The following is a 144,179-nucleotide window of genomic DNA, read 5'->3' as shown; positions in this document are numbered from 1 at the left end:
TAGCCTTACTAAGGAAGGGGAAATGCTTAAGAAAACCTCTGAGGATTTGGAGAATCGCAATAGGTGCAACAATCTGCGCATTTATGGTGTTCCAGAGAATTCGGAGGGGTCTGACATTATCCAATTTTTAAAGTCACAAGTCTTGCCCATCACTGGACTGCCTAAACACCTGGATGTGAACATTCAGAGGGCGCATCGTCTTGATCCTAAAAATTCTTCTACCTCCTCGAAACCCAGGGGCATCATTGCGTACTTTCTCCTCTACTCTGACCTTATGTCTATCCTTCACTCTGCTAAGCAGCATAAGCAGTTACTCTGGTCTGGTCACAAACTCTTTTTCACTCAGGATGTTTCAAAGCTGATCGCTGCTCGTCGCAAGGAGTTTTTGGATTTACGACCTACGCTTCGTTCCATGAATGCAAGATATGGACTCATTCATCCGTGCTTTTTCACGTATAAAGAAAGGTCTTTTAGCTTTGAGGATCCAGCTGACCTTCGGAAGTTCATTAACACCACAAAGAAGATACCATGGAACACAGCAGTTCTTAATGTTTCACTGTCTCCGTTCGATGTTTTATAATTTTCCGTCATAATTGTACCTCGTTCTAATATGTTTTTGTTCTTCTACCTTGTTTTTCAGGTCTCCCTTTCAAGTGTTTGGTCCCACCTCTCCTTCAATGTACTATTCCGCTGTACGTCTTTCTGTCTCATCCCAATTCGCTGCCTCCCCTTCACCAATGTTTGGTAAGTGTCCTTCATTTGTTTTATATTGTTGTGTTTGGTTTCTCATTTCATTTGTCTCTCCTTTTATTTTATTCCTTTATTCCATGTATTGGAGGTCTTGCATTTGACATTACCTCTTGCTGTGTGGTTGTCTCTTCTTGCTGCTCCCGCTCTCACATTATTATCTTTTCTGCTCTCATTTTGCATGGCTGAAGCCTTTTGGTTTTTTGCAATCCTTCTTTCTTCACTATACCTCAAGGGAGTTCTTATCTCCCACTCCTTTCTTCATCTCTCAATTCTCTCCCCCTTTCTTTTTTTCTCCTTAGGGCTTTTTTCATGTACATCTGTTCTCTTCTTTCTACTTTTCTTGGTTCTTCACATTCAAATTCTCCTTTACTCCCTTAATTTTCTTCATATTTCTTATTCTCTTGTTTTACTTATTGTGGTCATGTTGTATTTCATCTCTTTAGGCTTTTTCCTTATGGCATTCGTTACCTACTTCTGCCTTCCTCTTTTTATTTTCCCTTGGCTTTCAATTTTAGACTTTGCTTCCTCCTTTCTATTTTCTTTACATCTCATCTACTCTCTCTCTTTATTGTGGTAGTTGTATAGTCCATTTCTTCAAGATTGTTTCTCTTTCTGCAATTGTTTCTCCTTCCTCTCCTAAGCTTCTCATATCCGGTTTTAGTATATCTTTCCTTCCTCATTTTTCTCTATTTCCATGCTTACTTTTCTCTCTAATCTTTAAATGAATGGTCTTCGAGTAATATCTTGGAATGTTAAGGGTCTCCGCAACCCGGTGAAAAAGCAAAGAGTTTTATCTCACTTAGCAAGATTAAAATGTCAGGTTGCTTTGTTGCAGGAAACGCACATTTCCCAGAAATACCTCTCCTCTATACGTAAGCAGTGGGTGGGAGAAATATTCTGTTCGCCTTCAGCTAATAATAAGAATGATGTTCCCGCTTTTCATTTCCTCTCTGATTAAAGAATATGCTCCAGCCAGAGAGCTTCGTTCATCGTCCAAATCCCTCCTCCAAATTCCCCGCTACAAACGGAAAAAGTGGGGAGGAGCCAATTTTTCAACTCTGGCTCCTACCTTCTGGAACTCCCTCCCCGACCATTTACGATTTGCCTTCCATTACTCCTCTTTCCGCAAAGACCTTAAAACGTTTTTGTTTAAACAAGCCTTTCCTCTGTAAATTGTGCCTCATGACTATCTCTTGGGCCAGCCATCCACAGCTCCGTTCTGCTTAACCTTGTCTTACAGCGCCAAGAAACCGCAGGGTGTATGCTGCGCTCTACAAATGTTTTAAATTCAAATTCAATGTTGTGATTTTGTTCCACAAGTCACTATCTGTTCAGCTTACCAATGAGATCTCGGATTCCAATGGTAGATGGCTGTACTTAGATGTTATAGTTAATAAGTCTGCTTTATATTTCTGCAATGTTTATGGTCCTAATGGTATAGACCTTACTTTTTGGAATGATTTTTCTAAGCTCTTATCCTCTCACACAAATGTTGTCCTTATTGTTGGTGGTGATTGTAATCAATTAATGGACCCTTTCCTGGACCGTAGATCTCAGACCAGAAACATTCCTAACAAAATGCAAAAGTCTTTTTCCAAAGTAATTTCTTCTAGAGGATTAATTGACTCCTGGAGGTTGTCTCACCCTGATACCCTGGAATTTTCTTTTTTTTCCCCTGTTCATGCATCACACTCCCGGATTGATTATATTTTCCTTACTCAACATATTTTTCAATTCATGACAAATATTGAAATTGGTTCAATTCTTATTTCCGATCATGCCCCTGTCCTTCTTGATATTTATCTGCCTTTTCACACCTCTAGTTCTCGTCGTTGGCGTTTTAATAATTCTCTCCCTCTGGATCCTCAATTTATTGATCAATTTACTCTATTTATGGACGAATTCTTTCACAACAATCTTAACTCCTCTTCCCAGTTTCATTTTGTTTGGGATGCTTTTAAAGCTTCGGCTAGAGGCTTTATCATTTATTCCGTCTCCCGCAAAAAAAAGCAAGCCCTATCCAAGTCCTCTTCTATTCTTAAACAGATCAAAGATCTGGAGCATCTCCTTTATACATCTAATTCCCCAGAAGCCCTTGCTTCTCTTATTAAAGCTAAACTCCAATTTAAATTTTTTTCTTGTGAAGCGGCCTGTAATCACCTTTTAAAATTCAATTCTAAAATGTATGGTGGGCGCAACAAAGCTGGTAGATCTCTTGCTAATTATTTAAAAATCATGAAACAAAAATCTAGCATAGCTGTTATTACTGATTCGCATGGTATTCGTCATAGTACAGATGATAAGATTCTTTCTTGTTTTGTTTAATACTACTCCTCCTATATACCCCTGAATTGACTCCATCCCGATCTCAAATAGATTCTTTCTTTCTTAATATACCTAAATCTTCTTCCACAGATCTTGATTTCTCCTCATTGGATGCCCCCATCTCTGAAAAAGAGATTTTACAAGCAATCACTCTTTTACCCAAGGATAAGTCTCCTGGCCCCGATGGCTTTACTGTTCGTTTTTTATTTTCAATTTAAAAAACATCTCATACCTCACCTCTCCTCCTTGATAGCTTCTTTTCTCGCCATGGGAGAATCCAAAGGCTCTTTTACTCAAGCCATGTTATGTTTACTCCCCAAAAAAGACAAAGATCCCTCGCTCTGCAAAAATTATCAACCCATTTCTTTAATTAATACAGATTGTAAAATATATGCAAAAATGTTGGCCTCTCGATTAAATACTGTTGTTCCAGACCTTATTAATATCTATCAATCCGGTTTCGTCAAAGGTAGGTCCATTACGGATAATTCTAGAGCACTTCTCAATATTATTCATCTTGCTTCTAAGATGAATGACCCCCTTGCGGCCATCACCCTTGATGCTGAGAAAGCTTTTGATAAGGTTAATTGGGACTTTATGTTTGGGGCCCTACGATGGCACGGTTTCAGTGCTCATTTCTTTAATCTAATTCAATTGCTCTATTCAGCCCCTTCCACTTCTATTTGGGTTAATGGCACCCAGTCTTCTTACTTCCCCTTGCATAGGGGCACTAGACAGGGCTGCCCTCTGTCTCCCCTCCTTTTTATTTTAGCATTAGAACCTTTCCTTGAAAAAATCCGGTGCTCCACTTCTTACTCCGGTTTTGTTTATAAATTGTTAGATATTAAGTTCACAGCATACGCCGATGATATTTTACTTTATATTTCTAACCCTTCAACTTCCCTGCCTGCCCTTTTTTCCTTACTCAAAGACTATTCCTCTGTCTCTGGTTACAAGCTAAATATCGATAAATCCGAAGTTTTACCCCTAAATAAGCACTGTCTTCCAAATATGTTTCAGGACTCTGGCTTTGAATGGAATCCTATTAGTATCAAATGCTTGGGTGTTTTGTGTGCTAACTCAATCAAAGATACTATTAAACTTAATCACAAAGATATTCTTTCCAAGCTCTCTGCTCTTATAGAACGTTGGTCTCCATTATTTTTATCCTGGTGGGGTAGATTGTCTACTATTAAGATGATGCTTCTCCCCATTGTTAATTTCTACCTCTCTATGTTACCCATTTCTCTTCCTGCTTACTTTTTTACACAAATTAATCGTATCCTTGTTCGTTTCCTTTGGAATAACCGCAATCAAGGATATCTCTTTCTCGCCTTCAGCTTCCAAAGCACTTGGGAGGGGTAAACTTTCTGAAAATTGTTCGTTTTCATTCTTCCTTCACACTTAAACAAATTTGGCCATTTCTTTCTGATTCATCCTCTCTTCCTACTACCTCATGTAGTGCCTTGGAGTTGGCACAACTCTCGCCCTTCCCCTTTCTCGCTGCCACTCATTTATCTCAACCCCCTAAACGCTTCCTTTCACCTACTTTCAAACTCTCCAGGGTGCTTTCCCTCTCACTGTTTCGCTCCTCTTTTTCTCAGGCGCATTTGCATTCCCTCACACCGTTATGTTATAATAACTCCCTTAAAATTAATAATAAAGCTCTCTTTTGGAAGGAATGGATCGATAAAGGTATTATACTTGCTGATAAGCTTTTATCCCATGGTTCTTTAAAGGATTTCTCGGATATTTGTTCGTCTTTTCATTTATCTAATAAGTATTCTTCCCAGTTACCAGATTTTAAGCTAGCTTTCTCTTCTCTTATCTCACACCACAACTCCCTCTCGGATGACATTCCATCTAACTCTACTCTTTTAGATTTTACCACCCCGCACAAAGCTGCTACTATAAGATCCTCTCCCGCTCTATCCCTGATCGTTCAAAATCCAAAACCGAACTTGCTTGGGAGAAGGACTTAGCACAGGAATTTTCTTTTCCTGTCTGGGATTCCATCTGGTCTGGAATTCACTCTGTGTCCCTTTCAGCTAGCACTACTCAGACTCTGTATTTCTTTTATAATCGACTTTTTCTTACCCCTTCTGACCTTTTCAAGTTTAAAGCCTCAGACTCTAGTCAATGCTGGTCTGGTTCTCACCCTGACAGTAACATCGTTCATATGTTTTTCCAATGCCCCCTGGTTATTTCCCTATGGAAAAACATATGGTGCAAGCTGAACGAAATTTTGGGTTCCAATAACACTTTTGATATTGTTCATATCTTTTTGGGTGGGTCTTCCCATATATGGAATGTTTCTAATATTGTTCGTAAATTTATAGACCTGTTTATAGCTATTTCTTTGCAGATTATTACTACAAATTGGAAAGACACTTCTAAAATCTCTTATGCTGCATGGTGGAACCTGTTATGCCATCACCATAGACTTGATCGTGCCCATACAATGACTACCTCTCTTTTGATAACAAGAGATTTGTTATGGTTACCTTTAACTGATTTTCTTTCCAGATGTGTAACATAATATGCCTTATTGTTTTTAATATGTTATTTTCTCTTTCTTCTTCTGTTCTCTATGCTTTCTCCCTTTTTCTCTCTCTCCCATCCTTTCTCTTTCTTTCTTTCCTTCTCTCTTTTCTTTCTTACTCATAAAACTTTAAAAAAGCACTGTCCCTTAGTATATACATTATGTTTTCCCTTTTCTTGGGGATTAGTTATATTTTGCAATTCACATTTATATTGTACTTATCAGGTTTCTTCATCCTTTTATACCTTTTTGTTTCTCTTTTCTCATTGCATTGTGAATTTTACTTTGTACTGATGTTTTACTTAGTATATTTGATCTAATAAAGCTTTTTAAACTAAACAAAAGACCTGCACCCTGTGCATTGCAACACAAATGCATTCTAAAGTAAAAAACACATATGAAAGTCCTGCTTGAGTCACAGGTGGTAAAATGAATCCTCCTAATTTACACAAGAGAAAGAAAAAAGTGAATCCTGACACTCAATAGAAGACCTAATGGTTCCAACACTGATGCTGGTTAGGGAGGTGTAGGAGAGACAATACCTGATACAATTAGATCAAAGCCCAATAAAGAACTATTGTTCATCATCAATACAGTGCAGCCCTATTTGGGGGCACTGTTGATATCCAATACATTCGGGTGTGGTCCAGTAATGCACTTTCGGGTGCAGGCGGGTTTCCTTCTACTTCGGCACAGAAGAGTTAAAAGCATAGCTCCATGAGGACATTCCCATAATGCTAGCAAGTTACAAGCACTGATTCAAATACTTAGTAGTCACAAACTTATGACTACTTACTAAATTTCATGATGAGACAACAAACTGGCAGCAAGTGTTATGATATGACACATATATGAACACCCTTGATGAAAAGGCAGACAGTCTTAAATATGAGCTTTTTTAATAGTAGTCGAGCTTCTGAAGAGTTAACAGGCACAAAAAGTGCTACCAAAATTGCTGCCACTTGTTCAAATCACTTTTAACTGATGTTTAATTGAACAAATATCACATAGTTAAACGTTTTTAAGACCCTTTGGGTTCTATAGTATTTGAAACTTTACATACTGATCTTTTACAAGCTGAGGGATCAGAGAACCGCTTACAGTGAATGATACATGGCGACCAACCAGGTGAAAATAGAGCACTCATTAGGGAGAGAATAGTGCACCTTGGCCAGTACACATTCTGTACATCAGATGTATTGGATACTTTATCAAATATGGCCAGGCATGTCTCCCCATTAAAGTGGTTTAGGATTTGTATATAATTATAAAAAGGCCAATATAAATGGTACCTCAAGCTTTTCGTGCATTTTTTAATTTATTATAGCAGGTCATGTATACCCTTGGATACGTACTTTATAATGTTGTTTTAATGTTTATTATGCTTTCTATGGATGTGTTTTTATGCATTTGAATAAAGACTACTATGCTATGCTATGCTATGCTATGTATTGGATAAAGCAACAAACATCTTAATATTACAATTGAAACCATTTGAGACATTTTCTCCAGTTTCTTTTTTTATGGGTGGTGGACAGTGCAGCCATGGACCAACTTCCCAATCGAGTTAAAAACGTATTTACAGGGAAGGGAGCAGTTTAGTAACAAGCTTGATGTTTCTCCCCCTTAAAACCATGAATAACAGTAGTATCTGACTGCTCAACCTTGAGTCCCATTTACGAATTCTGAAAAATGACCAGGTGATAGTGAATTATGATCACACTATAACCCTGTATATCCTGAACAGAACAGGCCGCTTATGCTGGCACATTAAACTCCTAAGAATGAATGGTATCTGAGAAAAATATAAAATTGTATTTACAGAACAGGCTGAAAGCACAATTCTGAAACCAAGTCTGTCCACTTACCCAGCCTAGACAAATCGACATACATCAGATTTTGATTGCCTTAATACATGAATACAAGAATATTTGAAACCTCCAGGACTACTCATGGGCAGCAGCTCCATTAGAGCGGAGGAGCGCCGCCCCCACACCCTGCCCCCGCCCCCGCCCCCTGCCACCAGCAGAAAATAAAATGATAATAAAATGGGTTTTGAACCTGTTTTATTGTCGTTTTATTTGAATCCCCTGGACCCACCGCCAGGACTCTGACAAGCCTTGAGGTGGGTCTAGGGGATGACACTGCTGGTGAGGAAGTGGGGGCCACTCCATTCACTGTGCATGAGGTGTTTGGCGGCCCATCTCGGGCTGGCCAAACCTCTCATGCGCAGTGAAGCTCTCTCCAGCCTCAGCTGCCTTGCTGAGGCTGGAGAGAGCAGACACAGTCTGCCGGCGAGCACAGGTTGCGGGTGCTCTGGCCAATCCTGAAGCTGCTTTCATGCAAGAGGAGCTTCAGGATTGGCCGCAAGGCAGGCTGGGAGCCTGTGCCCAGGGCCAGAAGATGGACGAGGCGATGCGCAAGAGACTGTGGCTGCAGGGTAAGTTTATTTTATTTTTTATTTTTTTGTCCCCCAAACCCTCCCAACCTCCCTCCTCTGGCCTGGCCTGTCCCCCCAGTTTGTCAGGGGATGGACTGCTACTGGTACTACTCAATGAAACTTAATTGTAAGTTCATTTGTAACTGTGTTTAGGACAAACTGGCAGAAGTGCCACAGTAGCTTTCAGGGCTTTATCTTGCAACCTACACTTCCTTGGACGCTGTTCTGTGGCTTGAAGACCATATCGGAAATCCCAGAGTGACTAAAAGGTTGGCCTATATACCTACCTTTATATTATTATATGACTTCCCCAGGTGTGTCTGTAAAATTGGCCCCTTGTACTGAATTTCTGTCCTGAGGTTTTACCCTTTCTCCTGAATTCTTTTTGTCACAACCCAGAATTTACATACCTGTCAGGTGTTCACCATACTGCTCCCACAGAATTTCTCCAACATTTGAAGCAAATGACCAATTTTTTCATAAGGGTTCCAAAGAGAACTTCCAGGCATCTATAGTTGGTATTTGCACCAGGTTAAAAATTCCACTTGCAAAAATTGAACCATAATGGAATTGGACAAGAAAATTTTTATTTTTTCAACAGGAAAAACCATTTTCTCACTTGAGAAATACTGGGGGATATGTACAACCTCCTATCATCACCAGAATGTCACTTTTATTGACACTCCGGTGGCATAGCGCCATTTCCCATATTAACAAGGTGGCGCCAAGCCACTTAATGTGGCTTAGCGCCATCTTGTAAATATGCCCCTTTCTGCAGCAATCCTCTGTGGAAAAGGGGTGTGCAATGGTTGTTGCTGTGGGCATTCCAACACAAAACCAATTTCTTTTTAGATGCTGCCCCAGATTTACAAGGCTGAGGCAGTGCCATAAGCTAACGTCATGGATTACCAGGCATTAGAAAGACTATACTGGGAGAAATTATTAATTTATCCTTGTTTTTGCTTGTTCCATGTGTGCTGCCTTCTGCAGCACACATAGAAAGAGCAATTCACTATTATTGATTGTTCATGTGCAGGAATGTGTGACTTTCTGCGCATGAACAATAGCCCCTGCAGCACAGGCACCCTTGTAAAATGGCAGCAGAGTGCCTGCACTGATGTTAGGCAGCTTTTTTTTTGGTGCCAAAACCAGGGGAAACACAGGGGTGAGTCGTATTCTTGTGAATATAGCTTATCCCTGCATTTAAGAAATGTCGAAGCATGGCGCTGCTGAATCTGGTGCATCTACTCACTCCGACATGTTTTTGTAAATATGTCCCACTTTTCCTTATGCCCCTATAAATAATTTCATTATAAAAATGCACGAACTCGGTTGTAGTTGGTCACCTATGTCTGCAGGCTGCACCAATCAGAAACACTCAGATTACTAATCATAACCATGGCTTTCGAAAATATGACAAAGCTGCCATATTGGTGAAATTTCAAAATAGTGAGTGCATCTGACATACATGAAAGTCACTAGGTCCCGATTCAGTGTATCAATTGTATGGTTTCACAGTGGTTTATGTTATTAATAATCAGTAATTTGTCGAATATGTTCACTAAAGTGCTTCATATAGTGTGTTTTTGTTATGGTCTGGCTTGATAGTGCAGCTGTGACTGGACAATTATGTGAGCAAAACTTTGGGAGGGCTTTGGCTCCGCCCCCAAGTTGGTAGCCAGGAGTACATGTTTCGAAAGGGCAGAAGATGTGTGGTTCCACAAAAAAGTGCTTGCCCTCTGCAGCTGTGATCATGTTGTTTACTTATACTGCTCCCGAGCTTGAATTTTCAGGTGCATGGACATGATATTGTAATGCTATTAAACTGCCTTAGATAACTAGAAAATGTGTGGTGGTTTTCTCTGTCAGCAGCAGAAATGGAAGGAGGGCAGTCATTAATCTACATGGATGTTGGGGTCCAGTCTGACCGTGCAGCTGTCACCTGACCTCTAAACCTACACCAACATCATTCAATAGTTTTTTGCTTCCACACAAATACATATCCACTCCCATGCTATTTATAGGTAATGCTTCACATTACCATATACCATTCTTTGAAAGCCTGATCTATTGGCATTGCCAATGCTTGTCTATAATTACCTTTATCCCATTGAAATTCGGTACTCATTGTATCGATCTCAGAAGATAGAAGGGCTGTGTTTATCTATTTTCCACACACATTTGAACTTGGGTGTACAATCTACCCTTTAGGTAGTGGATACGTGATGGCTCATGATGCACTGATGATGGTCGAGAGGAAGATCCAGAGCACCAGCATGCACCACTGTCTGGGAGAGACAGAAAAACACGGCCTGAACTGGTCTGAGCCTTGGTGGCAAGCCGCCATGTCTGCTCTTGTCTTTGCTGCTGAACTGATAAGGAGGGTGATCATGGCCTGGAGCCAGGCAAGACCTTCGTTTAGCAATCCAGTTAGCTTTATCTAGCACTGATCTGTAATGTGAGGCAAGGACCTGAGCGGCATTTATATTCTGATGCTAAGCACAAGTGAAATATTTTGCGCTAGGCAGCCGATTGTAGAATTACATAGACTGCAAAAACATAATTTACAAAAACATAGACTTCAAAAGGTCCCATCAAAATCTTGACATTACATAAATATCTCATTAAAAACATTGCAACCTGGACCTAATTCCACTATCGAGCACTTGCCACCCAATATGTTAGGATTCGAGCTGGAGTATTAAATTAACCCTTCCATTATATTTATGGGAAAATAAGTTAGACAGATTTAAGAATTTATAATGTCAGGCTATTTATAGGAAAATATTTATGGGAGGACAACAGCCGCGGTCCATGCAAGTAAACGGTGGGGCGGAGTGGGGGGATTTCGAGGAACGCTGCACAGGGGGAATTAAATGAATAATACATTTTCCCTAGGCATTGTCCCTTGAAATCCCCCCCCCCCGCGCACGAGGCCACTCCACCCCACCGCTGTTACCTGCACAGACCGCGGCTGGAGGTCAAGATTTGGGCAGGGTTTGAGACTGAGGGGCATATTATCAAGAAAGGCGATAAAATTATCGCTGCTTTAGCGGCAGAAAACTGCCGCTGAAACAGCGATAGTGGGCTTGATAACATGCTCTATGGAATTCCAATTGAAGCCCATGTTAGATGTGAAGGACATCTAACATGGGCTTCAATTGGAATTCCATAGAGCATATTAACAAGCCCATTATCGCCGTCTTAGCTGCAGTGTTCTGCCGCTAGAGCGGCGATAATTTTATCGCCTGTCTTGATAATATGCCCCTATGTTTTCACAATTACAACACATTTTTCAACCTTGTGTATTGTTCACTATGAACAATATTGACTGCAATGAAATAGCTTTGACAATTAACTGAGCCTTTTAATTCTTTGCATTTAAAAGATTTTATCAAGACGTTTCCACTGCGAACCTGATATTTATGTGTACTGCACTCAGCCTGACAGAGGGTTATGAAGGATAAGCCTCATAAGGGGAATAGCTTATTGGTCAGGAGGGGCTCAGGCTAGGAAGTTATGGTTATGATTGGTTATAACACACGCAGCGCAGGACTAAGTTTGCCATTGTCTGTGACATGGTTGTATTCATGAACACATTTTCCCTCCATATGTATCTTATCTTATCTTAGGTGCAATTTATAAAGCGCACTGACACCGAAGCTTCCTGGCGCTGATAGACAGAGCAAATGAGGGGGGAGCACAGAGACGAAGTTCTAGCTAAGGGTGGGGAAAAGATGAGTTTTTAACAGTTTTCTGAAGTTCAGGAAGGAAGGGGAGGATTTGATTGAGAGAGGGAGGAGGTTCCAAAGGACAGGAGCTAGGTAGGAAAGACGGCGACCGCCGAATTTCTTGGTTTTGTTTTTAGGGGTGACTAGCAAATCACGGTGGGCTGAGCGGAGGTTACGTGTTGGGCAGTGAGGGCGAATGAGAGATTTGAGGAACGTGGGGCCAGGACTGTGAAGGGCCTTAAAAGTGAGGCAAGCCACCTTAAAGGCGGCCCTTCGGTCGACTGGAAGCCAATGGAGGCTGATGAGCAGAGGCTTGGCAGATTGCCATCTGGGGGTTCCATGAATCAAACGGGCAGCTTGATTCTGAGCAACTTGGAGATGTTGCATCAGGAATTGTGGAAGACCGTGATAGATGGCATTAGAAAAATCCAGGCGGGAAAGTACCAGTGAAATGACAGTTTGGGTAAGTGCTGCAGGGGGAAGGAGGTGACGAACTTTGCGGATCCTCCGAAGTTGGTGCATGCAAGAGGAGACCACCGCTCCAACTTGAGCCTTCAGGGAGAGTTCGGCGTCGATGATTACGCCCAGGCTCTTTACTGTTTTAGCTGGGGTAGGGGGGGAGCCAAACTCCGGAGGCCAGAACTGCGGACCCCAGTAGGTGTGACTGAGTCCAGGAAGGAGGAGCTCGGTTTTACCGGGATTCAACTTCAATTGGTTCTGGTTCATCCAGAGTTGGATGTGGATCATGGCTCCATGGAAGGTTTTAATGGCATGTGGTGAGTTGAGAGAAAAAATTATTTGTAAATCGTCGGCATAATTATAAGTGACGATGCCCCATTTCGAAAGAGACTGAATCAGTGGCCGAAGGTATAAATTAAATAAGAGCGGGGAGAGGGAGGAGCCCTGGGGGACTCCGCAGGACGTGGGAATTTTTTTGCCGGTGTAAGGGCCCAGGCGAACCGCCTGTGTTCTTCCCGTAAGGAAGGATTTGACCCACTCAAGAGCAATGCCCTGGATGCCTGCCTGCTCGACACGGTGGAGAAGGATGTTATGATCCACCGTGTCGAACGCGGCCGACAGATCCAGTAGGACGAGGGCTTGGGGGATACCTGCGTCCGCATTGCTCCTGAGTGTGTCAAGGACTGCCACAATGACGGCCTCTGTGGAATGGGCAGGTCTGAAGCCGGCCTGGGTCGGCTCGAGGTAGCAGGAGGATTCTATAAAGCTTGATAGGCATCGGGTGACATGCGCCTCCATGAGTTTGGAAAAGTATGGGAGGAGGGAGATGGGGCGATAATTCGACGGCTCCGTCATGTCAGCACCAGGTTTTTTTAAAAGGGGTACCAGGATGGCCTCCTTAAAGGAGATGGGACAAATGCCGCTGCTGAGGGATCTGTTGAGTAGGAGTATGATACAATCTGGCAGATTAAGACAAATGCTCCGAAAGACAGACGGTGGGCAACAGTCGTTCGGAGAGCCAGATTTCACGCGAGTGGCTAGTTCCGCTAGGGATTTCCATGACTTACGAGCATGAGACGAGTGGCAATCTACGCAGAATACTACCTACCATTCAAACATCTAACTTGATTACCTGTCAAAGAGCACATATGACATTCTGCAACAAGATATTTTCGCATAGACCGAAAACATTGATAAGCGCTAATGAAGCTATGGGGTTTATTACCAATTAACGAAACACATGTTGGCAGGCTGGAACATGATTCACTTGAGAATGAAGGAATGAAAATACATTTTTTTTATAGACTGAGTAGACAACTTTGTGTATCATTTGAGTATGTAAAGCTTCATCAAAAGGAAGAAATGCTGGCACAAGAGGATAATGTTAGTGCTAAGTGCTTTTTAATTCTGGCATGTCTGGCTGTGTTTCAGCTTGTCACCTTTATCAACAACTAGCAGAACCAGTATCATGCCCCACGTCTCACAAATAAATATTTGCAACTTGCCAAATTGCGAGTAAGGAATGGTTTCCCATTTATTCCTATGGGCCTAGAGGCCCATTGGAATGAATGGGAATTGCATTCACAATTTGTGAGTACCCAATGCGTACCCGCAAATTGCGCATGCAATTTCAAGGGTGCATGGTTGCCAAATGGACACTCTGATGCACCTGTGAAATATGCATGTGTGCACATGTGGCGCAAATACATGCCCTAAGAGCATGTATGTATGCCACATGGCACCTAGAAAAATGCAAAAAAAGTGTTTTTTTCTTGGAATTCGCAAATTACCACCAACTTGGAGTTGTTGGTAATTTGCAATTCCTTAAAGCCAGGTCGCAATTTTTTTTTGCTTCCTGCATAGCATTTAAGGAATCGCAAATTGCGATTCCTTAAACGCATTCGCAAAATAGGTAATCAGAAAATTTGCGATTCCCTATTTTGCAATTGCCTTTTGAGATGATACATCTCAAAAGGCTTTTCCCCGTTCGCACAATTCGGCCCGTTTGCGAACAGGAAAACGTTTGATACATCTGGCCCATGACTGGTGAATTTCAGTGGCTTTGTTCGTTTAAGAGGTATGTTTAGACTGACATTTTCACCGAACCATAAAGTCCTTTTAACGTTTTTTTTTAAGTGAATCTATACATTTTTACATATACACACACAACTGTTAAGCGTAAATATACAGATATGTTAGACGTGTGTGTATATACACGTGTATATTTACATTTAACAGCAACCCTCAGCCACTCAAGACCAGCTGGACATTAACTTGCCATGTGAGGAAGGCGTCCATTTTCTGAGTTCACTTCCAGCTGAGTCAGGTGAAGCGGCTGTGTTTACACTGCCGGAGGGCTCCGAGACTCCGAGAGGCCTTTCAACTTTTAATATGCTTTGTACTGGAGAGAGCCTCGATTAGTGTCGAGGACTCAAGATATTAATTTCCTCAGATTCATGGCTCCGGACCTGCTGTTACAAATGCCCTCAGGGGGGCTGCAGGTAACTTTCAAGGGGAGCACAAAGCCCATTTTGTTGCGCTAAAAAACATTGAAAGCGCTCCGTGGGTAAAGCCGAACCCTTCTTACAACAGAGACGGAGAAATGATTTAATTGGCTGATTTCCATCGCTCGCCTTGTCGGCTCCACGTTTGATCTCAACCCCCCGCTTTTGACACGGGAATGACCTGCTTAGAAATATCATCTTCAAAATGCTTATTGGCAAGACAAGTTCATTGCTGTGTGAGACAAGGTTATTTTATATAATCAGTAAACGTGTTTTTTCGGCGAGACAATTTTTGGAAGATGAGTGTGGCAGGCGCCATTGACTTTTTTGAGCCCATATAAGATTTCTTGTCAAATGTTGATAGCATGCCATCATTAGCTCCTCGACGCACACTGTTACTTGAACCAGTTATGTTAAAAAATTACAAAACATGTATGAAGTGAAACTGCAGATTCATACAGTTTGGAGAATTTTTCATCACACGTCTAAACATGAACCATATTAACCGTCATACTGTGCACTGGAAGTATGGGTGGGGGGTGCCCCAGAACCCCGAAAATTACCATGCTGTAGTTTAGCAGGTGAACGAGAAGTAAAGATGCATTAGATTTAGTTTTTTGTCCTGTCACTTCTGGTTTGCTTGATAGACAGGTCAAATGTCAGACTGTGACATCTGACTAATCGCTGCTTATTCTTTTAGCATGGAAATTAGTGTTTACTTTCTCTTACTGCAAAGTCAGTGAATTTGTAAAATGAACTCTATGACAGTCTTGCTGGTGTAAAAAGCTGCAGCATGTCTTTTTTTGTGACACATAACGTAATTTAAATACCTATAAATGAACTGTACGACTATTGAAAATTATATCAGCAGTTAGTGTACCACGTATGAAGGTGATGCGCAAGTGACAAATATTGTTTGAATTCCGATTTCCACGTATTATCTGTTCGGCGTTATATTGTTTTATCAATAGAACTATGCCTTTGCAAATGAAGGTGCATATTTACAAGAAAATGACGCAGTGCTGCACTGCAAGCCGTCTTGCTGCGCCGAGCTGCGTCATTGTGCCATGGTGCAAGGGTGCCTGCGTTGCAGGGATGATTATTTTTGTGCAGGAAGGGACACCTTCCTGCACAAAAACAATATTTGATGTTTTTTTCTTCTTTCTGTGTGTGCTGCAGATGCAGCACAAATAGAGCAACAAGCATTGGCATATCCAATAGGTCTTCCTTTCGGGACCTTATAAGTATTTCGTTTTGCAGCACAATATACTTGGTGCAACAACATCAGCTGTTGCATGGCTAAACCTTGTACCTTTAAGTGCTTAGCCATGCAACAGTTGATGTTGTTGCACCAACGATATTGTGCTGCATAACTAAATACTTATAAGGTCCCAAAAGCGAGACCTATTGGCAATACCAATGCTTAGTTCAATGATAGTCCATCAAATGCAGATGTCATATCTGATGGCAGCTCACGGCCCTTGTCCAGGTTACAGGGTCAAAACCAGGATTACCGTCAAACATAGATCTAACCAGTAACCTCAAAGACAATGTAAAGAATAATCAATCATACATCAGTACAGATAATGTAGGCCTCTGATGGCAACCTTCAAATGAAGATGATGCACTTCTTTGATTGAAATACTGAAATGCACATTCTGGAAATCTAAAGATATCATCCAGGACCCTACCTTCCTCGCCCCGAAATTTTGACCAAGCATAACCATGTAGGTTGCAGTGTCCTGGATTGTGTGCCCTTACTGGAGGAAGGCTGAGGAGGGGTTTCTGAAGGGCAGAGACCTATCGACAGCGGACCAGCGGGACTGCGAGTCCCAGGTTTCCAAGCGGCTGCCTGAGACGCCGCACCTGGAGACTCTTCCCGGCTGGCCACGCCCCCTTGCCCTGGGCGGTCAAAACCGCGACTCGCGGCCCCCGCTCCGCGGGTGCCGCTCGAGGCTGCAGTGTCCTGGATTGTGTGCCCTTACTGGAGGAAGGCTGCGGAGGGGTTTCTGAAGGGCAGAGACCTATCGACAGCGGACCAGCGGGACTGCGAGTCCCAGGTTTCCAAGCGGCTGCCTGAGACGCCGCACCTGGAGACTCTTCCCGGCTGGCCACGCCCCTCTACCCTGAGCACCTATATCATAACGCCCACAAACGCGCATCGCGGGACGCGCGCGGGCGGGCGCCGGGCGAAGCCCGGGTAAAGGGCGGGCCGTTTTAGGCCGTTAGAGGCCGGAAGAGACCGGACCGGGCTATCCCTCTGACGCCCTGCCTTTTTCACCACTCTTCTCCTCTTGGTTGCGGTTTTTGTTCTCTGGTCGCCTCACATAACATGGCCACCAGAGTTTCCAGAAGCAAGGCTGCCCAACAGCTTACTGGCACTATGGAAAAATTTCTCACTAAGGCTAACGCTGTGGCCAACAAAGGTCTAACTGTGCTGGAAAGTCAATCTGAGGAGGATATAGATAACCTGTTGCTGGCTCCTCCGGCCTCCCCAATTAATGCTAGTACACCATTATTGCTCGATGTTACCCATCTGTCACTCCTGGACAGCATTGATCAGACTATTGAGTCAGTCCTTCAACAACTGAGGACACCTTCAACGTCACAGAGGGATAAAGACTCATCACGCTTCTCTGGGGTTGTAGAACCCTCCCCGAACGCTGACTGTGTAGAAATAGAGTCGCAGGAGGAGGGACTGGATGCGGCTCTAACAGAACACGTAAGCAGCAGAGGGGATCATCCGTTCAAAAGGAAGAGGTCAAGGAAGCCAAAAGGCGCCAAAAGGGCTAAAGTTGATTTAATAATGCCAACTCAAGATGATAACACAGATATTGTGGCCACGCCTGGGGCCATATCCCCAAGGAATATGACGGAACTTCCCAGTCCCCCACTAGCCTCATCCCTACCGGTGTGTACTGGTCCATTTATTTTTGGTGGGGTCCCTCCTAACACCACAGACCTGCTCATCAGCTCACTTACGGACATTCTTAGAAATTTTCTGAATCCCTTGTCTGCTAAATTGGACTCCATAGAGGCCAGACTGATGACCATAGAAAAGACCTATACGAATAATGGTGTTGACCTTGGGTTGAGCTTAAATGCACATAGGACCCTTAGGGATAGTGCTAGGATCAGTCTGCCGGCCCCTGTAACAACTACCCAGGTCCCAAATGTTCCATTAGCTCAACCGGGGAAGTCTCTAGTAACAACATTGCATCTGCCCCCCAACCGGTCCCATCAACATCCCAAACGATGAGGCCCCCGGTACCTGCTCCAAGAAGGTCAAAACAATCTGCCCCGTCCCAACAATTGAGACAGGAGAGATCAGTCACTAGGCAAACTGGCCGTCCTACTAGCCCTAACACCAGGCGTAGGACAGTTAATTTGCCACCTGAGGCAGTAGCTTATACTGCGATCATGGTGGGAGTACCAGAGCTTACCGGTGGTGCAATGGAACTGCAGGATTCCTTGCGTAACAAGGTAATCAGCTGGCTAAACATTCATAGGCCACTCCCACCCAATTTAAAAGGAGACGTTCTGATGGTTAGAAGGGTCCCATGGATTGGGTTTACCTCTAAGAATAGAGTGGGGGATTGTATAATTGTCAGTTTTAAAAGTCCGCAGGTTGCCCCATATATTTGTAACTGGCTTGGCAGTGCTGGTAAAACCTCTATTGAACTGGTGCCTCTTTCATATTTTTACCCGAATGCATGCAACTCAGCTATGAGAAGGGAAGAGGGCTGGACTAGAGTCGGCTTTGCCGTGGATGGCTCACGATATAGGCCCAAGTATAATGCATTCCCCATTCACCCGAATAGATTTTCCTGTCTTGACCAGGTAGACTGACCACAAAAGAGGGCTACCCATCAGGCCCCGGAAAAAACTGTCAACGGGGATGCAGGTAGGGGGGGCGACGAGAGTTGCTTGCAAAATTAACACCCGGGTGCAGGATTCCCCTAAGGGGAGTAGGGTACTAGCTAAAAGCACTAGGGGCCAAGTACAGAATTCACCTAGAATTCTGAGAGGCAATAATTTGACATCAGTAGCTATGTGTGTCTCGCCCCCCACACCAGTTGCCCTTATTGTCCCGGAAAATCCTGACCCTTCCATAGTCACTGCATCAACTACATTTGTCGGGGTAGGACCACCACGTAGTCTAGGTATAAGGGTCCTTTCTTGGAATGTGGCAGGGATCACAAACAAGGTGGATACAGCAGATTGGGATCTCCTGATAAATGCCAGTGATGTCTGCCTTTTTCAGGAGACATGGGCGAGGGATCCCCAGAGCAGAACGGGGTATGATATCTTTGAAATTCCCGCAAAGTGGAATGGTAAGGGGAGGCCCTCAGGTGGCTTGGCGATCTGGGTAGCAAGTCATATTGGGTGTCAGGCGGAAAATATGGTTACGTTTTCGCAGGACATCCAGTGTGTGCTGCTCAGATGGCCTGGCATTACAACATGGGCAATTATCAACGTTTATTCGCGCCCAGCTGCTGTGGCCAAGGAATCACCTACTCTAGATGACCTATCATCCTTTCTGGGACAACTGCCAGGTGACTACAAAATAGTGATGGGTGGGGATTTTAATTGCCATTTTGAACCCCTAGAAGGATTAAAGGAGGGCGCTCTCACCACTGAGGACGACTACTGGGGAGTTCCACCATCTTCATCCCCCCACCCCAAAACCTGGTCCCCGTTGGCAGTACAAATTATGTCCCTTACCTTGAACTTTGCATTAAGGGCCTGCAATGGGCGTACCCCGTCCGATACCCCCTCACTGTGCACTTTCAATAGAAAGGACCATGAGTCAAGGTTAGACTACATTTTTATAGTTATCAGCATGTGGCCCAAAGTCCAGGATTTCAGGGTGGTACCCAGAATAGATAGTGACCACAATGCCCTCCTACTGGAGATGCAACATCCCGCACCTGCAGACGGGTCTTCTACTTCTTCTACTGGCGACGACCCTGGGAACCTGGTTCTCACCACAAATAGGCGTCGTGTAAAATGGGGTAAGTTGCTAAATACAGAAGATGGTTTAAACAAGCTATATGAAATAGCACTCCCCAGGTTCAAAGAAGTGGATGATCTCATAGATCAACTGAGACCCATTGACTATAGTAAAAAATTAGCTCAAATTCATGCAGAACTTGTGAGTGGTCTCGCTGAGGTCTTCTATCCAGAGGTACCTCTACGCAGGAAGAAGACACGAACCCCGACCTGGTATAATTCTGCCTGCAGGAAGATCAAGTCCGAGCTAATTGCTACCATAAAAGATGGCTCTAATAAGGGTAAGGTTGCAGAACTCAGGAGGGATTACAAAGCGGCAATGAAAAATGCAAGGGTTGAGTGGGATTGGGACCGCTGGCATGATTTATCTGATGCCTTAGATGCCAAAGATTCTAGTAAATTCTGGGCCCTGGTGAATACTGGGACAGGGGAACTTAAATCAGCAGTGGAGTCTAACATTGCTGCCTCTGTCTGGGAGGCCCACTTTGGGACACTCTATCAAGATACTACCTTATTGCCCGATGAAATGGCGCTTGAGGTCCCTGCTTCCTCGGAAACGGGCCTGGAATTTACCCTAGGTGAGGTGGTGATCGCAATGGAGCGATTAGCGGTGGGAAAGGCCCCTGGTTTAGATAGATTACCGGGGGATCTCTTCAGACACCATCCTGAAATCTGGGGCCCGTACCTCCTTATTCTTTTTAATGCCATCCTAGGAGGTATGGCGATCCCCTGTTCTTGGCTGGGGGCAGAGATTGTACCCATATACAAGAAGGGTTCTCCTCTGCTCCCGGTCAACTACAGGCCGATCAGCCTTATAGATGTCCCCCAAAAGCTGTTCGCGCGCCTTATCCTGAACCACCTGTTAGACTGGGTGGAGGACAATGACATCTTGAGTCCCCTCCAGGCTGGCTTCAGGAAAAATACGTCCACCATGGATCAGATTTTCCGCCTCGTCCTGCTTTACTGGAAGACGGTAAGGATAGAGGGGGGAAGGCTGTACATGGTGTTCGTGGACCTGAGGTCAGCCTTTGACCTAGTCCCACGTAAGAAACTGTGGGAGGTCTTGAATAAGTTAGGGGTACCAGCTCAGATACTTAGCATCATAATTAGGCTACATGACAACAACTATGCGCAGGTTAGGAGTGGGAGGGATGGCGCGCTGTCATCAAGGTTCCCTGTTCGTAGAGGGGTGAGGCAGGGCTGCGTATTGGCGCCGACCCTGTTTTGCCTCTTTATTAACAACGTTATATCCCATCTAGAAAACGTTAAGGACAATGATGCCCCACGTCTGGCAGGCAGGCGGGTCCCGGCAATCATGTTTCCTGACGACACCCTCCTGCTCTCCAAATCCCCGATGGGGATCCAGAGGATTCTGGATGGATTTGGTCTTTTCTGTAGACAACATGGTCTAGAGATAAACACAGAAAAGACCAAATTTATGATATTCAATCCACCAAAAAAAGCCAGACCCAATCCCACTTTGGGTACTGCCAGTCTTGAGAGGGTAACCACCTTTATGTATCTGGGTGTAACATTGCAGGAAAATCTATCATGGGACCCCCAGATAGTAAGATCACGGCTCAAATTGTCTCAGCTGTCGGGCGCAATCTTGAAGGTGGCAAATACCTCAACCTTTAAGCCCATCAGTCCGGCTCTTGAAATGTACCAATCCCAAGCTAAGGCAGCCGTTACATATGGGAGTGAACTATGGGGGCACAAAGCGGGCCAAGAACTAGCAAGAGATGAAAACAACTTTCTTAGACGCCTCCTGGCTCTCCCACGAGGCACACCCCTCCTGCCACTGAGATTAGATATGGGCCTCCCCTCCATTGCTGAGGAGTTAGAGTCAAAGCCGGTGAGGTTCTGGCACAGGTTATGGTCTACGAATGAACTGCATCATTATAGGCAGGACCTTATCCATGTCATGAGCCTGAACCAAAGCAATAAAATCCCTTGGCTCTCTTTCGTTAAAAAAGAACTGTACTCCATGAACTTATCCGAGCTATGGGAGGATCCTGAACAGGGCTGCCGAAGGGTTTCACGCAAAAGCCTGGTCCGAATGTACAAAGACAATAGATTATCACTATGGCTGAATGCACAAAACAGCGGCACTCTTACAGATCGGTTCCTGGAATCCAAAAATTCTTATGTATTTGAAAGTTTTATGGATTTTATTTTCCCCATCCTCGCGAGGAAACTGTTTGTACAATGGAGGTTAGGTACATTGCCTACTAGAACATTCACTCATAAATGGATCAAGGATGGTGACAAGATCTGCCCATGCTGCAACACTCATGAGGAAGACGAACTCCATATTTTGTTTGTCTGCCCGGCCTACCATAGATCTAGAAAATATTGGATAGCGCCTCTCTGCAGAAACTTGGGGTTTTGTAATTATTTACAGGCATACAGAGTAATGAAAACTAGCACTCTTGGCCATATTGTGTATGCAATAGCCAAATTTCTAATGGCAGTTTGGCTGATTAGGAAGAAAAAAAACCTCTAACGTATGGACACTATCTTGATCTGGTTTTAACCTCCTTTGCTCTGATTAGATGGGGAACTAATTTTATGAACTGTATGAATTATGTTTTTAAAATGTATGTTACTGTGTTTTGTATTGTATCTTTTATGGTCTATATGACCGAAATAAAGAATTTTTGGATTGGATAACCATGTAGAAAGTCTGCACAATTAAACATTTTTGAGATCTTAAAGGCTTAACAACGGCCAAAGTCTTTTTAGTGGAAAAAAACTGGCAGCAAATTTCCAAGCATTTTCACTCTTCCATAATTGGCTTAACTGCTCCAAGAAGTGGTCTATGAATTTAGCTCTGTAGATGACATCTGAAATCTCAGGACGTCATGAAGAAGGGACTACAGAGAGGTTTAAGGCATATCCATGCTTCATGGTCCTGGTGAAACATTCAATTGTTGAAGATGGAACATGAACTGCCAGGGAGCATTATCAAAGACCCATGTTCCTCTAAGTAGGCAGTCATATTAGGGCAGACTGGAGGACTCCAGAAAATCTGATTGAGTGCAAACAGGCATGACTGTACAAGGTAAACGCAGAAGCCCCAGTGTGGGCATTAGTGTCAGCTGAGTGTAGTGTATATTTCCAAATTTGCATGAAAGTGTCAGAGCGGTATTTAACAAACTCCGATAATTAATTGGTCTTCATGTATTCTCGGAGATTAATTCTATCCAACTTCACGGTTTTCTACAGGGCATTTAAATTGTGTCTGAGAAGATGCATTGACAGTGCTTAAGAGCAAACTGTTTCAAGGCAAAAAAACATTATACCTATAGAGTTGAGATGATTGGGCTCCCTTCTGGATGTGCTATAGTGAAAGCACTTGATTTCACTTTCAATGAAGATGCTCGAAGCATCTGGACAACATGGGCTGTTAAGACTTTTAGGTCAGAAGGTGTGGGCCTTTGATAATGGACAATCTGCCTGTGAACTACTGAGACAAAACAATTTTTTCTCATCCAGTCATCACCTGCCCTAGCAAAGCAAGGTTGAAAAGTTTAGTAGAATTTAGTAAAAATCAGAGAGCTTTGCCCCAGTGTTGATAAAAAAAAGCAAGGAAAACAAACACTTGCAAAGCCAATCGGACTCGGCAATCCAAGGGCTATTGGTGTTTTATGTGGTGTGGTATCAATGTGTTTTAGAGACACCGCATGCACCGTCTATAGCCGAGACCTAAAAATAAGGTATAGCTCCTTGTTTACTGCTACTTACTAATATATTCCTGCGACAATGCTCGAGGCACTTAATTTTGTTTGCAAAGAGTTCTCATTTTCGCTTCAAGTTCACAAGGAAGAACCGAATAAAGGCGCAGAGAGGATCTAAGCACACCCTCTTAATACACCTGCTGGCTACAGACTGGATATGTGTGGGATGTTTACGGTCAAGCCGTCTGGAGGAAAGATAACGCTAACAGAATTATTCCGTAGAACATTACAGCATACGAGTGATTCAGCAAACAGTGATGTGTGAAGGCCCTGGTGGGGAGTGAGGAGAAGGGGTGTGGCTGGGATGACACGCCAAGAAGGGGGGCTTGGGAATTCTATCCATGGCAAAAACACAAAGGGATGGCATGCAAATGCAACACGTAACCACGTACTACTGCAGCCTCAACATGTGAAAACAATAGGTTTCAATGTCTCTTTGTTCCAGAGAGCGAGGGAGGCGGGTGGAAGTTGTGGGGGAAGAAAGATAGATTAGAGAGAGTAAAAGAGATGAGAGAGAATAAAAGAGATGAGAGAGAGTAGAAGAGATATGAGATAGAGAGAGTAAAAGAGATGAGAGAAAGAGAGTAAAAGATGAGAGAGGGAGAGTAAAAGAGATGAAAGGGAGAGTAAAAGAGTTGAGAGAGATGAGAGAGATGTGTGAGAGAGAGGAAGAGAGAGAGAGAGAGAGAGAGAGAGAGAGAAAAGCACGATGAAGGGATCTCCTGGTACAAATCCTGTTTGCCGGTAAATTCACTGTGTAAATTCTACCTCAATCGTTGATTTGGAGGAAGGACATGAATCCACAAGAATATAAAATTGGCAAGATATACCACAAAGATATTCAACATAAGCGTAAAAAACGATTCTGGACTACAAAACCCATTTTGTAAAGGAAGCAACACAAGTCAAATAGGTAACAGACCATGGAGGAAACTACATCTCCCAGCAGACACTGGTGGTAGAAAGCAATGAGCTGCTGCACAAGACCAGGCCACTGTGCCACCGGAGCGTAAAGAAAATGACGCTCCGGTGAAGCAAGGGGCTTGTAAATATGCCCCAAAGTGTCTATTTCATTAGAGAATATGCTGACTGTAAGTGACAGTGTGCAATAATATCTGTACGAGAGTGTACTCCAAATTGCACCAACAGCTACATACTACACGCCCTTACTCCTTTCTTGACCCATGGTTGTTGCTCATTTGCTACACTTGTTCTTTTGTGACACTTGGATTTTTCAAAATCCCTATAAGTTCAGTGATGTAATATTGATGGCAGCACCCCCACTCTTGAGTATATTTCCAGCACGACTGCTAACCGTGACCTATAGTGAGCACCATCTTATTTATGAACCACTGTGAAGTAATTAGTAGCAGTTATACACAAGATAGAGTGCATTGTTGCTCAGTTCATGTGGACATCTCAAAGGCCCTCGGTGCAAGTTAGATGGTGCAGTATCCCAGGAAGAGGGTGTCCCTTCCAGCCCGATTCTGAGGTTTTATCTGGTGCAGGAACCCAAACCGGGAAAAAACATTACATTCTCAAACACATTATTCACCTGAGGAAAGCAGGTGAAAACGTTACCACATGGAAAATATATGCTGTGAATGACCGAGAATGGAAGAATTACATGCGGGAACTTGTATGGTAGTTCTGGTACATGCATGTTTTTCATGAATCTGGTGCAGACGCCCATGTATTCAGGAAAACGTTGTGAAGCTACCGACCAGAATCAACTACGATTACCTGCTGATCAGGAATGTGACCCAAAGTGCCCAAAATTCTGTGTTTAATATTCGAAACCTGACAGGAATTAGAATGCAAGAAAACGTACTTGAAATGAGGTATGTCTAGAAAACAGGGGGTTAGATGGAATATGCAATTGATGGCCTTAGTCTGACAGTTCATATTAGGCATTGTAATGTTACTCATTTGTATCTAAACCGCTTGGTCATTGGGTCATATGAAGTAAAATTTTGGGAACCACTGGCATCTCTCGGTTGGAGAGAGGGGATCGGTGCAGTGTTTAATTTGAGCCAGTGGGGGCATCTGCAGAATTTTGGGGGGGGGTCAACACTTATCTTTCCGCATCAGATGTTTACTGAGACAGAGAAAGGAAAATAAAAGTAGGAGGAAAAAAGGCAGAAGGGAAAGACAGAGAACCCGCCATAAAGGGAGAGAGCAAGAACCTGGAAGGGATGAAGGGGCAGAGCAGGGCGGGACTGGAAACCCAAAGCAGCCCTGGCAGTTTTTTTACCAACCCCTGGGGAAGCACTTCCTCACCCTGGGAGGCTGGAAATGCTTGCTGCTTTTGTAACGGGGCCAATATTGCAACATCGCTGCAAAACTGATCCTCAGTAACAAAACAAGCCCCCACTGCTGCAAAACCGGCCCCCACCCTACCAGCCTCCCAGGGAAACACCCGATTTTCTGTACGCCAGCCTGGCCTTGGGGCAGCCTCTGTATTCAGCATGCCGGCATTTAACTGCACTGGCTGTGGACTGCTGAACAGAGCTTTGGGCACCTACACTCATTATTTGACCAATTAAGCACCCCTTCCCCAGTTCCATGTATCCTGCCTCGCCCTCTTGTGCCCCAGCACCACACTTATTAACTGTTGCTCTATGTCAGGAGTGATACATGGAGAAAGCTAAACACTGCACCTTTCAGTACATATTAATATGTCCAACTTCTGGAGGGAGCATGCATGGCACCGCCTAAGATGGCCGCATAGATACAAAGCTCCATGTCATGTCGGGACAGCCGCTTGGATTTATGCTGTCCCCGTGATCCTGTCACAATGGAAATGGGCATCTAATTGTAGAAGAACCTCTCCTGCTTGAAAGGCCAGCTTCTTGCTTCTGGTTCTTGTGTACTTTGCTGTTTGACCTTCGTCTGAGTACCACAACTGTACTCCATTTTGATTTCTTCCCCTGCTGAATGTGTCTCCTAAGTGCTTGGCTCTCAATGAGGTATTGACTTTTTCATCTTACTGGGCATTTCCCATGTCTTCCGCTCAAGGTCTTATTGGACTTTCAGACTTCTATGCTTATGCCATCATTCCATTGGCTGACTATTTTACTTCATCAGGAGGAGTGATTTAAAGCGGGCTCTGCCGGTTCAGTTGTGTTTACTTAGTTTGTCAGTGTTTTTTTCATTTGCTTCTAATTAAATACACTGATGGGCAGTAAGAGTTTATTGCACTCCAGTAAGAGTTGCACTGCTAGTCTGCCTATAGCTGAGACCTCCTCTACTGTGCCCTCAATTCATCCACAGATGATATTGCTTAACCTGCCTCCTCTCGGTCTGTGGATCTGCCTGTGTCATTTTCCAAGACACAAGGCACATCTTCTGCCAAGAAACGGCTTAAACATGATCTTCCTTCTCCGCCTAAACCTCTTTCTCCTGTATCTTTAGATACTGTTCTAAAGGAAATACATATTTTATGACCATTTGTTGAAGAAACTAACACCGCTTGCAAGTACTGGACAATAAATGGTCATCTTTGGAGTCTTGTTTGTCCTTAATAGAGCAGCATGTTAATGATCTCTAGGAAAAAGATATTTTACTGCTTAAAAAGTCAGCTGAGGATCTTGAAAATAGGAACAGATGCAACAACCTTCTTCTGTATGGTCTTCCACAGGGTCTTGAAGGGAATGATCTGGTTGATTTTTTCACCTCTATTTTTCGAAAGCTTCTGGACCTTCCTGCACCTACTAATTTAAATATCCAGCAAGCTCCAAGATTGGGACCTCGCCTGTCTTCGCCATCGGCTCAATCAAATCCTCGTGGGGTGATCCTACTCTTTTCGAAATTCACTGACCTTCTACAAGTGTTAAATGCAGTCAAAATTAAAAAGCATGTTGTTTGATCCAGTGCAAAATTATTAATCCCTGAAGATGTTTCCACAGTAACGGTTAAAAAACGGAAAGACTTCTTTGAGCTGAGACCTGCACTGCGTGCCTTAGGTGCACTTAATAGCCTATTTCATCCATTTTCTTTAAGGTTACCTTTCAAAAGAACACCTCTACACTCTACAATCTTGCAGGAGATTCCTGGTCCTTCCTCTTTAAATTGTCTTTTATGCAAATGTTTGATGTGCCTGATTTACCCATGTTTAGTTCCTTTACAGGTTGTACTTTGATGCTTGAACTCTCAATTTATGACTTAATTTTTCTTTTTTAAATCCTTTTCAGAATATTTGAATTCCTTGTTTACCCATTTTCTTCTTCATCATGCTTGGCGTCCCGATCACGAGATAAGGGGTATAGACAGAATGCCAGTTAATTAGATAGGAACTGTTACCTTGAAATGTTAACCAGGAACGCATATTATGAACAAGATAAGACATGAGAATGTATTGCTGATGCCCAAATGCAAACAAAATATGTTAAAAAAAATAATCATGCTTGGCGTCCTTATGTGATACCACCTCACTAGTGGTTGTGCCATCTTCATCTGTTTTGTCGCCACTCCTTGTCTTTTTTCTTGTTTCGCCTTAGACGGTGAATATTAAAGTCGCCAGATTGACATGTACTGTCCTTTCTTGCTGTATCTCTTGTTCCTTCTTTCCTTTCCCGATTCTATTCTCACCTTTTTTTTAAACTTGTTTTGTATATCCTATTACATATTCTCTTGCGTTCTTTTTTTCTTTATTTCGTTCCCATCTTTTCATTACTGATGATTGTGTAGTTTTCTATTTTTTTTTACTTTTTGCATTCAGAGTTATATCTTGGAATGTGAAAGGTATTATTAATCCTATTAAGAGGCAGAACATGTTGTCCCATTTAGCATCTTACAACCTGGATTTGGTTCTTTTGCAAGAAACACATCTTACAGAGACGGAGGCTTTCAAACTTAAAAGTAATTGGGTTGGCTCAGTCTTTGTTTCTCTACGTCCACCAAGAAAAATTGAGTAATTATTTTATGCCATAAAAAGTTGAAATGTATTGTTTTATTTCAAGAAATAGATTCCCACGGTAGGTGGTTGTAGGTTAAGTTACTTATTGAGATTTCTCTAACTGTTTTTAATGTTATGGCCCGACCCAACCTGATTATTCATTCTCGCCTAATAGTACAAAAAAAGCATTCAATATAAAGATGAATTTTCTAATTTAGGTGGTTATTGCTACCAGATTATTGATCCATTTCTAGATCGGAAGTCAATGTTCGCTTTGTTTCCCATAAATCTCATAAACAATTCTGTACCACAATCTCACAAACTCATCTTGTTGATGCTTGGCGCCAGTGTAATCCAATGCATCAGAATTTTCCTTTTATTCACCCCCATGGGGCCTTTACTCAACTGTATTATATTTTTCTTTCTAAATCTTTGTCTCAAAACCTTATTTCATATTCACTCGAACCTATTGATATTTCTGATTATGCCATAGTCACTGATTTTGATTTGCTCCGACTTCATCTCAGATCAAATAGGTGGCGATTTAATAATTCTCTTCTGCAACACCCCGTTTTTCTTCTTCATTTATTTCTTTTGCTGCTGATTTTTTTTATTAAACACAAAACTGGATACTTCTCCCCAGCTATTGTGGGATACATTTAATGCTACTGCCCATGATTTTATTACTGACTATGTCTCTGAAAAAAAGAAACATTTTCTTAATCAACACAAATTTCTTTTAGCTAACATTAAACATTTAGAAGACCAATTTTATACTACTTCTTCCGATGCTACCCTATAGGAGCTTGTTCATGCTAAGCTTAATTTTAATAAATCTTCTACTGACAATGCTTCTTCATATTATCACGTAGTAGTGCTTATTATTATGGTGATCAACATAAGGTGGGTTCCCTATTAACCTGATTCAATTATCAGATAAATTCCTGCTTTTTAAAGATCAGGATATTTTAAAAGAATTTATGAAATGTTATCAATATTTATATACCCCGGAATCTTCTGTCTCGATTTCTCATATTGAAACTTATCTTAATAATATTCCTTCACCTTCTCGTGACACTCTTAACTTTACACCTCTTAAATCTGATTTATCACCTGTGGAACATTCTAAAGCTCAAAATTTTCTTTAAAAAGGTAAAAGTCCAGTCCCGGCTGGTTTTACGGTGGAATTTTATTTACATTTTTCAAATGTATTACTTCCTAAGCTTTTAAAACTTTTTTTTTTCTTCATAGGACGAGTAAGGTGGGGGTACATTTCAAGAAGTCATAATATGTCTAATTCCTAAAGAAGGTTGTGACCATGTCGATTGTAAGAATTATTGTCCCATTTCTTTGGTGAATGTGGATTATAACATTTTTGCTAAAGCGCTTGCTTTGCGACTTGAACCTCCTTTATCTCATCTCTTGGTAAAGAACAATGTGGATTTGTTAAGGGTAGATTAACTTCAGATAATTCTCGGTTATTTTTTAATGTCTCGAATAAAGCTCCTTATCTTTCTTATTCTCTAGCTGCTGTTTCCATTGATGCAGAAAAAGCATTTGACAGCGTTGACTGGTCTTTTTTGCTTAAAGCTCTTACCTGGCATGGATTTGGACACTCTATTATCTCTCCTATTTCTCTACTTTCTATTGCCCCTCATGCTTCGGTCTTAGTTAATGGACACCTACAGCATGGGATTCATCAGGGTTGCCCTTTATCACCTCTTTTATGTATTGTAGCTCCTGATCCCTTTTTATCCCGTATCCATAATAATAAATCTACTCTGGTTTTCAGTACAGTTATCGGCATCTAACGTTATTTGCCTATGCCAATAATATCCTGCTCTTTATTTCCAACCCAGATGTTTCCATCCCCCCCTTTAGTGCAGGAAATTACGGCTTCTCTTTAGTTTCAGGTTACAAAATCAATCCAATAAAACAGAAATTGTCCCTATTATTCAATTTTGTGTCAAGCAATCTTTTGAACCCTCTGGTTTCCTTTGGAATAGTTCTAGAATTAAATATTTAGGTATTTGGTTTGCTAACTGTATTTCAGATACAATTGCAATCAATATTAAGGAAGAATTGAATATCATTGTAAAACTCCTTTCTTTTTGGAATCCACTATTTCTCTAATGGTGGGGCCATCTTGATTCCATTAAACATTCCCATTTTGTTGTATATTTTTTCTATGATTTCACTTCATATTCCATCCATCCATTTTAACAGCATGGATTCGATACTTTCCAAATTTCTTTGGAATAATAAAAAACCTATATTCTCGCTACTTTTCAAATTTCTTTGGAATAATAAAAAATCTAGATTCTCCCTAGCAGATCTTAGGAAATCGAAATCTAATGGAGGAGTTCATTTTCCTGACTTTTGAATTTACCATAAAGATTTTTGTTTTTGGCAGGCTTCTAAATGTTTCCTTTCTGACTTCTCCCCCTTTTCACCTTTATGGTGTATTATCGAACATTCCTTATTTACACTATTTTCTCTGAAAGAAGTTCTTGCTTTTTCCTCAAAGAATGACGTTACCTCGCTCCCATTATTTCAATCCACCTGCTCTTTGTTGCAACCCCTCTATCCCCAAAAGTCCTTTCTAGAGATGATTTCCTCCAATCTCCCCTATAGTACAATTGTATTATTATTATCAACAATAGACCTCTTTATTGAAAGAGGTGGAGACTTCAGGGTATAACTTGGTTTCCACATTTGTTTCATTGTATGACTCCTTGCTCTTCCCCTCAATTGCAGGCTACTTTTCATTGTCCTCGTTTGTTTTGGTATAAGTACTCAATTATTCTGGAGGTAGTTCTGAGGTTTTTATTCATTCCTGGCATCCGTCACTATCTCCGCAGACGATTCCATTCTCAAGATACTTAGGGCCATGTAAAAGCCCCTATCGACAGCACAACGTCACTTACATCGACGTTGTGGTGGAGATAGGGGCTGTGCCTTATATACAAGGCAGTGTCAAGCAACTTAACGTGGCTTAATGCTGCCTTATAAATAAGACCCCCTTTCACACTATAGTTAGCATGAAAGGGGTGAGCAGTGGGTGTTACAGTGGAGCTTCCACCACAACAGCCATTCATTTTGAAGCTGCCCCATGTACAAGTGTGGCGTACATAGGAGGCAGCGCCAAAATTAAGATCAGTTAAAACATGGTTTTAGGATGGCAAAACAAGGAGAAATGCCATATTTCTCCTTGTTTTTGCTTTTTCCATGTGTGCTGCTTTGTGCAGCACACATGGAAAAAGCAAAAAGCCATGGATTATTTATGTACAGGAAAGTGTCCCTTCCTGTACATAAACAATCCTTCAAAAAAATGTCTTTTAATCACTTCCATGTGTGCTGCATTTTAGGATAATTTATGTGCAAGAAGGGACACCTTCCTACACATAAACAATCCTCCCTGCACGCAGACACTGCATTGGCACTAAGTGGCTAAACTTAGCGCCATCGCTGGGGGAAAGGCAAGGTTGCACCACCTTCTTGTAAATATGGTGCAGCCTTGCATTTCAGAAGTGGGGGAGAGAGGCATTAAGCCAGGAAGGCTAACGCCTCTCTCCCCCACTTCCATGTACATCTCCCCTCACTTTCTTCCCAAAAGCAGCTTTCATTTTTAAACATCTGTCAGACCCAAGACCTGAGCGCACTTAAACTAAATTGGAACTTTCTTGGGAGGTTGATTTGAGATGTGTTTGGAGCGTCGAACTCTGGGACATGATCTGGGCTAGATCATTAAAAATCTCTAGATCGCATCCACCACTCAGACCCTGTTCTTTTTATAACAAAGATTATATTACACACAGGTTTCTTTTGCCACTTTTTCACACACAATTATTTCGTTGTGTTGGTCTTGGGGCCATCCTTTGCCGATTTGTTGCATTTTCTTTTTATTTCCCCCTCTATCACCCCTTTGGGGAAACTGTTTGGTCCCATATTTCGCTCATTTTCAATTTACAATGTCCCTTGTCCAATGTATTACTTTTTGTAGTTTACTGATACTTTGGAATTCATTTCTTGCAAACATGGTTTATTTGAAGTTATACTGGCTTTAGAATTTTAACAAATTATGCTAAATTGGAAATGTTCCTCTAAAATTTAAATCAAAGCTTGGCGGAACAATGTTTGTCACTGTCATAGATTAGATGTTGCATTTGCTTCTTCATGTAAACAGCATGTAAACAACCATTTATTTTGGCTGCTGTTAACTTCTTATTTGAAAAAGGCTGAAAAACGACAGCAGCTTCGCAATCGCTCTGAAAATTCAAACCTCTGCTCTCTTCTTTATTAGTTTTTGTCACTATATTTGTTTTCTAGGTATTGCAACCATTTAATTTATTTTTTACTATTATGCAATGTAATTCGATCCTCAGTTGTATGATGTATATTTTCTTTTCTTTTTCTTCCTATCCTCTCCTTCCCATAATTCTGTTAGAATTGTAAACAGCTTTCTTTTCTGATGCATTTTACTATTCTCACCAATTTGTATTTCATATGTTATAGTTGTTTTTATTCTTTGCAATCTTTACTACTAATAAAGATTATTAAACATAAAAAGTCCAACTTCTTTTCACTGCAAAGCACTTTTTTTTGCTGCACAGCAACCATTGTTTAAGGCACGACACAAGTGTACATATGTGTGTATATATATATATATATATATATGCATATTCTATATCTGCATTACACACATATGCAAAGTCATTTAACATTTTAAGGAAGCACATATTTATTTATATAAGTAAACACACATACATTTTATAAATGAGCGTGTAAATGCACTCACACACTTCCCACAATCACACTTTGTAGGTGGCCCCAGCAGTTTCATTTGTACCCCCCCCCCCCCAAAAAAAAATCACTCCTAGAGGCACCACCGGGCATAGTTGTTATTTTCTAATACTGCCATAAGGTCAAAACAGGGCCTTACCTGATACCTAATGTAGCTCCTAGAACCGGATTAAAATGAGAGCTGCCAGTAACTCCACTGGGGCAGATAATGGGAAGTTCATATTCTGAAGAGGAATGTTTACTGTCCTTGGATTGGAAGACATTGGGAGAGGGAAACTATTGTTTGGAAGCACCCCACTCAGGTGGAGCATTTGCTCGAAACACAGCCACAAACAGTAACAATTCTTTCATATATTTCAGGACATTTTTGATTTGATGAGAGACACTTCCCTATAAACAGAAGGAGAAGTTCTTATTAAGACAGCTGGGTCCTACAAGCACACCCAAAATGTGTTATTTGCCCAGTGGTGCCCTGATGAGATAACAAACGTTCCTCCATGACTGCAGAGCTGATTTTCCTTCGTGTTCTTGAGGCACTGAATGACGTGATAGCAGATGGTCATAAAAATATGTTTTTTGTGCAACTCTGTTCTGCAGAATAGACTCCTCCCATGTCATTTTGAGACCCACTTCTTTATAGTTTAAACTTAATATCATTGCAGAAATATTGTGAAGCCAAAAACATAGCAGAATACGATATCTCAGGTATGAATATATATTGTTTTACTTTGTATTTACTATTTTTGTTAAAAATATTGAATTTTAAAATATACTTGTAAATTATATTGTTTTGTATGATGTATGTTGGTGGATTTTGGTTCAATTGCTTATTGTATTTTATTTAAAATTTGTTTGTATATTTAATTTTAGATTTTCTTTTAATACTGCTTTACTTGTGTGTTCTAGGGTATGTTGTGGAATAAGGTGGAAATTGCTTTTGAATGTTTGTTTTGTGAATTGTAGAATGTTTGTAATTGAGTCATTTTTTAATTGTACAATGATTTAGAATATATTGAATATTATCGATTTTAAGGACATTTTTAGGAAAGCTTTACTTTTTATTTAGTGGTATATTTAATGTATACTATTGTTTTTGTTGTATTTATAAAAAAAATATTTTTGTTTAAAGACAGTTTTTTGTTTGGAGGTTCTGGTCAAAAGTGTTTTGTTACATTAATGTTAATTAACAAATATATTAAAGGTAATCATTTATTTCAATAATTGTTATTACAGTTTATTTTGTATTAGATTTCCATTTATAAATTATAGTAATGTTTTAAAATTAATATTATATTGATAATTGTTATTAAGAATATATATTTTAGTGCACTTTGTGTGCTGTTTTGGGGGATTTAGAATTTTGTGGGATAAGTATTATTTTTAATTGTGAGCTGTACAAAAATATAATATTTAAAAAACAAGTTAATAACATTTTTGTTAATTGTTAATAAATACCAATTATTTTTTTAAAGATTTGTTAATCATTTATTTCTATTTTTCAAAAAATATATAATGTATTGCTTTTTAATTATAGTTATGTTAACCAATTTCTGCTGTTTTATAAGGATTCCATTTTTATTTAGGCAGTTACTTTTGTATTTTGATATTTATTTCATTCATTTATGATTTTATTTGGTGCCTTTAAGTTATTGTTTTAGATAATGATTTTAATTATTTTATTGTATAATTGTATGTTTTTAATTCTTTCTTTTCTGTTTATTATATTTTTAATGATGCTGTAAAATGTGGATTGTTTTTGGTAAGCATATATTATATATAGGGGCTCATTAGGATGGCGGACGGACTTGCGTCCGTCCGCCACCCTAGAGGAGGAGGGACCGTCCGCAGGGGCAGCGGCGGTCCCTCCGTGCTAATTAGGATGTGACCGCCACCCTGGCGGTCACATCCTGTATTTTTATCATTGCGACGGGTGCTGCTTGAAGCAGCACCCGCCGCAATGTTAAAAAAGTAAGTTGTGCATTTGCATGCACAAAGCGGCAGGCACCTCGCGGTGCCTGCCGCTTTGTGCAGGCAAATGCAGGGGGGTACCATAGGTACCCCCCATGTGCACCCCCCACCCCCCTTCACCCCTGGGGGCCCGCAACGGGCCCCCAAACACAAATCCGTATGCCTTTACACGGCGGAAATGCCGCCGTGTAAAGGCATCTTTCCGCTGTCATCCTAATATGGCTGGCGGTGTCTGATAGACACCGCCAGCCATGTTAATGCTTTTCCGCCGCGGGCGCAATCCGCCCGCGGTGGAAAGGTGGCGGACAGATAGGAAGACCCACCAGCCATCCTAATATGGCGGTAGGTCTTGCAGGGCTCCCCGGCGGATTTCCCGCATCCTCCGGGCCGGCGGTGGCTTCCGCCGGCCCGGTGGATGCGGGAAATCCGCCATCATAATCGGCCCCATAGTTCCTATACTTTTGTAAAGTTTATGGTTGAAATCATATTTTGACCCCATCACACACACCCAACACATTCCCCAATGTGGCTACGTTTGGAGTAGGAACAAGATATGTGACTGTGCACAAAGTGCAACACCTTCCTCAATGTGGCTAGGTTTGGAGTGGGGAATAGTGAACCTAACTCCCCAGAGTCAAATATGATGCTCTCTGTGGCTAACATTGAAGTGGAACTAGTGTATCTAACACCCTATAAAGTCCAGCACATTCCCCAGTGAGACTACAGTTGGTGAGGGATTAGAAAATCCAACCCCCAGAGCCCAACAATTTCCCAAGTGCAGTTATATTTGAAGTGGGAGTAGTATATCTGACACCCCACAAAGTCCAACACTTTCCATAATGATGTTAAGTTTGAAATGGAATTTGTAAATCTACCCCAATGCCCAGAGAGTCCAACACTTTCACCAGTGAGTATACGTTTGGAGTTGAAATAGTCTATGTGAAATCACTGCCCAAATCCAACATTATCCCCATGTTGGCAAAGATTTCTGTCTGAATGGTATATCTGAAGGTCCACAAAGTCCAACACCCCAATGTTACTAAGTTTGGAGTGGGAATAATACATTAAACCCCTCAGAGTCCAACACTTACCCCAGTGTGTCTAAGTTTGAAGTGGGAATATCACATCTGACACAGAACAAAGTCCAACACTTTCCCCAATGTGGCTAAGTTTGGAGTAAGAATAATACGTGTTGGAAATTTGCCCTTTCGGAAGGGTCACCCTGATTTTTTTGCCTTTATGCTGAACTCTGTTTTTGTTGGCCATATAACTCTGCATACTTTACTCCTCCAGTAGCAAACTACTTCTGCGCCCCATTTTAACATGCTGAAATTGGTATGCACCTGATTGGCATATTTAACTTACCTATAAGTACCTAGTATATGGTACAAAGTGTAACTTGCACCTGTAATTTAAATATCACTAGTGGGTTGCAGCATGCATTATGCTGTCCACTGCAGTGACCCAGAAAACCTGCCTCCGGACCTACCATTGTAGCCAGGCCAATGCAATTTTAAACTGCCAATTTGACCTGTCAAATTAAACCATTTTTGATGGATCAAAACCTTCCTTTTAAATATTTAAATATTAATAAGTCACCCTTAAGTAGGCTGAATTGTCATAACGCTGGGTGCATGGTATAAAAGTAAGACATGGAAAAGTTTACTGTTCTATGTCCTTACACTGAAAAAGGCCAAAAGTAATTTTCTCTGCGAGCCGAAAGGAAAAGGAGGTGGGCAGGACTTCAACGCCCAGCAATGATCGTGGTAGTAAGCCACTTGGGGCTGTACACGCTCCAGGAGGCGCTACTTAATCCTGGCAGTGCTCCCACAGTGCAGGAGCCATTCTAAGGAGAAGGAGGTGAGCAGCATTTCAACGCCCAGCGACGATTGCGGCAGGAAGCCGCCTGGGGCTGTGCACGCACCAGGAGGCGCTACCTAATCCAAACTGGGCTCTTGCAATGTAGGAGCCGTTCTAAGGAGATAGAGGTAGTCAGGACTTCAATGACCAGCGACGATCGCGGCAGGAAGCTGCTTGGGGCTGTGCACATGCCAGGAGGCGCTACATGATCCTAGAAGGGCTCCTGCAGCATGGGGCGTGCATGGGTCATGCCAAGGCACGTGCCCGGGCGAAGACTGGGCCAAGAGTGGGCCTTTCTGCACCCGTCAGCGGCAGGAAGAGGGGGGCGGGCCACCCCCTTTGGCTCGTCCCTAAATGAGTAACTTGGAGTTATTGATTCTGATAGCAGCGCAGTGGAGACATTCCACCCAGTAACGAGGTCAAGATCAAGGTATTTTTGTTTTCCGGGATTTATTATCTAGTGTCCATGTCAGTTTTTTTCTTCAATGCCTTGTGAGGTTGCCTTACTGACTCCCTGCTTGGTTTAACTCAGTTGTTATCCAGTTGGTGAAGTGGTGAAGTGGCCCTAAATAGTGTTGAAGTGTGTTGTAACAATGGGCAAAAAGAATGGCCCTCCCACCAAACCTTTGTTCGCCTCTCCCTGTGTGTCGTCCATAAAAGGTTCCCTACACCGGGCTGTGGGGGCTCTGCCAAAAGAAATAGAACTTGTTGAGAGGAGCTTGTGGATGCTATTATCATGGTACAAAGAATAAGCTGGATAGGAAATTGTGGCCAGGAAACTGCGTTGTGGTTAATTTTAATAATTACTGGCTAGTTGGCGAACTACTTTCCACCCCCCTCGATTGCAATTAGGACCACCAGGAATAATCGCCCTGCCCCTGGGATTTTTCTACAGATCAGGCAGTCTACTTAGTGATTCACATTCTCATTTTTCCTAGGTAGAAGGTCTTACTCAGTTAACAACCATCTTGCTATTAGGCCATCTCCCCCCAGCCCCACTGCCAATATATTTCTCCCTTTGAGTGTATTGGAGTCCTGCAATTGACTGGACCAATCTGAATCTTTCCAGTCTCACATAACCCTGGATGCCCTCCAGATAGTTCCAACTCAGCAACAAAAGGGTCTTATGTTGCTGTCCTGGAATATTGCAGGTTTTGCTTCTAAGTTTAGTGACCCTAGATGAGTGTTTTACTTCTAACGCTTTCACATAGTTTGCCGTCAAGAAACATGGGCAACTGATAATATCTATTTTTTTGGGAGGGATTCCTGAATTATTTTGTACCTGCAGTGCCTTCAACGGATGGTAGGGCCAGGGGGATTCATTATGTTTGTTAAAATTGAGCTGGGGGGTGTGTTTACCTCAGACCTTAAGTGGCAAGCACATACACTGCAGGGTGTACAACTTACATTTCCTGGACATTCTCCAATGGTTTTAATTAATTTCTATAATAACAAGGGAGACTGCTCCGAGCCCTCCGGAACCCCTCACTTGGATCGCACCTTGAGTTCTATATCAGTGATGGGTGATGACCAACCGCTAATCGTCCTTGTTGGCGATTTTAATTGTAATTATGTATTTTTTCCCCAGAGGGTGGTGCCTCCAATGGTAGTTGTTGGTTGAATGAAGGCTTACATTTTGTTCACTTGCAGGAGGGGCAGAAGTTAAATGAGCTCTTAGATACTCACAACCTGGTCTTCACTGTGGAGAAATTGGCGAATTCCTTGAATCCCTCGATTTGTCCATCTTATAAAGGGTGGGGCATTGATTTGCTTATCAATTTCATATTTGTCTCAGCACCACTATATTTTCTCATTTTAATATCATTTTCAGCCCTTTCAGTGATCACAATTCATTATCCCTAACCCTGGACATTGCCTTGGTCCCAAAACCACAGTTAAGGGGTGCCCTCATGAGATTGTCTGTTAAGGACACAGGAAGAAGGCTGAATTTGACTCAAGTGGACCCTCAGCTTCTACAAACTGCTCTTTTTTCTTACTGCCTGCATGATTTTAATATTTGTCTAAATAGTTACACGGGAAGCTTATGAAGGCATAGTTCTGGGGTTTGCAAACTCTTGATGGTTACAACCTCTAGCACACGGGAGTCACAAATCCCAAAATGGTTTGATAGGGACTGTTCGAGAACATTGGGCCATTTGAAGGCAGCCCTGAAACAGTCCCAGAGGGATGGGCATTTGATCAGGAATTGCAGGCAGGCTTACAATTTGGCTCAAAAGGAGTGTAGACATAATTTACTGGAGTCAGCTTGGGAGGACCTCTGTCAAGCCTGTGAAATGGGGGACAGTTGACTTTTGTGGAGTGTTGTAAATAGGCCTTGTTTTTCGGAGGGCCTTGGCTTGTTTTTATGTCATCATATCCCAGAGCAACAGTGGGTGGCTCATTTTGAGGGTATTTATAACCACGGGGTGGGTGGCAAAATCCGTGGGGCACCTTCTAAAACTGGTAACCATGTGGTTTTCACATTGGATGAAATCCAACCAGTGAATTCTAGCCTTCTCCAGAAACAAGGCTCTGGGCCCAGATAGCATACCGCCGGATCTGTTTGAAGCTAATACTGAGGTTTAGGCCCCTCTATTAATGCAGGTCATGAATGCGGCAGCACAGGAGGGGTTGCTACCCTCCTGGTCTAATGCTGTGATCGTCCCATATTTAAGGAGGACAAAGAGAATCCACAATGCTATCGACCAATCTCATTATTTGATGCTACGGTTAAGGTTCTGAGGAGGGTGATTTTAAATAGGCTACCTGAATGGGCAGAAGAGAATAATATCTTGAGCGACGTCCAGTATGGATGTAGGGCGGGAAGGTTGACTGCAGACCAATGCCTCAACCTCCATTTAATTATCAACAAATACTAGGTGGCTCAGTCTGAATCCCTACATCTCTCATTTATGGACCTGAAGTCTGCTTTTGACAGGGTGAACCGTGTGAAAATGTGGGCTTCGCTCAGTGAGTTGAGGGTTGATCCTAGTTTTGTAGCATTATTATGAGATCTGCATTCATTAACCATAGCCACGGTGCATTTTTCTCAAACAGCAGCATGTACTCGATCATTTTCAACAAGCTGTGGGGTTCGCCAGGATTGCATACTTGCACCTTTTTTGTTCACTTTGTATGTGAACAGGTTAGAGTCTGCGCCCTTCTCGGTGTTGGCCGACTGCCCCAAGATTAGGAACAGATTTCTTGAGGACTTGTCTGTCTTTGGACCGGGTAATTAGTATACCATGGATTGCTCATGTTAAGGTATCCTTTTTCTCTCTATGTAGGCCTGATATTTTTATGAATCCAAATGCTCTCTCCGCCCACAAGTTGGGGAATGGTAAAAGACTGTTCCTGGAATGCTCCTGTCTGGAGAGAGAAAGCTTAGAACTTCAGAAGCCAACAGTTAGGGGTCGCTTGCTTCTAAAAACTGTACAGGGGTTGGAGTCATACCTGGTTTTCGTTCTCTCTCAGCATGACAGGTTTTTACTGGGAAGGTTTAGGTTAAATCAATTGCATCATCTTTTGGCTTCCCCACGTGGGTGAGTTCAGCCTGAGGAAATGGCACCCTGCGGCTGCAACAATGTGTCCCAGCAGGATTTGCTCCATTTTATGATGTTCTGCTCTTACTTCAGTTGGCTGATGAAGTGTTTTTTAATCCCCTTGCTGAAATCATTGCACTTTAAACAAGTTAGACCTGCCTTGTATTTACCGATGCTACCCACAGTGCGGGTGACTTTTACTGTTTTACCTTTTTACGGGCTGTCTGGGCATCGAGGGAAATTAGACCTGACTACCTGTTTTATTTGTTCCTTGTTTTTATAAGCAACTGTATTTTCAGATTTTATCATTATGGATTTATTTTCTTTTATGGTGATTTTATCTGCAGAATAAACATTTATTTAATTTAATTAAACTATTTTCTCTGTAGCAAGGCTGGCTTCTCCATAGTAAAACAATGTTTTACATGATTACATCCTATAATGCTTATTTTGGTTAGGAAGCAGCTAGAAAAGTAATCACTGACACTTTTTAAAAGTTATTACAAATCAAATTTAATGATAACATTGAGCTTTCCTTCTACTGCCTGCCAGTAATTAGCATGTTAATAAGTGTGAAAGAGGTATGAACTTGCTCCGAGGACAGGGACAAAAGGTCTTGGATGCAGGAAGGTGTTGTTATGCCCTTGACAGTATGTCCTTGGGGCTGGGCCCAGGAAGTTTATTAACTTCAAAGAAGCCTACAGATGTAGCTCCCACCCATGCCTGTACCCTTCTTTTCCCCCCAGCTTGACAGCCCCAATCAAAGTGGGCCTGTTGTTGACATCACAGTTCCAAATCCTGCTGGAGTGTGAAAACCTGTTTGACAGATCTTCTGAGGTTTTCCATATCACTGTCCGGTTGCTGAAAACTCCTCATTTGTTTTACAAGTCTTCTGTCTCTAAGGCTGTTATGGGTATGGGACCTGCCTCAAACTAGATTTTAGTGTAAGATGTGGGAGGACACTAAGGGTATTACTGTACATTCCCCGCACACACCCATGCCCTTAGAGGCCATGTTTACTGTGTCTGAAGACTTTTGCCATCTTAAAAATACACAAAATAGGTAGTATAATCCCTGGGGGCCTTTAACCCATTGGTTAGGAGGTCCCCAGTGGTCATTCTTACCCACCAGATTGTGCCTGGCATAAATGAAGCATCTCCAGGCACCAACTTCAGAAAACTCCTGGAACTGTGAAAAATTAGAAGAGGACTGACCCTGCTATCTGAGACCTGGGGAAAAGCCTAGAAGATGTAATCTGCTCTCCCTCTTGTACCCAGGACAAAGAAGTGGACGCCATGCGTCACAAGGCTGACCTCCTGTTAAAGCTACAGTGAAACAACAAGCTGCAAGAGGCCATTTCCTGCAACTACCCAGCTAACCAGTGGCAACTGGACCTAGACTGGACCCTCCTTTTGGACTCTTCCTGCCAACATGTAAGTCTCATAGTGCCTCCCCTGAGGTCCTGGGGGGGTGTTGAAGTGTATTACTGTGGTGGATTGGGACTTAAATTACTAAATCAGAGGTGAAATGTTATGGCTCAGACAACCATTTGGTGTATCAACCTGCGCTCCACCGTGGTCAGCGTCAAGTTGTGCCTGAGTCATGTTCTGCTGGAAACATTGATCATCATGAGCATTGTGTGCTTCTTGGTGTTATTTTTACTTACTACTTCATAAATTCATATCTTTGATTCCCCCTATTGGATGTTTGTCATTTTGGTGTCATTTTATCTATAACATTCTAATCTATTTCTCAATATCATTCTGGGATTTGTATTGTTTTGCATTTTGACTGTATTACTGTTTTAGTGCTGTCTAAACACTTTCCATATTGCCTCTGAGATAAGTTTCTCTGCTCTGTGCCATAGATACCAGGGGGTTGATCTCAGGTTTATTTAATGAGATTAGTGGTTCACCCCAACAAGGACTGAGATTATTACTTAAGGTGGGTACTTACTCCCTCAAATAATAACCCAGTTTTTTACAGTAGATTTAACTCACCAAAGTCCCAAATTTCCCTAAAGACCTTCCTTTGAATTGGAAATTGTTTATATCACACCCCACACAGTCCAATAGCGTCCCCAATTAGTGTAGATATGGAGTGGAAATAGGGAATTTGACAGTTTTCAGAGTTCATCCCTTCCCCTAGTGTGGCTATACTTGTAATGGTAATAGTGTATTTTGTGCTTCACCAAGTCCAAGACTTTTCACTATGTGCTACATTAGGAGTGGGAACAGTAAATCTAAGGCCCCAGAGTGCAACATTGTCCCCAGTATGGGTAAGTGTGGAGTGAGGAATGGTAAATCTGACACCCGACAAAGTCCTATACTTTTCCCGGTGTGGCTGGGTTTGCAGTGGGAAATGGTAACTCTAACTCCCCAGAGTCCAGCACTTTGTCAAATGTTGTGAGTTTGGAGTAGGAATATTATATCTTATACTCCACACTTGTCCCAATGTGGCTACTTCTGGAGAGGGAATAGAATGTTTAACCCCCAGGGGTCCAACACTATCCTCAATGGGGTTATTTTTTAAGTGAAAATAGTATATTTGACACTTGACATAGTACAACACTTTCCACAGTGTGACTATATTTGGAGTGGTAATAGTAAATCTGACATTCTTCAGATTCCAGCACTTTCTACAATGTGACTACACTTGGAATGGGAATAGTATATTTGGTACCCCACCAAGTCCAACACTTTCCAAAATGTGTCTTAGTTTGTAGTAGGAATAGTAAATCTGAAAGTCCAGAGTGCAACACCTTTTCAATATGTCTACGTTTGGAGTGTCAAATAGTATATCTGAAAAAACACAAAGTCCAACTCTTTCCCAAATGTGGCTACGTTTATAGTGGGGACTATACATCTAAACTCCACAAAGTCCAACATTTTCCACAGTGTGGCTAAAAGTTTTCAGTGGAAATAGTAAATCTGACACAACAGAGCCCGACAGCTTCCCCAGTGAATTTACGTTTTAAGTTGCAATAGTACATATGAAATCCCCGGAGTGTAACACCTTTCCCAATGTCTGTACGACTGGAATGGGAATAGTAAATGCTACACTGGCAAAGTCATCACTTTCCCCAATATGCTTCAGTTTGGAGTTGGAATTGTTAGTATTAGCCCCTAAAGGCATTCATTAATTAACACATTTTTTAAACATTTATGTTATTTTATTACATTTAATATATTTATAGTTTAGGACACAGTATGTTTTCTAAATTTCAATTTAACATTTTTATATTTAAAATTTCAATTAATGAAATTGACTTTGTGTAATTAGAAATGCTAAATTATAGACGTATACAGTTTGTATTACATATAGTCATTCAATGACTTAACATTATATTGGTTATAAAAAAAATTGTAATATATCTTTTTATTACATTTTAATTTTTACTATTTTTGTGATATATTAATAACAATTATAGACAAATAAAGTTATGTTTTTTTCTAGGTATTTTTCATATACATTTAATATATAAAAAATATATATATATATATTGTTGACATATTTTAACATTTTATTCACTTTTTTTGCATTTTGTTCACATTATAAACCGTGGTTAATTCTCTTTATTGGGTGTTTTGAATACATTTGAAACCTCTGACCGCAGTCCGATTACAAAACAGCACACATCAGCAACTCAACATGTTTGGAAGAGAGGAATTATACATTGCATACCATCCATCGTCCGCCCAACCCTAAACGAAACATCATGAGATCTGTTGTGAAACTTTAGTTGTCCATAAATTGTGTTCCCTTTCAGTGAGACAAAATCAGTCTGTAGGCTCCGGTAACACGTTTGTTTGATCACTGGACTCCAAACTAGCCACATAGTACCAAGGGGGACTGCAGAAATCCTGTAGTCTCGTTCATGGAAGAGTGTGCATATAGCTCAGCAAGTTCCCTACACCAGATCATGTCCTTCAGCCAGGGTTTGCATTGGGTTATGACTTTACCTCTCTATGTCATTGCCACCCTGCAATGACTCAGCAGAGTAGCCATCGCAAATACATTTCTGTGATGTTTGGGCGATTCTTTCATATAACCCAGCAATACCATCATCAGGGGATGGCTGATGCCGCAGAATCCACCTTGAGATCCAAGGCCTTTATCACCAGAGACGAGAATACAGTTATTGCTGGGCAGCTCCATGATAAGTGAAAGAAATCCACTGCAGAACTGAGATTCAGCGGCCGTTGGGGTCATTAGAAAGGCCATGTTTGCCCATGCTATCAGGGAAGTGGTAGGCCTAATGAAGGTACTTGTGATGTAGTAGCCTACATTTCCCGTTGTAGGAGATCTCTTTGGTCTGTGCACAGCAGAATGCCCATTGCTTGTTTGTGATTTCTATGCCTATATGCGATGATCATTGCAGCCGGGTGTCTACTGCTCTGGTCCAGAGGTAGCTTACCCCCTTCGGTGCTCATGACGGAGCGGTTCCGTCATGAGCGTCGGTTGAGCTGTGCTCATGACGGAACTGTTCCGTCATGACCACGCCCGTTTCTATTAGGGCCCAGCACCGGAGGGGGAAACGCGGTCGCACGGAAAAGGTTACAGAACCATGTTATACATATGGGCAACCAGGTGGGTTAGAGATGGGGTTTGTAGAAGGAATGGTAACAATTCCCAGTTCAGAGGGGGCTGAGGAAATGACGAGATCAGGAGTAACAATCTGTGGAGAGGTGTGGTGCAGCGGCCAGGGCAGCTGACTTCGGAGCACAGGGTTCACAGTTCGATCCCCGGCTCCTGCTGCAGCTCAGCTCATCACCATGTGACTCAGGGCAATAGCTCACTTAATTTCCACAACGGCCCCCAGCACCTTGAGACCCATGAGGGTGAGTACTTTGCACTTCACAAATACGGTTTTGCATTTACAGCAGTGTTTCAGATTGTAATAACCTGGCCTGTCTATCAGTGAGGCCGGTGTCAGGGACCAAAAATGCTCCAAAGTTATAAATGTATCATTTGGGAACAGATCACCTAGTAACTGGAGCCCCTTGCATTATAGCAGTGGGAGTAGGGATCTGTGTGTGACCATACAAATAGTGTCAAATGTCTTCTTGGGCTGTATATCTAGCCCGGTTATCAGTTAGGTCTGCAAGGGGTGCCAGGGCCTACCTCACACACTCTACCATGTTAATCTCACTGACAAGGCATCTAAGTCTCTCAGAGAACAGAGACTGCAAAGGGGCTGGGTCTGCCAAAACGCTCTTGAGGTATACTGGTGGAGCGTTTCGAACATTATGTATCCAATGAGGTGCAAAGTGGGCCTGAGCTACCAAATAGTAAAGTTCAAAATTTGGAGCGCCAAAGCGCCACCGCCCATAACGTTTCTGTAGCTTGGACCAGCTGAGCCACTGTTGCTTCCTGACCCACATCAGGGTGATCATAGGAGAGCGCAATTGGGGAAAAAATATCCTGTGCAGCGGAATGAGAATCATTTGGAATAAGTATAACAAATTCAGCAGTATAACCATATTCATAAGGGCAATTCTGCAGGTCACCAACAGGGGAGCTTAATGTTAATTTCCTCCATTAGCTAACATGGAGTTTCCCTAGCCCACATGCTAAGTGCTAATTTCCATTTAGGACCATGAAACCTAATACTCCAAGATATCAAATTCATAATTACATTAAACCCCACTTAATGCTCAAGTCAGAATTAATGTAACTATTATTACAAAGATGACTTTAGAAAGTCCCCACTTTCTTGCTGCAAACATCTTGAAGCCGCTTCTGATTAACTGCAGCAGTTGTCACCCAAGACAGCCTGCCGACCTCCTGCTAAGAGATATGAAGCACTCCCAGTAAGGGGAACAAAGGGTCTACTAGAGGGAGGAGTTTTGACTTTCTCTTGCCAGGATGATCGAAGGGTAGTGGCCACAGATGGCCCGGTTTCAAATGGGCTACCGGCTCTAAGACCAAATGTGAGTCGCACCTTGCTTACCAGCTCTTTGTGTAGGTAGACAGGTTGGCATGTCCTCCAGAGGGGGAAACGCTATTGCAGAGCTGATTTTCTAGGCGGTGTGGCTCCATATCCTGGACACACCTCTGAGCTGTGCCCATGGCTCTGTCCGAGGAAACAGGGGCACTGACATCTTGAAATGGGGCATAGAGATGAACTATGGCATTATTTAGTGCCAACCACACATGAAATGATGTAAAAGTGGCTAGGGCTGCCCTGTGCCCCATAGGCTTATGAGTCCTCCCCCCCCCCACAAACTTGAAATTGGCATAAAAGTGACACCTCTAGCGTTCAGCTTCAGAACACTGCTGGATTGGAAAAGAACAGAAGAGGTACTGTACCTGCTGAGCCCACAGGCTGAGCCCAGAAAGTCCGGCTGCACCAGGTAAGACTGCACCTGCTGGAACAAGACAGGACTTCTGAAAAAGAAGGGATGCTCTTGCTTCTGCTGAGAGACCCAATGGCTGCACATGCTCCAACTTGTGCCAGTGACCAGTGAGTGGATGCCAAGGGCTAACCTCAAGGACACGAAAGCTAAAGAAGCCATGCATCTGAAAAGTGCCCAGCTGACCAGTTTGCCTTGGACTTGCTCTGGACCCTACTGGTGTAGCTGAGTGATCCAGTCCTAGCCCCCAAAATATCCCTCTCAGCCCTTGACTAGTGCTAGAGTGTACTGTTTTTCACCACAGGACTGTAGCTTTTGAGCCAAAGCCAAAGAGAATTGTTTTTGATCTGAGGCTCATTGACTACTGCAGATTTCCTGTTTATAAGTAGCCTTGAATGGAGCTGAGAACCAAGGCTTTCACCTGACCTCTTGACTTCACTGATCCACCAACATCGAGCCCAAGGTTGGACTCCAGCTGCAGAGGACCCTGCCAACCTCATCGTCAAAATTGTAAAAAAAAAGTGCAAAGAAAAAATCTTGTTTAGGACCAACTGGGTGCTCACATCCAACCCCGACTTCCACTGCAGTTGGCCTGAAACTTTGACCAAATCCTCACTTTTGAATCTCATAGATAACCACTCAGAGTAAAAAGTAGGAATTTACCAACTTTTTAAACTTTTCCAAGTGATTTATGCAAATTTTGGAAAAATCAGAACTATGTATCCATTCATCTCCTTTTTATCATGTTGGTGGCTATTTAAAGATAAAAGTATATACTATATTTTTTATAAACTGGAGTGGGATTTGTATTATGCTATTGTACTTATTGGCTTTTTTGGTGCTGATAAATGCTTTGCACTTGTTTTCCTCTGAGTTAGGCCAGGCTGCTCAGTGCCACAACTACCCAGGCTTGAGCCAAGGTGTTTTGTTTAAAGTATTCAACACAGAATTGTGACATTATTCCTTGGTGAGGTCTCACAACCACCCCAACTAATAATCCACTTTCTCACATTCAAGATAAAAAGATGTAGAGTTAGGAATGTAAATAAAATTAAACTTGCCTATAAATAAAATTAAACTTACCTATAAATGAATAAAATGCATTCAGATGACTAACACAGCAGAGAGTGCCCACAGGCTCAACAGGAATACTAACACTTATTACTCTCTTCAACTCAGTTTGAGTTGTCATTCAAAGAGCAGCTTTAAATGTGTCCTGGATTTTGTTTTCAAACACCAGTATATCTGTTTCTCAAGACATGTTTTTCTATAAACTCAGTACTTTCCACATTGGGTTAGCACACTGATAATGTTGTCTTTTTCTGAGGAAAAAAACACCACTATTTTTTGCCTCAAAAATCAGGTTTCATGCAATGTCCCTAAAAGTAAGCTTGTGACTTCCCTAGTACAAATGTATCACATTGACAGATTCTGCTGCACATGCCAAGGTATTGCCATCACATGCCTGGGGGGCCTATTGTGATGCAAAAATCCCTACATTATGCCAAAGATGCCCACCAGTATGTTAGGACCACAATTGTTTCCTGGCTTTCCACCATAATGCAGAGAACAAGTCAGTCATGGACAATATTATTCCAAGGATAGGCACAATTATGAAATAGCCTGCCCAAATTAGGCTAAATATACTCGCAATATTGAAAGGATTGCTAGCTATATGCCATGATTAGTGCAATGATGGCCAAATTCTACCACTGCCACCAATGTGAGGACATTTTGGGACTGATTTAGATTTATACTGCCACTCTTGCCCATGTGTGGAAGAAACCTTGTCGCACATCCTTTTTGTTTGCATCGCTTATAAGGCACCTTGCCAAAAATGTCTTAAGCCAGTTTGTGCCCAAATGGGAACAAGATCTTCTCAACTGGCTCTGCGAATTCTAAAGTCTGACACCAGAGAAGACATAGTTGTTGCTATGGCAAAATTTTGGAGCCGGAGTTGGGCCATAAGAAGGATCAGGATGTAGGGCATCATGTAATCATGTATCTATCTCAATACCTCTTTTTCCATCTTGTAAAAGGTGTGTGTGAGATCTGGTGTCTTATTATTTTCCAACCTAAATATGCTACTATGTGCCCATACATTTGTGATTCTTTTCTCATATTTAAGCGTGGTTTCACTCTTCCGGTATGATTTTATTTACCATGATGATAAAAGCCCCCCTATATGTATTTGAAATAAGATGTAAATGGATTTTATTGACTTTTACCTTTTGATATTTTATATGTTTATTATGACAAACATGGTTTTAATGTTGTTTGTATATGTGTCTTTTATGATTGTTTATAATCGAATAAAGACTAATTGAAATTGAAAATTTAGGACATGTGGATTATTACGTGGTGTGGTTGTGCATCTAATAATGGCGCAAACCCATACCAGGTGCAGTCAGGTTAGTTTGTAAAACCTTCGCTCAGTCTGGGCAGCTGTGGCTCAGAGCAGCCAGGAATTTTCAAAGAAACAAGTGTAAAGCATTATGAAGTACCAAAACAGTTGAAAAGCTACACGCCATGTGAAGCACTGCTTCCGGTTGCATGTTCGGGGAACCTCTAAGTAAATTCGTCCTCACCTCGTGCCGCAGAAAGTTATATTAAATTAAAAAGCCACGTGGGTGCTGGGACTAAGATTGGAATACTATTTAACTCCATTTCCCCTGCTGCATTAAACTCTTATTTTTTGGATATGAGTTCTAACAGTGAACGACTGCCATGTTGGCTCGCTTGATTTATATGGAAACTAACTGTTGGATGCTCAGTCAAAATGAATGTCCTGATGATGACCTGGAATTTATAACAAAAGGTCGAAATGCCGTCGACGCGACTCAGGCCGCAAATATTGAAGGACACATTGTTTTGTTTTTGGCAATTTCAGTATTGTCCTATAGTCCGCCACTTGTCTGGTCCTTTGTAATTGTTATTATGTTTTATGTGTACCGGTATGTATTTCTGAGCGTGATTTTATAATTGGTTTTACTAAATACATTTTGTACATGTTTCCAGATAATTCTTAGATGGGCCTTTATTATACATTTTCTGTTATGTTTTTTGCTTAATGTATATATATCTTGAGCCATTGTTTGTATAAAATATTGATGGCCCCTGGTTCAAGGATACAAAGCTGCCCTTATGGTGCTTAATGGGTGAATGGCCATAGATGTCAATGGAGTGGTCCTGATGCGAGGAATACAGGATGCTGAAGATGGCCATGGGTGTTAAGGATGCAGACCCAGTATCGGGGGTCTTCCTGTGGCTGAATATTTTCAGCCTCAGGGATCAATGTTCCACAAAGTAAGGGTGAAGTCTAGCACAAAACCAATTGCTACTGGTCTACTGGACTCCAGTGTAGGAGAGTAGGGTCTGCTTTCCCATGGTCACCCTACTTTTTGCTTTTTGCTTCACTGGTTTTCGACTTTAATGTGGCTGTAGGCCTGCTAATCAGACCCACAGCCCAGCTGTTCTCTCTCTAAATTCATACCATGTACTTTAGGTACATCACCAATTGGGAAATGGGTCACTCTTGTGAGCCCCTGTATAAGTGTACCATAACTACCCAGGGCATAGGTGCACCCAAGGCCTACCAGGGGCTGCAGCATATCTTATGCCACCCCTGGCTGGCCATCCAAACTGACACAACTGGCTGATCACTCAGCTGGGGCAAGGTCGTGTAATCACCCCTTGCTTAGGTATAGTATTCCTATACCTACCCTTATGTATAGACACATATATACCTATAAGTCACTCCTATGGCAGGCCTTAACAATCCTGAAGGCAGCGTGCTTGGTTTTATGTGAGATGAGGCTCTTGCATGAGCTGAGCCTGTCTGCAGCTTTTGGAACCATGTCCTTCTAGCTGTTCTATGGTATAGCCATACCATATACTCTTAAGTGCATTATAATCCTCGCGGTTATTGCTAACTTTGGTTTGGCTTTATCAAAACATGTCGTGTAAGGTTTCATACGCTTTGGAATACTACCCCCTTGCCAGTTCTGGTGACGGGGTAGCATTCCACCCTTCTAAAGGGAGAAGACATGTTGTTCCTAGTAATCCCGGTTAAAGTTAACCAGAGCCTCAGCATCACAAAATGGATGCTGCTGCCACAGACACAAGACTGACCTCCTGCTGCTGGGAGTCCTTCCAGTGAGTGAGGGAGGCTTGGACAATAGGTTTCCTGTCTTGGGAGGTGCTAGCACCACCCCAGACAGGCCATAGTGTATTGGGGCAGGGAGGGCTGAATGAAATGAGACACTGCCTGGGGCACACAAGGTGTCCCATGCATAGCCCGGTTCAAACCAGTTGCTGGGGCACTCCAGCCCCAGCTCTGGTGCAAAACTGGACAAAGGGAAAGGGGTGTAAACACCCCCTTCCCTGGTCCCACCCATAGGAGGAACCTAGCAGGTAATCCAGCCCCTCAGATTAGTATATAGGTAGGAGCTGAGTCTAGAGATTTTAGATTTATCCTGACTGAAACTAGTAACGAAATTCTGGACCTTCGACATTCTACTGCAACTAGAAGACTGAAGAATCTCCCTTGTGGTCAAGGAGTGACCACCCTGTGCAAACAGGCACCATCCAGCGATCAGCGGTTTACTTTGTCGACGCTCCTGCCGGAGCCCGAGCACAGAGTCCAACAAGAGTCAGACTTCCAGACTTCTATGACCCCGATCCACAGTCCCTGCAAAGCTGAGACCCGTGGAGGCGACAAGAGACATGGGACCGGCCATCTTGAAAAGCCTGCTCCTTGGTACTTGTGCAGCTTCTGAGGCACCCTTGAAGTTGTGCAATGGCGATTGAGAAGCCCCAGCCCCGAGCATCAACTGCACCGAAGATCAGCCCTCCACACTCCACGAGTTCTGCGTGGGGCCCTTCTGCATTTTCCTGCTCGATGCATCTGTCCGGTCGCTTGCCCATTGGCTAGTGGCCTCTGTGACGATGAACCTTTGATTTTGAATTGCCTGCCTGGTTGCTCCAGATGGGCCCCTGCTTCCCTGCAAAGGAGAAGCCGCCCAGACCTTGCTGGTCTGAACAGAAAGCCCATCATTGATTCCTGTGTAGGTTGCATTTGCCAAGGCCTGTTGATTCCAATCCGGAAGCCGACGCCGCCAACAGCGAGATCCTTTGTGGGACAGTCTGTATCCAGCTCCTGGTCATTGTCGATGCCCACGTGGCTGCAGAGACAAGCTTCGCATCTTCACCTGACTGCACCCGACATCGCCTGGTTCCTTCCTGGTTCCTACCCGGTCACTGGCTAGTGACCCAGACTCTGTCCCCTCTGTTTTCAGGTCCTCCTCATCCTCGATCCACCCTTGGATCCAACCGGACACTTCTCTCCTGGTCGCCTGCAGCATCTTTCTCCAAGGCTCCATAGGATTCAGCGACGAAACCCGACACACTTTGACACTTATGCACCCGCTTCATGTGGGTGAGGTAACGCGAGTACTCCAGTGCTCCTGTGGGTATTAACTATCCTAGTGTCCTAGTCCATTGTAACTCTATGGTAACTCGCGTGTGAGTAAAGACACTGCACACGCCTCCCGTGGGCCTCCTACTTCCTACCCTTTGGTAGTACAGTGTAGCTCCAGCGATTCCCTAGGCCCTAGGCCTATCCTTTGTTCATGGCGTGGTTCTTATACCACTATTTTAGTATATGGTTTTACGTGCCCCTAGGGCCCTACTGTATATTGTGCAACTTACTGTATGATAATTAAGTATCTTGTTATGTGCTTGTGCCTCTGACCTCATAAAGAGTTCAGAGGGGTTGTGTTTGTAATAAATACATATATATTTTATATATAACATGTGTGGTGTCCTTTCATTTGGTATTCAAGGGGTTACATATGGTAAAACAGCTTGCTTCACATGCTCTCTGAAGTTTTAGCCTAAGACTGCTTTGTCCATGCTACCACTAGGATAGCTGGTCTATAAGGTTGACTTTACAACCATCACCATAAGGGTTGTTTGGACTGGTGCAAGGTGCTCACTAGAATAGTGAACATCATATACCAGGCCAACTTCTCACATCCAGTTACAGCAAAACCACTGGTTCCTATTAACTTGCAGCAACTTCCGTGCTGGACAACCAAACTACACTCTGATGGCTCTCCTGGGTCCAACAGACTCATGTGCAACTTTTGAGGGTCAGAACTCGGTCTCCCAGGCTGCACCTTGGCGTACATTGGTGGTCAAGTTTATTGCCGCTGGGCTCTCAAGGGTGCAGACTTCTTAGCTATTATGACCCTGTTGCTGTAACAGAGAGTCAGTCAACTGACTCTTGGAGTCACATTCTCTGTCTGGGGCTCGTTGGCAACTTTTCCACGTGCTGGGCACAAAGGCACAGTGCTTTCTTTGCTAGTCCAGGGTGCAGCAGGGGCAGTCCAGTCTTTAATGCTGCTTTCCTTTGCTGGATTCAAGGAAGAACAGGGCAGTTCTTCTTCGGTCCTCTCTCCACTACAGACAGAATCTTAGATCTCGGGGTGCAACTTTTATGCCCATACGAGCCTAGAGGGATGTTGTGATTGACTAGCCAATGGGATACCAGGTACCCTCCTACCTGATGAGAACTTCCAGTGAAGTGTGACATCTATGAATCCCAGAATGCACCATTCTGCCCATTCCCAACATGGCAGGTCCCTTCTCTGTGTGTGTAGCTCTCTAATCCAACCCAGAGGTGTGGCTACTTGGGGGCTAAAGTCCTTTTGAAAAAACAGTTTGATAACAGCTTCTTCCTCTCTGCCCGAGATGCCACCCTGTCTATTGGAACAAAAGATCAGCCCCTTCCATGTGTGACTACAATTTACTTGTCAAAGACGGCTTCTCCCTTTGAAGCATGCCTTTTGGGCTTACACCCATTCTGGCCATCCTGCCAGGAGGAGGTCACACCTTTTCTCTTGGCAGGTACTTTTTTCCCGAGGGTTATTTTCTCCTCTCACCAAAATGTGGGGGCGAACCTGCAAAAAGCTATTATCTTACACCCAACATATGTCAAATTTTGCAATTTTTGTGCCAGTGACAACATTATGTTAGGAGTAGTCTAATTGTGCCAGAGATTAACCCCTTATATTAGAGGTACCATAAATATTTGGTGTTCCCTCCCAGGTTGAGGCAATATCTTTCAAGGAGTGACACAATACCAACCACATACAAGAAAAGCACATAGTGGCACACATATGCATACCAATGCACAGAGAACCATTTAAATAAATACACATACACACATGCACATACCACTGCACCATCTGATATAAACAAGGCCATTAACTAACTCCACTCTGAATCCAGCTTCTGATCTCCTTGGCTACAAGACTACTAACACATGACTAATACAATACTTTCTCTTTCTCTCTGGCAGTCCCATACACTAGATACTCTCCTACAACCATTGCTGGCACTTCTGGTCCATTGTTCACAGGTGATCCTCTGAATTACATACAATGCTGGGCTGCACTTCAGGGAGCTAATTCCAGGGTACTGGTGAGCTTTGAATACCTCAAGGGCTACCTATTGGAGGCCCCTGATCTAGATGGAGGAGGCTCCACACAGATAATATGCCTGGCTTGAGTAACAAGATCTCTCCCATGCTCAAGACAACTTTGTTTTTCTCCATTTGATGTCTCATTGGTGGTACAAATCGTCACTGTCCGTTTGGTGTTATATCAGAGGACAGCAAAGCCAACCAGAATGCTCCTGTGCAAGCGTCAGCCAAATTGAAGCTCTCCTGACATCACTCCAGAAAGTCTGACTTTATATTGTGACATCAACCCAAAAGTCTAATCTCAGACTGTGATATCAGTTGAAGAAAATTTTCCCGATTGGTTCATCACCATAAGAACATGATGTTTTACCGTGACATCTCATATGGAGCAAGGGATCTAACCACATTATTCCTGGGCCTTTGGAGATTATAAGAAGATACAGAAGATTAGCTCATGGTGAAACGCATTAAGGAGAATGGAGATATATAGAAAAAGCAAGGATATATAGTCTTAAATTATTGCTCTCCAAACTAGATGATTTAACTATTCCCCCTCCCCTTCCCTCAGGTGGGACAAATACCAGAAATGTGAGTGTTGATAGTCTTTCCATGGTCAAAACAATTTAAAACGTGTTGGCATTATTTAAAAAATGCATCATGCTCTATCAATAATTTGAACATTGTTGGAGGTAGGTGGAAAAAACATAACTAAAAGGAACTACTCTTAAGGTTATCACCCCTACTCTTGCTTTGACCAGCACATAGCTATCTATGAATACTGGAGTCAATTACAAATGTTCATACTTGAATTACCTTCAAAATCAAAATCTTTAAAGCAAACTAAAGATTATCATAATGCTACTCCAACTCCCTAATCCTTAGTATACAATGGTTTTGGGAACTTCTAAGAGATCCTGCAACACACTAGAAATAGCGCAATGTAAATATTACTCCTGGACTGCAAACATTCAATGCTATTTTGCCATCAAAAACTATAGACAGGTAGTCAGGGAAGACCACACCTCTTTTTTCAACCATTTTGGACACATTTTCAAAATACTTAATAAGTTTGTCAAACCCACTCCCTTATCTTTTGATGCCAATGCCATCAAATATAAATGTACTATGTTTGTTGAAGAAAATAACTTTAACTCTACTCCCTGAATTTTCTTCCACTAATGTCACTCACATTAACACTACTATTCCAGCGACCAAATATTTACTCTGGTTATATATTTCATTTAAAAGTAAACAACTTAGACGGTCCACAGTGAAATGGCTGGCCAACACTGTAATGTCTGGCACCTCAAGGGTTTGTTAGAAGAACCCTCACACACCAACCTAGTTGGTGTCATGCTTCATCACCGGGTTCCCAGCTGAGTAGCGAATGCTACTCAGCTGTGCTTCGACACCTGACTACAGTGGAGCTGTTTTTATAATGTTTTGTGAAAGTGGTGAAGTGGTGTGGTTTAAAAATACCTCTGGGAAACTCACTCATAATTACTTTATTCCCAGTGGCCCAGGGTATATTTAAAAATTATGAGTGGATAATATTGTAAGACTGGTGATTTGTGTCTTAATTATCCTTGGTCTACATGTTTCAGCTCTTACGAAAAATTAAAGCAGCTTTCTTCAGGATCTCTCTACAATAAATATAGGTGAAAGTGAAAAAAGTGAGTGGTAAAAGATTTTTAACCAGCAAATCTTTTACCACTCACTTTTTTCACTTTCACCTATATTTATTGTAGAGAGGTCCTGAAGAAAGCTCCTTTAATTTTTCGTAAGAGCTGAAACATGTAGACCAAGGATAATTAAGATGCAAATCACCAGTCTTACAATATTATCCAATCATAATTTTTAAATATACCCTGAGCCATTGGGAATAAAGTAATTATTATTGAATTTCCCAGAGGTATTTTTAAACCACACCACTTCACCTCTTTCACAAAACATTAAAAAAAACAGCTCCATTGCAGTCAGGTGTTGAAGCACAGCTGAATAGCATTATTCGACTATTCAGCTGGGAACCCGATGATGAAGCATGACACCAACTAGGTTGGTGTGTGAGGGTTCTTCTAACAAACCCTTGTGGTGCCAGGCACTACAGTGTTGACCAGCCACTTCACTGTGGACCGTCTAATTTGGTTATTTTATAATTACCTGGGGTCAAGGATTGCCCACACTTTGTCATAACTCTCTCCTTTGTTTCTCTGATATATTTCATTTACTCTCCAAAACACTGTGTCTAGTCTTTTCTTCTTTTATTAAGATATCCTTGTCGCCAATGTTAGAAGGAACCACGAGGCAGTAGTTTCAATCTTGTTTTATCTCTGCAGCCTCCCCATACCATGACCACGACACCAGAAACCGTTGTACATAACGACCTAGAATCTTGAACAAAGAATGTCCAGCACGCAGCCAGAATGTTGAAAGAATCCATGGGTGGGGGAAAGAAAGGGGCAAGGAGATGGAAAGCACCAAGGAAGTGACATTATAACACACTGCTACTGTTCCTCCTAGTTGGAAACTAGAGGCGGTGAGTCTCTGAAAGTTTGAGCCAGGTTCAAGCCAAAAGCGAGGTTCAGGCTCAGCTTGAGGTCCTCTTTATACCTTCAGCCAAAACGAGTCAAACTTTCATGGGAGATGTGGCCAAGTCACTGTAACTGCGGACCATCCAACATGAGTAGCCAGGTACAAATCTTGACTTTGACTCTACATCATGTCAATCCCGGCAAATCGTCCAGTGTTGGAAGATTAAGGTGTAAGGTATACTGTGCCTGTCTGTCTGTAGTCAAGTGCTCTTTTGTCCTTGGGCAAGGTTACCGCAATGTAAAACTGCCAAAAATAAAATGTGGATTCTACCTGTCACCCATGCTCTAATCACATCCCCAAGAATTAAGGACAAAGCCCTAACCTTTAAAGTCAGAAAGAGATTCCTGTCTAGTGACTGAATCGCATGGGGTGAAACTAGAAAATATGGGTTCCATCCTGACTTTCTTGCTTGACCAAATTGTGTGATCCTAGGTAAATACTTATTTCATTAAGTCTGTACAAAAACTTCTCTTGTGTTGGATTTAATAGTATTTACTGTTGCTCCTGTATAGGAATCTAGGCCAAAAATAGGGTACACATGACAACGGACTTGCCTCTTAGTTCACTAATAGAATTGTTGTCAGGCCAGGCGGGAGACTATAATGTTCTTCAGGGCATGTTTAAAAAAAAATCATACTTTGAATACATATTTCCCAATGCAGAGCTATAATCTGATGTACTAAATTGAAATCCTTCCATGTGTATACACATTTATGAATTTTGGATACCTTATCATAATCTACCATGATGCTTGGTGTATGATTTAAATGCCAATAAACTTTCACGACTCTGCTTGTGCACAGGCTCTTAGAGACAGAGCTGATCCTTGTCTTGGTTCGGGCCTTCCTGTTAATTTGTTGGCTCACCAATTTCTTACGGGAACAAACACTAAAAACTCCTTCAGTAGATTGTGCCACAGAGCCTCATTTCTGTACTGTTTCCATCTATTTTCCATCTTACCATTCAAGGCTAAAGTAACTGAGAAAGTAGTCAGTATGTAACTGTCATCCTTTCTTTTTTAATAGTCCACACTTGATTATGTGCAGTATAATTAATTATCTCATGTAATAATTCATAATCTGGAGGATTAGCAAGCCTCATCATACTGGGCCTTTCTGCATCCTTTGACACCATGCCTTTGTCTTGGGTCAGAAAGAAGCTGGTCTAGCTCTACTCCATTCTGGATGGGCACATCCAGACCTCTACCATCTCTCCTTGTCAATCTATGATTCAAAACCTTACTTATAGTGTTGCTTAAGGTTCATCTCTATGCCCATTGCTTTTCTAACATTTATGTGGCCCCATTTAATAAATTAATTAGGTCCTTTAATCTGGAGTTTATGGCCACACTGCAGAAGAAACCCAAATCGTTCTTGTAATTGACAGAAATTCCTGCTTAGCTCAAGCGAACTTTTGTAATTGTCTTACTGCTGTAGGTATTTATTATTGACAGTTAATATTCAGTATGGCACCACCAATTATGGTCTTTTTCCTTAGATACCTACACCAAGCCCAGTCTCCACGGTACATAAACCTGGGTTAATATTTTATGAAAATCTAGTTTGGTCACTTCTGCATGTCTTTTTCTTTTATAATCTCAATAGCCTCAAAAACATTCTACCTCTCTTTCCCTTTTTCCTGGTTTACTCACTGTGATTTTAGCAGTTGTGGGCTCATGCCTAGACTATGGCAATGCTAACTATCTTATTTTCTAGGAGAGCCAAGCTAAGTAACCCCAGCTGATACAGAATATATCAGCCTGAGGGCTAAAGGGCGTCCCTCATCGAGCAACCATTTTGCACCAACTTAAACAACCATAGCCATGCTGACTGCGTTGAAAAGCCTGTCCATTTGCCATATGGACACACACAGACAGACTCCAGGCTTCAACACGTTTATGTTCTATCAGCCTGTTAATAATCTCTATTTTGCCTCTTCCCACCTTCGGGTTCGACCCACAATTAGCAAATTACATACTGGAGGGCGCTTCTTCTCATATATAATAGTTTAGATCTGAAACTAAGAATGCTCCCTGTGTCATAGAGACCGCGTTGAAGAAACAGAAAATCTCCTGCCTCTTCTGGGGAGGTAGAGGTTTTCCAGCATCACCTCCTCTGTTGAGGAGCCAGAGGGCCGAAGTTCTGCAGTAAAGCTCCCTCTAACAGTGAGATCAGAGATATTGCAGTACACCTCCCTCATTTTAGCATTACCAACAAAGCCCCTATATTCATCATCTCTTATTTCCATCATTGGCGTCAGGGAAAAATGTGTATCAAACCACTCACTTATTCGGTCACCTATAGAAGTTCACTCAGAAGCCATATATAATTTCCCTAGGGGCATGACAGCCCATCAGGGTATTTATCAACTGTCTGACCAGCAGCTGAGGCTCTAGATCTCAATAAATCTTGAGCCATATCTTCCTTCTCATTGCAATAGATAGACATGAGAATTCTTTCTACTTAAAAATGTGGCCTGGGCCATTGGCAAAAATGATTATCCACGAAGTTGGATCTATTGATCATAGACATATTCCCTTATTTCCTTGACATCCTTGAGTTCAGGTTTTCCATATTCTTTTCATTAGGGGAGCCCGTTGAGAGCAGTGCGGCAGGGGAGGACCACCACTCCCAGCATTCCCGCGGCTGACTGCCGCCAGCTTGATGCTTGCCCGCGCCCGAAGGTGCAGAAAACGTACTGGCGGGAGTCTGTTGAGATCATATCAGCAGGGGAGGATCATCACTCCCAGCATTCCTGTGGCTGACAGCCGCCAGCGTGGCTCTTGCCTGTGCCCGGAGGCGCAGAAAAGGTGCAGGGGTTTCTCGCAGCGCAGGAGCCCGTTGAGAGCAGTTTGGCAGGGAAGGACCACCACTCTCAGCATTCACGCAGCTGACGGCGCCAGTGTGACGCCCGGAGGTGCAAAAAAGGTGCTGGGGCTTCCCCCCATCGCCTGCCGTGCACTGGCTTGCTGGGGCCGCACCCGGGCAAAGCCCAGGCCAAGGGCGAGCCCGTCTGTGCCCGTCCTCGGCCGTATGAGTCCGGGCCGGGTCTATTCTCTTGATCGTTCATCAGTGAGGTGGCTTCAGCTGGTGGGCCACAGTAGTACCTGAGGAGTGTATCGTGGATAAGTGCCTATAGCGACGTCGATGGTCATTGTATTACTGTAACTTTTGCAAATATTGTTTTGGAGGTAGAGGCTAATTTTCATATCATACTTCAGAAATCTCCTGTATAATCTAAATATGGGGAAATGAAAGGCTGCACACACTGATCCCAATAGTAATAACAGAGCTACTATCAACTCCTTTTTGGCAAAAGCGGTGGGGGCCAAAAGAGAAAGAAAAAGCAGAGAGGAGACTATTTATGGGCTCTATTGTTCCTCACGCACTAGTACTCACGTTAGGAGAAGTAGCTGATACAACAGATAGGAACCCCCGGGCAATTGACCCTGACAAATCACAAGCCTCGGTTATTTGTGATATATTGCAAGAGGGGGAGAAGAGCGTTCTAACTCGCCTGAAGCAAGCAATAAGGCGGAGACAGAGCTAGACGTTTCACCGGTACCTAAAAGACCCCGCAAATCAAGAAAGAGAAACAAGCCCATACAGAGAGGAGAGGCGCCAGTGCTACAAACTAGTTTGACCAGCATGATAGATATGGGGTACTTCTGGAGCACCTTGAAGAAAATGTTCACTGGCGTGTTGACTGACTTGGTAGCGCAGCTCTGGGACAAACTGGACCAAGGAGACATTTAACATGGTAGAGTGTTTGCTGAAAACTGTGTCCAAAATACCCCCTTCCCAATGGCGCAACCTCAGGCAGCCTGTAACATAACCGAAGGGACACACACAAAGTTACCTGTAGAGAAAGGGTTGCAGGGTCAAGTGTCAATACTTAGTAGGATACTCTATGGTAACTCTATTCACCACAGGGGTAGAGGAAGGGGGGAACATCATACCAATGAAGGTGAGACAGAGTATGCCAGGGCCAATTTTACCAATACAAACAGTGTATGTCTGCTGATAATTGACTTGCCACCAGAGTGATGCCCTTACACTGTGATTTTGGTGGGGGTTAAAGGTCTGGGTACACATAACATGGAAACTACAGAAAATCTGATCAATAAGGTAGCTCATTAGCTAGGGACACACAGCAGGTTTAATGTCTCAGGCCATACTAACATTCTGATGGCAAGAAGGTCGACTGGATTGTCCGGTCAAAGAAAACTTTCAGGGGTGATGTTGTGATTGTATCTTTAGATTCCCAGCATTGGCGTATGCCATCTTAAGATACTCTGCTGAGTTTCCTTTCTATGCCTCAGAGGTCAAACCTCTACCTTTAGATTTTTTCTACAGACCTACCACATACTTCATAGAGAAAAATCCTGCCTATGGGCGGGAGGGAGGATCCTGTACTCGAGGATCTAGTAACAACACCAAATGTTTATGCTCCTTTATCAGATTTAAATTATTTTGACTCACTTGATGAGGACACAGCACAAAGTACATCACAGATAACCCATATTGAATTTCAGAATCGGGACACGATGCCCGGGGAAGACCATATGAGTGACATTCTAACTCAACCTGCTAATAGTTACTTCCTTCCCTGCAGGGGGGGGGGGGTAGGGACAGCTCATGCCACATTATATAATGCCCACTCTGGGGGAAATATTAGTTTGATATCTTAGAATATGGCAAGCCTAACTTCCAAATTTGGAGATGAGAGATGGATTAATTTTATAACCTCCTATAAGATCATATGCTTGCAGGAGACTTGATAGATACAAAATCAATTCTTCTTAAAAGGTTATAAGGCATTTTTTCTTCCAGCAGAAAGGTCTCCCTCTTGACATGCAATAGGGGGTCTAATTATTTTTATAGCACTTGACATCGGAGCATATATGGAACAGCTGAAGTGGAACTCTATAGTGGCACAGGGCACCAAGATAGGGGTGGGGAGAACATGGTGGTTCGTATTGGTAATTTTTTATAATGCAAAAAATAAGACTCAGGGACCCTCAAGTTTGACTGAGTTATCTGGGCTTCTGGAATCATCAATGGGTGAACGTTTCGCACAGGACAATCTTGTGTTTCTTGGTGACTTTAATTGTCCTCTGTGTCCCGATATTGGTCAAAGCTCGAGAGAAACCCCCTTTTTGCCAGACTTCAGAGGAATGGCCTATGGAGCATTCCTCAGATGGTCAAGAGTTAAATGCCCTTTTAAATACTTATGATTTAATGTTTACACTGCAAAATTACCTTTAAAACCCCATTAGTTTTCAACGACCCACTTATAAAGGAAGGGTCACGCCACAATTGTTGATTTTACTTTTTGATTCATCATCCATGGGTCATATTATACAGTCCTCCAGGATTTTCGAGAGTCCTGTTAGTGATCATACCCCTGTGATCCTGGGGCTAGGGGCACAGATCCAGAGTGTAGCACAGGTCAATGGGAGGATAGGGGCAATAGCTTCAGCTGATGTGGGGAGAGGATTGCGGTGGTCTCAGGTGGACACTAACGCTCTCAACAGTTCACTATTCAAATTAAGGTAAAAAGAGATTATGACATGCCTCGAATCAGCCCCCTTAGATGAGGAGGTACTTAGTTCCTTTGTGGCTGGCTTGTTAACTGTGCCAGCAGGCCCTTCCTGCTCGGATAACCCAAGATCATTTGATAGTAGGTGTTCTATGGCACTAAGGAAGCTAAAAGCAGCCCTAAAAGAGAATACGCATAATAAAGATAGGGTAGCTAGGTCCCGTAAAAATTATAAAAGTGTGCTAAAACAGCAGAGGTTGTTCTTACAGAACCAGGCCTGTGAAGAGCTGGTTCAAGCTAGCGAATTAAAGGACAGTTCTCTTTTCGGAAGGTCATCAATAGTCCTTGTTTCTCTGAACCTGATAGACCGAATATGGTTCATCATATAACCCAGGATCAATGGAAGGTCCATTTCCAGGGGGTCTATAATCATGGTGACGGAGATCAAGCAATCGATGACCTGGTGTCACGCCCTGGTGTTGCGCAGATTAACTTCCTATTGAATGAGGTTAAAACAGCCATTGAGGGACTGTCACGGAATAAGGCCCCAAGACTGGAACAATTTAGACATCTGGCCTCCGATTTTGACCAGAGTACTTAATGTAGCAGCATCGACATCGATGCCTAAGTCATAGTCCTCCGCTACCATTGTCCCCTTCTTTAAGAAAGGTGATCCCACCCCACAGTGTTCCCACCCCATTTCTCTGATAGATTGTACTGTCAAGGTTTTGGGTAGGGTTCTATTAAATAGGCTATCAGAATGGGCAGACAGTAACAGAATTATCTCAGATGCTCAATATGGCTTCAGCACAGGCAAATCAACAGTAGAACAATACCTGTACCTCTATCTGTTGACATCAACATACACAACCGCCAAAGAAGGTTCTATGTACTTGGGGTTTATGGACCGTACTGCGGCTTTTGATAGAGTGAACAGTAATAAATTGTAGACTCTATTAGATGAGATAGGCGTCGAGAGGGCAATAATAAATATTTTAATGTCTTTATATGCTAATACAACAGCTGTAGTTAGTTTTACATAGGAGGCGGGAGTCACTGATAGTTTTAGATATTCTGGAGGAGTGTCAAGGGTGCATTCTTGCCCCTTTTTTATTTACATTATGTATTAATGGGCTAGAATACCACCTGATTTCACTGCCTGCTAATACCCCAAGAATAGGAACTGGACCTGTACCAGTCCGGTTATATGCGGATGATGCTGTGCTTATGGCACAAACACTGAGAGCATTACAAGTGTTAATTTACGGGTTTGTGTCTTTTATGAATACGCTAGACTTATCCCCCAATTTTACTAAATCATTTGTTATGGAAATACGGCGCTGGGGGACTAGTACAAAAACCTACATGGCAGGCACTGCTAGCTTAGCCAAAGTCCCTACTTTTACATATCTGGGAGTTTTATTTGATTATCAATTAAAATGGAATAACCTGTAAGAGGAAAAGGTAAAGGTGATGAATAAAGCCCTGGGTGCTAGTGCAAATTATGCATAAAGGTTAGGCCCTATATGCATAGTTCCCCGGGGGTGATTTTAAAATTATATCAATCATTTTGCATTTCAAAGGTCTTGTACGGGAGTGAGAGTTGGGGCTATAAGGTAGCAGATAAATTACAAATCACCCAAAATAAATTTCTAAAACGGAGCATATACTGTACACGAGGCATTGGGTGTCAAATATATTACAGACCTAGTGGCAGTCAGGCCTTTGCTCTGCTGGGTGAATGTTTGGTCCAACGAAGACTCTTCTTAATCAAGCAGTAATCGTGGATTCCCTCTCCTTGGATCACACATTAAAAATTACCTGGTTAAGATACATTAAAGATTCAAATCAGTGCCCTGGGTAGACCAGATATATTTTCAAGTTATAAGATAGTGAAAAGGGAGGATAAAATATTAATTAAAGACCTATTTCTTTTTTAAAACAACTAGCGTGAAGGAAAGGAGCTCCTGAAGCCTATGGTAAGAGACCACTTTTTAGTTGAATCAGCGCAAGGTATGGAGCCTTCCCTCTCCATATTAACTATCACCCATGAGCGTTTTTTAATTACCCGTTTTAGACTGAATATGTTTCACCATTTAGTTGCCTGGTTTTGTAGTACGTACCGAGGATAGAGGGCCCTGTAGCTACGACAATAGGTCTTCACAGGATATTTTACATTTTATCTTTTTATGTAAATATTTTACGCTGCCCAGACGTCAATTTTTGAAACCGTATTTGAACGATATGGGGCTTAGGCAAGCTTGTGTTGCTCTTTTACATTTGCAACTCATGCAAGATGTTCATACACTGAGTGTGGTTATTCATTTACTAAGAGCAATGATAAGATCAAGAAAATCAGATATGATTGAGTGAGGGAGGGACATTGTGGAACCAGATTGGGATGATAGTAGAATTAAATGTTCAAGAAAGATTTTAGGATTGCATTTATGGCATGTGGAACTTATGTAAAGAATATTGCTGTTTTTAGGTATCTCTAAGAGTCATTTTAAGCCAAAGTTTGTTCAGTTTCCTAGTTGAATGATAATGACATTGGTAGGATTCTGTACGATGAAATATGTTTTTAATAAATTTATTAGTGTTTTTTAATGTATGATTTCTTTTATGGCATTCTTACTGCTGAATAAAGATTGTTTATTATTATTATTATTTTTATGTGCCTAGGTGTGAAGCATGCCTGCTTCCTCCAGGTCACTCTTAATGCGGAAAGAAGCAGAGGATAGAGTAGAGTTGATACAACACGTAAGGATTGCAGGCATGAACACCCATGTCATTGTAGAGATTGTGGGGCCTTTAATTGTCAGGTTATTGTAATTTCATGACCTGACCCACACCTGTGACGAAGCAGGTAGTGTGAGACCTTAATTCATTGCAAACACTTGTTTTACCCACTGTGCAGGACATGTGTATTTTGACTCAATAGGATATTGACAGCTTGCTATTAAAGTTTAGAATTGTTTACAGATTAATAATTTACTAATAGCTGTCTCGAACTTGCATCAGCCAAGAACTGTTGAATATACAATTTGACCAACACAATATACAATATGAGAGGGAGTAGCAGGCCATAGGCAGAGGTGAGTCCACAGGATACTTCAATTTCCGTGGGGCCTCCATAGAGGAGAGAACACGGTGGGCTGCCTCTACTAATTTCCTCTACATCCACCACTAGGCACAGTGTAAACTCCAATCCATCAGTATGTGTAATCTCCGACACGCCTCATGAGAAAGGAATAGACTGCAGCTTGCCTGAAAGAAAAATGGCACAAGGTCGTAATAAGCTATCACCAAAAGCTCCATAGGATATGAGCTTACCAGAGTCAGGTTGCGTGCACTTGGACTGGACTATAAAGAGAAAAAAGGGGTAAGAGATAAATAATACTTTGAGAACTTGGGTTTTTTGTAGAGGAGGGTGAAGCCCTTCTCAAGCAACAGCTACAATCCCTGTCAGGGTAAACCACTAAAGTCACAAAATTACCCTCTGCTTAACTGTCTGGTAACTTGACACAAAAGCAGTCAGGTTTAACTTAGAGGCAATGTGTAAAGTATTTATAGAACACACAAACAGTAATAAAGTGAAAACACAGCACAAAAAAACCCATACAGTTTTGAAAAATAGAGTACATGTTAATAAATTATTTGACACCAAAATGACAAAAATCCAATCAGTAGAACTGGAATAATGACTTTTTAAAGTTTAAAGTGAAATCTGGCACCTAAAAGATCAAAGCGTCAACCGCGGACATCTAGTCGAGTCATACCAGGACAAAGTCGAAAGTCATGGCCAACTGTGATAGGGTGTGTTTGGGATACAAGATGTGGGTTGGCGTGGTCTCTGCTAAATTTCGTACGGTAAAAAAAATTTGGGGAGAAAATGTCTGAGGAGGCAAATTTCAGTGGGGCAAGGCAACTGGAAATGCCAAAGGAGGAGGCAGCATCATCGGGGAGCCACTGGCCAAAGTTGCGGTGAAGAATCCTTCTTTCAAACTTAGGGGCATATTTATGAGGGCCTTGAGTCATGCTTGCACCACACAAAGTGGTACATTCATGAAGTAAGGCCGCAAGTAATTTTATGAACCCATGCAAAGCCATGTTGCTTGGCTGTGAATGGCTTCACGAATATGCAGTAATGCATTGCAGTGCAAATCACTGCATTGCCTTACTCTGTGCAAGGGAGGCGTTCCATGGCTGTTTCGGAGGAAGTGACCAAGCAACTCCCATGTTTTTTGACACATTCCCATATTTACAACGACTTTGAAACCTGGGAATTCATCAAAATCTTGAGCATCCTGAGGTGAGGCTTCATGAGGAGATATATATTTATTTCTCATTGTTTATTTCTTGTTCTATGTGTGTTGCATTCTGCAGCATACATATAAAGAAGAAAATGCCTCTATGGATTGTTTTAGTGCAGGAATGTGCCCCTTCCAGCACAGAAACAATATGTCCGACAATAAAGGCACCCTGGCAGAATGGTGCAAGGGTTCCTGTGTTGGTGTTAGGCTGCACAAATGACTCCAGCAGTGCAGCATGGTACCTTGCTGCTCTGCCCTGTGCCACCTACCTTGCTGCTCTTCCCTGTGCCACCAATCCCATAAATATGCACCATAATCTCTGTTTTGTGGAGTAAGAGATCTCCAGCAAGACTAAGTTGAAGGCTGTAGCTAACAAGGGGTCCAGGAGGCCAGATACTTTCTCTACGAGGAACCACTGAACAGTTTTTCTGGTGCGGAGAAGAATGTGGTGGGAAGAGCCACAAAGTAAGGCCGATCTGCAATGCACCTTGTGCAAAACGAGCAGTTCACACCCAGTCTCCTCTCTGTTCTCAGAGGCCTTTTTGCCCAAACAAATTCCCAAGGTTTGGATTTGGGCTTTCTGGGCACCTTTAGCACAACTTCCAAAGGAAAGGACCTGGGATGGAGAGACACGACTTGGAAGGTCAGGACCTACTCAAGCAGGGTCCAGGTTCAAGATGGTTTGAGCCTTTTCTGAGCCTGAGGCTCTGATCAGGAGGCTAGCCAACTAGCCCTTCGTGTCATTCTGATAGTCCTGGGTTCAAGGAGATGTGCAAGGCACAGCAACTGGGCTGACTCTTGGGGTTCAGGCCAGGCTTCAGGTCACAAAGTAGTCCTTTTTGGTGTAGCAAAGCCGTCTTCTGAGCAGCTGGCAGTTCTTTGAGAGTCCTTCTGAAGGACCAGCAAGGGAACTGAAGAGTGGGTCTGAGGATCCTATGTTTATATCTGGTGCCTCCTTTGAAGTAGGAGAGTTTCTAAAAATTTGTTGGTCAAAGGGGCCTGGAATTCCCTGCCTCCATGCCCTGACTCCAACCTGGCTACAGGCACAAAGGCTTAGTGTGAAGTACTGTGTAAAGGCAGGGCACACCTGATTGATTTGCAAGTGGGGCTGTGCCAAGATTCATCCCCCCACCCTGACAGAAATGACCCATTCCAGCACACCTAACCTCTCCATTGTGTGGCTGTCTTGAAGGAATCTACAAAGGCCAACTGCCACTTAGGACTGAGCTGCCGGCACCAAATAGGACAGGGAAATGCCAACTTGATAAAAGTGTCATTTTCAAGCTTTTGACTTAAAATCCATTTTTACAATTAAAGGGGATTTTAAATGACAATTTCTCAGACACCAAATATGACTTTCTTACCTGCTCCCAATCAATAGTTAGCACTTATTAAATGTAATAAGGTAATCCAATGTTATCCAATGGGAGAGGTTGGCCTCGGAGTAATGAATAACACATTTGGTATCTTTCACTACCAGGGCATATGAAACCTGAAATTATACATCCAAAATTGTACTTACAATGCACCCTGCTCTATGGGCTTCTAGGGCCTACATTAGGGGTGGCTTATAAGTAATAAAAAGTGAGTGTTAGACTTTGCAAAGGGGTTGTTTTGCCAAGTCGAATTGACAGTTTAAAACTGATAGGCTACAATGGCTGGCCTGAGACATGTTTTAAGGGGCTACTTAGGTGGGTGGCATAAGAAGTGCTACAGGCCCACTAGTAGCATTTAATTTGCCAGCCCTGGTTATGCGGTATACCACTTTACTAGGGATTTATAAGTATATGAAATATGCAAATAAGGTGTAAGTGAATTTTACCAGATTCTAGGGAGAGAGCACAAACACTTTAACATTGGTTAGCAATGGTAATGTGCAAAAGTAATAAGGCCAACCAAAACGAATTCAGCAAAAATAGGAAGAGTGAAGGCAAAAAAATTGGGGGATGTCAACCTAAGGCTGACGGGTCTCACAAATATGTTACATCACAAGGAAATAAATATCAATTAAACATTGAATATAATATCTATAAAAAACAATTAAGAAATATGTGATGAAGTACATAGAGTTATGAAATACTTTTCTTGACTGCAGGAAGCAAGAAAAGAGGACCTGCTGTTCACATCCAAAACGTTTATAGTGTTCCTGGTAATGGATGGGTACTGCCATTAAGACTTTATTCTGTAGTTTGTTTCTCAGTTCACCACGTGAGGTGTAGCTTTTGTCTTGGCTGCTATATAAGTAAATGTAGGAAAAGAAGGCATAATACTTGCTTCCTTGTCTTTCATAAAATCAAGAGTTTATTTCAATAAAGCTAAGAAAATCTCCAGTATGAGTGCCCGGGAAGGGGTGGAGGTATTTCCTGGACTCACTAAATATCAACACTTCAGGGTGAGGCATTAACCAGTGCAGTAAACCCTTTGTAATCTGAGTATCCCAAAGAAAACTGGGCTATTATATACAGAATAGCTACTTTTTGCTCAAATTCTGCTTGTTACATAATTTACTAAGACTTTTTCACCCAATACATTTCAGAATTTTTGACCTGACTATATTTATTAAGGGACAGATGCGTGTTGCAAAAATGAGTTCAATACTCAAAATTCTGTATGTGCTGTAACAGAGCTTACCAAACATATTAGAAATTAACGAGGCACTCATGATCGGAGTCTGAACTTGTCATAAATGAGCACAACTCATTGTATGAACAGATCTGAATAAATCAGAGTTTAGAACAGAAAGTTGGACTGGTCATTTAGCAATTAAAATACCCTAGCAGCAAATGTTCAGCAGAGCAGCCTCAACTTTCCAATGTGGGTTGAAAAAATGCACAGATTATTTTGCATAAAAGGAAGTTGATTCATTGCAGTGACTGCAGGTGACCTCAAAATGTGCTTTGTCACCAAAGAGTCATTCTGTTGTAAGAATGTATGAACGTCCTGGGGGCTGTTCATAAACTGCAGGGGGTATTCACAAAGGTAACTTAAACTTTTGAGAAATTTACATGTGTAATTCACTCTGATACTTTTGAGTAACTGTTGGCTATTCACAAAATCCGAGTGTAAAGTTACTCAAAAGCGTAAGAGTAAATTACACATGCAAATTGCTTGAAAGGTTGTTACCTTTGTGTTGTGCTACCTTTTCAAACCATTTACCACCATGTGAGCAGAAAACTGGGCGCTACTACAGCTCTTAACTATTTAAGACATTAGTCTGCCCTAAGCTATGTCCAATACTGTTTCTTTGCGTCAAATGTACAAAGCCATTTTGTGGTTGCAAATCCTGTCATTTTATGAATCCTATGGTTTGCGACCACAAAATGTCTTTCTGCTACATACTTGACCCATTTTATGAGACAGCAACCATTTTGGACTTGTTAAATGGGTTTACTAATACATTCTGAAACATAATTAGAAGAGGAATTGGGGATCACCTCCTGACTGTGATTATAAAAAGTGGAGCATATGTATCAAGTCGTTTTCCCGTTCGCAACCGGACCAATTCTCAGAATCGGCCCGTTTGCGAACAGGAAAAGGCCTTTTGGGATGTATCATCCCAAAAGGGCATCGCAAATTACAGAATTGCAAAATGTGCGATTCTCTATTTTGCGATTGCATTTAAGGAATCACAAATTGCGATTTCCTAAATGCAATGTATGAAGCACGGAAAAAGTGCAATTTGGCCTTAAGAAATCGCAAACTACCACCAACGTCAAGTTGGTGGTAATTTGCATTTTTCAAAGTGCCATGTGGCTCATATACATACCCTTAGGGCTTGTATGTGCGCCACATGTGTACACATACATATTTCAGGGGTGCAAAAGGGTGTCCTTTTGACACTCTGGCACCCTTGAAATTGCATTCTCAATTTGTGATACTCTAATTGCGAACGTCAAATTGAGAATGTCTTCCCATTAATTTCTATGGGCCTCCTAGCTCATAGGAATGAATGGGAAGGCTCTCCTTAATTGCGAATCGCGATTTGTGATTCGCAATTAAGGAATATTAAGGAATCACAATTATTATTGCGATTCCTATATACGTAGCATTTTGCGATTCCTTAATAGCAATTCGCTAAAAATCGCTATTAGGGAATCGCAAAACAGCTTGTTCATACATATGCCCCAGTATGTATTAATGGCTTGAAAGCAATTGCAGCTGCAAATCATTGAAAAAGTAACTTACTCCTCAAAAGAGGTGGTAACCCATTTGCAAAGGGAACGCTATCCCCATTGAACAGCTTCCCCTTTGGGAATATTATAGGCGACATGAAGGGGAGCAGGCAGTGGTTAATGGGAACATTTTCTGTTCCCCTCAATGCAGCCGCTGCCCGTTCAGGTAAAAGAGGTGGGGCCAGGTGGGGGGATTCCGACAGACGACCATGATGGAAAATTAAATAAATAATTAATTTTCCTCGTTATCGTCTGTCGAAATCCACGACCCCCTTCCCGGCCCCACCGCTCGTACCTCCACAAGCCGCGGCTGCCTCATTGTCTTCCTAAATAGATTTTTTTAAAGCAGAACTGTTTTTTTAAGGAACGTGGACTGCTTTAAAAAAACAAAAAGAAAAAAGAGTTCACATTTGGGTCTGTGGTTCCTTGCCAGCATCAATCCTTTCTTTGTAGCCACTCACAGGGGATACAAATCGCGAAATGCCTAATTGATATTAATTATGCAGGTCCTTCTGTGACCGCCTGCAACTGGAGATTTTGCATTGAGACTAAATAGTATATAAATATTATAGACTGCATGAAAAAGTCTGTGCACAGCTTAGGACCACGTTTTACACCACTCTTTTGGTATATTGGGCCCAAGATGAGAAAAGGCCCTTGGAGGCGTAATAAAGGGTATGACTAGTTTAGTAGGCAGAGTACGTTGTTAGCCCTGTTGTATTTATAAGCTGCTTTAGACAGCAACAGTGATATTTTAGGTTCTGCACCAGTAACAGCCTTGCCATTTTGTAAAGCATGGTTTTGAATTACCTAAAATAACTTTTCACCTCTGTGCTCTGAGACACTCAGCATCATGCTATACATTTTTAAAAAGTCTGAAGCTGAAAGCTTTTTCAGGTGAAACCTAAGAAGGCTAAAGTGGCCCTGTGAGTATTGAAGCGATAGGCAGGAGCAGAGACTTGATGAACCTAAAACAATATCTGCATTAGCGTTGTACACAGCCACATACAGAATTATGTATGATTACCGAAGACAGTGCGTAGGCTTTAAACATTGCTGCCAAGTGCTTTGATGCCATTTGCAGAGATGAAGCTATCGAGAAAGCAGTGAGTGGACTGGTGCTGGGACCTATTGATGGGGGGGGGGCCCACAGCACCCCAATTATGGCTGATTTTTGCTACCCAAACATGGGCTGGGACATTTCCTTGCTTTTAGGAGGGTCCATGTGTGAAATCTTAAGAAAGTCCCTACTTTGTTTAACTGCACTTTGCTTGGAGGTATATTTTAGTCCATACTTACAAAAACCTATTAGTCCCAGAATGCAACATCCTGTTGGCTAAAACGCCCACTCTGGTTAAAGGTATTAAACATGGCATGGGGTAATTTGGAAAGTATGTTTACATGATATAACTGCTTAATTGATGGTCCCAGACAGCAGTATTGAGCAAAATGTTTGAGTTAATGCTCATAATCATCTTCAATAGATAACTAATATATCAAAGGAAAAGAGTCAGTTCAGTTCCAGTCACTTTATTTCGTCCACCAGGGTCATAAAAGTACAGATCTAAAATGCATATAATAAATAGAACACACCTACAATTCAACAATAAGACAAGTCAAAAGTTAAAAATACATATATTGTATTGTATGTTTCTCTTTTATAGACCCCTGATGAAGGGTTAGCTTGATAACCCGAAATGCATTGGGTATAATTGAACGCAAGTGATAATTCATGATTAAAATGGATTTTGGAAATATGTTGATGAATTTATAAATCCGATGAACATTGAACAATCGAATAAAGACTAAACTTCATCAACCACGTTGGCTCGATTGGAATTAATGAACATTCATTTAAGTAAAGTCAAGAAACACTCTTGTTTCATGTTAAAGGAGCGCGCCCTTTGTGATAACATTATCACACCAGCTATCAGTTTATTAAGGCACTGAGAGACACAGTGCGACAAGGACAGCGCCACAATTAATTGATTGAAATTGACCTAAGTTATACGTGTGCACGGAGATCACACTTATGCAAAAATACATACATTATCACAGTTATTTTAAATGATAGAGAAAAAAAATTTGGTTCATGACTAAAGTGCCTTAGTTATCTAAAAAACATATATAAAAGTGTACACAGTTGCTTATAATAAGGGACGGTACCATTATATCAGGATATTAACAAAACGACAATAATGACATACAAAATAACAGCACACTTGTGTAAAATCATATAGCAGGGCAACAAAGAACTTTAATGCTAAGCACCCATGTAGCACCCAGGAATTTAGAGATGAAAATGGCTTGAATGGGTGAGGATCTGATCTAAGAATACGAAGGGCTTCCTGATGTGTACATACTCCTAGTAACGTACAGGAAGGTGCGAGACAAGTTTGCCGAGGTGATGTATAGCCTGGACAGTAAGTAAAACAATTTTTTATCTGCATAGTTAATTTAAACCATTGAAATATCTCCATTAAAAAAAAATCATCTACACACAATACATTTTTCACCCTAACCATAAAATTACATCTACATAAAATAATATATGTTCTATTTCAGATTTCCCATTTAAAAACATGAGTTAATACATTTTAACAAACATTTTTAAATAAGATTCAGCTTCATTTTAATGTCCTCTAAGAGCTTAGTGAAGGGTCGAGTTTCAACGTCCTCTTTTCTGCCACCTTCATAGATTTAATACTTTTTAAACAAGCATTATTAAATATAATTCAGCTTGCTTTAATATCCTCTAAGAGTTAATAAAGGGTCAAGTTTCAGCATCTTTTTTTCCACCTCCTTCATAAACTTCACCAAGCTACAGTTCAACTGCGGATCGTTGGGTACAAAGCAGGCAAGAACTGCATGTCTTCGTGAGCGTATTCCTCGCTGGTTAAATTGGAATTTCAACAAACGTTTCCGTTCCTCCAGCAATTTGTCGCAGGAGCACAACAAATGTGGCATGTCCTCAGACGGATCCCACTTTATCCTTAAGCCAGTGTGGAAGATGGCATATACAAGGTAACAGGCCCAATCTGTACTTTAAAAACTTCAATTTTGTAGTTCTTGAGTACCCCAAGTCAAGGTAGCTCTGTTGACTTTGCTTAGAATAGGAGTTTAGGGTTATCCATCCATGTGACCTCTTAGCTAGAGACGCCTTATCTTCAATCCATGAAAGATGTTTAATTGTTTTCTTTACTAATCTTTTAACCGTTGTATGATTAGTAGGGGTATTCCACAACTCCTGTAATCCTAGGTTCACCAGGCTTTTTTTCAAATACTTAGCGGATGGCGAGGCTGGATTTCGCTCTAGTTCCGACCATAAGTAGCCGTTTAAGGTTCCCTTTTTGGTCTTCCGGACTTTGTCCCAAGTGGTTATGTACGCCCCTTGTCTTGCCAGAGACTGTTTCTGGCCGCCAAACTCTAGCCTAAGTTGAGCCGGGGAAGTATATTTTGGCAGGCTGAAGATGATCCTATATACAGCTGTCACAGTTTTATCCAAAATCGCTGCATCTCTTCCTCTCTGTACTTCACTCCCCTAAGTAATTGTGGGCAAGAGTTTGGCTCGTATAACTTGTGTCAGGGGCAGAAGAGATGGACTGGTAAGTCTGCTATTTAGTTTTTTTTAAGAAATTGCTATACCTTTACCTCTGATGCTGGCTTTCTGAGTGGTAAACTGTCCACCATTGTCAATTTTAACTCCTAGATACTTATACACTGTTGTATCTTCTATACGGATGTTGTTCCAAAAAATTTTCTCTTTCTTGTTAATTGACATTGTTTGAGTCTTCTCCAGATTTACCGTCAATTGGTTTTCATCAGAGCATCTCTGTGTGGCATCCACAAGATTTTGCAGCCCTATTTTTGTATGGCTGATTAGAACTATGTCATCCGCGTAGAGTAGTGTTGGCAGTATTTGACCTCCTAGTTTAGGTGCATGAGAATTGCAGCTTTTAAGAATCGGAATAAGGTCTCCTAAGAACAAGTTAAAAAGCGTTGGGGCCAGAACACATCCCTGTTTGAGACCCTTATTGGTTGGGATACGTCTTGACAAGTGAGAACCGTCGCCCAGCTTCACCTGAATCCATGTTTAACTATGCAAGTTAATCAGCAGGTCTAGCAATGGCCCTGGTATCTGTGGTAAATTAAATATTACCCTGGCATAATTTCTAGGCATTAACAATTAGCATGTATCAAATGAGAGGCAGAGAGTCCATGGTGTCCAAGTTAAAAGGGCTTTATTCCAATAACTCGAGTTAAGGGAGAATCTGTTCCATCACCACTAAGGATCAGGAAGGGTCTTCTAACATTATTTACAGAGAACAACACATATATACATTTTTCCTTGTACATAGGGAGGAACGCTCCAGGCAGTGCAAGAAAGAAAGAGATAAGAGCATGTGGGCGTGCATGAGGGTGTACACTTGATGAGTCACAGGTGGGTGATAGGTGGGTGGCTACATAGAGGAGGAGTTACATGGCAGGCTGGAACTTTGCCCTACTTGTGCACGCAATTTGAGCATGACGTGCAATTAACGTGTAACTGGGAGGAGAGCTGACTTTCAGTCTAGTAAAGAGGCCTTCAGTGTCAGGGCGACCAGCACGTCTTGTAATATCTGATATCTTGAGTCTGGGGATGTTTTATCTGAAGCAAAGGTTGCTCATCACTAGAATCAGAAAAAGCATATATTTCTTCGTTCATTGCGTGGGGGCTGTGAGCTTTCTATGGATGCAAGCACCGTAATTTCATTTAACAGAGACAGAAAAGCTGGGCCCTATCTCAGCAGACGGGTTCTGTTTACCTTTTTCACCGGGCATGCAGATAACTGTTAAGCAAAATATACTGTCTTGGCAACGCTTGCTCAGCTGAGCTAGAAGTATGCGAGGTCAGAGATACGTAACTGCAGCTTTCAGTGTGTCAGGAGTCATGAAAACCCTAATTCATAAAGTGGCTCAGACTGAACCACAAAAAGGGTTCATTACAATATTTATTTAAAAGTGCACAATGCAAATACATGGGCCTTCATGTTAGCTGAACGTTTGGGAAACTTGATGACAGGCACCTTAATGCAGGACGTGATTGCAGAGGCCTTGTGATTCAAGCCACTAAGAGGAATATGCATGGGTGACATGCACATACATGTAACATAGGGTACACGTAGGGGACATCATGGTCAGGCAAAATTTCATTTTCCTCATTCCCTCCTTGTCCCCTACTTAACCCTTCAGAATACATCTATATTCATGAGACCGTATAGCTGATCATACAGCATCATTTGTTCGTCCTTAACCCTTTGTATACTTGGATGTGGAACACATGCAGTTGCACACAGGCCGCAAATGGCCGGGCCACACTGCAGACAGAGACAGCAACCAAATATCATAAGTAGGATCATTCCTAGGAAGGACAACACTTTCCATCCCCAAGCAGATATCACACCCCAGAGCCAACTGGACCAAGTCCATGTGCCTGGGTCTTGATGTATGCCATGAGCAATCTTGTGGAGCCTTGTTATCGCTGCATACACAGATGGCGCGTTATTTGGGATGAAAACGCAACAACTAGATCGGATCACGCTACAAGCTCCGCCCCTATCCGCCAAGATGACGTCTAGAACGAGTCGATTTTGAAGAACAACAAGTCTCATAGCAGACTGTTCCTGGGTCAAGTTCGCCAGGGCAGATGCAGTCACATTCACTACTGCCTCAAGAGTCCTTGTTAACTTGCGTATCAGTTTACTGTTTTGGACGGGACCTATGAAGAAAAAGAATCCTTTGTTGAAATCTGTATATTGCTCCCAAGCTGTTTCAGTCTGATCAATCCCTGAGGCATCTGTCTCTCTCCTTACTCTAACATGTTCTAGTCGTGAATCTCTATGATAATGGGATGGGGCCAAGAATACAGGTGGCAATAAGAATGCTATATAACAAGTCCCACCCCAGTCTAAGGGCAGATGTACATAGGCTGTCTGACCGCAAATGAAATAGGTATGGCGTGATGTTTTGAAAGAAGAAAGTCCTTTATCATTAAACTCTACTACAACTTTACACTCGCTGTGTCCCATATGTACTGAGCCTTTCTTATTAACACATAAATCACCTTTTGCTGGTAGAACTGAAATAAACGGTGGACCTGTATTTTGCTTGGGCTGAACGTTTAACATTATAAAATTAACGGATGCATTTCCCTGCTCGTACTCTTCATTCTCTAGATCGGTTCCCTTCCTTTGGGGAAATCCGTCTTTGTCTGGAAAACATGCTTCATTCATTACTTTATTCAGGTTTCCATATATCCAGCCACCTGGATAAGCTATGTACTTTCTATCTATTGAGGTCATTAAGGCAAACCATGCTCGACATGAACCATTGTGTGAGAACGGTAGAGGATAGAAGGGCAGAACTCCCTTTGCCCTTCGATAAGGTGGCAGTTGGCCACATACCCAGCAATCAGTCGCATTGCTGGTCTGGTGAGAATGGTGTAACATTTGAATAAAAGTATTGTTACGCAATGCAAGTCGATATGACAATTCATGAGGTGGCAGTTCACTAAATGTATGCTCTATGGTGCTGTTACTGGAAGAGTGTATATGTGAGGAAATAGGAAAGAAAACATGTAGTAATAAACTGACACAGATTATAACAATGCACAGAATAAAAAGAATGATCAAAGTAACTATACATCTACTGTGTACTAACTTGCAGTATTTTGCTTTCATCTTGTTTTTCTTACTATTCTCGTCTGTGATCTTATACATGTCAGAAATCTAGTCTAACCGATTCACCACCGAGTGGACTTAAACAATTAAACTACGTCTGACTTACTAGATCTCAACTTAGACCTATACTCCTGCTGTGGAGTCTTTTCTAGTAAAGGCGGCGCAGGCGGCGCAAAGTCTGTATTGTCTTTAATGTTTTTATTCTTTTCAAAAGTTCCAGATTGTCCACAGTATCTCTTGCAGTGATGAGCGTGAAGCCATCCCTTTCTTCCCTCTACTTTAATCGCAGTCCTCGTGGTCAGTAACACCAACTTCGGCGTCTTCCAACGTGGCTCAAGGGGGCTTGAACGATCAAAGTTCCTCACAAACACGAAATCACCAGGGACTATGGCATGTTCCTTGACCTTGGTGTTGTCAGGGAAGGTGGCAGCAACCTGTGAACGACAAGAAAGTAGTGCAGACATCAAGGAAGCCAGGTAATCTGTCAGCATGTTACTGTCAACATCAGTTATTCTTTTAGGCATAGGCGTACCCCACATATTTGGCGGTCTACCGAAGACTACTTCATACGGGGATAGGCCTGTTCTGGAATGAGCTACCATACGCATGTAAAAGAGGGCAACCGGTAAGGCTACCATCCAATCCAGGCCTTTTTCTGCACATATCTTAGCAAGTTTTGTTTTGATTGTCTGATTATGTCTTTCTACAAGGCCTGCTGCTTCAGGGTGTCTTACACAATGGAATTTCCAAGTATATCCTAACAGAAGAGACACTTGTTTCATTAATTCAGAGGAGAATGGCTGACCGTTATCGGAATATACGACCCGAGGCAATCCATACCTGGGGAAGTACTTGCGCACTAATTGCCTGGCTGTTGTCACAGCAGTATAATCTGGAACTGGATATGCTTCTGTCCATCTAGATAGTGCACACACAACTACCAAGACATACTTGTAACCTCTACATCTGTTCATTTGGATATAATCCATCTGGAGGACCTCAAAAGGGTGGTCAGGAAGATGAAATCCGCCTTGTTCCACCGGAATGCCTTTACCTGAATTGAACTGGCAACAGATCATACATGTTGGTACTTTCTGCTTCGCTGCTGCACGCATGTGCTTGTTAAACCAGATATTCTGCAAGCTGTCTATCATTGCCTTTTCTCCCAAGTGTGCTGGACTATGTGCTGTGTTTATGATTACTTGTACCATAGAATCTGGAAGAAACCATGTACCTTTTCCCTTAGTCATCCAACCTTGTTCAGTCTGGACCCCTCCTTGTTCAGTCCATTTCTTTATCTCATCTGCAGTGGCATGTGTCTGTATGTCGAGTACATCTTGAGTGGGATCCCTGACTGTCATACATGTTATCAGTAATGGTACCTCTGTCCTTGTCGTGTATGTTGGTGTCTGGGCTGTCTGGGCTGTAAGTTTAGCTGTTCGGTCTGCCAGGTCATTACCCTGGGAAATGGTGTCTGTAACTTTGGTGTGAGCTTTGCACTTCAGGATAGAAATGGCTGTAGGTAAATGTATTGCTTCCAACAGGGCTTGAATGAGCTGGCCGTGCTGGATCTTGGTCCCATGGGAGGTCAAGAAACCCCTCTCCCTCCATAAGACCCCGAAATCATGAACAACGCCAAAAGCATATTGTGAGTCAGTATAAATGTTTACTTTCAAGTGCTTAGCTCTTATGCAGGCTTGTGTCAGAGCGATGAGCTCTGCTGCTTGTGCTGACAGTGTGTCTATTTTCTGTGTCTCTATGACTTTAGTAGCAGTGGTCACAGCATATGCTGCTACTAATTCTCCTGCACTCGTTCTCATGCATGATCCATCTACATAGAGCGTTAAGTCTGGGTCTGGAAGTGCAATATCTGTCAGGTCTTGTCTTGGTTTCGTCACTATATTCATTACTTCCACACAGTCGTGTGGCGGTGCATTTACTGTACTTGAGGGCAAAAGTGTTGCAGGATTCAGAATATTACAACGTCTGATCTCTATGTGTGGTTGAAATAATGTCAGTTCATATCCTGTCAGTCTTGCTACAGTCAAATGTTGTGTCTGTGTCCTGTTTAGAGAACCTCCACTGCATGTGGAACCTGTACTGTCAGAGGGTGACCCAACACTATCGAGGCACTTTGTCTGATGGCTAGGGCTGTTGCTGCAACTGATTTCAGGCACGCAGGCAGAGCCTGGGCCACTGGATCTAGTGTACTAGAAAAATAAGCGCAAGGCTTGTGTTTTCCTGCTTGATCTTGTGTGAGGACAGATAACGCTGTTCCATCTCGTTCAGTTACGAAAAGCATAAATGGTTTACTGTAACTTGGAGTCGCTAAAACTGGCGCTTGACATAATGCTCTTTTTAATTCCTCAAATGCCAAAGTGTGTTCTTGTGTCCAAGGGAGGACAGTCGGAGTGGCTGCCTCCTGTGTAGTTAACTGTATGAGTGGTTTGGCTAGATAGGCATACTGGGGAATCCATTGCCTACAGTATGAAGTGAGGCCAATGAAGGCCCATACTTCCTTTTGTGTCTTGGGCTGTGAAAGGCTAGAAATGAGCTATGTATACGTTCTCGTGTTAACTGTCTACCCTCCTTGGAAAGCAAGTGTCCAAGATACACCACTTGCTTTTCACAGAATTGCAACTTTGAAGGGGACACCTTGTGCCCCTTGTCAGCCAGAAAATGTAAGACTGTCAGTGATGCATTCTCGCATTCTGGTTCTGAACGTGCTGTAATCAGGATGTCATCTACGTACTGAAGTAGCGCAGTGTTGGCAGGCATGTGAACACTGTCTAGCTGTCTTTTTAATGCCTGACTGTAAATGCTAGGGCTTATTGCAAGAGCGAAACTCCTGCCAATTATTCTGTTTACACTACGAGGGAAAAACTATTCATTTGCAAGCATGCCTTATCTGAAGCCAATGAAGCTTTCAGTGCTGGCTGTAAGGAAGAGCAACTTGACCCCCACCTTATATAAACAATTTCTCCGTGGCTCATCAAGTTTTTTTTTTCTCTACACTGCCTTCCCCTTCATCGTGATGTCACCCACAGGGCTGTTCCTCCACCCTTTCAAAACTCCGAGAGCTAAGAACAGTTGCCAAGTTAATGGAGAGAGAACTTGGTCAAATTGCAAGCATCCTTTATCTGCATGCGAAGGAAGCCTGAGTCAGTTGGAGGACTGCCAACAACTTGTCCGCGGAAAAGAATTGGAGTATGGCCAATGATAACAAGACAGGCACTGCTCGGAGCTCCAAGAGGGAAAAGCCCTCCCTTTACAAAATATCTTTCCCTGGGAGTCAGGCGCCCTCAAGGTCGAAAAACACATTCTCTGTAATTCAAAACACATCTGTACCCAGGCCAGAGAGCTAACCAACATTCTCTAACTTAACTGAAGCAAATTCAAAACGTGATAAAAAGCATCCTAAAATCAGTAATTAATAAGGACATATTTTAACTTACTTCGTAACCTAGACACATGCTAGCATTTTAAAATAATTATATCATAAAATATTGTTACTAGCTGTAAAGGAAAAAAAGAAACAGAACAACATGACATGGAAACACATCACATTTTACTTTTTGAAAATAACATGTGAAACACCATAATTTTGCATTGCAGAACCAAGAGTTTCATAATTAAATGTGCAAGCTCTTCTATTCTACCTATTAAAAGGGCTAGATTCATCATTTTTAAAAAAAAAACATGTTTTCTAATTGAGGGTCAAAAAAAAAAACATGTTGTCTAATTGAGTGGATTAACTGTCACACGCTATTCTAAAGGGCAGCTTGCATTGGGAAACATAATAATGAATATTTTGTAGAACACATTTTAATTTAAAAAACACACGGTTGCATTACACTAATTAAAAGCACATTCTATGATGGGTCTGTTTTATATTTTCTTCTCAACCGTGAAAACATTAAAGCACCCTCCGTGCAAACCCTTATCTCAATCCGACTGGTTTATTTACAGCTTACCGACCTCTGAGTCAAACACATTAAATCAAGTGTTCCAAGGCAAACCCACACAAATACACGGACGCATTTGAAATAGAATGTTAAATGAACACTTCTTTACTCTCCATGCAAGACGTTACCATTCCAGTCAGCAAACTGACAAAGCACATAGGCAGACCCAGCAACCAATGAAAAAGTTAAATCAAACCATCAATCAACTAAATACTCACTGACTTTTAGTGTCAGCTCACATAACCATGCATGTTAAACAGCATGTTAAAACAAATACTGCCTTCTCAATACAAGATATTAACTCTTTGGCAGCTGAAGCACAATCTTTCCCCAATGACTGCAGTACATGGGAAAGTCATGAACCCATCTCTCCACGTTATCACAGAACACGTACGCACATCTTCAAAACGTTTTCTCCAAGCACTTGAAAGAGATCCAGCTATCTCCTGCCTAACGTAATGATCTTGCTCTGCACAAACCATAACTACATGGCGCTATTCACAAGCCATATTCACAAGAAACTCAACAAGTTATAATAATGACATGCTCTTCATAAACCATATTTACAAGGAGTTATTTACAAGGAACTCCACAGCCTCTGATGCTGTCGGCTTCTTTCTATATACTCTATATGGTACAGGTGGTGGCGTTCGCGACCTACTGGGTGTTTCTGAGGGGGTCACTCTAGCTAGTTCTTCTGAGAGGACGGGAGAAATACCAGTAACGACGGCATTTCTTTCTCTATCAACCTGTTCTAATTTGACCCGTTCCCCCTCCTCCCGCAATTCTTTTTCTTTGGCTCTTTCCCCTGCTTGTTTAGTTCTCTCTACTTTATTAAATTCTTTCTCTATTCTCCTATGTGACTCTTTGCGCCACAACTCGATGGCATCTTTCTGAGAGGGTCTTGATTTCTTTTTCCATAGCGCTTCCTCTACTCTCATAATGCATTCTGAATCCCATGTTCCTGAGATAGGCCATCTATACTTTTCCTCCAGGTCCTTTGTATAGTCTACCCATAAATCTAAAAACAAGATGGCATCTAATCCATGCTTATTATACATATAATGACCAGGTGTGTCTCTAGGCGGGATGTTAACTGACTCTTCTAATATACCTTTCCTGGTCCCTATTTGACGTAATTTCGACAACAGTGGCATGTTGAAACCAACACAATGGAAATACAATACACATAGAATAGACTGAAACAATCAACAATCATTCACACTAAAACATCATAACATGAAAACAAACGTGATCTAAACCAATACAGAGAACTAAACATGTACTTGAAAAACTATATGCACTGGAATACAGTACAACCATACCGGTCTCAAAAATGAGACACGTCTTTAACGTGCCCACGTTTTACCGTGGACCCGTCTTGACCGTGCTCGTGTGAACGAACCCGTCTTTACCGTTTTCACGAATAACGTGAACCCGCCTTTACCGTGCCCACGTTTTACCGTGGACCCGTCTTGACCGTGTTCATATAAAATGAACCCGTCTTGAAACTTTATGCATTCCCCATAGTGGTACTCACCGAGAAGCAAAACTTGAAACTTGAAGGCCTCGGACTTCTACGCATCTACGTCTACGTCTACGCATGCGCCTCGGAACGGGTGGACCTCTGGAAACCTCGGACCTTGCTCTCTCACAGGTCGGGCTCTGGTTGAGACGATCCGCAATCCTCACCGCCTCGTATGGATGCCTGGTCCCAGTCCGTCCTCCTCCTGGGCCTGAGGGAGTAGCGGGAAATCCCGATGGCGTGTACACTTTAAAGTCCGTCACGGCTGTAGAAGGGGGCAAAGCTGGACCTACAACTCCGGCGCATGGGGAAAGGGATATGTCCCTATTCGGGCGCCAAATTAATGTGGTAAATTAAATATTACCCTGGCATAATTTCTAGGCATTAACAATTAGCATGTATCAAATGAGAGGCAGGGAGTCCGTGGTGTCCAAGTTAAAAGGGCTTTATTCCAATAACTCGAGTTAAGGGAGAATCTGTTCCATCACCACTAAGGATCAGGAAGGGTCTTCTAACATTATTTACAGAGAACAACACATATATACATTTTTCCTTGTACATAGGGAGGAACGCTCCAGGCAGTGCAAGAAAGAAAGAGATAAGAGCATGTGGGCGTGCATGAGGGTGTACACTTGATGAGTCACAGGTGGGTGATAGGTGGGTGGCTACATAGAGGAGGAGTTACATGGCAGGCTGGAACTTTGCCCTACTTGTGCACGCAATTTGAGCATGACGTGCAATTGACGTGTAACTGGGAGGAGAGCTGACTTTCAGTCTAGTAAAGAGGCCTTCAGTGTCAGGGCGACCAGCACGTCTTGTAATATCTGATATCTTGAGTCCGGGGATGTTTTATCTGAAGCAAAGGTTGCTCATCACTAGAATCAGAAAAAGCATATATTTCTTCGTTCATTGCGTGGGGGCTGTGAGCTTTCTATGGATGCAAGCACCGTAATTTCATTTAACAGAGACAGAAAAGCTGGGCCCTATTTCAGCAGACGGGTTCTTTTTACCTTTTTCACCGGGCATGCAGATAACTGTTAAGCAAAATATACTGTCTTGGCAACCCTTGCTCAGCTGAGCTAGAAGTATGCGAGGTCAGAGATACGTAACTGCAGCTTTCAGTGTGTCAGGAGTCATGAAAACCCTAATTCAGAAAGTGGCTCAGACTGAACCACAAAAAGGGTTCATTACGATATTTATTTAAAAGTGCACAATGCAAATACATGGGCCTTCATGTTAGCTGAACGTTTGGGAAACTTGATGACAGGCACCTTAATGCAGGACGTGATTGCAGAGGCCTTGTGATTCAAGCCACTAAGAGGAATATGCATGGGTGACATGCACATACATGTAACATAGGGTACACGTAGGGGACATCATGGTCAGGCAAAATTTCATTTTTCTCATATCCCCCACATCTTCAGTTTGGACCATAGAAGATTCCAATTAATGTGGTCGAAAGCCGCCTTGTAATCTCTAAAGCACAAGTGGATTGGCATTTTAGTAGTTTTGGCTTTGTCAATTAGAAGACCCATAGTTAAAATATTGGTTGTTGTCCCAACCGATTTGGCAAAACCCGTCTGATTAACAGGAATTAAAGATTTTTCTGTAGCCCAGGCCTGCAATTCCTTCAAAAGGATCCCAGCAAAATACTTTGCCTTGTTATCCATAAGAGCGACCAATCTATAATTACGTGGTAGAGACTTATCCCCCCTTACTTGAATATTGGAGAAATATTAGAGCCCTTCCAGGAACCAGGCAGTATATTAAACTGTTTAATTTCCAAAAATAGTGTCTCGAGTGCTGCAGCCCATTCACTTTCATTCTGTTTGTAAAGAATGGGAGAGATTCCGTTCAGGCCTGGCGCCCCCTCTCTTCTTCCTTTTTTGATTTGGCGCGTAATTATCTTTTGTAGGTTGGTCACTCCTATGCTCGTGGTTGTAGTACGGCCTTCTTGGTTGTAGCGAATTCCGCGCAGTGGCTTTGATTAGTTGTTATCAGTTTCTGTCTCCAAGTTGAAGTCTCTATGTTGTTTGAAATGATCTTTAAGATGGTTTGCCGATGCTTCTTTGGTGATATTAGAGGAGACTCCGTCATACCTTGAGTTTATAAAGGAATTGATGGTTTTCCAGAATCTTGCCCCGTCATTCTGCTTGGTATCTGCATGTAGTTTTTCCCACATTTTGTCCTCCATTGCTCTATTCGCTTCCCATTTTGTTTTTTCCAAAGATACCTTAAATTCTCGTAAAAGGTCATGTTTCGCCGTATCCCTTGGGGAATACCTAAGTTGACGCATTGTGTGAAAGATACGTTTTTTTGTACGTTTTATCTTCACTTTGTATTCTTTTGTAAAAGAAATCGTGTTGCTGTCATTCAGTCCCTTTTGGAGCTTTGGATTTGTGGAGTATCCTGCCATAGTTGTTAGAAAACTCGCACATTTCTCAACTTCGCTTGCTCCAATTCTTTCATCAAAGTGCCGCTTCGCCATTTCTTGCAGGCCTCCATCATTCACTGCCGAGTACTTAATCCTTTTGTAGTTGATGGTGTGAATTGAATCTTTAGGTACAGGGATCGCTCAAATTTAGGTTTGCTGATATTGAGTATAATTTCCTGAGGGCAGTGGTCGCTATCAGCTTTTTCCCCTATTTGAAATGAGGCAATTTGATGAAATAAGGATAGTGACCTAAAGGTATAGTCCAATATTTTACTGAATAAATCTCCCATTTAATGCTCTGATGTTATAGGACTCGAGATTCTCTAGCACCTGCTTATCTAACTTGGAATATTTGGATATTTCTGAACTCTCTTGGTGCGGTATATTCCAGGCTATATTTTGATAATGGTTCTCATCATCTGTCACGGTTCCCATCAGATTAAGGTTGAAGTCCCCGGTGATCATAAGATCTGTTGTCGGTGTATCGTTTATACATTCCTCCAGGTATTTATATAATTCTTTTACTACATTTCCTTTCCTTTTTGGATGGATATAGACGTTGATCAGTATAAGATTTGTGCCCTTCTTGCCTGATTTCAAGGTGGACAGATTTATTATCTTTAAATCAGCAGTGATTGGTCCAAGTTCCTTGATCTCATAGGCACTTGTGACCGAAACATAAGTCGCTAGTCCGCCTTGAAGATGTCCATATTTTACTATTCTCACTGCACGGGTAAAAAAACGCAGAAAACCATGCAGATGCGGGGGCTCTATTTGCCATGTTTCTTGAAGGGTCACAATATCAAAAGATCTTATATAGCTGACAAATTCTGAATCGGACATTTTAGAGGCCAGGCCGTTGATGTTCCATGAGCATATTCTAAAATGGTTTTGCCCGCTTGATTTAGGGTGATTGTTTGTTGGTCAATTTACCTGATTATTAATTGTTCTGGCGATCCATCTTAGATTGATTGGTCCAATTGATGCGCCATCTAAAGTACATCCCCTAACTTTAAGATCTTCCACGCTTCTTGCTCCGTCTGTCCCTATTGCTCCTCTAAGTACTGGTATTCCAGATCTATTGAAGGAGTTCTGTTCTCCATCAATTGCTGCTGGAATTAATAGATCAGGATATTTTGATTTTACATAAGGGGCTATTGTTATCCCCCAATTTTTAAAGGTTTGAATCTCTGCCAGTATTTTATGTGCAACTAAAGATGTTATCCATGTTGCTTTTGTTTTTTCCGCCTTTGTTCCATCTTCTGTTATAAATTCAATTGAGACCAGGTCCAGGTTTGTCACACCAGCCAGGGATGGAATGTGAGATAACAGCCGTAAAATATTGCCTCTATTCAGTATATCATGCCTTCCTTTCGAGATGTAATCTGGGTTAAACCATACAATATTTGTTGTACTTCTTATATCTCCAGGGCTCCTGTTATTTTTGTTGTCGTCATTTCTTCCTTGTCCAAGTTCATGTCCTTGCGATGCTTTCAATAATGCTTGATGTGTAGAGGATTCTACTTCATCGCTCCCTTTCTGGCGGAGAGTTTTCTGTCCTCCTGTGTTTGACTTTTGGTTCACATCTCCATGGCCGAGGACAGCTAGTTCTGTTCTCGCACCCCTTACGTGTACCTGGATATCATCTCTCAGGTTTGCCCTTGAATGTATAGATATAGATGGTTGTCTGCCAGAAGCCAGTTCGCTGTCATCTGACTCTTTAGGTTCCCCCCTCATGGGGGCGTGGCTTGGCGCCGTGGGCGATGGCGGCGCCTGAGTAAAGCTCCGACGCGGCACCGGGGGACTCACCTCTTAATACCCTCTGTTCCTGCACTGGAAGTCCGGTCCTGCCGTCTGACAGCCTACGCCATGTTCCGTGACTATTGAGACGTTCCTGTTTGGGCGGACGGCGGAGTTCTCCGCTGTTATACTTCTGAGGGCGCTCCGGTGCTCGCGGCCGCCATCTTGCGGGTCCCGACACGGAGCGTCTTTCTCCTAAAGGCGAGTGCGCATTTATTTTATTTCTGCGCCTGCAAATTGCTGCAATCCTGGATTCACTTCTATAACCCCCACGAAGTTGCAGCCTGCTACAATATTTCAGGAATGTTGCACACTTATGACTGACTAGCCTTTCCCACAGCGCGACCGCCATTTTGGCACCTCGGAGTACTCTTGGCTATATAGTGATATGCTGAGTCCGCTTTCACTGCGCATTATGAGTTTTCTTGGCAAAATGTAGTATTTTTTAGCCACTGTTTGGAATGTTCTCGTTACTCTACACCATCCTTTTATTGAAGAGTGGAGGCGGTAGATTACTTGCGGCCCCCACCAGCAGAGAATTTTCCATGCGACATATTTCAACGCTGTAGCGGCTTCCTTCCTGGATATTCTCATTTCGCTGGAAATTATGTCACAACTTACTGCAGGTTTTGCTTTTTGGATGTTCCTCCTGCTTCAGCTGGTTGCACTTCTTCTATGACACAATTGACTATGCAATTACACCATACGAATATGTATTCTCTGTATTGGCAACATTGACTTGGCTGAATTATCCTCTCAATGTTCATATTGGATGTCCCAGCTTAAACTCCTCCCTCATATTAATTGTGCTTGACGCATCATAAACGAACTGAATTTCGAGCAGCTATACTAGCCTTATAAAGTGTCTTCTTCTTTCTGCTGTTACATTGCGTCTCTTGTGAGTATCTCAGTGTCTTTGTATGGGACGACAAAAACATATGTCTCGCTTTTCCTCCAAATCGACTACAAGGGTGGCTTTTGTAAAGAACTCTAAAGTGTTTTCAGCTTTCTCCCAATTAGAGGATTCCCTTGCATCATCAGGTTCCGAAGCAGCCATGGTTTCGTCCTCTCAGCCATCCTCAGGGAAAACAACTGTTAAACGGCTGAAGAAACATCCCCCTTCGCCACCCAAGTCATCATCTCCAGTTTCTATGGAGCTCTTACTGGAGGAAATCCGATCATTCCGCCCTTTTCTCGAGGAAATTGGGTCGCTGCGCCCTTTCATGGAGGAGACTACTGCCAAACTTCAGGTTCTAACAGACAATTGGTCCCAAATTGAAACAAGAGTTTCTTCGGTGGAGCACTCCGTCGCATCCTTTCAAGAATCTCAAACCACAGTCACACGTCTGTCTTCGCAGGTGGGCGCTCTTCAGAAGCAGGTGGAGGAGTTAGAAAATAGAGGCAGGCGCAATAATCTTCGCATTTACAGCCTGGCGGAAGGTCTTGAAGGGTCTGATCCGCCTGCTTTCTTTAAATCCTTCCTCCCTAAATTGCTCCACTTGCCAGAGGATACGTCCCTCAACATCCAGCGCGCACATCGTCTAGGCCGCTTACCTACGTCACTCTCCATGTCACAAAGGCCAAGAGGTGTAATTCTTTATTTCTTGGAGTACACTGATCTCTTGAAAGTTCTTGCAGCTGCCAAAGCTCTTCCTAAATTGACATGGTCTGATTCTCCGTTGTTCTTCGCTCAGGACTATGCTAAAGCCACTGCCAACCGCAGGAAAGCCTTTCTAAGCATGAGAGCAGTCCTTCGCTCTATGGGTGCTCGCTATGGCCTATACCATCCTTGTTTGTTCAAAGTCACCTATAACAACAAAACTACCACATATGAAGACCCAGTGAGATTGCAAAGCTTCATTAATGCGCACCACACCTCTGCCATGGATGCTTCTGGTCCTTCGTCCTCCTCCCCTGGTTGACTTTTAATACTTTTTTGATGCTCCTTTTTCTCGCTTGTTTTAATGTTCCATTGTTTCGCATTGCAATGTTGCTGTTTACTTCACGCCTATGGCTGATAGCTGTTTCCATTAGCCAGCTTTGATGCTAGTCCTACGTTCTGTTATAATGGCTACTCCCTTTTCGAATTTTCCTGCCTGTTTTGAATGTTTTATCCTCGTGCTGTTCTCCCACAAGCTGTGTTTCATGGTCTTTGTATAGATGCGGTCCTATGTAACACCCTATTCTTTTTTCCTGCCTATGTTTCCACAGGAACCCTTCGTTGTCTGATGACGTCTTCCCGGTTCCCTGCCCGGCTGACCTCAGTTGTGTTGCCTTGCCTACCTGGCCCCTTCCTCCCCTCAACTCCTTCTCGTATTTCTCTGTTGTAGGTATGTTCTCCCCATGTTTTTTGTACCTCCTTTGTTTTTTGATCTTTTCCCCTTCCCCTTCCTCGCTCACTCATTTTCCATTCATGCATAATGATGATGATTTTCTTTTTTCAGGTTGTATTTCTTCTCTCCTCAGATTCGAGCATTTATATTCTTTGCTCTTCCACCCATTTATCTACACTGCTTCTCTTCTCTTTACTTTCTACTCTTTAATCTTGGGTTTTTTCCTTACTCTTGTTTTTCTTTTCATTGCACATTGCTTCCTTCTTGTTCAATTCCTTCTTCTTCCTCTCCTTACATTTCTGATAATTCCCTTCTCTTTCTCTGATCTCCTCTTTTTTCTGTTTTCTATTTTGGATTTCTCCATGCACCAAGTTATTGCTTTATTGTGTAAATTATGTCTTTGAATATTGTTTCCTGGAATGTTAAGGGTATCAACTCCCCGGTTAAGAGACAGCGCATTTTATCTCACCTAGCCAAATTAAATATTGATATTGCATTTCTTCAAGAAACTCACCTTACAGACACGGAATCTGAGAAACTTAAGAGAGGTTGGGTAGGTGATGTCTTTTACTCACAGGGTGATGGTAAGCGTAATGGTGTTGCCATTTTATGTCGCAAGTCGCTCCCTCTCACACTCATTTCTCAAGCCTCAGATACTAATGGCAGATGGACTCATGTCAAATTATCACTTAGAGGTGTTCCGATCTCCCTCCTTAATGTCTATGGTCCCACAAACGGTGAACCCCTTTTTTGGGCTGAATTTTCTCCCCATATTACCCAATTCATGGATGATAATTTTATCCTTGCAGGAGACTGTAATCACCCTCTTGATCCTTTTCTGGACAGGAAATCTGATGCCTCCTATATTCCCACAAAATCACACAAACTATTTACTCAGGCCATTTTGCAACATAAACTCGTTGACTCATGGCGTTTATGTAACCCGACTTTACAAGAGTTTACTTTTTATTCACCCCATCATCGTTCCCAATCACGTCTTGATTATATTTTTGTTTCCCATGCACTCTCTCAAACGCTTCAGGCGGCAGAAATTGGTCCGATTTTACTTTCCGACCATGCCCCTGTGGTGGTCAGTCTTGAGGTTTTACCCAAAATCAACGGTCCTAAAAGGTGGCGTTTTAACAATGCCCTCCTTCTGGATCCCAAGTTTTCCACTTCTTTTTCTAACTTTTTTGATGAATTTTTTCTTTTCAATGATATCCCACCCATTTCACGACATACCCTCTGGGACACCTTTAAAGCAGCTGCACGTGATTTCATTATCAGTTATGTTGCTAACAAACGAAAAGCTGCTCGCCATTTTACCAAGAACCTCCTTCATGACATTAAAAGATTGGAACACGCCTACTTTACCTCCCATTCCTCGGATAGTTTGACATCTCTGGTCGCTGCTAAAATCAAATTTAATGAAAAATCTACTGAAGATGCTTCTTTATATTTGCTTAAATCCAGTGCTAAATTTTATGGTGGTAGGAACAAAGCTGGAAAGATTCTTGCTAATTACTTGAAGGTCAAGCATAACAAGGTGAACATTGAATCGATTTATGATGATGATGCACATTTACAACACAAGGATGCTGACATTCTTACTACTTTCTCCCATTTCTATGAGACCCTATACACCTCAGACACCTCCTCTTCTCCTCAATCTCTTGCTCACTTTTTCTCTACCATTCAAACCCCTCCCTCTTTTCCTCTTGACCTTTCTTCCTTAGAATCTGATGTTTCACAAAAAGAATTGCTTGCTGCCCTTCAACGTTTAAAACTTAACAAGGCCCCCGGCCCTGATGGTTTTACTGGTGAGTTTTACCTTCACTTTTCAAATTTACTCATTCCAAAACTCCATTCCCTCCTCCACTCCTTTGCTGAATTTGGCTCTTCTTCCGGTACTTTCTCGGATGCACATATTTGTTTAATTCCTAAACCCGGGAGAGACGCCCAGTATTGTAAAAATTACAGACCTATTTCCCTAGTCAATATAGACTACAACATTTTTGCTAAATCACTGGCGATTAGATTAGATCACTTGCTTCCTGACCTTTTAGGAGATGAACAATCAGGCTTTGTTAAGGGGCGTTACATTACTGACAACACAAGACTTTTATTTAACATTTTAACACAATCCTCACGTCTCCAATACCCCCTTGCAGCAATAGCCTTAGACGCAGAGAAGGCGTTTGATAGGGTAGAATGGCCTTACCTCTTCCATACTCTTAATTGGTTCGGATTTGGCCCTAAATTTGTCTCCTTAATTTCATTATTATACTCCCGTCCGCGAGCTGCAGTTTTTGCCAATGGCCAAACATCTCCTTATTTTAATCTTGGTAGAGGTGTCCGTCAAGGATGCCCTCTTTCACCTTTTTTATTTAACCTGGCCCTAGAACCCTTTTTGTCCAAACTTCGCCAAAATCCTGATATTCACGGATTTCAGACTAAGGATCTTTCCATTAAGCTTGCTGCGTATGCAGACGATATTCTACTTTTCATCTCGAACCCTACTGTTTCTATTCCCGCTTTTTTAGCAGAAGTACAGCATTATTCTTCAATATCTGGCTATAAATTAAACCATGATAAGTGTGAGATTCTGCGTGTATCAAGAGGGAGAGAGAGGACCAGAAAGCTAGTCCTTATCCCCCGAATTATATGTCAATAAATCAAAAATGGACTAGCTAAATAATCAAAAGAAAATAAATTATTTGAATTTATCAAGGACTCAAGTATGCTTTGTCAATGGTTTGTGGCACCTGGTAGGTGTGCTCATAAAGCCCTCACCCACCAACCTAGTTGGTGGCATGCTTCATCATCGGGCCCACCCAGTGACACCTAGCGTGTCCCGGGTGTGCTTCGACGCCTGAAGACAGCGGAGCAGGTATGTCGCTGTGTGTGCGGTGAAGACTGTTATGGATTGTGAATTTAAAACGGCTTGGCGGGGATCCCAGTGCCCAGGGGCAAATACACTTTATTAGCTGGGTCACCGTCAGCGGTTAAAAAATAAGGCTTATTGGATGTTAGAGGCGAGTTACGACCTCCCACATCCTGGGGTGTGTCAACATGTTTCAGCCAGTGCCTTATTACTATGCTGGCTTTCTTCAGGACGGATAAAAAAGGTGTGTGCAATTAAAATTAGTGGGTGTATATCCAGACTATGTGTATACACGCCCTAAAGTGTTTTTCTATGTGTGAGTGGGGAATTCCCATCTCAAGAAAACACGCTGGTTTGTCAAAAGTGCTACTTCATGGTTAGAGAAGTGGCATGGGTTGACCTGAGTTCTTGGTCAGAGCCTGCCGTGGACCTGTACTGCCTCCTTCGCTGCACCGGTCAGTGTGAGATTCTGCCATTGACGAAGTTCACCTTTAAGCATGACTTCAATGCCTCCAACTTCACCTGGAGTTCTTCCCATATCAAATATTTGGGATTGCATACTACCCCCTCCATCCCTGATACTGTTTCCTTATGCCTAACCAAGTGTATTCAGAAACTATCTGACCTCACGGCTAAGTGGCACCCTCTTTATCTGTCCTGGTGGGGTCGCTTAGATACTATCAAAATGATGCTATCCCCTGTTGTTCTATATACTCTCTCCAATATCCCTGTCGCCATTCCAGCTAAGTTCATAAAAAAAATAAACTCAGTTTTATCTTCATTTCTGTGGCATAAGAATAAACCCAGAATGTCTCTTGCTAGACTTACTCGTCCGGCTTCGGAGGGTGGTGTTAATTTTCCGAATTTCCTGGCCTATCACAGAGCTTTTTTGCTGCGCCAATCATCCTTTTGGTTACAAGATCCTGATTCCTCTTGCCCACTGTGGACTAAGGTGGAGCGCCTTTTCCGATCGCCTTCCTCTTTTGCTGAGTGTGTCTCCTTTTCACGCAAACCCTCCTCAATTTTTACTCCCATACATAAATTCACTCTCAAACTTCTCTTGTCCTCCTCCTCCTCCTGTTTGTGTTACTGATTTCCTTTCCTCCACCATTTGGCATAATAAATACCTTTTAATCCGCGGCAAACCTATTTTCTGGAAATCCTGGAGAGCCAAGGGTTTGCTGTGGATCTCACAATTGTTTTCACAATCCACTTTCTTGCCTTTTCATGCTCTTCGCTCCACTTTTGAATTGCCCCTCTCTTCTGCTCCCCAATATCTCCTCCTTAAAGCATCGGTTATGGAGGTCTACAACAAACTTCCCAAATCACACCCTTCTCCATCTTCCCCTGATCCTACTACTCAACTCCATTCTACTCTACTTACCCTCCCAAAAGCTTCTGTCCTATACAAACGCTTTCATACACACACCCTTCCCAGACTCAAAAGCACAGTGGAAGAGCACTGGGAAAAAGATCTTTCCTTATCTTGGCCAACTTCTTTTTGGGATAAGATCTGGACGAAGATCCGTAAAACCTCCAGAGCTGCTTCTCTGACGCAAACTATATTCTTTATTTACAATCGTTTATTGCATACTCCTTCCACCCTTCACAAACGTTTCCCTACCACACCAGACACATGTTGGTCATGCTCTTCCCCTAATGCTACTTTGTTTCACATGTTGTTTCTTTGCAAAAAGGTACATGCCTTCGGGTTACAAGTCTGGGCTCAAATTAATGTTATCTTCTCCACCAGCATTCCATTTTCACATGCACAAATTTTTCTGGGAAGCCTCTCCCCTTGTTGGGATCAGATTGACCTAAATGTCCGTATTGTAGACCTACTATTAGCAGTTGCTTTTCAACAAATTACTGTCAACTGGAAGTCTACGTCCAATATCACTTTCAAAGCTTGGTGGTATAATGTTTGCCACAACCACAGACTTGATAATGCTTTTGTTTTTCCTGCACAGTTGGCAGCTAAACGTGCTGAGTTATGGCTTCCTATCACGTTATATTTGGATAATTGTACAACCCGTTCCTTTCGTCCACGACCTGATCAGCAGGAGGTTTCTAAACCCCCTTGATACCCTTTCCATTTTCTCATGTTCGGCTAAACTGTTTTATTGCATGACTCTAATTGCATTTGTTTCTATTATTCATATGTTACAATATCTGCTTTTTACCTATTGTTACCCATGATTAATCCATTATGTTTTGAATTGTTACTATTATATTGCATTGTTTTTCTTCCTTCTTCTCAATTAATCATCATCTGCTTCCCTTTTCCTTCTTTTGTTTTTCCCCACATTATTATGTTCCTATTTTGAAATATTACCTTGTCTCCCCTTAATAAACTTCTTTTGAACTTAAAAAAAAAGTTCCCCCCTCATTATTTTGGGTAGTATATGCTGGTTGCTTTCTCTCCCGAGCCTTATTCCATTTGTTTCAGTAGTATTCCTTGTAGTGTTGATGATCGAACGGTTCATGACGTTCTGCTTTACTCGCTGGCTCTGCACTAGATCTTTGAATTTGTTTTCTTTCATTATTAGTGGAGAAGGCCTGCTAGTCTCTTCCTGATGCGGAACTTCTCCTTCTTCATTTGTATTGGTGTCCTTTTTGGGCTCTCCTTCTTCATTCTTGTTGATATCGTTTATGGATTCGGATACACCTTGGTCAGACTGTGACGTCAACCCGAAAAGATGCTTAAATCCTTCTCGATCTAAATTTGTTTTTTGATTTCTGCATTTACGTTTTTTCGCTCGCCTTTGTTTTGCATTCAGTTGTTTGTCAACCTTGTCTTCCATTGAGACCAATGGCAGTTGATCATCCGCTGTTATGGTCTCTTTGGCATCTTCTTTTCGATTCTTGTAAATCTGTGTGTCCTTTGCCCCAGGGCATACGTTTTTAATGATTTTTGGAGTTCCTGTATTTTTCATTTTATCTGTTTTGTTCACAGTGCAGCTTTCAAAGGAATGCTTATCTATTTCAGCATCGGTTTGTCCGTCACACAAGTGACTCTCTTTTCCTCGCAAGGGCTTTTTTATTTGTGTACATAGGTCGCTCAACATTTATGGTAGTGAGGCCAGTTTGTCGATGATTGGGCCACATCTACAACCCAGAATCTTATTTTGGGATTGGTCATGCTTATTTTGTAGAAATGTATTTAATGTGCCCAGCTTCCCATCGATAGCAACCACAAAAACAGCCATGGTGTCTAAAAGCGTCAGCTGGGTATCCATCTTATCTGACTGGTAGTGGAGTGCTTCTACCAATAGTTGCATTGTTTTTAACAAGCTAGGCCATGCCGTTCCCTGGGTTGCATTTTTTGGTGATCCCTCCACACAAGCTGGATTTATTGTCTCATTTTGGTCTTCATTTGTTTTTCCTCCCTCATGTGGTTCCTGATTGTGTTCAATTATCTTATCCTGAGTTTTTACATTAAGACCACTCCTAGTTTTGTCTTGGGTATAAGCGGCCATAAGGCCTTCCCATTCTTCTGTTCCGAGGTATGAGGAGATCTCTATATCTTCTGTGTTTTCAGCTAAATTTTTCGCTGAGATCAGCTCTTTGTTTCTCTCCCCCACTGTTTGGCTCTAATTGATGATTTGGTGTTTGTTTATCTGAGATTGAGGTGGGTAGTGCCGATTTAAATTCTGTTCCTTCCCGCACCTCCCCATTCCTCATTTGGTTGGGGTCAGTGCTCCTGAGCAGCGATTTTTCACGCGGGCTTATTAGGCTATGGATCGTTGGTGTATTGATTATAGCACAGTTGCCAATTCTGTTTTTGCTATATATTGGTCCACTGTCGCCATTTGAATCAAAGCTATTTTCTTGATTTTCTTGATTTTCTCCTTGGACGTCATTGGACCTCTTTTTTGCTTCATTTTGCCTGTGAAATTGGACTATCTCGACATTCCCTGTCTGTGTTTTGCCTGTAGTTTCAAAGCTCATCCGTGTTTTGTTTTGTTGAGGAGTTGATGTTATTTGTAAGGTGCTAGTGGCTACTATACTAGCATTTCTTTTTATGCTGGGAATTCTCCTTTTATAAGTTGTTTTCTGTTCTTCAGTAATTTGTGATAATTTATTTGATTGTAAAGGCTGAAGAGGCGATTGAAGACCTGGCACCTCTCTTGTAGTTGAAAATAGAGTATCCCCCGCATTTTTTAGAAAGCAAAATATTGTAAAGATTTTTGGTTAATACGAAAATTGCCTTTTTGTTGATTTGTTAATTATCTCCGAATTTGGTGATTGCCCACTCTTTTTGGACCTTGAAGTGTTTCCATCTACAGGTATTTCTATAAGGGAACAGTTCTTCTGGGTTGCCAGACTGGTTTCTGGTGGTATTACATCCCTTGCCTCCTCAAACATCTTGGTTATTCGCTTTCGTTTTTTTGTCTCTCTTTTAACCATTATATTGCTCTGTACGCGACCTGACCTCACGCTGTCCTCTGCTTGCTCCGACTATCTTGTCTCCGGAATTTTATATTCACCGCAGCTTAATGCGATTAGCCTATATTTCACTTGCTTAGGTTTTATAAAGCAATCAATATCCACTTCAGGCACACCAGTCGCGCCAGTCCCACAAACCACTGCTGCCACCCTCCTGTGGTTGTTTAGTTTACTTGAATTGGCTCTTCGCTAGCCATTCGGCCCCACCGACCCCAGGACAAGAGAGATCAAGCGGCAGACTTATACCGCTCACCCGCAATCCCGCAATCAACACGGGAGTGGCTTGGCGGCTCCAGGCTCCAGGCAGCCACACACAGGCGCTCGCCCTCGCACCCGCACTCCCGTCTCGCTTCTCCTCAGTTCTGAGACCGGGCCAGCCGCCGCCGCCGCCAACAATGGGATCAGCACACACAACACTGGAGGAGGCAGAGACAGGGCTCAGCAGCTGCGGGGGTTGGGGGGGGCAACAGGCTGACTTCAACTCGATTGTTCCTTTCTCTTCCTCAGATCTCACAAAATGCACGGGGCTCCCCACGGCTCCCCGTGGCTCTCGTCGATAGTTAAGCAAAACAACAAACAAAGCTAAGAGGGGCGCCTTTAACAGCGGTGAAGACAGGGGCAGTGGTGCCCCGCCGTGAGACCCATCTGCAGGCTGCGGACCGCAAGCAACAGCAGACAAGCGGGATTAACTTACGATGATGGCGGCTCGCCGCGGCTCACTGCTCTCTGCTCACTGCTCTCAACAGAGTTGTCTCGCTGTCCGCTGTAGTGGCGGTAGTGGCGGCTCACTGCTCCCGGTAATGTCAACTCGCTGTGGCTCCTGCAGCCACTCTCTGCCGCTTCTTGCTTCTTTGCTCCACGACCTCCGCTCAGCTCCGTGGAGCTCACAGTGGTTCACGGCGGGAGCAGTTGCGGTTGCGGTTACGGCCTCGACAGGCAAACAATACATGGGGAATGTTCTCTCTTTAAAGGTTGCAGGTAGGTCAGCAAGTGTATCCTTTGCCTGCCCAACCCGAAGTAAACACTCTGAGGGATAGAGTGCCTATTCGGAACTGGAAATATCATTTCCTATGGAAAAAAACAGATACTAAATCCCAGAATGACTCAAACCCCGTGTAGACTTGATGTCAATTAAGTCACTGGTCTGCTTAGAGCTGGCTGCTCTCCGAGATTCCTTAGCCAGCGACCATTATTTTTTTTCAACACAGCCTTGGTTGGAAAGACAGTTGAAGTCTGGTGATTTCACAAATCATGCTGACTTCATGTTTGAGAGACATGGAATTTTATAAAATTGGTCAGCCTTCATGACATCCTTTAGGATTTCCACATAATGTGCAAGCTTGGGAGTGGTCCACATGCATCTCAAATACAGATGGGGCCGTAGGCGGATTTTACCTGATGCCCCTGTAACTCCCAAGTCACTAAACAATGGATATAACGGGGTAGTAGGTGGAAGGAAAGTAAGATTCCTAAGGAATTTATTCTCAGTTTTTATAAGGTTGTCATGTTTAGAATAAAACCATAATTCTGCCCCACATAGAGCTGATCTCAAAGCCTTGGGCTTATAGATCTGAAGTGCAGATGAATTAGGTTTGGTATGGGATGTAGAAATTTCCTTGAGTATCACACCTGAAATCTGTTTGAGTTTAGTGGTTGCCGTATTGATATGAAGGTGCCAGGACATGCCCTCCGCAAATGTGACCCCTAAGTATGCAAAACAATAAACCCTCTTAAGGAGAACTCCCCTGTGCGTTGGCCACCCTTAAAGAATCTGAGTTTATTAAAGTATGTCACCTTGCTTTTAAGAGTGTTGATCTCCAAACCACGTGCAGCACAGAGCTCATTAACATGAATCAGAAGTTTCTGAATCCAGATAGGGCATCCGCTTCCACTTGATACAAAAAAGAAATAATGTCATTAATAAAGAGTGAGAACAGAGTGAGAGCCAGGACACAGCCCTGGCGAACGCTCTTGCAAACTGGTACCCTTTCTGTCAACTGAGCCTGCCACTCCCCCAAGGGGATACGCGCATAATTATCCTTGTGCAAGTAAATTAAAAGTTTTAAAATGTCAGGGACGTTGCCAGATCAGCCAAGGCACTCCAAAATCCCGGTCAGGGAACCAAATCAAAAGCAGATTTTAAATTGATGAAAGCAACGTAAAGGCTGCCCCACCAATCAGAACAGTTCTCCAATAGATTAACACAAAGCTGAAAACCTGGTCGATGGTTGCGACTCTACACAAAAAGCCTGCTTGAAATTGACTGAGAACATCACTTCCAACCATCCAGTCTTGAATTTTATTGAGAAGACAATGACCCAATTTTTTTTAATGCAATCTATAAGACTTACTGGCCTGTAGTTGGAAGCTATGGAATGGTCGCCTTTTTATTCATAGGTAATACTATGACGCCTTTCCACGAATCAGGGATGGTTGCAATTGCATTGGCCGGAACTAAGATATAACGCGACTAGACCTCTATGTCAGATAAAAAACATATCTGCTGGAATACCCTCAGGACCACCTTCTCATCCACCCAAGACAGATTTCAGGGACTGGACAATATCAGCAATTTCAAACATAGGCGTAGCACTAGTAATTATCTGGGAGGCTGTAGTAGCTATTATCTCTGTAGAGTCAACAGAATCATCATATTATAGAATATGAAAATAGTTAACCCAATCACAAACTGCAACGTTATTGGTAGAATCGAATGTAACTGTAGAACGGCCCCGTGACACCGACAAACAGAATTTAGATTGGTCACCGGCAGAACATATATCCAAAAGGGCCATCCACCTCTATTCATTCCAATCTCTTATGGCTTTGGAAATTTAGGAGCATATTACCAACAACTAGCGATAATTATCGCTATGTTGGCTTAGCGGCAATATTTTTATCACCGAGCTGCGGCGATTTGTATCAGAGTCTCTGAATTAAGCAGAATACTCTCACCCAGTCAAGAGATCAGGGCTAGATCCAACACCGTTTTTTAGCTCAATGCACCATCCCAGTTTCAGAACCTGGCTGTATGCAAATTAGTCTGTTCCTGTCCCAGTGCATGATGGGAACAGGGCAAACCAAACTACAAAAGCCAATTCTTACACTGGGAAGGAAACAAGCTTCCAGGGACCGGTTTCTGGCATTACAGCCGTCTTCGGCCCGGCTTGCTTGAATCCTAATGGTGCAATGAGCAAGGGACTCATGTCTGAGTATACCCTTCCACGCTTAGGGTGGACAAAAATATTTACAACAAGGGGTGGTGAGGGACAGAGTCTCTGAATTAAGCAGAATACTCTCACCCAGTCAAGAGATCAGGGCTAGATCCAACACCGTTTTTTAGCTCAATGCACCATCCCAGTTTCAGAACCTGGCTGTATGCAAATTAGTCTGTTCCTGTCCCAGTGCATGATGGGAACAGGGCAAACCAAACTACAAAAGCCAATTCTTACACTGGGAAGGAAACAAGCTTCCAGGGACCGGTTTCTGGCATTACAGCCGTCTTCGGCCCGGCTTGCTTGAATCCTGATGGTGCAATGAGCAAGGGACTCATGTCTGAGTATACCCTTCCACGCTTAGGGTGGACAAGCCGAAGACGGCTGAAATGCCAGAAACCGGTCCCCGGAAGCTTGTTTCCTTCCCAGTGTAAGAATTGGCTTTTGTAGTCTGGTCTGCCCTGTTCCCATGATGCACTGGGCCAGGGACAGACTAATTTGCATATAGCCAGGTTCTGAAACTGGGATGGTGCAATGAGCTAAAAAACGGTGTTGGATCTAGCCCTGATCTCTTGACTGGGTGAGAGTACTCTGCTTAATTCAGAGACTCTGTCCATCACCACCCCTTGTTGTAAATAATTTTGTCCACCCCAAGCGTGGAAGGGTATACTCAGATGTGAGTCCCTTGCTCATTGCACCATCAGGATTCAAGCAAGCCGGGCCGAAGACGGCTGAAATGCCAGAAACCGGTCCCCGGAAGCTTGTTTCCTTCCCAGTGTAAGAATTGGCTTTTGTAGTCTGGTCTGCCCTGTTCCCATGATGCACTGGGCCAGGGACAGACTAATTTGCATATAGCCAGGTTCTGAAACTGGGATGGTGCAATGAGCTAAAAAACGGTGTTGGATCTAGCCCTGATCTCTTGACTGGGTGAGAGTACTCTGCTTAATTCAGAGACTCTGTCCATCACCACCCCTTGTTGTAAATAATTTTGTCCACCCCAAGCGTGGAAGGGTATACTCAGATGTGAGTCCCTTGCTCATTGCACCATCAGGATTCAAGCAAGCCGGGCCGAAGACGGCTGAAATGCCAGAAACCGGTCCCCGGAAGCTTGTTTCCTTCCCAGTGTAAGAATTGGCTTTTGTAGTCTGGTCTGCCCTGTTCCCATGATGCACTGGGCCAGGGACAGACTAATTTGCATATAGCCAGGTTCTGAAACTGGGATGGTGCAATGAGCTAAAAAACGGTGTTGGATCTAGCCCTGATCTCTTGACTGGGTGAGAGTACTCTGCTTAATTCAGAGACTCTGTCCATCACCACCCCTTGTTGTAAATAAGAACTGCTCAGGGGCAGGTGTTAGCTTTTGGAGATAATCGCGCCTAGCGCGAATATCTCCAAAAGTTGGTAATAGGAGATAGCGATGTTAGCGACTGTTTTCAGTCGCTAACATCTTGGCACGCCCACTTTGCATGTCATTAGTAATAAATATCACTGACATGCAAAGCGGGCCCAAGATGGTCGCTATCTCCTACTAGCTGTCGCTAACTGGTGTTAGCGACAGCTAGGTAATAGGGAGATAATTTTATCTCCGCTTTCTTGGCTTTTAAAGCCAAAAAAGCGGAGATAACCCCCCTTGATAATATGCCCCTCACTTCTTGTATTCCTTCCTTAGCACCACAATATGGGCCATATCTTTAGTTTTTATGGCATTAACTAAAGAGCGATTTGTTGTACAACATCCTTTATTGTACCACTATTGCTGTTGATCTATATTATTCAGATTCCATATATTTGGAATGGTTAAAAAGGGATAGAATACACTCAAAGAATGCCCCATGTATAGGCATCATTTGATCAGGAATGATGGCTTGGACCTCCAAACTGTGGCTAAGAATTTGTTCAGTGTCCTCATGGATAACAGCCAGAATTTCAGGGCGCGCAACAATCTGGTGCCATTTCTGATGATGTTTGCCTGCAATCAAGGCAACTTCCCTAGTATAGGAAACTGGGTGACAATCTGAAGGAATAAACTCACAAAAAACCTGAAAAGTTGCAGATAGGGGGTTATGATCACTTTCAGTTCATTCTAACACAGTCCTGTCAATGACTGCTGACCATAATCTCAGATCGAAATCTATGCATTTTGAGTGGAAAAACTTGTTAAAAGTAAGAGTCAGACCATCAGATTTGTAGGACAAGATGTTTGGAACCCTGAAGATTTCAGTGTTTGGAAGTTGTTAAGGAACAGTTAGAAATGCGTGATTTTCCAGTATATTTATTATCTAGTCCTCAAATATATTTTAAAATCTCATGCCCTTTTTAGGTCTCGCTACAGGCCGCTCTAGTTGTTCGGAAGTACTCAAACCATCAGTTCTTTAAGAAAGCACAACAAGAGATTGTATAGACAGATAGTGGACTTTCTGTCATCCCACATCAGCTGTTGTCTTTCGTGTGTTTTATCATGACTTGCCATTACTTGGATGGGCTGTCAGTCTATCAAGTCCATGGTATTTTGTAGATGGCTACATTGACCCATTTGGGTTTCCATTACTTTTTGTGATGGAGCATTAAGTAATTCCTTTCTTTAATTTGAAGATGTGATATGATGTGCACCCTGCAATTGAGAGACTGTTTGTTCTTTTATTTGTTTACTTTTCTGACACTTTAACTGCCAATTTGTCTTTATTCTTTAAATTCTTCCCCACAGCTCCTCCAGAAGGTCGAAGTCTCCATTATTCTTATCTATGATCAGCCAGTACCAGCAGGAGAACGCCCTCTTCAAGCTCCGTCGAGCTTACTATATGCTGCTTGGTAAACAGTCAAAATATCGAGTAAAAAATATCGAATGGACATAATATCGAGTTTAAAATATAGAATGGACAAAATATCGAATGGACAGAATATAGACATCAAAAATATAGTTTTTAAGGTAAGTAATGTAATATCGAATGTTAAAAATATAGAAAGTTAAAATATCGAAGTATATAATATAGGTTATTAAAATTATCGAATTTTTAATAATATCGAATTTTTTATAGTGTTTGTTATGTTATTATATGTGTGAAAAGTGTGTATTTATGTTATAATTAATTTTAATTAATGAATTTAGTTTTTTTAATTTTTACGTAATTTAATTCTGTAGCGGGTTGTGGGTTTATAGGGGAATAGGGTGGGAAGTTATTTAATTATAATTAATTAAATATGTAAATTTATTGGCATTCATTTGTAATTAATTGTTAATGAATTTATATTTGGTAATTAATTAAATTTTAATTGGCAATTAATTTTAATTAATTGATTAATTGCTAATTATGTTAATTTTACTAATTTATTTTCTGTAGTGGGTTGTGGGTTTATAGGGGAATTGGGTGGGAAGTAATTTATTTATAATTAATTAAATATGTATAAAATATTTATTGTTTTTTTTAGAATTAATTGTTAATTAATTTATTATGGGTAATTAATTAAATTTTAATTGCTAATTAATTGTATTTAATTGATTATTTGCTAATTATGTTAATTTTACTAATTTATTTTCTGTAGAGGGTTGTAGGTTTATAGGGGAAAAGGGTGGGAAGTAATTTATTTTTAATTAATTAAATAATTCAATTTATTTATTAGTATTTCATTTAAATTTATTGTTAATTAATTTTTAATTGTTAATTAATTAATTGTTAATTTGTAATTACTTTGGATTAATAGGTAACTAATAGTAATAATTAATTTTAATTTGTAATTTTAATTGATTAATTATTAAATTATATTAAATTGGTAATTACTTTACATTATTTTTTGATAGATATTAATTTATATTTTTTTAAATAATATATGAAGTATTTACTTTCCCTACTGTTGCACTCTCTGGAGTGGGAATAGTAATTTTTACCCCTACGCCATCCAACACTTTCCCTACTGTTGCACTCTTTGGAGTGGGAATAGTAATTTTAACCCTTACGCTATCCAACGCTTTCCCTACTGTTGCACTCACTGGAGTGGGAATAGTCATTTTTACCCCTACGCTATCTAACGCTTTCACTACTGTTGCACTCACTGGAGTGGGAATAGTAATTTTTACCCCTACGCTATCCAACGCTTTCCCTACTGTTGCACCCACTGGAGTGGGAATAGTAATTTTTACTTCTCCGCTATCCAACGCTTTCCCTACTGTTGCAGTCACTCGAGTGGGAATAGTAATTTTTACCCCTACGCTATCCAACGCTTTCCCTACTGTTGCACCCACTGGAGTGGGAATAGTAATTTTTACCTCTACGCTATCCAACGCTTTCCCTACTATTGAACTCTTTGGAGTGGGAATAGTAGTTTTAACCCCTACGCTATCCAACGCTTTCCCTACTGTTGCACTCTTTGGAGTGGGAATAGTAATTTTTATCCCTACGCTATCCAACGCTTTCCCTACTGTTGCACTCTTTGGAGTTGGAATAGTAATTTTTACTCCTACGCTATCCAACGCTTTCCCTACTGTTGCACCCACTGGAGTGGGAATAGTAATTTCTACCCCTACGCTATCCAACGCTTTCTCTACTGTTGCACTCACTGGAGTGGGAATAGTAATTTTTACCCCTACGCTATCCAACGCTTTCCCTACTGTTACACTCTTTGGAGTGGGAATAGTAATTTTTACCCCTACGCTATCCAACACTTCCCCTACTGTTACACTCACTGGAGTGGGAATAGTAATTTGTAATCCTACGCTATCCAACGCTTTCTCTACTGTTGCAGTCACTGGAGTGGGAATAGTAATTTTTACCCCTACGCTTCCAATGCTTTCCCTACTATTGCACTCACTGGAGTGGGAATAGTAATTTTTACCGCTTCGCTATCCAATGCTTTCCCTACTGTTGCACTCACTGGAGTGGGAATAGTAATTTTAACACTCTTGCTATGCTACGGTAATAATATTGTATATTTTTTAATAATATTATGTTAATATATATATATGTTTTAAGAAATAAAATTGTATTATTATTTTTTTATAACTTAAATTAATTATTTAATAATTTAAAGATTATTTAAGTATTTATGAGTATATTTTAGTTATTTACATTTAATATTTTTAAATTTTACATTAATTTTAATAAATTCGATATTTTTAAAAAGTACATATTTTTAAACGATATTTTTGACTCGATATTTTTGTACTTACCTGTTTGTAGATAGGACTTCGATATTTTTGTAGTCGATATTTTGGAGTCGATATTTTAAATGCCTATATTTTTGTAGTCGATATTATGTCAGTGATCCATGCTGCTTCTAGTCGGGGGCACACCCCTAATTTACCAGATCTTAAAGGCTGAGATATGCCCCTGGGAAACGCTTAGAGAGTTTTTGCCTAATATTAGCTTTCCATTCTGCATCAGCTATGCCCACCTCTCTACTCATGCTTCCTTCTTTAGGTGGACTCACTTAACAAATTCTCGGACAATCAGAAAGTTTAGTTAGACTAAGATATAGAAATAAAAGCAGTGAGGAAGTCAGAGAGGGAAAGCTGCTGGTCCAGCCGGCTCAAAATTAGTTCTATCTTGCCTTAGGGGAGGTGATAATCCCTTTTTTCACACAGCAATCTGGTGCGGGCATCACTTCTACCTTCATGGGGAGAGGCGGTGGTCATCTTAATGTTGTAACCAGGTAAAAACCGCAAACTGTTTAAGTCATATAGACCTATTTCATTTTTAAAAAATGATTACAAGCTGTTCAGTAATATTTTGGCCAAAAGATTAAGTCTGGGGGTGGGGACTCTGATTCACAAGTTTCAGAAGGACTTCATGAAGGGTAGATACCTTCATGAGCTCATGCTTGAGCAAATTTTCACTGTCAATCTCATCACTACCGTTGGGATGCTCCTTGCGGTTGTCACCTTAGACGTAACAAAGGCGTTTGATAGAGAAAATTGGTCTTATTTGAATGGCATTCTAAAAATTAACAACATAGGGGAGAAATTTAGAAGTGTGATCCAAAGAATTCATCCCACTCCCTCAGCGAAAATACTTATCAATGGTGGTACGACAGAAGAGTTTAAGATCTTGGGTGGGATGACACAGAGTTGCCCTCTTTCCCCCTGCTATTTAATCTATACATTGAACTGCTTGTGGGGAAATGCAAAGAGTAAAAGGGTATTGTCCCATTTACGTGTGAGAGGTGGGAAAAAAGATCTCCCTTAATGCCAATGCATTGATGATATATGCTTCCAACTTAAAAGAGTACCAGAAGAAGAACAATTGATGCAGGACTTGGGGAAGGTATAAGACAATGCTGTTAACATCTCCAAGACAGAGCTAATGAGGTGGAATATGGGGGAGCCTCAACCTAGAATAAAAAAGATGAGATACCTGGGTATCAAAATCGTACAGGAAGTGGACAAAATAGCAGAGCTTAATTTCAAGAGTGTTATAAAGGAGGTAAGGCTCTCCTAGTCAGTTGGTCTCATTTACCTCTAATGATCTTTGGGAAGGTAAGCCTAATAAAAAATCCTGCCGAAATGCACCTTCCATTTCAATACAATCTCCTAAATTTCTAAGAAAGAATGGTTAGGAAAGCTTTAGGGCAGCATTAGTCCATTCATATGGGCATCCAGGGGCCCGCACATCTTATGGAAGAAACTGAAAAGGAGACGTGAGAAAGGAGGGATCAAGCTCCTGGCCTACAGTTATATGCTTGAGCCTTCCAACTGACAACTGTAAATACATGCTAAAAGAATTGGTAGCAAGTGGGAGCCTATATGAAGCGATTCTGAAATACATCAAGGGGCCAAATCTGGGGGCAGATTTACAAGCCCAGTGCGCCCCATTTGCACCGCTGTTGCGTCACTTCTGTGCCGCAGCGGCGGCGTAAACCATACGCCACGTTGCGCCCTATTTATAACGTGACGTATCTAGGGATCTGCGTCATGTTGTAAAGCCCTGCCCACATGAAACCTGCGTCAGGTTTCATGTGGGCGTTCCGGGGTAGGGGGGGCTTTCCGGTGGAGGAACGCCTCAGAAAAGTGCCTAAGTGTAATCTACAAGCCTGCGACACAACTCCAACACTGCGCCAACGTTACGACGGCAGATGCATTCCTTGCGCCATGATGCACCGCATTGTAAATGCGGTGCATCTGTGTGGCGCAAGGATCGTGATGCGTGTCGCAAGTTTCTTGGCGCATCCTGCTGATTTGCAGGGATGCGCCAGGAATTGTAAATCTGCCCCCTCGTTTTTTACACTTACATTTTTAAAAAAGTGAGGTTGAAAGTGCTTCAAGCTATGGCCTACGTTTGGGCACAGATAGGGTGAGCTAATAAAGGAACATGTTATAGCAATCAAGCACCAATCTGGGATTCCCCGAAAATACCAGAATGTCTGATGGATAAATAAGCAATCCCTATCACGGATAATGTAATTTTACTTGTCAAATTTTGGCCCAGTACTTTACACACTAAGCTCTACACATATTCATACAGCTTGCGGCAACAGTAACCAGGCTGAAATAGGGAGGTAGTAGTGAATGCAACAGAGTGATATAGCACTTGCGATAAGTGTTAGATTTTAAACCAGATTTGAATGCCGGGAATGAGTAGAGAGAGCCATAGCAGCACGTAAAACAAGCTCTACAGGATCCTAGACCCAATATATACATGATTTTCACTTTCTAAAAGCTCGAACTGTACACAGTAACAAGCCTTGTAGGGACGAATAATCAAAATGCAGTGTGTAAAATTGCAATTTTATTCATGAATGTCTGTGCAAACACGAGATCAACGTTGTGATTCCTTGTCAATCGCAAAGAAAATTAGGCTTAAAGATGCGTTCTTTGGTTCCTTGCGATTTGCTAGGTAATGGCATTACTTGCCAGCATTAAGTATTTATATTCATTACTGAATGCAATATGGAAGGCAGCGCTCTCTGTTTCCTGCCCCCCATGAGGTTCTCTGCTTTGATTTTAATTGGGATGTGAATCATATTTATTTAACTCCAGACTGTCTACACAATTACCTTAATGGATTTATTCTTGTCTTATCATAGATTGACCTTTTAAGGGCATTGCATTTTATGGTCATGAACTATTTGACATTTTAATTTGTGTATTCTTTTCGGATCTTCATAGGATATTACCTATTTGAAGTTTTAAGCTTTTCAGATGTGCAATGTTGTAGGTTCTCTTCCAGTGTATTGTGTTGCTAAATCCTTTTATGGTTTTAAGTGGCTGGAATAAAGGTTTTTTTTAAATCTCTACTCTGCTTTCCAGAATCACGTGATCCTTATCAACCCCAGACACACTACTGCACTGTGCATACTCTCATTAGGACTTTCCATTTAGAAAGTTTTGTAGAGAACATTCTTGACCCCATCCAGAATGGCAGAGCTCTTCACAACAGGTGAAAAACAATGGAGCTAAGAGCATGTGATTCACCAGACAATAAGGCAAACAGCAAGTGGTCAAACATAGTGAAAATAGGACCATGAAACAATGCACTAAACAGGGCATCAGTGAGCACAGTGAGTGCATGTGGAGATCAAAAATGCATATAATAGAGGTGGTCATATTGAAGACACGTCTTCGGTGTAGGCAGCTTTCCTGTAAGATAATCAAAGACTCTGAAGTTGACTAACTCAGCTGTGTGTCTGCCGAGCCTAAAAAGTGCCAGAGGAACCTATCTCAAAGGGCCAAGCATGGCCCACCTCACTGAGCCTAATTAGGCCCAGGGGATCCATCCCCTGGTAACAAAATGCACATAAAATGAGAGGGGTCCACACAGCCCCACTCCTCGAGCCTAAAAAACACCCAGGTACCCCATCCCCAGGGCTGTGATTCAAATTAAAAGGTAGAGGGGCCGCTCAGCCCTCCTCACCCCAAGGACCCCATCCCCTGGGACCGGCTCAGCAACTGTGTCCTCAGGAGCCAACTCCGGGACACAGTAGTTTTCCAACATATGTTTTTTTACGTCTCGCGGGCGCATTTTTAAATCTCCTGCCAAACGGGAGCACACATACAAGTCTGCTCCCTGACGGCGGGAGCTTTACACATGCTCAGCTGGGAGAAAGCTTGTGTTCTACTTTCCTGTACACACTTTTGCGGGCAGGGAAACAAAACACATATTGCTCCAGCTCAGTGTGAGCATTTAACACCTTCGCTGCGGCGGCTATTCCGCCGCAGCGCTAAGGGGACGGGGGGCCGCGCGGAGGCGCCCATGCTGGTGACGGAACCGCTCCGTCACCAGCCTCGGTTGAGCTGTGCTGTTGACGGAGCGGTTCCGTCATGGCCCCGCCCACTCAATAGAACGCGCCATACAGGTGCGAAATCAGCACCCCGCAGGCGCGTCGGGCGGGCCATGACGGAACCGCTCCGTCATCAGCACAGCGTTACCGCGGCTGATGACGGAGCGGTTCCGTCATCAGCATCGAAAAGGTTAAAAGGCAGCTGCTCCCCCTGGGCAGAGCAATGCTGGTTTCCTCACCATGCAGGGAGTCAGCTGGGGCCCCCATCCACCCCATGGCCCCCAATTTGTTATTTGTAGGTGGCACTGGTGGGTACCAGGGCACCCACCAATATTGAAAGCAGGCCCCGGGGATGGGGTCCTCAAGGCCAAAGAAGGCTCAGGGAGGGAGGCTGTGTGGCCCCTCCCCTTTTTATTAAAATACGGCCTGTGAGAATGGGGTCCCCTGGTCATAATAAAGCTCGATGAGGGAGGCCACGGGGGCCCCACTCCCCTTTGTATGGACATGCGGCCCCAGGAGATGGGGTCCCTGGAGCCTAAAGAGGCTCGAGAAGGGGGACCCCACTGCCCCTGCCTTTTATAATGGCAGTCAGCCCCGGGAATGGACTCCCAGTGCCTGTAAAGGCTTGGTAGTAGGGGCTGTATGCACCCCCCTCCTTAATATATATGTTTTGGTCCCTGGTGATTGGGCTCCCAGGATGGAAGGCCAACCCCATGCAGCACATGCCAATCACTGTGCGAGGCATATGATTGGCAGCCTTTCGGGGATGGCTGCCTTTGGCTGCGGCATGGCCCTTTGCTCATCCCCCCACTGTGCACAGCGAAAGGTTGTAGGTAGCATGGAGTTGGCTGTCTGCCGGGGGGTGTTGGCCACAGAGCCAGGCCCTTCAGCCAACCTCTAACACCACACGGCCAAAGGCGGTGCACAGCATGGGGTTAGCTGCCTGCTTGGGACTGGCTGCAGGGCCTGGCTGCCGAGGAGGGTTGACAGGTGAGAATGTAAGTGATTTTGTAATGTGTCATAACTCCTGAGATGTTTAAATAAAATATCTACCTTTGCATACATTGTGTTGACATTTGGCATTATCTGTCTACTGGCAATGAAATAAGGAAGCAGATTATTGCTCTCAAGTGGCCACACACCCTTGAAGTGATGTGCTGGCCATGCGAGCAATCTCACACTGCCAGATGGGCCAGCTTGAAAGGGTCAGTGTGTGGGCTGTTCTTTATTTTGGTCATGTCATGGCCCTACAGGACAAACAATAACCCACATCTTGGTTCCCTTCAGCTGACACATTCAGTAGTGCCAGGCTGCCCAAAAGGCCGGTCCAACATTGGCCTCTGGAATACTTTGAACCACAGCTGTACCACAGCTATTGCAGAAAAGTTATGTTATGTTATGTTATGTTATATTAATTTATTATGCGCAACAGCTACTCCAGCCAAGGAGCGTCCCGGCGCAGAGACAGGGAGAAACATAACACAACAGGAAAAGATAAAACCTAAGGAACAACTAAAACAAAAATGTTTTAATGGCTCTCCGGAAAGACAACAGGTCTTCTAGCAAACGGATTTCAACTGGGAGGGTGTTCCAAGTTAGTGCAGCTTTCACGCTGAAAGAACGACCCCCCATCCGGCTGAGTCTAAATCTGGGGACCACAGCGAGGGCTTGGCCCTGGGATCGAAGACTGCGGGTGGGAACATAGAAGGAGATGCAGTTGGACAGAATTTCTGGGCCAATGCCTCTTAAGATTTTAAAGGTCAGACAAAGGACCTTAAAAAGAATACGCTTCCTTACAGGAAGCCAATGCAGGGAGCGGAGGACATTTGCCACCGGGCAAAATCTGGGTAGGCCCACAATGGCTCTAGCCGCAGCATTCTGAACCCGCTGCAGGCGGGTTAGCTCAGCCTGGTTGGCCCCAGCCAAAAGGGAGCTAGCGTAGTCCAGACGAGAGATGACGGTTGCCTGGACTACAAGCTGTCTAGTTGGGGCGTCGAAGAATTTAAGAACAGGTCTTAATCCTCTCAACAGACCGAAGCAACAGGCTGCAGTTTTTTTGGTATGCCCTACAAAAGTGAGGCCAGCGTCCAGCCAGACCCCTAGATTTTTCACCTCCGACACCGGGGTCGGAGTGGGGCCCAGCTCAGAAGGCCACCATTGATCGCCCCAAAGCTCTACTCCCTTCCCAACAACCATTACCTCAGTTTTCGTGGCGTTAAGCTGGAGACAGTTTCCTGTCAACCAGCTAGCCACTGCCTTCAGTCCAGACTGAAACCTGGGGGCATCTTGTTCTACGTCCCCGCTGAGAGTAACCGCCAGCTGTGTGTCATCGGCATATGAGACCAAAGTTAGGCCCCACTGCCTCGCGACATCAGCCAGCGGTCTCACGTAAAGATTGAACAACGTGGGACTCAGCGAGGACCCTTGCGGAACCCCCATGGCCAGAGGCTGGAAGCTGGACGTGAAGGGGGGGATGGCAACACAGAAGGAGCGGTTGTCTAGGAAGGAGCGGAACCACTGCAGCGCCATGCCACTGATACCTATCTCCTCGAGGCGATGCAGGAGGATGCTGTGAGATACCGTGTCGAAGGCGGCGCTGAGATCTAACAATATCAGCGCCGCCGTCTGACCAGCATCCAACCTTGCACGCAGATGTTCCACCATCACAAGAAGAGCGGTCTCCGTGCTGTGGCCAGCACGGAAGCCATTCTGTGTGGGGTCGAGGGCATTGGTCCGAGCTAGATGTTCTGACAGGGCCAGATTGACATGTGCCTCTGTCAACTTTGCCGGCCAGGGCACAGCATGATTTATGCTACACTGCTACTGAAAAGCCTTGTTGATAAGGGAAGCGTTGGAACCTACTGGATAGGCACACACAATCAAGATAGGGTTGTTCTCTAACAAACACGTATGGTTGGTTACACTAGCATGTGTTGTGCCCATAAGCCAATATGTGGAGTTCATTAGAACTACAAAATAAATATATTCAATTCTGAGGCCCCCAAGTGCCCTCGAGCACATGCTATGAGATTGATTTTGTTAAAGGTGTCCTTGGAGACTACTGATCATACCAGTTTTGGTAACTCATTAAAGGGGTTGGCACAGTTGCCAACACATTTTTGACAACAAACGCAAATCGTTTCCCAAGTCACTTCCTATGATTTTACTTTCTGTCATGCTTCTTTCAGGGATGTCACAGGGGCAAATATTGTGGTTTGACTCTTAAATTCGACAGAAAATATTGAAGGTTTCTCCTAAGCTACCAAATGTCGGTGCAGCCAGCGCACTAGAGTAACCATGAAGCTCCTTGCCAAAATGCTTTAAAAAAACTTAAATAAATACATTGAATAAGTACATACCAGAGGCTAACAACACACTATTTATCTTGGCACGCTAATTTTTTATAGAAAGCAACTCACTTTTCTCATCAGGAGAGCACAGTGAGAGTCCCTGCACTGAAATTATGAAACTTTAATAGCGGTATTTGTCTACTTTGATTAAACACATTGCTGCTAAAATTATAGTTGTGTGCAACTATATATTTTAAACACTGACACATTATCACAGGGACCCAGCCTGAACTAATTGCAATTTTAATCCGAAATGTAAAAATAACTTTTTGTGGTACAGTTTAGTATTGAACATTCCCCTGCTTTGCAGTTAGCGATGAGTGTGAAAGAAGCAGGTAGGTGAGACAAAGCATACATACATATTTAAATACAGCTCATTTTGAAAAAAAAGGAATGGCCTCCGGAGTTTTAAGGCCGCAGAGGACCTGCCTTTTTCACAAAACTGTGTAATATGGCATAATACAAAAAGCTGCAAAGTAGTAGCCAACAGTGCAAAGTTGTTACACTGTAGCTGTATTTATTTTCAGATGAACGTTTTTGTAAAAATACACCTGCACACTCCTTCATTATCTAAAGGCTTGACAAATATATGGAGGGGCGGGGGGGGGGTAGATACTACAGTAGGACTACTAACCACATACTACAAAATGCTATTCACAAACATATGGCCAGCAACTTCCTCCTCCCCTGCCTTTTCTGTGCATCTTTTTAGCTATGTGAGCGGAGATCGCCACACAAGCAGGTATATGTATTGAAAGTGGGAGGGACAAGGGGAGTGAGTGGTGTGCTTAAATGTATAGGGACATTTAAGTGAACTTTAGAGAGGGACTCGCCATGGGCGTCGATTCACCAAAAGGCCAAACTTATCAGAACTGACATCACACATCCTTTGACCTTATTGACATCAAAGGAAGTGACATCATATGACCTTTGACCCTGAAACTTTCCAGGAAGTCATGTAACTTGACCTTCACCCTGATGACATCACAATAATTGACATCTCTGATGTTACACTATAAATATGTCATTACTATAAAAATATAACACATTTAGGTGCTACCATACCCTTTGAAAGTGGTGTGAGGGGGTATATGTGCTACAATACTTGCCCTACATTTTACTGAGCAAAGTGAATGAACCAGAGCTCTTTTGAATGGATTTACGGGTAAAGCTTTTCCCCATAAGAAAATTTTTAAACAAATGGGTCAAATAGTGCATTTTAAAGCAACATTTTCAAATCAATCAGCTAAAAAGCCATGAGCTGTGAAAGGGCACTCGTTAAATATATAGGTCATTTCAGGGTGTGCCAAGCAAATGAAACTTGACGTCCCACAGGAGTTATTCCCCTTTTTTACAAATTTGCTGTAGGTACCCCCAGATGCCAAAAATACACTACTGTGTACAGGTGTCAGCATTTTGTTATGGGTGCCCATAATATTCCAGGCCAGGAATTTCTTTTTTTTAAACATTTTTTATTACGTTTTGAGAGTACCACATGGGCGAAGGCCCGAGAAAATCCACATAAACAACATAGTATTGCAGGGTTACCAAATATGGGGTTATCTGTGAGTACACTTTGTATACAAACAAAAGAAAACACACTAAGAACTGTACGCAGACTACCCCGCCCCACCCTTATTGACAAACAAATATCAACACCTGTATACACCCAGAAGGACACAAGAACACTTTATAGATAGCCATCTACAGAATGCCCAGTGAATCACCTTTACAGGGATTGTGATGGAAGAGGTGGAAGGTCAATATCCCTATATGCAGCCCATCTAGAGCACATTTTTCTATGTTTTTGGGGAAAGCCCTGTGCCTGGAATACAGCCATTTCAGCTCCCATACACTTATCCAGTTCTCCTCGACACTTTCCCATCGTCGGAGGAGAGGTACCCTTCCATAGTTAAGCAATATCGCATTTGGTGATGGCAAGGGCAAGGAAGAGTAGATGTTGCTTGTACCGATTGCCACCTATGTCCTCAGTACTGTGGAGGAGGGCCAAACAGGGGTCTTGCGGGAGGTCCCAGGATAACACCTCTCTAAGACAGGTCAAGACCCCGTGCCAGAAAGGCTGTAGAGCTGTACAACTCCAAACTGTGTGGTAAAAGGTCCCCTCCTCCCTGTCGCAGCGCAAGCCCAAGGGGGATGCCACAACTCCCATCTTCCAGAGGTACCACAGGGTGTAGTACACGCGGTGTACATACTTAAATTGTATAAGACGGAATCTGGATGCTACCGCAGCACCCCGGGGACTAGCTATTGCCTCTGCCCAGTCATCGTCCGTCAGGTCTGGAATGTCATCCTGCCATGCCCTCCTCGTCTTATGCAGGGTCGTATGGTTGTGCATTATTAGTGTCTGGTATATTTTTCTTATTTTATGGGTGCCCAGATCCCCCATGAGAAGTCGGCCTTCTAACTGGTTGAATTCAGGGAGATAAGGTGTGTTTGCCAGAGAGGGAGTCAAGGCATGCCGCAGTTGGAGGTACCTGAAAAACTGAGTTGTGTGTAACTGGAACTCTTCCTGGAGTCGCTGAAATGATTTAAGAACAGTACCCCGCATGTCTTCCCCCAAGGTGACAATACCAATCAGGTCCCACTGGTGGAACCCCCTCAGGGCGACTGCCTGGCGCAAATAAGTGCTGTGCCATAGGGGCATTGCCTGTGTCAGCTGCCCTTGCCATCCCATTCGCTGAACCACGTACCGCCACAACCTGATCGTTGTCCAACTGGCTTGCGTTAAGAAGTCCAGACTCTGTATAGTAAATACAGAAGGGGATTCCTTCCCATGGTCATAAGCTCTAGGGCGAACGCCGGGTCCGTGGGTGAATTATACCACCAGTCATTGATGATTAATAAATGCGCCGCCACGTAATAGGAGAAGACATCTACGGCTGCAATATCCCCGCAGTATGTGGATTGGGTGCATGTCTGGAGTGCGACACGTATCGCTCCTCCCCCCAAAAGAAATGATTGAGTAGGGCATTAATCTGCACAAACCAGTCTTGGAAATTTGCTATTAATCTTATCCATATACCATGGGTGACCCTTATGTAACAAGTTACTGCTAGTATGAGATGGCAACCATTTTGTCATGTTTGTCCCTCTCCTATGTGCCACAGCCGTCATTCTTTATATCTAGACTCACATACAGTGTGTTAGCGTGAGAATTTTGCCATGAGTGACCCATCCAAAGAATTACCTCCAGTATGCCTGCGGCAGACTTTTGCCATGGACGTCCCACCAGATATATACATCAAGTATAATCTCTAGTAAGTCCCCGTTTGTTAATAACTGCCTCAAGTATGTTAACATCAGTATTTTGCAAGGGCCAAAACAAACTCACATGCATACCAGATATACCCTCATGCTAATTTACATTCACAAACTCACACTCATTCTTAGAGACTGACTCCTACTCAGTCATTCTCACTCACTTGCACTCATTTATTTTCACTCTCTTACACTCACTCACATATTGTCACTCGTTCTTTCACTGATTAACTCACAGTTGCTTCCTTTCACTGACTTGCACTCACTCTTACCGTCATTCTCAATCACCTTGACTCACTCATACTCACTTACAGACATGTAATCTAATTATATACAATTATTCATTGTTAGCGTAATTAAAACTCAGGTGAACACAAGGAGGACGCAGCTGCCCTTGTCTTCTTGCCACTGATTTTAACACCTATGAGGCCAGGGGTAGCAAAGCCATGTCAGTGGTCAAAAGGAGCAAAGCCAGAGGTTGCAGCTGCGAATCCTGGCATCCCCTAAATAATATTCATGTGACACGTTAGCACAAACACGCCTACCCACAAAAGAGTAAGACCATTGCTATTCACAAACTGCTCCCTAAAGATGAAAAACAAGCCTACATGTACTGCAGTCCAGCCTTAGAGTAAGTTGAGCACCAAACATGCTCTCTCAGAAATACTGAAACACACTCCTATAGAAATCAATAGAGGCACTAAATAACAACAGGAAAAATATGGAAAATAACAGGAACATGTTTCCTTAATTTCGCAAGCTTTTTTAGTAATTGTTAAGTTTTTTCATTTTTTAAATTTGTTTTTACATTTCACACATGCAACACAACCAGTAGAACAAAGTGACTGATGAATGGAATCCACTGCCATTTACAGGTGAAACTCATTACAACCCTAACTAGTCAGATACAGGCCAACAACATAAAACAAACACACATGAAGCAACTTTTGTGGCTTTTGCTGTCCATGAATTTCTTTGTAGACATGCCCCTCATTTTGAGGTCCAAGTATTGAGGGGAGAGGCAAATTATCAACATCTGTCGCTTGTCCAGGGAAGCAGCAACTGCTGAAAACTTCTTTTCACCTAAATTGATGCTTGACATGATTGCAGACTGAGAGTAGGAGCTTGAGTCACCTACAGCTGGCTCCCCCGCTATCAATGCACATGTCAAAATACTGTCTGTACTCATTTCATGGCCACTGGGTCTTTCCAGAGGGTCAGTTCTGATAATGTAGGTATTTCAGAGGCAAGCGCAATGAGATGCATCACCAGAAGTGCATGTACCATGATGCAAAGGAGCAAACTTTTCTGGGATGTGATGTAGTCTGGCCACACCCTTTTCCCTGCCCAAACTGAATTTCATGACCTCCTCTACAATTTCACACGTTCCTGATGTTCCTAATTATTATTACACTTCATTCGGTCGTAGCCGGAGTGTACAGCTTGAGCCGGCGATTCCTGACTGACTGCAGACGTTAAGATGCGACTGGTAAATAACCTCTGCGAAAACCAAAAGTCACAAAGTTAGACTTTTGTCTCAGATTGCCTTTGTGAATGGGGCCCTTTGTTTTCTGAACAAAACATTGCACAGACGAAGTTAATTTCTGATGTATGCCTCACCACATTGACATATTGTTTTGCTTCTTCTATCTACAATAAATTATTTTAGTACCCCCTTGTGGCATTATTTTCCCTCTCTGTTTCTTTATACTTTGATTTTATGCCTTGTGCTTCCTATGTCCATTCAATTTCTCTAGCTCTAAGTCCCTCATAACCCACTTAGTCTCCGGTGCCTTATTCCGTCTCTTAGTACCCTTTCCTGCTCTCAGTGCCTTTTTACATTCTGTGTCCATTCTTTCTCTCTTTGCCTCTTTTTTCTCAGTGCCCCTTCTTTCTCTCAATGCCCTTCTTACTATTTGCGTCCTTGTTTCTTCCGGCAGTCTTCCTGTTACTGAAGTGACTCACTGGTCCCAGTTGCCATTGAAAGACATAGTTATGTGGCTCATCCGGCCTTTGTAGGTTTTAACGCTCTACAAAGATAAAGTAGTCCATCTTTAGTTAGTATCAGTAGTCCATCTTTAGCATCAGGGTGTTATAGGCTATCAAATGGCATATCATACTCATATTGAACTTCTCTAAACTATGCAAAGTCGGACTGCTGGGTTTAAACATAGGGGGGCTGCGGCGACCGGCTGAGGTAAGCGCAGTGGGGCAGGCAAGGCGTCGCAGGGGGGTAAGCAGACAAACGACAGAATAGGTATTATTTATTTATTTAACTATACCTATTCCATCGTCCGTCAGCTTCCCCCTATGCAGCCCCCTGCTCCGCCGCACCATGCTTACCTGAGCCGGCCGCCGCAGGGGCTGAGTCTAAGCTCACTATTAAAATACCTTGCAGACGAGTGGTGGGGGTGGAATGGGTTCACCCATTTGCCAAAGGAAAGGCACATTTGATTCACACATCCAATGTATAGCTTACTGTGGAAATACATTGTCATTATTTGAGCAGCTTGTTCTAAGTAACCGTCTTTCAAGTAGGGGTGGGGCTGATTGTAGGGATTTAGTGATGGTCAGAGGCTTACTGAGTGATGGTCACAGCCATATAGAATTGATATTCAGGTTATGGGCTTCACATCTGAGAAAAGGACTTGCAGGAAAGATGGGTGTGTGGTTTCAGGTATGAGATGGCTGTGAGTGTTGCAAGTCAGTCTTTTGGTCACTGGCTGGGCTGAGTGCAGGAGTCATTGTCAAAATAGCAAGAGACCTATAGATCAGGACTGAGGTACATTCAAAGAGCCATGTATATATAGGGCTAATGGATTATTATGCTGTATTGCAGGTACATGCCCAGAGCTGGGTTTCATAATATATATATTTTTATTTTTTTTAATGTTCTCAGGAAAGTTACACTGATTCCAAAAAATAATCATACGACACGGTACCGCGGATTTAAATACAAAAAACAACAGCAAAAAAGAGAAGCAGAGAAAGAGAAAAAAAAGAAAAAAAGAACAAGAAAGAAACAGGAAAATACAGAGGAGAAAAGAGACCAGGGAAAACCAATGGAGACAGCCATTTATAAGATCAAAAACAACAGATAATATAGCGTATATTTTCTTTAAGCTTGAAGACAAAAGTTACCCCTAACCTTGCTGCTCCACCAGAGGCCCCCAGATTTGCAACCCTTTTTTGTGCAGAAAGCCTAAGCTGCTCTCAGGAAACCTCCCCTGCTTCTAAGACATGAGCTGTCAACAAAGAATATATTATCATGCTCATTCATGGTTTCATCCTGTCGGGTCTTGGCTTTGTGCATAAATCTGTGACATCTAGGCTATCATGTTCAACTTCATCACAAAAAGTGTCAGTTAATGGCAACAAATTTGATGGTTTTAAAATCTGGCAATTCTTCAGAGTCATGCTGTCAGCAGCCAGGATCTGTTGTTTGTACTTTGTAAGTATATTCTGAGTCATGCATTGGGTTTTTGTTTGGGTCAGCAAAATCTCCAGAGAGTATGGGACCATTACAGTTAAAGGGTGTCCCATCAGTATGCACTCACTCCTCTTGGTACTAACACCTACTCCGGTGACCCCATTAAGGCAGCCGGGGAATCCTACGGCTACTGGGTCAAGGGTTGTTGAGAAGTAAGCCACAGGTTTTCAAGCATCTCCAGGCATCTGAGTAAGCACTGAAACAGCTCAGCCCGCCCTTTCACTACAAAATAAAGCAAACATATTACTGTAATCAGGCATTCCTAGTGCCTGGGCAAAACAGAGACTTTCTCTCAGCTCTAGGAAGGTTTTCTAGCAATTGCCCCAAGTAAGCGGATCAGGCACAGCTTTGTATATCAGCTTCAGTAAAGCGGAAGCCACTAGGGAAAACTTTGGTATCCACTGTCTACAGTAGCCAAAAATTCCCAACACATCTTTACTTCTTTCTGCATTTGTGGTGGATTCATCTGAAGAATTTCTTCCACCCTCTCTGGTGACACTTTCTTGTGCCTTTCGCAAGGTTGTGTATTTTTGACAGTATTGCAACTTTCCTGGAGATTACTTCTGTCCATTCTCAGCCAGGTGATTTAAGAGTGTAATCATTTTCTGCCTATAGGCTTCACGTGTCTCTGATGCCACAAATACCTTGTCTATATATTTCATGAGTACTGATATGTAGGGCATTTGCAATAATTCCAGTTTTTTTTTTTAGATCTGGTTACAGATGGAAGGACTCTCTGTATACCCTCGTGGGACTTGACACCATGCCAAAACTGTCTGGTGAAACATGAAGGAAAAAAGGGACTGACTATCCTCCCGTAATGGCACTGAGAAGAATGCTTGAAAGAGATCAAGAACAATAAACCATTCTGTAGTGCATGGGACCTGAAAAAGTATAGGGCTATATTCAGAACCACGGGACAACATGGAACAACACTGCTATTAATTTTGGGGAGATCCTGCACTATTTGATATTTTGGAGAGCTGCATGGACTCCCAACCAATTCCCTCAAAATCCATTTGCTAAGCATGCTTTCAATTACAGATGTTATTCCTGCAACTGTCTCTGGTGTCAAATTGTATGGCGGTGTTCTTGGATACACTGTGTTTAGTGTGTCATGGACTAGCTCTGGCCCTTTTATTAGTCCAATATCTTTTCCTATGAAGTTCCACACTTCTGAGTGCACTCTTTCTTTAAAATCAGGAGGTAACCCTTCAATTGTTCTTACTGGGAACAACACTACAGCTGAATCTTGTCGGGCCACTTTGAACTCAACATCCTCATCATGGGTCTGAATTTCAAGGCGATACGGTGTGGAGTAAATTATGCAATTTAACTTGTACAACAAATCTCTTCCTATTAGATTTACAGTACTAGAATCAAAAGCAGTAAATTGATGATTTGTCTCAAATGAAACTGTTTTTACAGGAGCTTTCTCTGAAACTTTGAAACTCTTACAACTTAGATCTTTTTTCCTAGAGAGGTGTAAGTCTGGGACTTCTGCTGTTCCAACAGTAGCTCTGGTAGCTCCGGTATCAATCAGAAGTGATACAGGTGTCCATTCACCTCACCTTCTACAAATGGACCACTCTGGTCTACCTCCAAGACTGCACCAAGCATGCAATCTTCTTCCCCCCTCAGGCATCTTCAATGGGAATTGTCGGAACCGAAACTATCATTATTAAATACACAAAAACTGTTAAAATGTGTTTTGATTTTGGTTCTGTTAAGGGTTTATGTTTGCCTTGGACAACTGGTTCAAATGAAATCTAGGGTTTCCCACATTTTGTGGGATCATCTGAGTTTGCGGAACTTGCATCATCAGTACCTGTTTCTGCATTGACACTTGCATCTGCTGGACTGGCACATTTTGCATTTGATTTCCTCTCTGCATTTGTACGTTTCCGTTTGCTCCTTAGGATTAAGCCTACACTCCATCTTCCAATGCCTGATCTTTTTACAGTACTGACAAGGAGTCATTTTCTTCAAAGTCGCAACATCCATACCAGAATTCAGATCAACTGGAACACCTCTACCTTATGAAACACCAAATCCAACTAGGGTATCTAGTACTCCTGCTTGTGAACCAGCACCTTGCATACCCTTGATTTCCTGCAAAAGACTGGTTCTCAAATGCTCTCTGAGGAAACTTCATCTGGGCAACATAAATTTGTCCATAAGCTTTTTCTGCTTCATCTCTTGTTCATCACTACAATATTTCTCATACCTCAGGATGTCATCAAACAATTTTGTTTGCCAGGAAATCACACTCTGTTGTATATGCGCACTGATCTCTGGTCTTAACCCGATAACAAACTGAGATACAGAGAATTCCATGTCACTGGCATCGGGATATTCTCTTAAACTGTGTTGTGTAAACACCTGAAGCAATTGCTCATATAAACTTGCACTGCTTCTTTTTGCTCTTGTGAAGTTCTTCTAATCTTCACCCAATCAAGATCTTTCAGAGGCACTTTGCCTTTCAGGAAAGTAATCATTGTTTCATACTTCTCCATAGCTACCGGAAATGGAGCATTAGCGCAGGCATCTCGTGTTGGTTCTTCACGTGGCCATTGCAGAACAACTTTACATTCAGCCCACAGATCATTTGGCACTACACTGTCAAAGAGCGTATTCAAATCAATCGACTACAACTTTGAAATTTTGACAAATCTATAATCCAGTGTGTACCACTGCACCGGTTTGGCCCACAATTTTGGAAAATTGTTCATAAATGCTGCGAGACAACTATTGCTCCATGGTACATAGACATATACTCCAACAGCTATCTCTTTTAGTGGCTAAGCCAAAGCTTCTTCCACATCTTGTGAATCTGTTCATTACTTTTTAATTTCTCCATCAACTTCTGCCTGTTTCTTTTTCTTTTAATGCTTCTTGGGATTCTCTGTAAAGGAAACTTTTTGAACGGTCATCATCATTATTTTGGGCCAAATCAGTCAGTTTTTCATGTGCGCTTGCTACACATCTTGCAATTTCCTTACTATGGTAAATTAATATTTTCTCCTGATACTGGTTTAAATGTTCAAGATCTAAACATCCCCTAATATTTTTTTCATTTTCAACCTTTAATTTTGAAATGTTTATTGGTCTCCCCCTTTCAGGTTTTGGGGTAACTTGTCCTTCTGAAATGTCTGTCTTTCTAAGTACTGCTTCTTCTTCAAACCATAATAGAAAAATTCCACCCTCAAACAAAGTAGCTTCTCCCTGTATTATTGGCATTGTAAACAGAATTCTTTCCACATCTCTCAATGACTCAAACGTTTGTGGTGGTTTCCAGGCAACAATTTGTGAGTTCTGGGATGTCGGGATAAACCCTGATGTAGCCAATCCTCCTACAGCTGTGTGAATGTCTGTAGTTGGGGCAATGTTTATTGGGACAGTTGCATATGGGACTGTTACAATTGGGGGAGTTAACTATAAATGTGGGTCGGTTTGAGCACCGCTTCTACTTAACATATATGAATGTAACTCAGTTTACTGTGCTCCACGGTTCACTCTCCACTCAGGAGTGAGTTATCATGAAAAATAAAGCAAGTCTTTGGTCGGCTTGTCTCCTTGGGCACAAGTATGGGCTGGATCTCCAGCATTAATTTAATGAGTCAATAACTCGATTCTTCATTTCAATGATTTCATTTTAATTGTAATCCATGGTTTATAACGCAATCCATAATGTTGATTCACATCATTCAAAATCTCACGATTATCCTCAATATAACATTCTTTTCATTGTTGGCATTAAATGGCCTCCCAATGCATTTTGGCGCGGCAGCGCCTTTATCAAGGGATCTGTTGGTCAAAATACGAGTAATTAGTACTACTTTACTATCGCCAACCACATTTTGCTATAACTAGCTACTAACTTAACATAATGGTTACTAAAATAAATGAACTAAACCAAACTGAGGTTAGTAGTATACAAAACTCACTGTTAATACTCTCTACTGCATATGACAATTCTATTCTAATGGTAAACAATAAACTGCATGTCCCCTTTAACGATGTACAATTCTCCCTATATAACAGTAGGCTAGATAGCAACATGGATGTAGATGATGTTATGTAATAACTAATAAACGTGGGGCCAAACACAAGACGTTTAGGGGTCTCTACAAGCTTATGTGTGAACGCGCGAGCGGTCCTGATATCCGTTCGTATGGAAACCGCTAGTGTCTTAAAGAAATGCGGTGTCTTTATGTATAAAATCCGCTAACGAAATAATCCTCGCTACAAACTAACATTCGTAGAGTCCGGAGGTAAAATAGCATGTTATCGGTATGCTAAAACGCTGCAGTTAAGCAAATGGCGCTTACCAGTAATCAGGGATTTGCTACGTGCTGCTCTGTCTGCTATTCCGCTGAACTCCGTTTGTGATCTGCGGAGTAGCGGGCGGGAAACAAAAGGGAATTAGTGGGAGGGGCTCATAACTACGCCTAGGCGCTAAGGTGGCTGGAACTTGTATTTCTAGAAAGGCAGTGAGATAGTAGAGCTAAAAAATGACTAACCTAGTGCTCCATGACAAGAAATCTATAATATTAAGGATGGACTATTAGCGTATGTTTACAGATAACATAAAAACTCCACTCTTTCATTTAGCCCCCCTGGTCTTAAAGTTTTTAAGCGATAAATCCAGTAATTTTCTCTCTTTAAGAGTTGCGCTTTATTGTTGGTGCCTTCATGTTTGTCCACAATTTCCAAAATACGTGCCTTCAATTGAGTTATGTCGTGTTTAGCCTCCATGAAATGCGTGGCTACCGTTGATTTGAGCATTTTCGTTCGGATGTTACTTTTGTGCTCATTAAGCCTAACTTTCAGTTTACGTTCTGTATGTCCCACATAGTACAAGTTACACGGGCAACTTAAAAGATAAATAACGTTCATGGTGTCACACGTTCCATTGACTTTTAAGGTGATCTTTTCTTTAAACTCAGGAGGTAGTAACAAGTTACCTTTGATGATGTTCGTACAGTTATGGCAATTCATGCATGGTTGAGTGCCTTTGAATTTCATACTCACACATGTCTTAATCTTAGGTTCAATAGTTGTCCAACATTATTGGACCTTGTATGCGCAAACAAAGGTTCTTTTTCAAACGCTCCTTTAAAATCTGGCTCCACACGTAGTATTGTCCAGTGTTTCCTGATGATATTTTTAAACGATTGACTGGAGGTTGAAAATTTACTGACGCATGTAATGCGTTGCTCTTTACTTGCCGGTTTACTGGATAGTAAATCTTCTCTAGTGACATTTTTAATTCTTTGTCTTGCTTCATTCAGTATGGGCTCGGGGTAGCCCCTCCTGTGGAATCGTGCTGTCATTTCGTCCATTTGTTCCTCAGCTTTGTCCGGTTCCGAGATGACTCGTTTTACCCTCATCAGTTGGGAATAGGGTAGGTGCCTTTTTAATGATGGTGGGTGATGGCTGTCTTATCTAAGTAAATTGTTACGATCTGTGTTTTTCCTGAATAAAGTAGTAGTAAATTTATTCTCTTGTCTAGTGATTGCTACATCCTGGAAATTGAAAGTTTTCTCATCGATCTCCCAAGTGAACTGAATCCGTTCATTAATTTGGTTGAGTTTAGTGATTTCTGGTAGCAGTTGTTCCTTTGTGCCTTCCCAAGCAAAAAAAATATCGTCGATGAATCGCACATAAAGTTTGATGTGTTCCTTCCAGTTGTTTTGACTTAAGATGTTAGTATCCTCAAAATCCCTCATAAAGATATTCGCATATGTCGGAGCTGCCGAATTGCCCATGGACGTTCCGCTCTTTTGTACATACCAATCTTGTCCATGCTTGAAGTAACTATGCATCAAGGTAAATTGAAGCAGCTCCATGAGGAAGATTTTCATCTGATCTTCATAGTCACTATTCAATAAAACTTTTTCTACTGCCTCAAGGCCTGATTGATGAGGGATAGAAGTATATAGTGCCTTGACGTCAATGGTAGCCATGACTATAGGTTGCTCTTTGGTGATTTTAATCGTGGTCAGTTTCTTTAAAAAGTCAGTGGTGTCTTTTATGTATGACTTTGCTTCCGTTGCAAAAGGTTGGAGTTATTTATCCAAAAACTTACCAATGGGTTCGTGGATGCTCTTACAGGTAGATACTATCGGTCTACATGGAGGATTTTTTAAGTCTTTGTGTACTTTTGGTGTCATGTAAAATGACGGACTACGTGGTTCAGTTTGAGTCAAGTATTGCTTGGTTTTTTCTACGATGGTACCATTGTCTTTTGCTTTATTCAAAATCTGTGAAAGTATGTCCTGTATTTCTTTACTAGGGTTATATTGCAATTTCATGTAAAGGTTAATGTCAGCCAAATGTTCACTAACTTGAGATTCATAGTATGTACGGTCCAAAATAACCAGGGCACCTCCCTTGTCCGCTTTCTGACATATCACAGTTTAATCTTGGCTTAAGTTTCTAATGATATTCATTTCATTGAATGGTGTGTTGATATGTTGTTTCTTCTTACTGAATTCAAGTCTTTGTATGTCTTGTTTACAGAGGGTTTCAAATAGATCTATTGCCTTATGGCTAACTGGTGCCATATAAGTACTTTGAGACTTTAATCCTTTCAGTTGATCTAGATCTTTACTTCTTTACTCAGTAATTACGTTGTCAAAAAAGTTCCTCAGGCGTAGTTTTCTAGTTAATTTAAACAAACTCACTTCCAATTCTAGAGCATCAGTTCTAGTGGTGGGTATGTAGGAAGTTCCTCTTTGTAGTGTTGCTATTTCCTTCTTTTTTAAGAGTTTATGTGATATGTTGATAACCAAATTCTCTTCATCAAATTGTCTTGTCATTATTTCTTCCTCCTGCTCACTTGTTTCATTAAGGGTGGGTCTTTCTCTTTTCCTGTTGCTGTAGCTCCTCCTGGGTCTTCCCTTATGTCTTGGCCTGACTCTAAAAAAGGCTTCTCTACCGATGTTGTTGGGGTCTCTTTTGTTCTTTGTTCAGTGGCCTGTGTTTTTCTTTGTAATGACGTATCACTCCCTGTGGAAGAGGAGTCTGTTTGTGAAGTGTATCCTTTTGTTTGACGTCTTTTGGCATAGACTTTCGCCCACGAGTATACCTCCTCCGGCTTATAATCCAGGGTATCTCTGCGGCATTTTCTGATTTTGCGCTCGTTGACTTCTTGCGCATGTTTAGCTAATTGTTGATTAATGTCTTCTAGCGTTTTTTCTATTTCCTCTGGACTCATAAGTTTATTCAATTCTTCCTTAACTGTACTTATTTCTGTGTTGAGTTCTTCTAATATCTTTGACAATTCCTCTATAATGAGTAAAATTAAGTCTAGGCTACATTTATTCAATATAGCATACCATTTTTCAACGAAAGGTTTACTATTCTTGCATAAAGATGGTTTAAGAGGGATCCTGAGTCCCCTTGGGATCCGTTGAGCCTTGTGATATTTAATCATAGTACTTGCATGGAGGCGTTGGTTAATCGTTTTTCTACTTAGGTATAATAGCTGTCTAATATGTTGTTCGTTTGTTTTCTTGGTGGCGAATTCGGTAGTATCCTCTTGAATTAGTGAATATATCCGCGTGCTCGCATCTTCATCAAATGCGAATGTGTTTGCTCGACTTTCAGTCATGTGGGTGATTTCATCGTATTGCATCCTGTTTGATGGCGTGCTTCAAACCTATGAGTAGGTTAAGATAACTATAAATGTGGGTCGGTTTGAGCACCGCTTCTACTTAACATATATGAATGTAACTCAGTTTACTGTGCTCCACGGTTCACTCCCCACTCAGGAGTGAGTTATCATGAAGTATAAAGCAAGTCTTTGGTCGGCTTGTCTCCTTGGGCACAAGTATGGGCTGGATCTCCAGCATTAATTTAATGAGTCAATAACTCGATTCTTCATTTCAATGATTTCATTTTAATTGTAATCCATGGTTTATAACGCAATCCATAATGTTGATTCACATCATTCAAAATCTCATGATTATCCTCAATATAACATTCTTTTCATTGTTGGCATTAAATGGCCTCCCAATGCATTTCGGCACGGCAGCGCCTTTATCAAGGGATCTGTTGGTCAAAATACGAGTAATTAGTACTACTTTACTATCGCCAACCACATTTTGCTATAACTAGCTACTAACTTAACATAATGGTTACTAAAAAAAAAATGAACTAAACCAAACTGAGGTTAGTAGTATACAAAACTCACTGTTAATACTCTCTACTGCATATGACAATTCTATTCTAATGGTAAACAATAAACTGCATGTCCCCTTTAACGATGTACAATTCTCCCTATATAACAGTAGGCTAGATAGCAACATGGATGTAGATGATGTTATGTAATAACTAATAAACGTGGGGACAAACACAAGACGTTTAGGGGTCTCTACAAGCTTATGTGAGAACGCGCGAGCGGTCGTGATATCCGTTCGTATGGAAACCGCTAGTGTCTTAAAGAAATGCGGTGTCTTTATGTATAAAATCCGCTAACAAAATAATCCTTGCTACAAATTAACATTCGTAGAGCAACAACAATAAAGCGCAACTCTTAAAGAGAGAAAATTACTGGATTTATCGCTTAAAAACTTTAAGACCAGGGGGGCTAAATGAAAGAGTGGAGTTTTTATGTTTCCTGTAAACATACGCTAATAGTCCATCCTTAATATTATAGATTTCTTGTCATGGAGCACTAGGTTAGTCATTTTTTAGCTCTACTGTCTCACTGCCTTTCTAGAAATACAAGTTCCAGCCACCTTTGCGCCTAGGTGTAGTTATGAGCCCCTCCCACTAATTCCCTTTTGTTTCCCGCCCGCTACTCCGCAGATCACAAACGGAGTTCAGCGGAATAGCAGACAGAGCAGCACGTAGCAAATCCCTGATTACTGGTAAGCGCCATTTGCGTAACTGCAGCGTTTTAGCATACCTATAACATGCTATTTCACCCCCGGACTATACGAATGTTAGTTTGTAGCGAGGATTATTTCGTTAGCGGATTTTATACATAAAGACACCGCATTTCTTTAAGACACTAGCGGTTTCCATACGAACGGATATCACGACCGCTCGCGCGTTCACACATAAGCTTGTAGAGACCCCTAAACGTCTTGTGTTTGTCCCCACGTTTATTAGTTATTACATAACATCATCTACATCCATGTTGCTATCTAGCCTACTGTTATATAGGGAGAATTGTACATCGTTAAAGGGGACATGCAGTTTATTGTTTACCATTAGAATAGAATTGTCATATGCAGTAGAGAGTATTAACAGTGAGTTTTGTATACTACTAACCTCAGTTTGGTTTAGTTCATTTATTTTAGTAACCATTATGTTAAGTTAGTAGCTAGTTATAGCAAAATGTGGTTGGCGATAGTAAAGTAGTACTAATTACTCGTATTTTGACCAACAGATCCCTTGATAAAGGCGCTGCCGTGCCAAAATGCATTGGGAGGTCATTTAATGCCAACAATGAAAAGAATGTTATATTGAGGATAATCATGAGATTTTGAATGATGTGAATCAACATTATGGATTGCGTTATAAACCATGGATTACAATTAAAATGAAATCATTGAAATGAAGAATCGAGTTATTGACTCATTAAATTAATGCTGGGGATCCAGCCCATACTTGTGCCCAAGGAGACAAGCCGACCAAAGACTTGCTTTATTCTTCACAATTGGGGGAGTCACAAGTGATCTAGGCACTGTCTACACAGTGGAAATTTGTGGTAATTGCACCAAAACGTTCATAGTGGAAACCGTAACCCCAGGTGTGATAACTGTAATTGCTTGAACAACCGGTGGTGGGGCAATCGCGTTTGTCTGAAAAGGTCTCTTAATCTGGATTATGCTTTGATCAACAGGGGCATTAGCCACTGTAGTACTTGCAGTTGTACTATTATCGGCACTAGTGGTGGGGGTCACATAAGGTGAGGGATGCGTGGCTAACATTTCTTCCAAAATATCACCCTCTGAATTACTATATGTCTCATCCTTCTTTTCATCCCTTCTTTTGTCTTTTTCCTGTGTCTTTGTCTTTACAATTTCTGGGCTGTCTCAGTGAAAATAGCTGGACATAGACTAGTTCCCTCAACTATAGTTTTCCTCCATCTCTGCTGTGTTTCATCCCATCGATCATTTGGATAATTACACATTGCTCTTTTAGTCTTACTCTGGTATTTCTCCCTTTCTCTGTATCATGCTACCTTCTTCCACATATTCAGGGCTTCGTATTGTGTGGGTCTAGGTAGTAGCTTCATTTCGTACAGCTTCTCTTTCAGTTTTTAAATGATTCTAAGCTCAAAAGTAGCATATTAAGGGAAACTCAAGGGAGCCTCGTTTCCAGTAATCTTGTACCACGACAAAGCCATAAACATATATGTAATCTCAATTCGGTTATCATATAATGTGGAGGTGTACACCCAGGAGGCACCTCTTCACCTTTTTGTATCAGAATTGTAACATCACCTTTCACAACACTTTCTAATTCTCTACAGTATTTTATAATCTCCGCAAAAAATCAATTATACCCAGTTCAAATTAAAGCAATTCAAATTCAGTATTTGGATTCTGTTCAGTAAACGTCAAATCCTTTTTCCAATCCTTTCAAATTTTGTATTCTTGAAGACTTGTTAACCAATCTCACTGTAGTATTCAGACAATAACTGACTATCACAGTGCAGCACTCTGTGTGGTCATAAACCAATCAAAGTGTGACAGTACACTAACCAACCAATCCCAACGTGGTACTCTATTATGTATGATTTCACTCCTTGCAGCAGTTCACCCTCCTTTACAATTTCTCTCGTACACATAATTTGACACCTTTAGACAAAAGGAAAATAAGCAATTGTTGTCTGCTCCACTAAGGAATTCAAAGGAAAACCACCCATTGGAAATGTAAGGTTTTTACATCTTCCAACTTTTCACACAAAAGATTTTCACATTCGCAATTAAAATCTTGACCACTGGGATATCACCCTAATCAATGTCGCTTTACCCTTTGCGCAATCAGATTCTGCTAACATTAATCAGTATTAGTACAGTCATAACAATATATTTAATGTCTCTCTCTCAATTTGTGTGGTCGACGGTACCTCCCGATCTACACCACAAACCTTTAGCAGACAAGTAAATCATAAAGTGGCTTCTATACTTATCTCAATATCCCGGGATCTTAGGCTATGCCAACATTGATAAATCGTAAACTTCTTCACAATAAACAATGAACTGGAAAATTGATCAAATCATTCAACTTACGGACTCCAAATTAACTTATCAATAAGTACAACAAATAATCACAAATCACGACTCACCACCCTATTAATACTCCCACCTCCAAAACAGCAATACCCTTCGGATCTCGCACCTTGACAAGCTTCAAGGTCTGAGAATTGGACAGGGATTCAGGCATAACTCTAGCTCGGGCAAATGTTTAATAGGTTCTCTTTTCAAGACGTAACCTGTCTCTCTGCTACCAGATTCTGCAGGAGCAGGAATCAATTTAAATGTAATTAATTTAGCACCTCTATCTCACACAAACAGGGTTGATCCACACTCAATTGGTTGTCTCTTACTTCTCTGTGACAGATCTTTGCCGTCGTTTATGAGAAGATCGGGAGCTAAGCATCCCAAAAATCACAAGTTCAGTCAATAATGAGAGTTAGGTGTAAGTTTTATGGTCTTTTAAAAAGTTATTGAATTCTTTTTAATTCAGTTAGTTCAATTATCAGTCAATTCGCAGAATTGATAATAAAAATGTTGTTAAAACAAATCATTATCAACAATGTATCAAGCGTGTTCCTAATCTAAGAAATGAGCAAAACAGGTATTAGAGGGATCCCATTAAGAGTTCAAGATTTCGAGAGGAAATGTGAGGCAGAGCATGAAGCTCAAATTCGATGAATCAATATTTACAGAACTTCGAATAAAGAAAGGTTCATGAAACTCAGTAAAGTCTCGAACAACTAAAGCAAAATAGTCATGCAGTAGCAGTATCAAACTGCATTGAACAAGAAGTTTGGAAAGGGTGGCAAATCATTGTTTCAGCCTTCAGCATTAAGCCTTTAGCATCCGGCATGGGAAGCATATGGAGCAAGGGTCTGGAAAAAGGCATTAACCTAGTCTCAGAACTTGCACTTATGTAAACAGTTAAAAAGCAATGTTGCAATCCAACTTGTATCTTCTTTTCTTCTCGTCCAATCAGCTTTCGGTGTTCTTCTAAGAACAGACTCTCCTCTTCTTTTCCCACGAATCTGCACAATGAATTTATAAAGGATCATCAAGAAGTATGAAACATTATTTACTTATGAGGCCTTTCAATTCTTAGACCTCTTTTCCCATGGGTATGACCACATTCTTTTTTATTTAACTCTTTTTAATGGAAAATCGCTCAATAGGTACAGGAGTGACATGAAAGCGAGCACTCAGTGTACATTTTGGTTAAAGCAGCAAATTGTGAAAGTAAAGCTTGATTATATATTTGAGATGAAACCTTTACAACCAATGATATTTTGGTATATACAGAGTTAGCGGCTTCCAAATGACAACATCTATTCTTCCCTCTCTGACTCAACCCCCATAATCAGCACCCTCCTAAGTTGCACCAGTTTTCCTACACTTTTCACACTTTTTTGGGCAGCCCCAGCTTTGATAGACCACTCGCTCAGCGCATTGGCACCAACATAGTCAGATTTCTAGTCTTCTATCCGATAGGGAGTTGCTGCACCCTAGGTCTGCGCAATATTGTGTTCAGCCACGTCCACTGCAACCACCAGCCAGATCTTTTGGTATTTTCGCCAGGTCACCTCTTCTGTGAGCCATTTTGGGTCTAGGGGTACCTCCAAAGTTAATACCTGAGACATTCTCCAAGTCACTGCTCCCCAGTAGAGCTGTATGATCGGACACTCCATGACCACATTCTTAACATTCTAATTAAATAAATTGTATGTTAGCTAAACAGTAGGCCATGTGAAATAGCAACATCGTCTGCAACAAATATTATTCAGCACCATATCTCTTCATTATAAAATGAGAAAAGTATGTTAAAAGATCAACATTTTCTATTCCTGCACTGTATTCAGTGTGTGAAATAAGGGTTCATTTTATTTTACAATAAGGCGTTTCGAGCAAACATTTCAAAACGTTATTATTAATCAGGAAAATTCTGCGATGTAAATATGGAGCTTTTATTAAAGGCATGTCAGGGTAAGGTCAACTTTTAAGCATTTTGTGCATGTCGCATGTCGCAGCACATTTGGTTTAGTTGCTTCTAAAATGAAGCTTGCTTTGACATTTTGAGGCCTAGTACTAATACGTATAACTACATACTGTGTTTTGCACATTTTAATGTCATGTCCGATCAATATAAATTGCATGTTAACGTTGCACATGTGACTTTAACTAGATTATTTTGCATTTTATTAAAAAACGTTTACTTTCATGCCCCATGTTATCATCGCATAACAACTGAAACATAAATAGAATTACTTGACTATATTATTACGATGTTTGCAGCACATATTTCGCTAGACAGCTCAGTAGTTAGCCAAGCTTTTCAGACACAAGTGACACTCATTATTGATACTCAGGTCTCGCAATTACTACAAACACGAACAACACGAATACAAAAATGATTTTTAGATTCTTCAACTGAGAGGTAATAACTTTTAAATGGTTTGAAATGAGGAAGCAGTGACAGCCAGTTCTATTTGTCAGAGAACCCTGTAGGAAGGGCACGTTAGCTATTTGTGTCAATGTTCAGATGTACTGGTAATGAAATGATAAGCAATTTACCAATCAATCAAGAGCACCATGAAATGAGCCAGAGTGGTTTGTTTTTGTGCATGGTGGTAAGGTAGTGTATGACTATAAAATTAAAGGGGCGAGAAAAACATACTAATCCAGGGGCAGCAATTTTTGCTTTACCGAGCGGGCTAGGGCTATGCAAGCAGCAGGTGGAATGTCTTCTTAAGCATTGTTGCGGCCCCTCGCACGGCTTATTTAGTGGCCCATGTACGGAACAACTTTGAATTTTATTACCTGTGTCTCATGAATCAAATATGCATAATGTCAAACAATATTGTACTTAAACATTCACAGAAAATAGTCGAAATATATGTTTTGTCCAGGGATCAATAATCCTTAAAATGACACTGGATAGTAAGGGACATATTCGGAGGTAGAATATGGAAGAGAGAGGTTCTGATAGAAAATTAAATAACAACTAGAGAAACTGAGAATGATTACTTTACCGGGGGCCCCCTTAGAAGTAGGGGGTCCTGGGCCATTGCCCACATTGCATATGCCTAAGTACATCATTGCTTAAATTTAGTTTAAGGACTTAAGGACCCCAGGCCAAATATATTTTGGGATGGGGCCTCCTCGAACCAACTTTGAATTCAATAGCCACTTTCAGCTCTTGCACCACTCATGATACTAAGCACTATAAAATTATTTCTTACATTTTGGAAACTGTAACAAAACAGAAGGCACATGACTACAATAACTCACATACATTTCAGCTGTGATTATACTTTTTAAATTCTGAGTCTGAGGCAAGAGAACGTTTGAGTGTCCCTTCTGTGGACAGGTAGTGCCAGACCACCATATCTGGTTTGGTATCTCAGTCAGGCTAGGTCATACTTACAATTGCAGGGGTAATGCTACCCAATATTCTTGTGCAGTTCTGCACTCTGCCTTGCTAGGCTTCAGTCAATGTGTTGTGTCAAGCTGTTGTCTTTCATATATTCCTGAAGCTCTAAAATTCAGAAAGGGAGATTTGGTGATATATGTCTTTAAGAAACACGCATTTACAAAGTATGCTTTTACCACGCATCCATTGCAACCCGATGCCTTTACCACATATTACCCGTTCTACACACACCTTCACCACAAATGCCTTTACAATGCAGGGTAAGTATATATAAGGTAAGTGAAACCTATATATATATATATATATATCCACAAAAGTTTACCTCCAAATGGATGAAGCCCACAACAGGTTAGTATTCGAGCAAAATTTATTACGAAGCTTTCAGCTCAACCGTGGCAGTCTTTAAAGCACCTTTGTCTGGCCTACGCGTTTCGGAGTCCCGCCCTTCTTCCTGGGCCAATTGGAAATCGTGCTGATGGCAGAGGGATGCACTTTTTATCCACATAGGTACCACCCCCAGTGGGTGTGGCCGCTCGTACTCGCTCGGCCTTGTGGTACCTGGAGTGCCATCACTTGCTTGTATTCCTCCAGGGAGTTGCCAATTCAGAACGCCTTCATATAAAAATTATTAATAAAACCCCAGTGGGTTGCTTTGAAAGTCTTGCCTAAGGACAGCTGACTAGTTCATCGCTCTGTAATTCAGCGCCTGTTCCCGCATCAAAGACGTCATTTGGGCGTCGCCAGGGTCAGCAAAGCTGAGGGGCTGCATCCACGGCTGAGACAGGCCGTACACATCCACAAAAGTTTACCTCCAAACGACTGAAGCCCACAACAGGTTAGTATTCGAGCAAAATTTATTACGAAGCTTTCAGCTCAACCGTGGCAGTCTTTAAAGCACCTTTGTCTGGCCTACGCGTTTCGGGCTCCCGCCCTTCTTCCTGGGCCAATTGGAAATCGTGCCGATGGCAGAGGGATGCACTTTTTATCCACATAGGTACCACCCCCAGTGGGTGTGGCCGCTCGTACTCGCTCGGCCTTGTGGTACCTGGAGTGCCATCACTTGCTTGTATTCCTCCAGTGAGTTGCCAATTCAGAACGCCTTCATATAAAAATTATTAATAAAACCCCAGTGGGTTGCTTTGAAAGTCTTGCCTAAGGACACCTGACTAGTTCATCGCTCCGTAATTCAGCGCCTGTTCCTGAATCAGAGAAGGCGTTCTGAATTGGCAACTCACTGGAGGAATACAAGCAAGGGATGGCACTCCAGGTACCACAAGGCAGAGCGAATACGAGCGGCCACACCCACTGGGGGTGGTACCTATGTGGATAAAAAGTGCACCCCTCTGCCATCAGCACGATTTCCAATTGGCCCAGGAAGAAGGGCGGGAGCCCGAAACGCGTAGGCCAGACAAAGGTGCTTTAAAGACTGCCACGGTTGAGCTGAAAGCTTCGTAATAAATTTTGCTCGAATACTAACCTGTTGTGGGCTTCATCCGTTTGGAGGTAAATTTTTGTGGATGTGTACGGCCTGTCTCAGCCGTGGATGCAGCCCCTCAGCTTTGCTGACCCTGGCGACACACCCAAATGACGTCTCTGATGCGGGAACAGGCGCTGAATTGCGGAGCGATGAACTAGTCAGCTGTCCTTAGGCAAGACTTTCAAAGCAACCCACTGGGGTTTTATTAATAATTTTTATATGAAGGCGTTCTGAATTGGCAACTCACTGGAGGAATACAAGCAAGTGATGGCACTCCAGGTACCACAAGGCCGAGCGAGTACGAGCGGCCACACCCACTGGGGGTGGTACCTATGTGGATAAAAAGTGCATCCCTCTGCCATCAGCACGATTTCCAATTGGCCCAGGAAGAAGGGCGGGAGCCCGAAACGCGTAGGCCAGACAAAGGTGCTTTAAAGACTGCCACGGTTGAGCTGAAAGCTTCGTAATACATTTTGCTCAAATACTAACCTGTTGTGGGCTTCATCCGTTTAGAGGTAAACTTTTGTGGATATATATATATATATATATATATATATATATATATATATATATATATATATATATATATATATATATATATTTATATATATTATCTACTGGCGGTCGCCAGTAGGCAGTTATAGTTAGGACCTAGTTTCCATAGGAAATCTGCAACATTCTATTGGGAATAACTTTGGCGCTGGTTGTTGAATCTTCACGAATTTCTCAAAGAAGATGGCCCGCTCCTTCCCTGAAAGTCTTGGGAAGATTTGTCAAGCGAGGGCCGAGAAAAAAGGGGGGTCCCAAAACGTGTTTTCCCCTTGTTAATTTCCATAGGACGATTAGACACGGCTACAGCCGAACCGCTGAACGGAATTACACCAAATTTGGGAAAATGATAGGGTCTGGTACGCAGATCACCCTTTTGGTTAAATGGTGTAAATCCCTCCAGTAGGTCCTGAGAAAATCAAAAGAAAAAAATATATATAGCTGGGCAGAGCCTAACCACACATCTCATCGTGAGATCTGATTGGCTGTCAGCACTTCATCCAAGAAGTGTTGGCAGCCATCTTGGGACCAATATACATGATAGCACCTCATTAAAAAGCATTGCAGTTAATAGAAGGTTTTAGGACTTTAGTTACATTATAAATCATTTGTTGATGGTACCATACTCATTTTAGGAATTGTGGTGTGTTCTTAGGTGATTTTACCATGTGAAAAAGCCTTCTGCTGGGATATCATGAATCATGTTTGAAAGAAAACTATTATCTCATGCTTTTCCCAAAGTGGTTTGGAAGGGGATCTATAAGCTAAACTGAAAGCATATTTTCTGTAAATTCACATTATCTTTCTCAGTCATGTGAGAATGAAGTCTGACATTCTCAGTAAAACATGTACATCCAACAAGGACAGAGACTGTCAGTTGATTCCTTTGTGTTCTACTGCAGCTTCCCAGAGTGTTCTAAAGAACAATTAGAGCGCTAACAGTACTACTTATTACAAACCTGAAGCCATCTTGATTGGAATAAAGTGGTAACTCTTAAAACATTTCATTTAAAAAGGAACAAAATAAGGGGGTATATTTTGCCATAGAAAGTATGATTAGTGCTGCAGAAAGAAAATTAGGGCACATTTTGAGTGACTTCTCAAATCCTCTTCTATTTCATTAAAAAATTCTGACATGCAGTCTCCCAAGATGGCCACCAGAGACAAAAGAGCCCAAATGTAGCCCAAATATCACCCAGATGTAGCCCAAGTATAGCCCAATGACAGAATGTCCCAGAGTGTTCTAAAGAACAACTAGAGTGGTAACAGTCTTACTTATGACAAAAGTATGGCACACCAGAAGCCATCTTGATTGGAATTAAGTGGTAAGTCTGAAAACATTTCATTTAAAAAGGAACAAAATGAGGGGGTTCTTATGCCATAGAAAGTATGATTAGTGCTTCAGAAAGAAAAATTAGGGCACATTTTGAGTGACTTCTCAAATCCTCTTCTATTTTAATAAAACATTCTGACATGCAGACTGAAACATGCACTTTCAATACCAGCAGCAGACTTCCCTGGTGAGCAGTAGCTTTACTACAGTGATCTAATAAGCAACTAGCGTGCTAACATTCTGAATTTATGGCAAATGTGTGTCATATCTGAATGTCTTCTTGATGGAATCCAAGTAGAAAACTGAAAGTATTTCCTACTGAGGAGACTGTAGTAAATGAGGAAATTAGGAAACTTCATAACAAATAAGTCTCCCAAGATGGCCACCAGAGACAAAAGAGCCCAAATGTAGCCCAGATATCCCCCAGATGTAGCCCAAGTGTAGCCCAATGACAGAATGTCCCAGAGTGTTCTAAAGAACAACTAGAGCGCTAACAGTCTTACTTATGACAAAAGTATGGCACACCTGAATTCATCTTGATTGGAATAAAGTGGTAACACTTAAAACATTTAATTTGCAAAGGAACAAAAAGAGGGGGTTCATTTTGCCATAGAAATTATGATTAGTGCTGAAGAAAGAAAAATTAGGGCACATTTTGACTTCTCAAATCCGCTTCTATTTCATTAAAAATATTCTGACATGCAGACTGAAACATGCACTTTGAATACCAGCAGCAGACTTCCCTGGTGAGCAGTAGCTTTACTACAGGGCTCTAATGAGCAACTAGAGTGCTAACATTCAGAATTTATGACAAATGTGTGACACATCTGAATGCCTTCTTGATGGAACTAAAGTAAACAAGCATTGAAAATGCAATAGATCTCGCACTAGTTTAAGTTAAAGCCATTCTGTTTGTAATGAGGTGGCTTTTTAGCTTTGCTTTTATTAGTGTTTTTCAAACTTTCATGTAAATAACATGCATATGTATGCATATATGTATATGTATGAATGCATTTATATTTGTATTCATATTGATATGCAGATTATATATGTTTATATATGTATGTATATATATACACATACATATATATAAATGCATATGCATATATATGCATATATATATGTGTATATGTGTGCGTGTAGAGAGAGGTAGAGAGGTAGAGGTGTAGAGGTAGAGGTGTAGAGGTAGAGGTAGAGAGGTAGAGACTAGTAGAGAGAGAAGTAGAGAGAAGTAGAGAGAGGTAGAGAGTAGAGAGTGAGTAATAAAGAGTAGAGAGTGAGTAGTAGAGAGTAGTAGAGAGCAGTAGAGAGAGTACCAGAGAGTGAGTAGTAGAGAGTAGTAGAGTGAATAGTAGAGTGAGTAGTAGAGAGTAGTAGAGAGTGAGTAGTAGAGAGTGAGTAGGAGAGAGTAGTAGAGAGTAAGTAGTAGAGTGAGTAGTAGAGAGCAGTAGAGAGTAGTAGAGAGTGAGTAGTAGAGAGTGAGTAGTAGAGAGTGAGTAGCAGAGGGAGAGAATAGTAGAGAGTAGTAGAGAGTGAGTAGTAGAGTGAGTAGTAGAGAGTAGTAGAGAGAGAGTAGTAGAGAGTGAGTAGTAGAGAGATGTAGAGAGTGAGTACTAGAGAGTGAGTAGTAGAGTGAGTAGTAGAGTGAGTAGTAGAGAATGAGTAGTAGAGAGTAGTAGAGAGAGAGAGAGTAGTTGAGAGTGAGTAGTAGAGAGTGGTAGAGAGTGAGAAGTAGAGAGTGAGTAGTAGAGAGTAGTAGAGAGTGAGTAGTAAAGAGTTAGTAGTAGAGAGAGAGTAGTAGAGATTGAGTAGTAGAGAGTGAGTAGTAGACAGTAGTAGATAGTGAGTAGTAGGGAGTGATTAGTAGAGAGAGAGTAGTAGAGAGTAATAGAGTAGTAGAGAATGAGTAGTAGAGAGTAGTGGAGAATATTCCAAAGTTTGGCACATCACCACTTGCACAACAAGTCCAATCAAATCATATCACTTAGAGTCCTTATTGAAGCGCTGAATCTTGGTGTATATTCAAATGCTTTTATTTTCCTTAAGTTTATGTACCACAGCCAGCCGACGCGTTTCGTTCTGTACAACAGAACTTCTTCAGGGCGTTCTTATTTCCTTCAAGTTATGTCGGTATCCTGTTGTCATATAACTAGATATTTCTTCCAAATGTTCGACGAGTTGTAAGTACATTCTTATTCAAAGTGACTAGGTATCAATTTTACCCACACAATTCGGGCAGACTTGAGTAATTTATAGCATCCTCAAAGTCAGTCTTTCAAAAATTCCAAGGTATAGGACATGATAATCCAAATCCAAATGTTTCTCAAGAAAAGTCATTTTCAATCGTTCGGAATATCGGCGTTTGGGCAGATATGACCCACGGACACGGTTTATGACTTTTCTTGAGAAACATTTGGATTTGGATTATCATGTCCTATACTTTGGAATTTTTGAAAGACTGACTTTGAGGATGCTATAAATTAAATACAAAAGTGGGAACCACCTGTGGACAATGTTTTACGGGGTCCAGTGTACTTGTCCAGACAACTAGATAGCAAAAGAATACAAAGTTGCCCGGGGAAACGAACAAAAAAGAGGTATGTGTGTGTATGGGAGTAGAGTAGAAGCAGGGAACAAGGTGCTCCCTTGTTGGAACTAGAAGACCTCACACACCCAGAAACCTAGGTGTCATGCTTCATCATTGGTCTCCTGCTCCTTGTCAGACTGGCGCTGCAATGTCCGACGGGCGCCGTAGGTGCTCTTTGTTGGAGATCTTTTGTCCCAGCCAATGGTTGAGTGCGTGTAAGGGGTCTGGTGAAGGTGTAGTCGTGAGGGATTAGTGAAATTAAAAGAAGGTGGGTCAGTCCACAAGGGTCTTTATTCACGTGGCTGACTCCCTTAGTTAAAAGGGTGGGAGGGGAGATAGGGACTGTGAGGGGCACAGTGGGCTAACTCAACCCTCTAAATAGGTCGACATGTTTCTTGCCTAACTGGCAATTCTTCATGACCTCGGGTGCTAGGTACTACACAGTGGAAATAAACACAATAAAATAAAGGAGAAAGATACAACCTCAATGGGTCAATCAGGGAGCAGACCAAGTGGTCCTGCTCTAGCGGGGAGACCCTAGGAGTATCACTAGTGGGCCCCGCAGTCTGTTCCCGTGGGGCTGCTCGTTAAGGTAAGGTACCTGTAGCGCGAACAGCCTGGGTGTGAAAACCTACCCCCACGCAAGGCGCCCCGTCGGCAGCGCGGAACAGCTGGTGATGCTATAAATTACTCAAGTCCATGGATGCTGCTGGGAACGCCCCCAGCAACACCCAGTGCATGCCCCTTTAACGCAGGACACTGCGTTAAAGGGACTGATATTTATCAGGCAGGATTATGCCACAAAAAGTGGCTTAGTCCTGCCTGATAAATATCACTCAGTCTTCTGCGCCACCAGAACGTCACAAAAAGTGACGTTCCGGAGGCGCAAGGGCTCGTAAATAAGGCCCCATAAGTTTCACACTCGTTATAGTTAGGAATTAGCATTTAAAAAACCTTTGAAATTCACTGAAAAAACCATAGATTTCACACCAGTTATAGTTAGCTGGACATTTTACTCATACAAAACCATTGAAATTCCCACGTTATAGTTAGTTGTACTCATTACAAATAGCGCGCCCGCAATCCACTGCTGATGATGTCACATATTACATCATTCATGACATGGTCAGTGACATCACTGATGACATCACTGATGACATCTCAAATGACATCACTGATGACATCATCCAGTGAATGTGGTTTGCTTTGATATTTAAATATGTATTATAAATACACTACTTTGCATTGAAGAATGAGTGGGTATATAAATATAAATGTGTGGATGGTGGATTTAGTAACAGTATCATTGATTGTTTCCTGTGTAGTTACTAAACTGTGTGAAAGTCTTTATTGCTTTGTCTTAATTGCTAAGTTAAAGACTATCAGCCAGATTCATCAAGGGAAATTGCGCTCGCAAAGGGCCAGATTCTGAGAATCTGGCCCTTTGGGAGCGCAATTTTTGCATTTGGGATTCATCATCCCAAATGCAAAAATCGCTAATATAGAATTCGCAATTTTGCGAGGAATTGCATTTAAGGAATCTCTATTTGAGATTCCTTAAATGCAATTCATGAAACATTTAAAAATTGCGAATTCGCAATTTTGTGCCGCTATTTACCGCGAAGTCAAACCTCGTGGTAAATAGCGAAAACTTAGAAAAATGCACTTAGGTGCATTTTTCTAAGTTGTATGTTACACACACACATGTCCTTGGTACATGTGTGTGCGTAACACCAGAGTCCAATATCATTTCAGGGGTGCAACAGGGTGTCCTTTGGACACCCCTACACCCTTGAAATCGCAAACTCAAAATGTGAATCGCTAATAGCGATTCGCAAATTGATATGTGTTCCTATTCATTCCTATGGGAATTTAGGCCCCTAGGAATGAATGGGGAGTTATTCCTTATTTGCGATTAGCAATTAGCTAATCGCAAATAAGGAAGCTGTAGGAATCGCAATAAATATTGCGATTTCTACTTGAATCCCGTTTTGCGAGTCTGTAATAGCGATTCCTTAATAATCACTATTACAGACTCGCAAAACATGCCGATGATGAATCTAGGTGTTAATTTGTTATTGGTTTCTTAACTGAATATTTTTATGGGTAAATGAATGTCTATGTGGTTTGATGGGGGGGTGTGTGATTGCCAAAAAATGTGTGAATAGTTCATTCAGTAGGTATATGAGGTTAAGACTACATGTTATAACAGTTGTTTCAGTGAGTGTATATGTTTATGGGTGTGGTGGTGATGAAATATTTCTCTCAATGGTACATCATTTATGAAAAAAGAGAGAGAAAACTCTCGCTAGCAAACAACCAATTAGCAACTGCCCATATATTTATTTAACATCAAAGCGACTATTTCTAATCAATTAATGATTCAACACCATGTATTAAAATTCACAAAACTCTGTTTCTGTTCATTTTTTATATATAGATATTTTAGATTATTTTTCATTTCATTTTTTCATTTCATTTTATATATTTTGTACAAATATTGACATACTGCAAACGAAAATATATATACACAAGACAAACATAAAATCAAACTGTGAGAGATAATTTTCGGTCGTTGTAATAATTGTCAGGGACTGTCCGGGACTATGTGGGAAACACAGTCAGGGACTTGGACAAGGACTGGGAACTGGGTAGAAGACGTGCACAGAAAGAGGAGTACAGTGCTGCCCAGGATCATACAGGGAGTCAGAGGAGAAAGAGGGATCCAAAAGGGAAGCCTGTACAAGTGAACAAGATGGGTAAGACTCAGAAAGGAAGGGCACTCACAAGGGCAATTTAGCATTCAGACTAACTACACCCAGGACGGACGTGCAAGACATATATATAATACAACATTAACAATAAAGGGGGTGTGGGGTTAAGCACTCAGGAGCTCCACATGGTAAGACTGAAGCTCAGTAAGTTTCTTACCCGCAATTGCTGTTACAGATACTGACTGCAAATACCCACATGTAGGATATGCATGCAAAGGCAGGGTCTGTGGAGCTTATACCTATAGTGATGTTATAAATGTAACTCAAAGACAAAACTCACAGTGAACAAGAAACACCACCTAGGTAGTCAGCTGAGCCCATGGATCCTGGCGATCAAACAGGAACGCGCAAGGCAGTAACAGCAAAGGGGTACAACTAAACACAAGCACAATAGACAAGGAGCTAGCAAGGAGGAGTGCTTAACAGGAAAGGAAGGAAATGACAGTGCACACTTGGCAGAAAGCAGGTAACAAACATACAAGGTAACAGAAGTAAGACAGCAGAATAGAAAGGCAGCAAACTAAAACTGGAACCAAGGAAATGGGAAGCAAGGCAGGGACTGGAAACGGATATACAGAAGGGGAGGCTACAAGGGTATAGTGCAGGATAAGGAATCAAGAAAACAAAGTAGCATAGAAGGCAGTGCTGGGGCAGGAACAAGAAGTGAGCTAAGGCTCAGGAGTCAAGGCAGCACTGCAGACAGTGCTGGTTCAGGAACAGGGAAATTACTAGAGCTCAGGAGTCAAGGTAGCACTGCAGGCAATACTGGTTCAAGGAAACAGGACATAGCTACAGCTCATTAAACAAGGAGTCAAGAGAGCACTGCAAGCAGTGCAAATCAAGAACAAGAAATAGCTAAGCCCAGGAACAAAGAATAACTATAGCTCAGGAACTCAGGAAACAAGGTAGCACTGAAAGCAGTGCTAAGTCAGGTACAGGGAATAGCTATAGCTCAGGAACTCAGGTAACACTGGAAACAAGAATAGCAAAAGCTCAGGGAACTCTGTAACCAAGGATTGGTCTCACCGGAAAACAGCTACAATGACCAACCTTTGCCTGAAAGGAGCTGGGACTTAAAAGAGCTCACAGTAATCACATGCAGCTGGTGTGAGCAGGCTAGCAGCAG

The sequence above is a fragment of the Lissotriton helveticus genome, chromosome 9, assembly GCF_964261635.1.
Source record: "Lissotriton helveticus chromosome 9, aLisHel1.1, whole genome shotgun sequence".
In the NCBI taxonomy this organism is placed as follows: Eukaryota; Metazoa; Chordata; class Amphibia; order Caudata; family Salamandridae; genus Lissotriton; species Lissotriton helveticus.
The sequence above is the reverse complement of the archived record's forward strand: the minus strand, read 5'-3'. Positions refer to the sequence as shown.